We start from the raw sequence: 144,179 nt of genomic DNA on the forward strand, positions 1-144,179 counted from the left end.
CAAGACATTTCATGACAATGTATATTCCTAGGGGTCTGAAGACTTGTTGGTGTTTTAAAAGGATTAAAACCACTAAGAAACAAAATGCTTAATACCAAGATGATAATACTCACACAATCTAAAGGTTAGCCAATTCTTATTAATAATTGCATGTGTAAAACATTTGGACCCAACTTCAACAAAACCAAAGGTGGTTTTCTACTCTTTTGGCTTTGCAAAACTAGGGTGGGTATACACAGGGATGATTCACAACTAGGAATGACTATATGAGGATTATTTTAGGTTCATTCTGATTCTCATCTCTAATCCTCAAATACATACACAATTCATGACAATTTGCTAAATACATCCCATATAATAGATATGGCCAAAATTTCTTCTATAGATCTGCATATGTTCTCAAGAATAGTGGCTAACTGAAGCTAAAACATTCCATGCATACAAGTACTGGCCAGCCTTTGAAGATCTATACGAAATACAAGTAAAATTTGATTTGATGCTGTATTTTGATAACCATTTATGATATATTTCTCCTCCAGCTGAATCAATTTGATCAGTGCCTAATCCATTGGGGTTCAGAGTCTATAGAAAATTCTTAGATCTAATTTGTTTCCTTACAACAAATTCTATCAGCAATTCTTATCAGAATTCATCATTCAAAACCCTTTCCACTGCTAAAGAAACCTTATCACATTTACCAAAGCTTTTATTTAATCCATTGAATTAATAGCAGTGATGAATAGATATACAACCTAGCTAGATTGCATTCAATTGCACAAGCCTTTACTTCTACAATATCAAGATAACGAAGTAATAAAAAGGAGACAAGATTCAGAAAAGAATGATATGGGAACAGTTCACAATTTGTATTTATTTTCTTTGAAAATTGTATTCCATTTACAATAGACTCACAATGACCTTCAGAAAGAAAAATTGTTCATTCTATATTCGTGTATTCTCAGAGAATTGACAGAGAAAATACATCATTCTTTTTCTTTCAAAATTTGGACCAAAGACAGACTAAGCATATTACTTAGAAAAATAGAATTCAGACCATTCTTTAGCCTTGGAATCTCACTTAAATAATGTGAGATGCAACAAGCTTCAGGCTAAAAGAAAGTGACATGTGTATTCTAAAAGATATTGACATATATCTATCATAAAAGACAAAAGAAAATAACAGAAAGGCTATTACATTGAACATTCCTTGGTGGGTCCCTTTCTGTTATGCTTCTCAGTTGTTGAGATAAGAAAATATGATCTGATTCTTCAATTATTCTTCATCCTTAGAGTAAATAGCCATGAGGTTTGAAAGTGATGTATCATCCTCAGTTACCTGCAAACTTACTTTAACCTGGGGATTTTCCATGTCCTCATTACTAACTACAAGGGTAACTTTTACTTTTGCATCTTCCTCCTCCTCATCTTCTGACATTTGTTTTATAAACTGATTTTTCCATTTATTATAAGCAGCATCACTTGGCCAATCAAAATTTAGAGCCTCTCTTTGTATAACCACTAAAGAATTTGCAATTTCTTCTAAATCATCAAACTCTTTTCTTATTGCATTATAAAATAATTGTATCTTTACTAACTCTTCACTTGTCCTTGGCCAGAACCAATGACCAGTTTCACTCATGATGTTCTTGATCCTTTCATAAAATAACTCATCCAACTCCTTTTTCCACTTTTCCTTTTCCTTTATTGTATCAGCAGATTCTAATGCACAAGGAAATAAGGTGAATTTTTTAGCAATATACTAGGAAAAACAAAGTTTTAATCTTTTATGCAAACAATCCCTTTTATCATCAAAATCTTCTAGTTTATTTAAAAAATCAAAAATTTTCTCTACTTGATGATAAGGCATTTGGATGGTAGATATACATATAGTTTTGATATCATTATTCCTCTCCCTCCACTTCTATGCAAGGGGAGTCAATTTATCCCTATCTCTATTCAACTCATCAATGAGGGTTGCAATTCTTGTCAACTGATCAAAGAAGGTTGACCATTGTATTTTATCCCTTAAATACATCACATCCTACTTTAATTTTCCTTCATATTGATTTTTTAATTCTACCTGCAAGTCATGTAATTTGATTTTTTCTTCTTCAAAGTCCTCTACAGTATAGAATTGGGGCCTTTCAAGGGTGTCTGGTATTTCAATAATAGGGGTTGCTTCAACAAATGATTGTGAAGGGTATGCAATTATAGGTGCACTGGATTCTCCCACTTTTCTCTTCCCAATTATCTTCTCCATTTGAGACAATTTGTTTTCCAGTGACTGTATCTGTATACCCCTTTCCTCATATGCTTTTAAAACTTCTCCAAACCTAGCATTGAGTTGGGTAAACTTATCTTCTTCTTGGCCAGATACAACACCACCCAATTTTATCACTTTTGAGGCCATTCCCATTATTTTCTTACTACTTACTTCATCAGCCCTGTATACTGTCAATGTACTAGTATGCTCTGCAGTGGGAAACTCATGCATCCTAGTATTTTCCCTCCTTTCCATAGACCATATAACAAGGGCTTGGTGGTCATCACTAAATTTGATTCCTCTATGAGCCTGTAATATTTCTTCAGCAGTTGTTAGTTGAACATCTTTCTGCTTCCTTACTGAATAAAATATAATTGCATTTGCTATATCCCATTCTGGCAGAAGGAGGACTCCTGACTGTTTAACTATTTGCCTTCCAACTTCAAGAGTAAACTGGGCAAAATCATTCAAAATTTTTGACTTCACCTCTCCCTTAATAACTGAGTCAGGTTTATCTAGTTGCTCAGCTTTGATTTTCTCATAGGCTTTCTCAAAATTTTGCATATTTAATCTCCATAAAAATTGAGCAAAAGCCCTAGATCTTACAAAATTTTCATCACTAATAAATCTTTCAGAAGCCTATGCAATTATTGGGTCAATTTCCTTACCTTGGTAATCAGCAATGGTTAGGTCCAAGGAAGGTGTAGGAGGTTCTTATGGCTCTCCAATATCCAGGTCTATAGAAGTGACAATCACATCCCCTTCTCCACCCATTTGTCTAAGTTTTTCCCTTAGAGATGCCTCATCATCTATCTGGATTGGGGACTAGCTTGGGAGTATTGTTCCTTTTGAGAAGAAGAAGACCCCTGCTCTAATTTTTGTCTTTTTGGAGAGCTGGACGCAAATAGGCTTCTTGACCTTGGTTTCTTATGAGGGGGTGCGTGTTGTACATTTTGAATCATGACATAACCTGCCCTTTTCTACAATGTATATTGGCCAGGAGCTACCACATTTCTACTGCTTATTCTTCTTTGTACTTATGTTGCCTTGTCTGGATGTGCCTCAACATACATAACTTTCTTTTCATTCATGGTTTGAATTATTATGGCAAAATTATTCATTAATGCCTGTATTTTAGCTCCCCAGTATTTCTTGTCTTTTAGTGGGTCATACTGGGGGTCAAAAGCATTAATGAATTTCAAGGTTTTACTGAAAACTATCCATTTATCTTTCCTTAATTCTTGCTCCTGCAATGTGAAGATATTTCTGATTATATCTTGTGGATAGTAAACCTGATGTACCATATGGGAAGCTCTTACCCTTTGCTTTAAAAGGTCATAGAATCCTTCAGGGTCACTGAATCTGGTGTCAAAATCTGCCATGTTATATCTATCCAAAAACAAATTCAGGTGCTTCCACCCCTTTTTGACAAAGACAAAATCATGCACTACAGTAACAATTGGAAAGAAAGTTCCCTTCTTAATCAATTCTCTCTCATCTATAGTGCCTATCTGCCATAAGAGCTCAGCAATCCCAATCTTCAAAGGCACATGAAAAGGCAACACATGTGGCTTTCCCAAAAAACCATATACCCTTATCATAGTTGAAACATTATAAGGGATTATATCCCCCCAGTTATGACTAACAAGTAGCCCTTTAGCATGGTCCTTGGGTCTGACCAATTCTAACAATGCTTGTGGGATTCTGGGGCTATCTCCTCTTAAAATTAGTCTAAGCTTTGATGTAAAATACCTGTCAAATCTTACATAACTAGCATCTGTGGCTTTTGAAGTCATATCCACACACCACAACTGCACTAGATTCCTTTCTCCATCCTTGGTTGTTTCCAACTCCATACCCTTGGAGAAGAAAGTGTGTCCCTTGTATAAACATACATGCATCAGCAATGAATACCAACAGAATGGTTTGTTGACTTTTCCCCTTGCTATTCCAACCAAACCATTGTGAATCTCTTTTGATAAAAAGTGGCAAAATCCAGAATGGTAGTCATTCCAAATTGAAGGGTTTGAGCCATCATAGGTACAATAGAACCTAGAATTTGATCACCTTCATCTATCCCCAAAATCTTAGAAAGAGAAAAATATAGTGCTTGAGCTCTCAGGTCGAAATGACTTCTCAATAATGGCTCTAGGGTACTGGCTATAATCACATGCAAATTACTAACCTTGGTAGTGTACTCCTATAGTGGCCCTATTCTTAGATAATTTTTTTGTGCATCATATCTGGCTTGTAGATCATCCATATCAATGATTTCATGCACACCATGGTTAGGGTTAAGGTTGAAAGCTTCACTGAACATCTCAGGGAAAACCCTAAAAAGATTGATTCCAGAATCATTTTTTACCCATCTCGTAATAGAATCATATTTCTTTGCCAAGTCCATCAATAAATCACTATCAAAGAAAATAGTGGGGACTGTTAATTTACCAATACCAAACTCCCAAACATTGCTCATAGGAATGTCCAATTTTTTCTCTGAAAACCATTTCTTGAATAACTCTAGACCTCCCATGGAAACCTGGGCACCTCTTACCCAATTAGCTTTGTCGTAAAAACCCTCTGCTATGACTATTTTTGGATGTTTCAGGATGAGTTCCCTCCCATTAGTTATTTCATGCATTGATAAGGGGAACTGTTCAGGAAAATCATCATGCATAGAATGTTTCAAATAATCTGTTTGCCTAGTAAACTCTTTTCAGGGAGGCATTTTGAATGAACCCTAAAAAGTTCTACAACAACAGATACTTCAAATTTACTTAGAAAACCACAGAGTAATTACTTGCCAAAATTCACACTTCTGCACTATGAGAAAACTTTTGCAATTCTACTGGATTGTTAACCAAGAATTTTTGTGCCCTAGCTCTGGAAATTTTCTATGCCCTGATATTCTCTCTGTGCTTTAGTGGTTCATTAACGGTGAAATCGTGGGCTCTTATCATGCAATAAAATTGCATGTATAAGGTCTAGATCATATTTACTCTTAGTAACTATTACCCACAATTTGCATCCAAGTTTGAATCCCATCCATAGATTTTCACTAGATTGGGCAGTCCTGATTCAAAAAGTAACGAGCATTATGGGTTTTAAAACAATGCTACGTGTCACAATTTTTCTTGCCTGCATTATTTAAAATCCCTTCATCTTAGAATTGCAGGGAAGCACCATTTGTCGATCAAGACCAGATCGACGATCTGACTGATCCACTTTCTAATAAAAACCAATCAGTTGTACTGACCAATAAGAAATTGCTATATGAGCTCATGCTGTCTGACCACATTCCACACCAACAGATCCCACATCATCTTTTGGGTGAGCAAGTACTTGGTATCATTTAGTATACATGTCGTGCTGGCACATTCTTGCTTTCCTTATTTAATAAACATTTTCAAATTGCGGACCTACACCAGTCGTTGATCATTGAAAGATCAACGGTGATACTGATCTTACCCTACAGAGCATCTAAATATAATTTTTGATGTCACCACGAACACGTGTCTGCAGGGCACATTCCTACTTTGTTTAAACATTGCTCAAATTCAAAATGTGGGGAAGCACCTTTCGTTGATCATTATAAAGATCATCGATCAGAAACAACTCTTCAGTTTAGGCTCGCATTATCCACTTGGGCCAATGATATGACTACTTTAACCTACATGTTCTGACTATTGTGTTTATTTTTTGACACCCTTCTGGCTCAAGTCATAAATATCTCCAGCTAGGCACCTTTGGAAAAACCTATGGCGTGACTCTTGCATTCTTCATGGTTTGGTCCCACTATGACACGTGTCGCAAAGGTGCATTCTCACTTTTCTTATCTGACTTGCAATTTCATAATGTGGGATTGCACTTTTTGTAGATCTTCGAAAGATCTACGGTTGATAAGATTTAATTTTCATCCAGCAGTCAAAACTCCTCCATGTGGTAGATCTAGCAGTACATGTCATCAATTGTTTATAGTGTGGCATACTGCTTTTCAAATACCTGACCCACCTTGCCACATGTCAAAAATCCACTTGCCCACACTACTTATTTCCTGTGTAGTTTCAAATTGTGGGCATGCGCTAGCCTTTGATTCTTTGATAGATCAATGGTTACATAAACTTTACCATTTGAGTAGCATATTGGCTGATAGTGACGAATGATGTTCCTCCACCTATTCCAACTCATCTGACACACACCATGGAGGACATCTCACCATTATTCTTTTAACAATAGGCCCATCTTGTCAGACTGTGCCACTTGTCCAACTTTCTCTTCCCCGCATTATTTATCTGTCAAGCATATTCTTCCTGCGGGGAAGCGCTAGCCCTTGATTGAGATGAAATCAATGGCTGACGCTTCTTGGTGATAAACTACATATCTTTGCAAGCAAATCCACCAATGATATCGCGAGAAATCAGGACATGTGCAAAAGTACTGACAAACCTACAAAAATTCTTGACAATTTATGATTCACCGAAATTTAGGAATGCAAAGGCTACGTGTCACCAAGTTGCAAGCCTGCTTTACTTAAAGGCCTTGCATCTTGAAATTGCAGGTATGTGATACTTGTTGATCTGAACAAGATCAATGATCAAAAAGACTTTGTGTCATCAGAGGTAATGGCTAACATAATGATTAATCAATTTGTATGCTAAGCATAGTCACGTAAGATTAAAAAAAAATATAATGACCTCATGCTTATGCAAGCCCTCCCTTGGGGAAAATATCATTGAAAACATTTTTCTGAAAACAATTTTGAGAGTACTCTAAAGCTAAGGCAATTTGATGACTTTGAAAAGACACAAGGAATAAAACCCTAACTTTCAAAATTTCAATATTTAAATGATTTTTCACAAGATATTCCTTTAACCTCTGCATAGTGAAAAATCAAGCCAACAAGACCCATAAGGATGCATTTGGTTGCTTCTAATGCATCGAGAGAGGTCATAGGTTAATCTATGAACCCTCTTGATGCATTTCATGGCAACATATATCCCTAGCGAGCCTAGAACATGTAAGGATACCTTTGGTTGGTTCTAATGCATCTAGAGAGGAAATAAGTTAACCTATGACCACTATCAATTCATTTCATGACAATGTATGTCCCTAAGGGTCCTCGAACCCCTAGGGATTCATTTGGTGGGTTCTAATGCTTTGAGAGGTGTCATACGTTAACCTATGACCCCTCTCGATGAATTTCATGAAAACGTATGTCCATAAGGGCCCTTAAACCCCTAGTGACACATTTGGTTGGTTTTAATGCATTGATAGGTTAACCTATGACCCCTCTTGACTCATTTCATGATAATGTATGTACCTAGGGGCTCTAGGATAAATAGGGATACATTTTCTTGGTTGTGATGCGTTGAAAGGGGTCATAGGTTAACCTATGACCCCTATCAACATATTTTATGAAAATGTATGTTTCAAGGGGACCCTAGGGAAACATTTGGTTGGTTCTAATGCGTCGAGAGGGGTCATAGGTTAACCTATGACCCCTATCGATGCATTTCATGACAAAGTATGTCCCTAGGGGTCTTAGGGCTACTAGGGACACATTTGGTTCCAATGCATTGAGAGGGGTAATAGGTTAACCTATAACCCCTTTAGATGCATTTCATTACATCATATGTCCTTTAGAGCCCTATGACCCCTAGGGACCCATTTGGTTGGTTCCAATGCATCGAGAGGTGTCATAGGTTAACCTATGACCCCTATCAATGCATTTCATGAAAATGTATGTCCATAGGGACCATAGTACTTGTAGGGATGCATTTCATTGATTCTAATGCATTGAGAGGAGTCATAGGCTAACCTATCAACCTTTTTATGTATTTCATGACAACGTATGTTCCTATGGGCCTTAGGACCCCTAGGGATGCATTTAGTTGGTTCTAATGGGTCGAGAGGGGTCATAGGTTAACCTATGACCACTATTAATGCATTTCAATACAATGTATGTCCCTAGGGGCCCTAGGACACCTAAGGATGCATTTGGCTAGTTCTAATGTGTTGAGACGGGTCATTTGTTAAACTATGAACCCTCTCAATGCATTTCATGACAACATATGTCCCTAGGGGTCGTAAGACACCTAGGGATGCATTTGATTGGTTTAAACAAGTCAAGAGGGGTCATAGGTGTCCTAGGGATGCATTTGATTGGTTTAAACAAATCAAGAGGGGTCATAGGTTTACCTATGACCCCTCTCAATGCATTTCATGACAATGTATGTCCCTAAGGATCCTAGGCCCCCTAAGGAGTCTTTGGTTGGTTCCAATGTCTCGAGAGAAGTCATAGTTCAATCTATAACCCCTATCAATGCATTTCATGACAATGTATGTCCCTAGGGGCCTTAGGACCCCTAGGTATGTCTTTGTTTAGTTCTAATGCATAAGGAGGGTTCATAGGTCTCAATGCATTTCATGACAACATATGTACTTAGGGTCCCTAGGGCCCCTTGGGACAAATTTGGTTGGTTCTAATGCATCAAGATGGGTCATTGGTTAACCTATGACCCCTATAGACATATTTCATGATAACACATGTTCCTATGGGCCTTAGGACCCATAGCAACACATTTGATTGGTTCTAATGCATCGAGAGGGTTCATATGCATCAAGAGGGTTCATAGGTTAACCCATAACCCCTCTCCATGCATTTCATGATAGTGTATTTGACTAGTGGCACAAGGACTCCTAGACAAATATTTGGTTGGTTCTAATGCATCAAGAGGGGTCATCAATGCATTTCATGACAAAGTATGTCCCTAGGGGTGTTAGGACCCCTATGGACACATTTGATTGACTATAATGCATCAAGAGGGGTCATTGGTTAACCTATGACCCCCCTTGATGCATTGCATGAGAACATATGTCCCTAGGGGCCCTAGGACCCCTAGGGACACATTTGGTTGGTTTTAATGTGTCAAGACAGTGGTCATAGGTTCTCTTGACACATTGGAACCAACAAAATGCATCCCTATGGACCCTAGGACCCATGAGGACATACATTATCATGAAATATGTCGAGAGAAGTCATAGGTTAACCTATGACAACTCTCGACATATTTCATGATAACCTATGTCCCAAGGGGTCCTAGGGTCCCTAGGGATGCATTTTGTTGGTTCTAATGCATTGAGAGAATCTATGACCACTATCAATGCATTTCTTGACAACATATGTCCCTAGGGTTGATAGCACTCCTAGGGACATATTTGGTTGGTTCGAATGCACTGAGTGGAGTCATAAGATAAACTATGACCCCTCTCGATGTATTTCATTATAACGGAAGTCCCTAAGGATCCTAGGGCACCTGGTGAAATATTTGGTTGATTCTAATCCATCGAGAGGGGTCATAGGTCCCTATCAATGCATTTTATGACATCATATGTCCCTAGGGGCCCTAGGACCCCTAGGGATGAATTTGGTTGGTTCTAATGTATCAAGAGCATTAATATGTTAATGTATGACCACTCTCAATGCACTTCATGACAATGTATGTCCCTAGGGGCCCTGGACCCCTAGAGACACATTTGGTTGGTTTTAATGCTTTGAGAGTGGTCATAGGTTAACCTATGACCCCTCTCAACACATTTCATGACAACGTATGTTCCTATGGGCCCTAGGGCCCATAGGAATGCATGTTTTTTGTTCTAATGAATCGAATGGGGTCATAAGTTAACTTATGACCCCTCTTAATGCATTTCAATACAACATTTTTCTGTAGGGCCCTGGGACCCCTAGGGATGCATTTGGATGGTTCAAATACATTGATAGGGGTAATAGGTTTACCTATGACCCATCTCGATGCATTTCATGACAACGTATGTCCCTAAGGGTCCTAGGGCCCTTACGGAGATATTTTATTGGTTCTAATGCTTTGAGAGGGGTAATAGGTTAACCTATGACCGCTATCAATGCATTTCATGACAATGTATGTCCCTAGGGTCCCTAGAACCCCTATGAATGTATCTGGTTGTTTCTAATGCATTGAGAGAGGTCATAGGTTAACATATGACATATATCGATGCATTTCATGACAACATATGTTCCTAGGGGCCCTAGGGCCCTTAGGGATGCAATTGGTTTGTTCCAATGTGTCAAAAGGGGTCATAGGTTAACCTATGACCCCTCTCGAAGCGTTTCATGAATAGGTATGTCAATAAGGCCCATAAGACATCTAGGGATGTATTTGGTTGGTTTTGATGCATTTAGAGGGGTCATGGGTTAATCACTGACCCCTATCGATACATTTCATGACAACAAATGTCCCTAGGGGCCCTAGGACCCCTAGGGTGCATTCAATTGTTTTAAGTGCATCGAACACATTTCATGACAACATATGTCCCTAGGGGTCCTAGGGGCCCTAGGGACACATTTGATTGGTTCTAGTGCTTTGAGAGGGGTTAATATATGACCCCTATCAATGCATTTCATGACAACATATGTCCCTATAGTCCCTAGGACACCTAGGGACACATTTGGTTGTTTCTAATGTGTTGAGAGAGGTCATAGGTTGACATATGACCCCTATCGATGCATTTCATGAAAACATATGTTCTTAGTGGCCCTACAGCCCTTAGGGATGCATTTGGTTGGTTCCAATGTGTTGAGAGGGGTCATAGGTTAACCTATGACCCTTCTTCACATGTTTCATGGAAATATATGTCCTTAAGGTCCCTAGGACCCCTAAGGATTCATTTAGTTGGTTCTAATGCATTCAGAGGCATCATAGGTTAACCTATGACCCCCATCAATGCATTTCATGACAACATATGTCCCTAGTGTCCCTAAGACCCCTAAGGACATACGTTTTCATGAAATCTGTTGAGAGGGGTCATAGGTTAACTTATGACGTCTCTCAATGCATTAATACTAACCAAATGTGTCCCCAAGGGTCACAGGGCCCCTTGGGACATATGTTGTCATGAAATGCATTGAGAGGGGTCATAGATTAACCTATGACTCCTCATGAAATATGTTGATAGGGTCATAGGTTAACTTATGACTAGTCTCGACATATTAGAACCAACCAAATGCATCCCTAGGGGTCCTAGGACCCCTAGTGACATATTTTGTCATGAAATGCATCGATAGGTGTCATATGTTAACCTATCACCCCTCTTGATGCATTGGAACCAACCAAATGCATCCCTAGGGGCCTTAGGACTCCTAGGGACATATGTTGTCATGAAATAGATTTAGAGGGGTCATAGGTTAACTTGTGACCCCTCTCAGTACATTCAAAAATATCAAATGCATCCCTAGGGGTCCTAGGGCCCCTAGGGATATATGTTGTCATTAAATGATTCGTTAGGGATCATAAGTTAACCTATGATTCCTATCGATGCATTGGAACCAACCAAATGCATTGCTAGGGGTCCTAGGGGCCCTAGGGACATATATATTCAAGCAACACATCTAGAGGGGTCATAGGTTAACCTATGAGCCCCCTTGATGCATTTCATGAAAACATATGTCCTTAGGGGTCCTAGGGGCCCTACAAGCATACATTTTAGTGAAATGTGTCAAGAGGGGTCATAAGCTCTTGATGCATTTCATGACAACGTATGTCTTTAGGGTGCGTAGGACACCTAGTGACGCATTTGGTTAGTTCTAATGCATTAAGAGGGATCATAGTTTCACCTGTGACCCCTCTACATGCATTCAATGATAACATATGTCCCTAGGGGTCTTAGGGCCCCTAGCAATACATTTGGTTGTGTTGTTGTTTTAAAAAGTACGAAAACTACTAAGCGACAAAAAGCTTAATACCAGAATGACAATACATACACAATCTAAACACTAGCCTATTCTTATCACCAATTGCATATGTAAGGTATTTGGACCCAACTTCAACAAAACCACAAATGGTTTTCTACTCTTTTGGCTCTACAAAACCAAGGTGGGTATACCCAAGGATGGTTCAAATATGAAACGACTATATGAGGATTATTCTTAGTTTCATTCTGATTCTCATTTCAAAATCCTCAAATATATATAATTCTTACTAATCTTGCCAAACACATCCCATAAACAGATATGGCCAAGAAGTCTTCTATAGATCTGCAGATGTTTTCAACAACAATGGCTAACTGAAGCTAAAAAGATTTCATGCAGACAAGTGCTGGCCAACTTTGAAGATCTACAGGAAATAAAAGTAAAATTTGATTTGATGATGTATTTGAACAACCATTTGTAAGATACTTCTCTTTCAACTGAAATAACTTGATCAGTGCCTAATCCATTGGGGTTTCAGAGTCTATAGCAAAATTTAAGATCTAATTTGTTGCCTTACAACAAATTGTATCAGCAGTTCTTATCAGAATTTATCATTCAAAATCCTTTTCAATACTTAAGAAATCTTATCACATTCATCAAACCTTTTACTTAATCCATTGAATTAACAGCAACGACAGATGGATATACAACCTAACTAGATTGCCTTCAATTGCATAGGCTTTTACTCATACAACATCAAGATAGCTAAGTATTGAGCAGGAGACAAAATTCAAAAAGAATTAATATGGGGACAGTTCACAGTTTGTATTCATTTCTTTTGAAAATGGTACATCTTTTACAATAAATTCAGAATAGCCTTCAGAAATAAACACAGTTCATTCTGTCTTCATGTATTCTCAGAAAAAACTTGACAGAGAAACACATTACAAACTTGTCTTCAAAATTTGGACCAAAAAACTAGACTAAGCACAATACTTAGAAGAAAAGAATTCGGACCCTTCTTTAGCCTTGGGATCTCACTTAAATAGTGTGAGATGCAACAAGCTTCAGGCTAAACAAATGACATGTGTCCTTCTAAAGACAGGAAAAAAATAACAAAAAGGTTAATTACAACAAACAATTCTTGGTGGGTCCCTTTCTGTTATGCTTCTTATTTGTTGAGATAAAAATAAAAACAATCTGATCTTACAATCAATCTTCATCCTCGGAGTAAGTAGCCATAAGGTTTGAAAGTGATGTGTTGTCTTCATTTATCTGTAAATTTACTTCAGCCTGGGGAGTTTCTGTGTCCTCGGTATTAACTTTGGGGGTGATTGTTACTTTTTCACCTTCTTCCTCATCATCTTCTGAGATTTGTTTTAGAAACTAACTTTTCCATTTATTAAAAACATCATCCTCTGGCCAATCAAAACTTAGAGCTTCTCTTTGTATCTTTATTAAAGAATTTGCACTTTCTTCTAAATCATCAAATTATTTCTTCATAGCAGTATAAAACAACTATATTTTTACTAGCTCTTCACTTGTATTTGCCCAGAACCAGTGGCCAGCCTCACTCATAATTTTTATTATTCTTTCATTGGATAACTCATCTATCTCCCTGTTCCATTTTTCCTTTACCTTTAATGTATCAACAGATTCTAAAGCACAAGAAAATAGGGTGAATTTTTCAGCAATATATTTGGAAAAATAGTGTTAATCTTCTCTGTAAAGAATCTCTTTTATCACCAAAATTCTCTGGCTTATTTAACAAATCAAAAATCTTCTCAACTTGGTGATAAGGCATTTGGACTGCAGATATACATATGATTGTAATATCGTTATTTCTCTCCCTCCATTTATGCACCAGGGAAGTCAGTCTATCCTTTTCCTTATTCAACTCATCCAAAAAGGTTATAATTCTTGTCAATTGATCATAAAAAGTTGACCATTGTATTTTATCCCTCAAATATATTACACCCTGCTTTAACTTTTCTTCATATTGATTTCTCAATTCTATCTGCAACTCATGCAACTTTATTTTTTCTTCTTCAAATTCCTCTGCAGTATAGAATTGTGGCCTTTCAAGGGTGTCAGGTATTTCAATGATAGGGGTTGATCCAACAAATGATTGTGGAGGGTACATAATTCTAGGCACACTGGATTCTCCCACCTTTCTTTTCCCAAGTATCTTCTCCAGTTGAGATACCCTATTTTCCAACTCAATTGTCATTTTTACTTCTTGATTGTAGGCATGCACCACTATTTCATACTTATTCTGCAAATCAGTCATTTCCTTTTCTTCTCTCTCTGCAGTGGCCAAGGCAAATTTAGAATAGTCTACATTCATGTAGGCTGCCTGTACATTTGAAGTATCAATGACCCTCCTCACAATGATATTCCCTGTTAGTCCTGAATCATCAGGCTGTAATGGAGTAGTCCTGGGTCCTCTTCTTAATGACCACAAACAAGGGCAGCTTGATCATTACTGAATGCTGTCCCTAAGAATTCCTTTTTATTTGGATCCTATAAACCTAAATTATTTGATACAAAATTAAAAATTAATGCATCAGCAATATCCCAGTTGGGCAATAATAAAATATTTGCATTCTTCACCATTTGTCTAGCCTCATCAAGGGTTATATTTTGGAATTCCTATATCATCTGTTCTTTTATTTGATTCGTAATGGAGGCTTCATCCATTTCTGAATGTTCTTCTTTCATATCCCTACACCTTTGTTCAAAAATGTGCATGTTTGCCCTCCATGCAAACTGATGAAAAGCCCTAGATTTAACAAAACTGTTATCAGACAAAAATTGTTGATTGGCTTGCTCCAAAATAGGGTCTAATTCCCTTCTTCTAAAATCTACTACAGTCAATTCAAAACTTGGCACAAAAGGCTCCTGGGGGTTCCCTTCATCAATTTCTGCTTGAGTGACAAAAACTCCTCCTTGCGACCCCATTTGTTCGATTTTCTCATTGGTGAGCTGCTCTTCCTCAATTCTCATTGGAGTTTGGGAAGGTGAGTAACCTTCATCATGGGATTCTTCTTTCCTTATTATTTTTCTTCTTTTGGGAGAAAGTTCAGGGGGTCTTTCTTCAAGCATAGTACTAGTAGATTCAATTACCTATTTTTCTTTGTTTACCATGGGCATCTGCTCCCGAATAATAGTATATCTTGTCCTCTTTCGGACAACCAGTGGACCTACTCCTATGTTAGGTGTGAAACTCAATTTCCTCATAACTTCTCTGGCTTTATTTGGAAAAGAATCAATAAAATGTTGTTTCTTTTCATTCATTACCTCCATTATTTCTGAAAATGTACTCATGAGTTTATTTATCCTATCTGCATTATTTGCAGCATTATTAAGAGGACTGTAATCTTTGTCAAAACAATTAATGAATTCCAATTCTTTTGAATAGACTCTCCATTTTTCTTTCTTTGTTTCTTGTTCCTAGATAGAATATTCATTCTTTATTATATCTTCGGGGAAATAAAATTCATACTGACTTGGACGAAGCTTGATTCTATGTCTAAGAGCAGAATTAAAGAAGTCTTCTGTGTCACAAAAATGAGCATGAGATACTGCCATCTTATATTGTTCCAAAAATTTGTAGAGGAAGATCCACCCTTCTTTAGTGATTACAAACTGATGAGCTATAGTGCAAGTAGGAAAAATTGATCCCATTCCTCTTTTGTGCAAAAAGGTTTCCTCCACTCCTCCCAACTGCCATAAAAGTTTAGCTACCCCTATCTTTAAAGGTACCTGATAGGGTAGTACATGGGGTGTCCCTTTGAAACCATAGACCCTAATGATAGTTGAGACTGGATATGGGATGATATCTCCCCAACTATGTGACACTTTTAAACTATGGGGTCTGTCCATAGGCCTAACAAGATGCATTAGTGCTTTAGGAATTTTGGGATTATCTCTCAATATGAGGCATCTTAGTTTAGAAGAAAAATGCCTATCAAATCTGACAAAACTAGCATTTTCTGCCTCCCAAGTCATGTCTACACTCCACAATTGAATTGGTAGTGCCTCCCCCTCTTGTTCCCTATTTAAAACCATTTCTTTAGCAAAAAATGTAGCCCCCTTAAAAAGAAACATATGCATCAATAGGGAATACTGACCCCAGACCTTTTCCACCTTGCCCTTTGCAATCCCCACCAATCCATTGTGAATCTCATTAGCTAGGTAAGATGCAAAATCAAAAATTACTTCTACACCAAAAGAAGAGATTTGGGTGATCATATACATGAAGCTCACTAGAGTAAAATCTTCTTCACCCTCTTCGAAGACTCTGCACAAGGTCCTGTATATTTCTACTGCCCTAGCATTAAAGCATGATTTCTTGAAAGGTTCTTTAGAAGATGATGTTATTGCTGGTAGATTTCCAATCTTACCTATGTGGGCTTTCAATGCACCTTGTCTAACTATATCCCTTTTGGACATATATTCTTTTTCTAACTCTATCAAATTAATGGGCACATGATACATGGTGAGAGGTCCCAAACTAAAAACCTTCCTAATTTCTTCTGAACTAATGGTAATTAAAACCTCACCATCCATTCTTCTCACTACCTTAGTGGCTGGATCATAGCTTTTCACTACAGTTTCAAGCAGGTCATAATCCATAAACACACTGGGAACAACAAGCTTTCCAATGTCAAAATTCCATATATTGGCATGAGGGGCATATAATTTCCTCTCTGCAAACCATTTTTTGAATAGACTCAAACCAGTTGGAGAAGTCTGAGCATCCTGAACCCAATTACCCTTATCATAAGGTCCATTAGCTACCCTTAGCCTAGGGTTCTATGAGGTTAACCTCTTAACTTGTGATGTCTCTATAGTAGACTCAGGAAGCAACTTAAGCAAATCATCATGCACATTCCTATCCAAATAATTTACTGCACCTGAAAATCCCTTCTTTGGAGGAATCTTGGACTTATTTTTCAAAGAATTGGAAATCCTACGAGGATTATGGTAGTATTACTTACTTGAATTTTGTCTTTTTTTTCCTCTGTATTTCCGCAAACTTTTCGTGAATAGACAACTTCAGAATTTCTACCAGGCTTTGGAACACTTTCCTTCAATAATTGCTTCTGCACAAGGATGGCTTCAAATCTTTTCTCGTGTGAGATGAAACTGATGAAAACTCTCTGTATTATACTCAATATTTTCTCACGGATGATGCTTTCATGTCTAATTAATACAAGGAGTGGCACTACATTTTGTGTTTAAAACTGCGCCGTCGATCTTTAAGGATCCTACGATCATGTGATACGGAAAGAACAACTAGGAGTTGCATTTGATATGTCAGTCACTTTATCGAATGAGAACTTACCACGTATATCATTCTTTCCTTGATGGCGCTTGTATCTAGACCCATTGACATTTGAGGACATGTGTCAGCATGTCGCTACGTCGTTATGCATAAAAAACAAGCATCTTCCCATAGCGAAGCAGCAACAACCATCGATCTGATTCGAAATCAATCAAATGATATGCGACTAGGTTTGCTTGGAAAGAAGGCAGTGGGCCCTATTCACTATGTCACTATAATTATCTCCCTTGCAACTCTTCATAGTGAGAAAGCGATAGCCGTTGATCGCATACTCAATCAAGGATGAGGAAACTGCGCAGGGTCTTCTGATTCATACTCGCTATGTCGCATGGCTTAAAGAATATGCAATTTTGCATAGCGAGGTAGCAAGGACCATTGATTTTGTTCCAAGCTGACGTTCAAGATCTCTTTGCTTATTCTAAAAGAAAGGCATTAATGAAAACAAAGATCTCTGCATAGCTGGCGCCTGTCAAAAATTTATTGTAGTCCTAAGTATCATTCCACGTCACCAAAGGTCACCACCGATCTTTCTTTTTTACGGGGCCTCGCTACTTTGCTAATGGTGAAGTATCTAATTTTTCTGATAGCGAGGTAGCGAGCTCTGGCATTTTGAAGAATTTCATACCGAAAAATGTAAGGGGCAGAAGATAATAATTGTTGTTACTTAAACTGCTTCTGACAATGACATTTATGGCTTGTCACGCCACCTGGTGAAGTCGAGGGACCGAAAAAATGTAACATCACCACCCCTTCAGACTTTACGGGGCCTCACTACTTTTCTAATGATGAAGTGTCTAATTTTTTTGATAGCGAGGTGGCGAAGCATCAGAAAAATCATCATTCAGGCTCCATTTTCAGATATTTTACTGGGTCCCCTTTCTTGTTTGGATGGTAGTTGCAATGTGTACCTGCACAATAAATCATTCAGAAAACAAATGTTCGACCACCGTATCTTCACTTTGTGGTCCCGCCTTGTAAAAAACTCAGCACTCGCTACCTCGCATGGCTTAAAAAGCATGCAATTTTTCATAGCGAGGTAACGATAGCAGTAGATCTGCTTGGATCTGACGGTTAGAACGATTTAGAAAAAGCGAATCTTGGGGAAAAAAAAATTTTAGAATGGACAGAATATTCTTCTCATTTGAAAATTTAAAAGTTTCGCGCCCGAAAGTTAATGAACAAATAAAACGAAGGGTTTTCATGAGTTTTTTTCTTATGGATGGATTACCCAGAAAACCTATGTTTCAAAATAAATTTACTAACTTTTCTATAATTTAACAAAAACTTTTGTTGCACAAAAAGTTAGACCAACAGTGTCTCTGTCTGGGGATGATAGACTACCTAAGTCTATGCAAGAATTTCAGAATCTATGAGAGAGCAGACCACACATTTGGCAAGATGACAACTTCTTTAGAGAGCACAAAGCAACACACAAAAAACAAGGAACCAGACTGCACAAAGATACTTACAAGGATTTACAGAGAAAGCAAAATGACAAGAACCCTAAAACTACTGTTCATGGAAGAAAATAAGTATTTTTCAAGAAAAATACCTCTTCAAGAACTATCCATGAACTGGCAATTCAAGAATATTGTCAGATATATCTTTGATTATATAAGAATCTTCACCCTAAGTATTCTCAATGAGATATGGGCCTAACCAAATATGATCAAATTTTCCATGTTTTCCTTTATCTTCAACTCTGGCATTCCACATCAAGACTAGGTCTCCATTTTCAAATTTTCTGCTTACAGTTCTTTTGTCATAAAGTGTTTTGACTTGCAATTGCAACTTTTGGTTCCTCAAAGATGCTTCTCTTCTAGTTTCGGTCAATCCTACCAATTCATCCATTCTTTCTTGCATTTCATCTGTAGTATCTTTATCATATAATTGGATGTAATTGTATAGTCCCATCAAGTTGTTCTGAGGCATTCTGGCTTGAATTCCATACACTAAATCAAATGGAGCTACACCAATTGCTTTCTTTATAGTTACTCTGTTAGCCCATATTGCTAACTATAACTTAGAATCCCATGCCTTTTTATTATCATCCAAGGTTCTCTTAATGACCTTCAACAGGCTCTTATTTGTAGACTCAGCTTGTCCATTCCCTTGTGGATGATATGGAGTAGATGATGATCTTGTCATTCCATATTTTTCACAAAATTTGATGAACTCCTCAGATCTGAAACACATAGCATTATCTGTGACAATTCTTTGTGGACATCCAAACCTAGAAATAATATTATTCAACAAGAAATTATTTACCACTTTACTTGTCACATTTATTTTGGGGATAGCATCCACCCACTTTGTAAAGTAGTCAGTAGCAACCAGAATCCAAGAATAGCCAGTGCTAGACTTGGGGAAAATCTCTCCTATGAAGTCTAGACCCCATTGTTGAAAAGGTGCTTGAGTTTCAACTGGTCTCAATGGAGTATTTCTTGAGAATTTAAGCTTTCCAGCAAACCTCTGACAAGGATCACATTTTCTAACCATAACTTGAGCATCCTTGAATAGAGAAGGCCACCAGAATCCAGCCCTCATTATCTTATGTGCAGTAGTTTTGGGCATGTAGTGTCCTCCACATACTCCAGCATGCATTTCTTTCAAAACCTCTGTTGCCTTTTCTTTATCCACACATTTCAACAGGATTCCCTCAAAATTTCTCCACCATAAGTTATTTTGGACAATTATGTACCTGATGGCTTGCAATTTAGTATTCCTTTTTTCATTTTCAGGCAGATGAGGAGGAGCTTCCATATGTTGCAAATAATATATGACATTGGTGTACCAATCATAGTGGTCCATGTCGCATAAGTTAGTTATGAGATCATCATTTACCAGATTTATCTGATTTGCCTCTAGATTAGTTTGAGCCATGAGTTTGGCCAAACATTGACCTCTTACTAGTTTTGTTATTTGTATATCAATGTTAAATTCCTAGATTCTATTTATCCATCTACATCTCCTGCCTGACACTTCCTGCTGAGAGAATATATCCTTGATTGTAGTACTAGGTACAAAAGTGACAACAACAGCACCCACCAAATAACTTTTGAAAGCTTTTACAGCCTTTACCAAAGCATATGCTTGCTTTTCATTTATTTCATACTTCAGTTCAGCAGGCTGCAGGGACTTGCTAAAAAAGGCAATAGGCTGCTCATATCCTTCTTGATTTTTCTGTAATAAGACTGCAGCTACAATATGGAATGATGCAAAAGAGAAAATATGCATGGGCTTTGCATAATCTAGGATCCTCAATACTGGAGCATTCTTTATTGCAATTTTTATATCTTGGAATGCTTGTGAGGGTTCACCATTCCAATCTATAACAGCTCCTTTTTTTAGCATCTTTGAGATGGGTCTACTAATTTCAAAAAAATTTGTAATAAATCTCCTCAGAAAATTGACTTGGCCAAAAAGGGACTGAATTCCTTTCACATTTTTTTGTTTGGAAACTTTGTCAATAGCTACTACCCTCTCGGGATCTATTTTTACCCCATCCTTAGACACACTGTGTCCTAATAACTTTCCTTCTGTGACCCCGAATGTGCATTTCTTTAGGTTTAAAGATACCCCATATTCTAGGGCTTTTACAAAGATTTTTTCCAAGTGTTTGTAGTGATCTTTAGCCTTGTTAGAATACGCTGTAAGATCATCCTAGTACACAACCATAAATTTTTCAATATACTCATGAATTGCTACATCCATGGCTCTTTGGAAAGTACCTCCTGCATTAATCAAGCCAAAAGACATCCTCACATACACATATGTTCCCCAAGGGGTTGTGAAGGTTGTCTTGAACTGTTCACTTTCCTTTACTAGAACTTGATTATATCCAGAAAAACTGTCCATCATTGACATCAATTCAGAGCCAGTCACTTGTTGTAACATGGCTTCCATATTGGGTAAGCCATAATTGTCTTTCAGAGATGCAATGTTTAAATTTATAAAATCAACACAAAGCCTAATATCTCCATTCTTCTTCCTAACTGGAACCAGGTTTGAAACCTAGCTGGAATGCCTGATTGGTTTGATTATTCCACCATCTCTCAGTTTTGTCAGTTCCTCTTGCATTTTTGGGGCAAGGGTAAGATTGATTGGTCTCTGTTTTTGCCTAAATGGTTTTACATTTTCCTTCAATGGTATGACATGCTGGAAAAGATCCTCCCTGTAAGCCTTAAGGTCATCATATGACCAAGCAAAAACATGTCTGTATTTTCTAAGTAGGTCAATCAATGTTTTCCTGATTTCAACAGGCAAATGTTGACCAATATAAACCCTTTTAGGAACTTCATCAGTACCCAAGTTTATTTCTTCTAACTCCTAGGGTTTGGGGTCATTTACTCTGGATTTCACTCTATCTTGATTATCAAAAATATTTTCCAAGACTACTAACCCCTTTGGCATCTTATTTGTTTTTAATTGCTTTATTTCTTGACCAAAAATGGTTTCCTTCCCATTTATGGTTTCAATCATTCCACTACAATCCATCTCCTGATTGTGATACTTGTCTTCATTTAACAAAAAATTTGTAATATCCCTATCATCTTCAAAAACGTGCCAATTTTTCAATGTTGTCAGGTATGGAAGGCCTATTTTGCACCTCAATCTAGGAGATTCCTACAAATGATATTTCTTTTGTCTTGATGGCTACATTTGCCAACAGATCAGCCATCTTATTTTGTGTTCTATCTCTCCATGCGATCCCAAATGCATCAAAGAATTCTATCTGATCCCAGACTGCATTTCTATATTGTTTCAGTCTCCTATTTTTTGATGAATAGGTTCCTTTGATCTGAGAAATAATTAGTTCACAATCCCCTATGACATATAATTTCTTAATCTTATGATGTATAGAAACTTTGAGCCCTAGCAGCAATGCTTCATACTCTGCAATATTATTAGTGCAGGCAAATTTCAAGGTGAATGAATACCTAAAAGTATTATTTTCAGGGGACACAAAAACTACACCTACCCCTGCACCCTCTTTAGAACTAGCCCCATCAAAGAACATTGTCCATAATTTTGGTGAATTCATGCAACATTCAACCTCATTTTTTATGATAGCAGGTAAATTTTCAACTTCCTGAATAATTAATTCAGCCCTGAAAGCATTAATCCTAGTATCTAGGAAACAAGTGGTATCTTTGTCAATTTCTTCACCTAAGATGTGGTTAACCCTTGGTTCCCTGTTTACCCTGACACCTTTGTCCTCTATATGGAAAGTGGCATAAGTTAGATCACATTGTAGGCTTCCCCCCATGGCAGCACTCCATTTTCTAGAGAGTAACATTCCATAATGTGGAGGTATATCTACCACAAGGACAGACATGGTTAATTCTACTTTAGGATACACAACCAATCTGAATGGAAGGGCATTTATAGTACCTATGACTGGGACTTCTCTAGCATCCATCCCTCTACATCTGCCTTGCTTGGTATCTACCTTCAATCCTAAGGCTTCCATTACCTTGAAAGGCATTATAGTGTTGGAAGCTCCTGAGTCTATCATGCAATTTTTTAGGATTTTCCCTTTTATGATTAGACTGAGGAAAAAAGGATCAATATCTTCTATGAATGCCACTGAGGAATCATCTAGGAACATTTGAGGAATTTGGGATATGATACCACTGTCCTCTATTACTAATGGGGTCTGTTGGGGCATAGTTTGGTCAACAATAATATTATCTTTTTCTATTCCACCCAACCATGACAATGCCTTATTCTTATGTTCTTCAATTCTAAAAAGTTTAGATAGGGGCACTTTTATAGTAATTTGAGATAACTTGGATATCATATCAATAGGTTCAACCACAATAGGTTTTACAATAGTACCTGGAGTCGGAGTCTTTTGAGCAGTAGGCACCACATTTTTCTTTACAACATCTGGTTCTAATTTCTTCAGTTGCACAACTGGTTTTGTTGCTTCGTTTACCTAAAATTGAACCTTCTTCTTTGGTTCCCATTTCTTACCCTTGTTCTCCTTGATTTTAGGCACATCTACATGGAATTTTTCGTCTTGATCATTTATCTTATGAGTGATGTCCTTGATGGAGACACTAGATGGCTTTCTTGCATCATTTCTTATTGCTCTATTTCTCAAATTATAATTGCTATGAACTTGTGAAATCATTTCGGTTGTAATTCTATCAATTTCCTCCTTGGAGGGCATTCTTAGACTTGTGAGACCCACATTAGAAAATGTACTACATACCTTATCTGCATCATACCCTTCATCATCTGAGAGTACTTGCTGATGATGTAGCTAGTAAGCAATTCTTTGGCTGGTGACATCATTTTCAGGCTCTTCTGAATTAGAGTCTATCAAATCATCATACATGCTCACCATATTAAAGCTTATATCATCATGGCTCTTGTCTTTAGTTTCTTCTTCAGCTTGCACTTCTTGGGCTTGGGAAAATGACTGAGCAATAGCACAATAATTAGCAGAATGAGGTGATTGGCATATAATACACCATGGTACATCATCATTCATATTTACAATGTTCCTTTGCAGAGGGTCTGGAGTACCCTTGTCCTTCACATTTTGGGTCTGGTTAGGAACTAGTTTACCATCTTTCCACTGAGTGGTATAGGGGTAATTCTGCATCCTAGGATGTCTATTGAAGTTGTTGTTATTTACAGGGGGTCTTTCAGCAATATTTGGCTTATTGAAACTAGTGAGATTCATCTTCTTAAGCATTTCTAAAACCTGGCCTATAGTAGGTTCTTCGGGCTTTTTTCCTATAGGATTTTTGTCACCCTCCCTTTTATTATTGTTTCTAGCATTAAAAAGCTTAGGATCATCCCTTCTACCTAGTTTGCCAGATGCCTTTCTATTATTCTCTATATTTACAGCAACTCGATAGGCATCTCTCAAAGCCTTAGGATCTTTATCCATCAATTGATAAGCCATTTTGCTATCAAAAGCATTGAAATAAGTTGTAAGATAGACATCTTCATTTAACCTCATAAATTGAAAAAGTTTGTACATACCCTTTTGGAATCTCACATTGAAATCAAATGTGGACTCATTTAGATTCTTCTTGATATTATTGAATTTGTTCAACATGAATCCTGCATTGGTATTGTCTCCATATTGCTCTTTAAACAACTTTTCCATATCACTCCATGAGGTAATACTGTCATCAGACAACCTTTTGAACCAATCCCTTGCATCCTCTGTTAATGAATGCACAAACAATTTGATTACCATGTCTTCATGTTCAACTTCATAATCATTCAACATGTCAATGAAAATCCTCAAATGTTCTTCACCAGTAACAACATAATTCCTAGAAAACTTAACCACTTTATCCCTTAAATCAAAAGATATGGGATGGGGGGCACTAGGAATACCAGCAAATGATATATGTCTGTACTTTTCCATATATATAGGTTTCTTCTGGAAACTAGGAACATTTGAGGTGCTAGCTATATTAGCTTGACTCAAGGGAGTAGCTTGGGACTGTTGTGGTGGGACAAATGGGACTTGGGTGCTAACATTTGAGGATGGGGTAGGGGCAGATTGGGGCATTCCATGAGTTGAAATTGTGGGAGCACTAACTAGTATAGTATTTATAGGTGGGATAGACAGATTGGGCCATGAATCTAATGCAGAATTAGACTTTATGAATTGGATTTTCCTTCTAATTTTTGCAGCTTGACCTTCATTCCCGACCTTCTCAAGCTCTTTTGCAAGATCTTCCCTCTCTTTTTGAGCCTTCTCAAGATCTAGATCTACCTTCGTCATGGAGGGTTGTATAGGTTTGCTTTGTATAGCTTGAGGCTCGTTTATTTGGATTCCTATAGCCTTGCCTTTCCCTTTATCTGGAACTTTTGCAGTGGGCTCTATAGGATCAACTTGAACAAGTTTATAGGCTTGAACTTGAGCAATAACTAGTTCTTACCTTGGATTTAGGTGTTTCTCCTATTCTTGCACTTTAGCTCTTAGATTTTCAATATCTCCGAAAACATCCTTATGGAGAGTCATGGTATTCTCTTCTAATTTTTTATTTTGCTCTTTCAAAGCAGCCATCCTTCTCAACAAAGTATCTCTTTCTATTATGGCATCTAAGGTGGCCTGCTCCTTTTCCTTTTCAAGATGAATGCATTTAGCTTCTTCCTCAACAATCCATCTCTTCAAAAATTCTATCTCAGAGTGCACTTCTTTGGGATCTGCAGAAGTTGCCTCGGAATCAGCAGGGTCATCCATATCTATTAGGTTTGGTTCTATATATGGGGCTACTCTGGGATTAAAAGGATTATCAGATGAACTCTTAAATCCTAGCCTATAATTTACATCGGCTACCTGATCTGGTCTTAATGAAGCAATTCCCATAGTAGATACGTCTTTGTCTTGAAAAACTCTCTCATCTAGTATTGGGGTACTGAAAATGCCTCCTAAGAGTCTTGTAGTTTCGGATTCAGAGCTAAGTGAAGAAGACTCTCTTCCTATTACTGGTTGATAACGGGAATTGATGGATGCATTACCTCTGGATTTCCATGTGGGATTTGGATCTATCTTTTTCTTATTTTGGTTCTTTCTACCACCTTGGGGTAAATTAGTATACATTGATACATTTGGATTGGCTCTCATGTAAGCTCTTGTATTTTTTCTTTTTTCAGCCATATTTACCTTTTTATTTCAATAAGCACTAGCTTCAAAACCTTGACTGAGTTGCCACCCTATTTTGGGAAAAATATAATAAGACTTTTAGCTAATAAAGAGATACTGACACTCAAATAGGAAAAAAAATACGGCACAGATAGACCAATCACTGATGTCGTAAGACTGCAACTCTTGCTTGTTTAGATAAGACACTTGGATAAGCTGGATACGTCAGTGTGTAGCAATGGTACTTGGGCTCAATCTTCTTTAAATTCTCAAAGTTTGAAACTAAAAGATTCCCTTATAACCACGGGCTAGACATAGATCACATGACACACATGTACATAGCAGGACCAAAGAAACTGTAGTACTTTTCACAGAGGTGTTGGACATTCCCTAATGGAGTCACCATTTTGTTGGTGTTTGAAAAAGTACTAAAACTACTAAGAGACAAAAAGCTTAATACTAGAATGACAGTACATACACAATCTAAAGACTAGCCTATTCTTATCACCAATTGCATATGTAAGGTATTTGGACCCAACTTCAACAAAACTACAAATGGTTTTCTACTCTTTTGGCTCTGCAAAACCAGGGTGGGTATACCCAGGGATGGTTCAAATATGAAATGACTATATGAGGATTATTCTTGGTTTTATTCTGATTCTCATTTCAAAATCCTCAAATATATATAATTCTTACTAATCTTGCCAAACACATCCCATAAACAGATATGGCCAAGAAGTCTTCTATAGATCTGCAGATGTTTTCAACAACAATGGCTAACTGAAGCTAAAAAGATTTCATGCAGACAAGTGCTGGCCAACTTTGAAGATCTACAGGAAATAAAAGTAAAATTTGATTTGATGATGTATTTGAACAACCATTTGTAAGATACTTCTCTTTCAGATGAAATAACTTGATCAGTGCCTAATCCATTGGGGTTTCAGAGTCTATAGAAAAATTTAAGATCTAATTTGTTGCCTTACAACAAATTGTATCAGTAGTTCTTATCAAAATTTATCATTCAAAATCCTTTTCAATACTTAAGAAATCTTATCACATTCATCAAAGCTTTTACTTAATCCATTGAATTAACAGCAATGATAGATGGATATACAACCTAACTAGATTGCCTTCAATTGCATAGGCTTTTACTCATACAACATCAAGATAGCTAAGTATTGAGCAGGAGACAAAATTTAGAAAGAATTAATATGGGGATAGTTCATAGTTTGTATTCATTTCCTTTGAAAATGGTACATCTTTTACAATAAACTCATAATAGCCTTCAGAAATAAAGACAGTTCATTCTATCTTCATGTATTCTCAAAAAAAACTTGACACAAAAACACGTTACAAACTTGTCTTCAAAATTTGGACCAAAGAACTAGACTAAGCACAATACTTAGAAGAAAAGAATTCGGACCCTTCTTTAGCCTTGGGATCTCACTTAAATAGTGTGAGATGCAACAAGGTTCAGGCTAAACAAATGACAGGTGTCCTTCTAAAGACAGGAACAAAATAACAGAAAGGTTAATTACAACAAACAATTCTTGGTGGGTCCCTTTCTGTTATGCTTCTTATTTGTTGAGATACAAATAAAAACAATCTGATCTTACAATCAATCTTCATCTTCGGAGTAAGTAGCCATGAGTTTTGAAAGTGATGTGTTGTCTTCATTTATCTGTAAATTTACTTCAGCCTGGGGAGTTTCTGTGTCCTCAGTATTAACTTCGGGGGTGATTGTTACTTTTTCACCTTCTTCCTCATCATCTTCTGAGATTTGTTCTAGAAACTAACTTTTCCATTTATTAAAAACATCATCCTCTGGCCAATCAAAACTTAGAGCTTCTCTTTATATCTTTATTAAAGAATTTGCACTTTCTTCTAAATCATCAAATTCTTTCTTCATAGTAGTATAAAACAACTATATTTTTACTAGCTCTTCACTTGTATTTGCCCAGAACCAGTGGCTAGCCTCACTCATAATTTTTATTATTATTTCATTGAATAACTCATCTATCTCCCTGTTCCATTTTTCCTTTACCTTTAATGTATCAACAGATTCTAAAGCACAAGAAAATAGGGTGAATTTTTCAGCAATATATTTGGAAAAATAGAGTGTTAATCTTCTCTATAAAGAATCTCTTTTATCACCAAAATTCTCTAGCTTATTTAACAAATCAAAAATCTTCTCAACTTGGTGATAAGGCATTTGGACTGCAGATATACATATGAATGTAGTATCATTATTTCTCTCCCTCCATTTCTACACCAGGGAAGTTAGTCTATCCTTTTCTTTATTCAACTCATCCAAAAAGGTTATAATTCTTGTCAACTGATCATAAAAAGTTGACCATTGTATTTTATCCCTCAAATATATTACACCCTGCTTTAACTTTTCTTCATATTGATTTCTCAATTTTATCTGCAACTCATGCAACTTTATTTTTTCTTCTTCAAATTCCTCTGCAGTATAGAATTGTGGCCTTTCAGGGGTGTCAGGTATTTCAACGATAGGGGTTGATCCAACAAATGACTGTGGAGGGTACATAATTCTAGGCACACTGGATTCTCCCACCTTTCTTTTCCCAAGTATCTTCTCCAATTGAGATACCCTATTTTCTAGCTCAATTCTCTTTTTAACTTCTTGATTGTAGGCATCCACCACTATTTCATAATGATTCTGCAAATCAGTCATTTCCTTTTCTTCTCTCTCTACAGTGGCCAAGGAAAAATTTAGTATAGTCTACATTCATGTAGGCTGCCTGTACATTTGAAGTATTAGCGACCCTCCTCACAATGATATTCCCTGTTAGTCCTGAATCATCAGGCTGTAATGGAGTAGTCCTGGATCCTCTTCTTAATGACCACATAAAAAGGGCAGTTTGATCATTACTGAATGTTGTCCCTAAGAATTCCTTTTTATCTGGATCCTGTAATCCTAAATTATTTGATACAAAATTAAAAATTAATGCATCAGCAATATCCCAATTGGGCAATAATAAAATATTTGAATTCTTCACCATCTGTCTACCATCGTCAGGGGTTGTATTTTGGAATTCCTGTATCATCTGTTCTTTTATTTCATTCTGAATGGAGGCTTCATCCATTTCTGGATGTTCTGCTTACATATCCCTACAACTTTGTTCAAAATGTGCATGTTTTCCCTCCATGCAAACTGATGAAAATCCCTAGATTTAACAAAACTGTTATCAGACAAAAATTGTTGACTAGCTTGCTCCAAAATAGGGTCTAATTCCCTTCCTCTAAAATTTTCTACAGTCAATTCAAAACTTGGCCTAGGAGGCTCCTGGGGGTTCCCTTCATCAATTTCTGCTTGAGTGACAAAAACTCCTCCTTGCGATCCCATTTGTTCGATTTGCTCATTGGTGAGCTGCTCTTCCTCAATTCTCATTGGAGTTTGGGAAGGTGAGTAACCTTCATCATGGGATTCTTCTTCCCTTATTATTTTTCTTCTTTTGGGAGAAAGTTCAGGGGGTCTTTCTTCAAGGATAGTACTAGTAGATTCAATTACCTATTTTTCTTTGTTTACCATGGGCATCTGCTCCTGAATAACAGTATATCCTGTCCTCTTTCAGACAACCAGTGGACCTACTCCTATGTTAGGGGTGAAACCCAATTTCCTCATAACTTCTTTGGCTTTATCTAGAAAAGAATCAATAAAATGTTGTTTCTTTTCATTCATTACCTCCATTATTTCTGAAAAATGTACTCATGAGTTTATTTATCCAATCTGCATTATTTGCAGCATTATTAAGAGGACTGTAATCTTTGTCAAAACAATTAATGAATTACAAAACTTTTGAATAGACTCTCCATTTTTCTTTCTTTGTTTCTTGTTCTTGGATAGAATATTCATTCCTTATTATATCTTCAGAGAAATAAAATTCATGCTGACTTGGACGAAGCTTGATTCTATGTCTAAGAACAGAATTAAAGAAGTCTTATGTGTCACAAAAACGAGCATGAGATACTTCCATCTTATACCGATCCAAAAATTTGTAGAGGAAGATCCACCCTTCTTTAGTGATTACAAACTGATGAGCTATAGTGCAAGTAGGAAAAATTGATCCTATTCGTCTTTTGTGCAAAAAGGTTTCCTCCACTCCTCCCAACTTCCATAAAAATTCAGCTACCCCTACCTTTAAAGGTACCTGATAGGGTAGTACATCGGGTGTCCCTTTGAAACCATAGACCCCAATGCAAGTTGAGACTAGATATGGGATGATATCTCCCCAATTATGTGACACTTTTAAATTTTGGGGTCTATCCATAGGCCTAACAAGATGCATTAGTGCTTTAGGAATTCTGGGATTATCACTCAATATGAGGCATCTTAGTTTAGAAGCAAAATGCCTATCAAATCTGAGAAAACTAGCATTTTCTACCTCCCAAGTCATGTCTGCACTCCACAATTGAACTGGTAGTGCCTCCCCCTCTTGGTCCTTATTTAAAACCATTTCTTTAGCAAAAAATGTAGCCCCCTTAAAAAGAAACATATGCATCAATAGGGAATACTGACCCCAGACCTTTTCCACCCTGCCCTTTGCAATCCCCACCAATCCATTGTGAATCTCATTAGCCAGGTAAGATGCAAAATCAAAAATTATTTCTACACCGAAAGAAGAGATTTGGGTGATCATATACATGAAGCTCACTGGAATAAAATCTTCTTCACCCTCTCTGAAGACTCTGCACAGGGTCCTGTATATTTCTACCGGTGTGGCATTAAAGCATGATTTCTTGAAAGGTTCTTTAGAAGATGATGTTATTGCTGGTAGATTTCCAATCTTACCTATGTGAGCTTTCAATGCACCTTGTCTAACTATATCCCTTTTGGACATATATTCTTTTTCTAACTCTATCAAATTAATGGGCACATGATACATGGTGAGATGTCCTAGACTGAAAAACTGCCTAATTTCTTCTGGACTAATGGTAATTAAAACCTCACCATCCATTCTTCTCACTACCTTAGTGGTTGGATCATAGCTTTTCACTACAGTTTCAAGCAGGTCATAACCCATAAACACACTGGGAACAACAAGCTTTCCAAGGTCAAAATTCCATATATTGGCATGAGGGGCATATAATTTCCTCTCTGCAAACCATTTTTTGAATAGACTCAAACCAGTTGGAGAAGTCTGAGCATCCTGAACCCAATTACCCTTATCATAAAGTCCATCAGCTACCCTTAGCCTAGGGTTCAATGAGGTTAACCTCTTAACTTGTGATGTCTCTATAGTAGACTCAGGAAGCAACTCAAGCAAATCATCATGCACATTCCTATCCAAATAATTTACTGTACCTAAAAATCCCTTCTTTGGAGGCATCTTGGACTTATTTTTCACAGAACTGGAAATCCTACGAGGATTATGGTAGTATTACTTACTTGAATTTTGTCTTTGTTTTCCTCTGTATTTCCACAAACTTTCCGCGAATAGACAACTTTAGAATTTCTACTAGGCTTTGGCACACTTTCCTTCAGTAATTGCTTATGCACAAGGATGGCTTCAAATCTTTGCTCGAATGAGATGAAACTAATGAAAACTCTCTGTATTATACTCTATTTTTTCTCACGGAGGATGCTTTCATGTCTAATTTATACAAGGAGTGGCACTACATTTTGTGTTTAAAATTGCGCCGTCGATCTTTAAGGATCCTACGATCATGTGATACAAAAAGAACAACTAGGAGTTGCATTTGATATGTCAGTCACTTTACCCAATGAGAACTTACCACGTATATCATTCTTTCCTTGATGGCGCTTGTATCTAGACCCATTGACATTTGAGGACACGTGTCAGCATGTCGCTACTTCGTTATGCATAAAAAACAATCATCTTCCCATAGCGAAGCAGCGACAACCGTCGATCTGATTCAGAATCAATCAAATGATATGCCACTAGGTCTTCTCGAAAAGAAGGCGGTGGGCCCTATTCGCTATGTCACTATAATTATCTCCCTTGCAACTCTTCATAGCGAGAAAGCGATAGTTGTTGATCACATACTCAATCAAGGGTGAGGAAACTGCGCAGGGTCTTCTGATTCATACTCGCTATGTTGTATGGCTTAAAGAATATGCAATTTTGCATAGCAAGGTAGTGAGGACCGTTGATTCCATTCCAAGCTAACATTCAGGATGTCTTTGCTTATTTTGATAGAAAGGAATTAATGAAAACAAAGATCTCTGCATAGCTGGCACCTGTCAAAAATTTATTGTAGTCCTAAGTATCATTCCACGTCACCAAAGGTCACCGTCGATCTTACTTTTTTACGAGGCCTCGCTACTTCGCTAACGGTGAAGTATCTGATTTTTTTGATAGTGAGGTAGCGAGCTTCGGCATTTTGAAGAATTCCATATCGAAAAATGCAAGGGGTAGAAGATAATAATTGCTATTACTTAAACTGCTTCTGACAATGACATTTATGACTTGTCATGCCACCTAGTGAAATTGAGGCACCGGAAAAATGTAACGTCACCACCCCTTCAGACTTTACGGGGCCTTGCTACTTCGCTAATGGCGAAGTGTCTAATTTTTCTGATAGCGAGGTGGCAAAGCGTCAGAAAAATCATCATTCTGGCTCCATTTTCTGATATTTTATTGGGTCCCCTTTCTTGTTTGGATGGTAGTTGCAACGTGTACCTGCACAATAAATCATTCAGAAAACCAATGTTCGACCACTGTATCTTCACTTTGTGGTCCTGCCTTGTAAAAAAATCAGCAATTGCTACCTTGCATGGCTTAAAAAGCATGCAATTTTTCATAGCGAGGTAACGATAGCAGTAGATCAGCTTGGATCTGACGGTTAGAACGATTTAGAAAAGGGGAATCTCGGGGAAATAGAAAATTTAGAATGGACAAAATATTCTTCTCATTTGAAAATTTAAAAGTTTCACGCCCGACAGTTAATGAACAGATAGAACGAAGGGTTTTCATGAGTTTTTTCTTATGGATGGATTACCCAGAAAACCTATGTTTCAAAATAAATTTCATGACTTTTCTATAATTTAACAAAAACTTCTGTTGCACAAAAAGTTAGACCAACAGGTTGGTTATAATGCATTGATCGACATCATAAGTTAACCTAGGGATACAATTGTATGGTTGCAATGTTTCATGAAGGGTCATAGGTTAACCTATGACCCCTCTGAATGTATTCCATAAAAATGTATGTCCCTAGGGACCCAAGGACACCTAGGGACACATTTGGTTTGTTCTAATGTGTCGAGAGGAGTCATAGGTTAACCTATGACCCCAATCAACACATTTCATGACAACATATGTCCTTAGGTGCCCTAGGACCCTTAGGTACATATGTTGTCATTAAATACGTCGAGAGGGGTCATAGGTTAACTTATGACCTCTCTCAATGCATTAAAACAACCCAAATGTGTCCCCAAGGGTCCTAGGGTCCCTAGAGCTATATGTCATGAAATGCATTGAGAGGGATCATAGGTTAACCTATGACCCCTCTCAAAGTATTAGAACCAACCACATACATCCCTAGGGGTCCTAGGGACCCTATGCACATATGTTGTCATGAAATGAATTGAGAGGGGTCATATTTTATCTTATGCCACTTCTCGACATACTGGAACCAACCAAATGCATCTCTAGGGACCTTAAGACCTCTAGGGACATACATTGTCATGAAATGCATCAATAGGGGTCATAGGTTAACCAATGACCCCTCTTGACACATTAGAACCAAAAAAATTCATCTCTAAGGACCCTAGGTTCCCTAGGAACATATTTTGTCATGAAATGATTGATATGGGTGATAGGTTAATCTATGACACCTCTCGATGCAATGGAACCAACCAAATGTGTCCCTTAGAGCCCTATCACACCTAGGGACATGCTTTTTCATGAAATGCATCGAGATGCATTAGATCTAACCAAATGCATCCCTAAGTGTCCTAGGTCCTCTACAGACATATGTTGTCATCAAATGCATGGTTAACCTATGACCCCTCTTGATGCATTAAAACCAACCAAATGCATCCATACGGACCCTAAGGACATTCATTGTCATGAAATGCATCACTTATGACCCCTTTGCATTATAACTAAACAAATGCATCCCTAAGGGTCCTAGGGCCCCGAGGGACATTTATTGTCATGAAATACATCCATAGGGGTCATAGGTTAACCTATGACCCCTCTTGACACATTGGAACCAACCAAATGCTCCATAGGGGCCTTGGAACTGCTAGGGACATACGTTGTCATGAAACACATCAAGAGGGGTGATTGGTTAACTTGTGACCCCTCTCAATGCATTAGAAACAACTAAATGCATCCCTAGGGGTCCTAGGCCCCCTAGGGACATACATTGTCATCAAATGTGTGAAAAGCATTCATGGGTTAACCTATGACCCTTATCGACGCATTAGAAACAACCAAATGCATACCTAGGGGTCCTAGGGCCCCTAGGTACATATATTGTCATGAAATGCATCAATAGGGGTCATAGATTAACCTATTTCTCCTTTCAATGTATTAGAACTTATGACCCCTATCGACCCATTTGATGACATTGTATGTACCTAGTGGTCCTAGGGCCCCTAAGGAAGCATTGGGTTGGTTCCAATGTGTCATGAGGAGCCATAGGTTAACCTATGACCCCTATAGATGCATTTCATGGCAACATATGTCCCTATGTTCCCTAGGGCCCGTAGGGACACATTTGGTTGGTTCTAATGCATTGAGAGGGGCCATAGGTTAACCTAGGACCCCTATTGACACATTTCATGACAACATATGTTCCTATGGGCCCTAGGGCCCCTAGCGATGCATTTGGTAGGTTATAATGCATCAAGAGATTTCATAGGTTAGCCTATGACCCCTATCAACACATTTCATGACAAGCTATGTCCCTAGGGGTCCTCGCACCCCTAGGGATGCATTTGGTTGGTTCCAATGCATAGAGAGGGCTCATATGTCAACCTATGAGCCCTCTCAACACATTTCATGACAATGTATGTCCCTAGGGGCCCTAAGACCTCTAGGAATGATTTTTGCTAGTTCTAATGTGTCAAGAGGTGTCATAGGTTAACCTATGACCCCTCTTGATACATTTCACGACAACATATTTCCTTGGGGGCCCTAGAATCCCTAGGGATGACATTGGTTGATTATAATGTGTCTAGAGGGGTCATAGGTTAGCCTATGATCCTTATGGAGGCATTTCATGACAACGTATATCACTAGGGGTCTTAGGGCCCCTAAGGATGCATTCGGTTGGTTCCAATGCTTCATTAGGGGTCATAGGTTAACCTATGACCCCTATAGATGCAATTCATGATAATGTATGTCACTAGGGACCCTACGACCTCTAGGGTTGCATTTGGTTGGTTCTAATGCTTCAAGATTGGTCATAGGTCAACCAATGACCCCTATCAATGCATTTCATGACATCATATTCCCTTGGGGCCCTAGGACCCCTAGGTATGCATTTGGTTGGTTCTAATGTGTTAATAGTGTTAATAGGTTAATGTATGATGCCTATCAACTCATTTCGTAACAACTTATGTTACTAGGGGCCCTAAGACCCCTACGAACTCATTTGGTTGTTTCTAATGTATCAAAAAGGGACATAGGTTAACTTATGATCCCTTTCAATGCATTTCAATACAATGCATGTCCCTAGTGACCCTAGGACCCTTGGGGATGCATTTGGTTAGTTTTAATGTGCCGAGAGGGGTCATAGATTAACATATGACCCCTCTCGGCACATTTCATGGCAATGTATGACCCTAGGCATCCTAGGGTTCCTAGGTATGCATTTAGTTGGTTTCAATGCATCGAGAGGGGTCATAGGTTAACCTATGAACCCTATCGATGCATTTCAAGAAAACGTATGTCCCTAAGGGCCCTAGGAACTCTAGGGATGCATTTGGTTGGTTTTAGTTCTTCGAGAAGGGTCATAGGTTAAAATATAACCCTTCTCAAAGAATTTTATGATATTTGTGCCTAGGGGTCCTAGGGATTTTAGGGATGCATTTGGTTAGTTCCAATCCATCAAGCTATATTGAAAAATTTCATAACAACGTACATCCCTTCGGGCCCTAGGACCCCTAGGGATACATTTGGCTAGTTCTTATGTGTCAAGAGTGGTCATAGGTTAACTTATAACCCCTCTTGACACATTTCATGACATTGTATGTCCTTAGAGGTCCTACAGCCCCTACATATGCATTTGGTTGGTTCTAATGCATTGAGAGGGGTCATAGTTTAACCTATTACCCCTATCAATGCATCTCATGACAACGTATGTCCCTGTGGGCCCTAGGACTGCTAGGGATGCATTTGGTTGGTTATAATGTACCAAGAGGGATCATAGATTAACCTCTTACCACTCTCAATGCATTTCATGATAATGTATGTCCCAAGGGACCCTAGGACCCCTAGGGATGCCTTTGGTTGATTATAATGTGTCTACAGTGGTCATAGGTTAACCTATAACCCCTCTTGATGCATTCCATGATAATATATGTCCTTAGGGGTCCTATGGCCCTTAGGGACACATTAAGTTGGTTCCGATGCATTATTAGGGGTCATAGGTTAACTTATGATCGCTATCGATGTATTTCATGACAACATATGTCCCTAGGGGCCCTTGGACCCCTAAGAATGCATTTGGTTGGTTCTAATGCTTTGAGAATTTCATGAGAACATATGTCCCTATGTGCCCTAGGATCCTTAGGAATCATTTAGTTGGTTTTAATGCATTCAAAGTGGTCATAGGTTAAGCTATGAAACCTCTCGATGCATTTCATGACAACGTATGTCACTAGGAGCCCTAGGACCCATAGGGATGAATTTGGTTGGTTTTAATGTGTTGAGAGGGATCATAGGCTATCGATGCATTTCATGAAAACATATTTTCATAGGGGCCCTAGGGCCCCTAGGCATGCATTTGGTTGGTTCCAATGGGTTGAGAGGTGTAATAGGCTAACCTATGACTCCTATCCATGCATTTTATGACAACGTATGTCCCTAGGTGTCCTAGGGCTCCCAGCGACACATTTGATTTGTTCCAATATGTTGAGAGGGGTCATAGGTTAACCTATGACCCATATCAATGCATTGCATGGAAATATGTGTCCCTAGGGGCCCTAGGACACCTAGGGACACATTTGGTTGGATCCAATGTGTTGAGAGTTGTCATAGGTTAAAAGATGACCCCTATCGATCCATTTCATGACAACATATGTCCCTAGGGGCCCTAGGATGCCTAGGTATGCATTTTGTTGGTTCAAATGCATTAGGAGAGATCATAGGTTGGATCCAATGCATTTGGTTGATTCTAATGCATCGAAAGAGGTCATGGATTAACATATGACCCTTATTGACATCTTCCAGGACAACATATGTTCATAGCGGCACTAAGCACACATTTGGTTCATTCTAGTCGGTCAAGATGGGTCATAGGTTAGCTTATTTCATGACAACATATGTCCCTAGAGGCCCTAGGACACTTAGGGAAGCATTTGGTTGGTTCTAATACCTCAAGAGGGGTCATAGGTTAACATTGACCCCTCTTGATGCATTTCATGACAACATATGTCCCTAGTGTGCCTAGGACCCATATGGACTCATTTGGTTGGTTCCAATGCCCCCTATCAATGCATTTCATGACAATGTATGTCCCTAGGTGCCCTAGGTGCCCTAGGACCCCTAGGGATGCATTTTTCTGGTTTTATTACATTGAGAGGACTCATAGGTTAACCTATGACCCTATCAACATATTTCATGAGGCATCATAGGTTAACATATGACCCCTCTCAATGGATTTCATCACAATGTATGTCCCTAGGGGCCCTAGAACCCCTAGGGACACATTTGGTTGGTTCTTATTCATCAAGAGGGGTCATAGGTTAACCTATGACCCTTATTAATGCATTTCATGACAATGTATGTCCTTAGGGTCCCTATGGCCCATAGAGGTGCATTTGGTTGGTTCTAATGCATTAAGAGGGGTCATAAGTTAACCTATGAGCCCTATCGACTCATTTCATGACAATGTCTGTTCCTATGGGATCTAGGACCCCTAGGGACACATTTTGTTAGTACTAATGTCTTGAGAGGGGGTCATTGGTTAACATAAGAGCCCTATCAATGCATTTCATGACAACATATCTTCCTAGGGGTCATAGGGCCCCTAAGGATGCATTTGGTTGGTTCCAATACATTGAGAAGGGTTATAGGGTAACCTATAATCCTATCAATGCATTTCATGACAATGTATCCTCCTAGGGTCCCTAGGATCCCTAGGAACTCATTTAGTTGGTTCTAATGCATCGAGAGCGGTCATAGGTTAACCTATGACCCCTATCGATGCATTTCATGACAACATATGTCCCTAGGTGCACGAGGATGCCTCGGGTTGCATTTTTCTTATTTTAATGCATCAAGAGGGGTCATAGGTTAACCTATGGCCCCTCTTGATACATTTCATGACAACGTATGTCCCTACGGGTCTTAGGGCTCTTAGGGAGGAATTTGGTTGGTTTCAATGTGTCGAGAGAGGCCATATGTTTACCTACAAACCCTATCAAAGTATTTCATGACAACATATGTCCATAGGGTCCCTAGGGATGATAGGGATGCATTTGGGTGGTTTTAATATGTTGAGAGGGGTCATAGGATAACGTATGATCCGTATTGACACATTTCATGACAACATATGAACCTACGAGCCCTAGGACTGCTAGGGACATATTTAATTAGTTCTAATGCATCGAGAGGGATCAAAGGTTAACCTATGACCCCTCTCTATGATTTCATGACAATGTATGTCTCTAGTGGCCCTAAGACTACTAGGGACACCTTTGGTTGGTTATAATGTGTCTAGAGGGGTTGTAGGATAACCTATGACCCCTCTTGATGCATTTCATGAGAATATATGTCCCTAATGGTCCTAGGGCCCCTAGGGATGCATTAGGTTGGTTCCAATGCATCATGAGGTGTCATAGGTAAGTCTATGACCCCTCTTGATGCATTCAAACTGACCAAATATGTCCTTTGGGGTCATAGGAACCCTAGGGACATACATTTCCATAAAATGCATCGAGAGGGGTCATAGGTTAATCTATAACCCCTCTAGATGCATTAGATCTAATCAAATGCATCCCTATGGGTCCTAGGTCCCCCAAAAACATATGTTTTCATGGAATGTGCCAATAACCTATCACCCCTCTCAAAGCATTAGAGCCAATCAAATGCATCCTTACGGGCCCTAGGGACCATAATGACATACATTGTCATGAAATATTTCAAGAGGGGTCATAGGTTATCCTATGAACCCTCTTGCTACATTATAACCAAAAAAATGGATTGCTAGGGTTTGTATGGCCCTTAGGGACATACATTGTCATGAAATGTTTCCATAGGGGTCATAGGTTAAACTATGACCCCTCTAGAAATATTGAAACCAACCAAATGCTCTATAGGAACCTTAGGATGACTAGGGACATATGTTGTCATGAAATGCATTGAGAGGGGTCATATATTAACTTATGATCCATCTCCATGTATTAAAAACAACCAAATGTGTCCCTAGGGGTCCTAAGGCCCCATAGGGAATATGTTGTCATAAAATGCATCGATAGGGGTCATAGTTTAACTTATGACACCTCTCAACACATTGGAACCAACCAAATGGGTCCCTAGGGGTCCTAGGGCCCCTAAGGACATAGGTTTTCATGAAATGTGTTGAGAGGAGTCATAGGTTAACCTATGACCCCTCTCAATGCATTGGAGCCAACCAAATGCATAATTAGGTGACCTAGGAATCCTAGGGACAAGTGTATTCATTAAATACTTTGATAGGGGTCATAGGTTAACAAATGTGTTCCTAATGGCCGTAGGGGCCCTAAGAATATAAGTTGTCATGAAATGCATTGATAGGGTTCATAGGTTAATTTTGACCCCTCTCGATGCATTAGATCCAACCAAATGTGTCCCTAGTGGTCCTAGTGCCCCTAGGGACATACATTATAATAAAATGTGTCGATAGGGTTCATATGTTAACCTATGAGCCCTATCAATGCATTGGAACCAAAAAAATGCATCGCTAGAGGCCCTAGGACCCTTAGGGACATATGTTGTCATGACTCCTTTTGACACAGTAGAACTAACCAAATGCGTCCCTAGCGGTCCTAGGGCTCTTAGGCGCATACGTTGTCATGAAATGTGTCGATAAGGGTCATAGGTTAACCTATGACACCTCTTTATGCATAAATCAACCAAATGGGTTTTTAGGTGTCCTAGAGACCCTAGGAACATAAATTGTTGTGAAATGCATCGAGTGGGATCATAGGTTAACCTACGACCCTTTTCAATACATTAGAGCAAACCAAATGCGTCCCTAGGGGCCCTAGGACCCGTAGGGACATACATTGTCATAAAATGCATCAATAAGGGTCATAAGTTAATCAATGAACCCTCTTGATGCATTGGAATCAACCAAATGCATCCTTAGGGTGCCTAAGGCCCCTAGGAATGTACACTATCATGAAATGCATTGATAGGGGTCATAGTTTAACCTATGACCTCTCAAAATGCATTACAATAAACCAAATGCATCCCTAAATGTCCTAGGGCCCCTAGGTACATAATTTTTCATGAAATGCATCAATATGGGTCATAGGTTAACCTATGATAGCTCTCGATGCATTGGAACCAACCACGTGTGTCCCTAGTGGCCCTAGGACCCTTAGCGACATACGTTGTCACAAAATGCATTGAGAGGGGTCACAAGTAGACCTATGACCCCTCTCGATGCATTAAAACCAACCAAATGCATCCTTAGGGGTCATATTTTCCATAGGAACATGCATTTTCATGAAAGGCATGAAGAGGGGTCATAGGTTAACTTGTGACCCCTCTTGATGCATTAAAACTAACCAAATGCATCCCTAGGGGTTCTAAGTGCCTTAGGAACATACTTTGTCATGAAATACATCAATAGGGGTCATAGGTTCAACCTGTGACCACTCTCAACACATTAGAACCAACCAAATGCATTCCTATGGGCACTAGGGACCCTAAGGACATACATTGTCACGAAATGCATCAATAGGGGTCATAGGTTAACCTATGACACCTTTTGACCAATTAGAATGAACCAAATATGCCCCTAGGGGTCCTATGGCCCCTAGGGACATAATTTGTCATGAAATACATCAAGAGGGGTCATAGGTTAACCTAAAAACCCTCTCAATGCATTATAACCAACCAAATGCTCCTTAGGGGTCTTATGACCCCTATGGACATACGTTGTCATGAACTGCATTGAGTGGGGTCATAGGTTATTTTATGACCCCTCTTGATGCATTAGTACCAACTAAATGTGTCCCTAGTGGACCATTTCATCACAACTTATGTCCCTAGGGACCTTAGGACCCCTAGTGATGTAGTTGGTTGGTTCCAATGCATTAAAAGGCATCATAGGTTAACATGTGATCCCTATCGACGCATTTTATTACAATGTATGTCCCTAGGGTCACAAGGACCCCTAGGGACACATTTGGTTGGTTATAATGCTTTGAGAGGGTTGATAGGTTAACTCATGACACCTCTCGATGCATTTCATGACAATATATGTCCCTAGCGGCCCTAGGGTACCTAGGGATGCATTTAGGTCATTTTAATGCATTGAGAGGGATCATAGGTCAACCTATGATGCCTCTCAATGCATTTTATGACAACATATGTTGCTAGGGGCCCTAAGTCCCCTAGGGATGTATTTGTTCATTTCTAATGTTTCAACAGGGGTCATAGCTTAACCTATGATGCCTATTGATGCATTTCATGATAATTTATGTTCCTAAGAACGCATTTGGTTGGTTTGAATGTATCAAGAGATGAATTTCATAACAAAATATGTCTTTAAGGTCCCTAGGGCCCCTAGGGACACATTTAGATGGTTTTAATGAGTTGAGAGGGGTCATAGGATAACGTATGACCCCTATTGGCACATTTCATGACAACATATGTTCCTAGGCACCCTAGGACCACTAAGGACACATTTAGTTGGTTCTAATGCTTGGAGAGGGGTCATAGGTTAACCTATAACCCCTATCAATGTATTTCATGACAACATATGTCCCAAGGGGCCCTAGGACCCTTTTGGACACATTTGGTTTGTTCTAATGTATCGAGAGGGGTCATAGGTTAACTTATGACTTCTATTGATGCATTTAATGACAATGTATGCTCATAAGGGCCTTAGTGCCCCTAAGGACGCATTTGGTTGCTTTGAATGTATTGAGAGGGGTCATAGGTTAACCTATGACCCCTCTTGATGCCTTTCATTACAATGTATGTCACTAGGGGCCCTATGACCCCTAAGGATGCATTTGGTTGGTTTGAATACATTGAGAGGGGTCATAGGTTTACCTATGACCCCTCTCAATGAATTTCATGAAAACATATGTCCCTATGGGTCCTAGGGCCCATAGGGACACATTTGGTTGGTTACAATGTGTTGAGAGGCATCATAGGTTAAAATATAACTTATATTGAAGCATTTCATGACAACTTATGTCCCTACGAGACCTAGGACCCTTAGGGATGCATTTAGTTGGTTATAATGCATCAAAAGCTGTCATAGGTTAACCTTTGACCCCTATCGATGCTTTTCATTACAACATATGTTTTTAGGTGCCCTAAGACCCCTAGGGATGCATTTGGTTGGTTCCAATGTGTCGAGAGTGGTCATTGGTTAACCTATGACCCCTATTGAGGAATTTCATGACAACGTATGTCCCTAGGGTCCATAGGGCCTCTACGGATGCATTTGGTTGTTTCCAATGTGTCAAGAAGGGTCATAGGTTAACCTATGACACATCTCAATGCATTTCATGAAAATGTATGTCTGTAGGGACCCTAGGACCCTTATTTATGCATTTGATTGGTTCCAATGCATCGAAAAGTGTCATAGGTTAACCTATTACCCCTATTGACCCGTGTCATGACAACCTATGTACCTAAGGGCCCTAGGACTCCTAAGGGCACATTTGGTTGGTTCTAATGTCTCGAGATGAGTCAAAGGTTTACCTATAATCCTATTGATGCATTTCTTGACAACATATGTTACTAGGCTCCCTAGGACCCCTAGGGACTCATTTGGTTGGTTATAATGTGTTGAGAGGGTTCATAGGTTAACATATGACTCCTATCAATGCATTTAATAACAAAGTATGTCCCTAGGTGCCCCCAAACCCCTAGGGATACTTTTTTTTTTATTTTAATGCATCAAGAAGGGTCTTTTTTCTTCTTTTTTTAAATGACCCCTCTAGATGTATTTAATGACAAGGTATGTCCATAGGGGTCATAGGGCCACTACGGACTCATGTGGTTAGTTAAAATGAGTTGAGACATGTCATAGGTTAATCTATGACCCCTACCGATGCATTTCATGACAAGATTTGTCCTTAAAGGCCCTACAACCTCTAGGGATGTATTTAGTTTATTTTAATGCTTTGAGACAGGTCATAAGTTAGATGCATTTCATGACAATGTATGTCTCTAGGGGTCCTAAGACTCTTAGCGACACATTTGGTTGGTTCCAATGCATCAATAAGGGTCATACATTGACCTATAACCCCTATCAATGCATTTTATGACAACGTATGTCCATAGGATCCCCAGGGCCCCTAGGAACACATTTGGTTAGTTGTAATGTATTGAGAGGGGTCAGAGAATAATGTATGACCCCTATCGACACATTTCTTGACAATATATGTTCTTAGGGGCCATACAACCACTAGGGACACATTTGGTTGGTTCTCATGTGTCAAGAGGGGCCATAGGTTCACCTAAGACTCCTCTTGATGCATTTCATTAAAACATATTCCCCTAGGGGCCCTAAGACCCCTAGGGATGCCTTTGGTTGGTTATAATCTATCTAGAGGGGTCATAGGATAAAGTATGACCACTCTCAATTCATTTCATCATAATGTGTATCCCTAGGGGTCCTAAGACCCATAGGGATGCATTCGGTTGGTTCTAATGCGTCATGAGTGATTATAGGTTAACCTATGACCCCTATTGATGCACTTTATGAGAATGTATGTCCCGATGGGATGTAGGACCCCTAGGGGCACATTTGGTTGGTTCTAATATGTCAAGAGGGGTCATAGGTTAACCTATAACCCCTCTTGTTGGATTTCATGATAACTTATGTCGCTAGGGGTCCTAGGGCCCCTAGGGACACATTGGGTTTGTTTCAATACATCATGAGGGGTTATAGGATAACCTATGACCCCTCTCAATGCATTTCATGACAAAAAATTACCCCCAATGCCCTACGACTACTAGGGATGCATTTGGTTGGTTCTAATGCTTTTAGAGGGGTCATACATTAACCTGTGTCCCCTATTGATGTATTTCATGACAATGCATGTTCCTAGGGGTGTAAAGGCCCCTAAGGATGCATTTAGTTTGTTCTACTGCATCAGGAGGGGTCATTTGTTAATTTATGACCCCTATTGACACATTTCATGACAACATATGTTCCTAAGGGCCGTAGGACCATTAGGGACACATTTTGTTGGTTTTAATGCTTCGAGAGGGGTCATAGGTTAACCTATGACCACTCTCGATGAATTTCATGACAATTTATGTCCTGAGGGGCCTTAGGACACCTGAGGATGCATTTAGTTGATTTTAACGCATTGAGAGGGGTAATAGATTAACCTATGACCCGTCTCGATGCATTTCATGATAATGTATGAACCGAGGGGCACGAGGACTCTTGAGGATGCATTTTGTTTTTCCTAATTTTTCGAGAGGGGTCATAGGTTAACCTATGACCCCTATCAATGCATTTCATCATGACACATGTCCCTAGGGGCCCTAGGCCCCCTTGGGATGCATTTGATGTTACGATAAACCATAGACATAAATAAAAACTACATGCAAATATAACTAATAATAGAAAATAATAGATAACACAAAAATGAACACAAGGCACCAAGATTTAATGTGGTTCACCCAATCCCTAGGCTATGTACACCAAAATAGCAAGTCCGATCTTATTACAATCCAGTGATTACAACCTGATTACAATCCGTAATCCCTTACAGCTTAATACTGCCGCAAGAACCAATTTCACATCACAACATAATAAAAATACCCAACCCTAAACCCTTTTATACAAGTATCAAACTACTTTAGGGTTATAACATGTCGGCCATATGTCATCCATAATATGTCAACTACCATGTAGGCCACAGCCCAAACCCCACTATTTATGAAGTATGTACAATACTTTCCTGATTAGTCATGATAATCTGACATTTGATCGTTTCCAATCCATTGAGAGGTGTTGTAGATTAACCTATGACCCCTTTCAATGCATTTCATAACAGCATATGTCACTAGCGGCCCTAAGATCCTTAGGGACCCATTTGGTTGGTTACAATGCATCAAGATGTTTAATAATTAAACCTAACAACCCTATTGATGCATTTCATGAACAATGTATGTCCGTAGGTATCCTAGGACCCCTACAGATGCATTTGGTTGGTTTGAGTTCATTGATAGGGGTGTAACGTTAACCTATGAACCCTATCGATAGATTTAATGACAACATATTTCCTTACGGGCCCTAAGGCCCTTAGGTTTGCATTTGGTTGGTTCAAATGCATCTAGAGGGGTCATAGGTCAACCTATGACCCCTATCGACAATATATGTCCCTATGGGTCTTGGGGTCCCTAGCGACACATTTTTTTGGCTCAAATATGTCAAGAGCGATCATAGGATAACCTATGACTCCTATCAACACATTTCATGACATCTTGTGTTCCTAGGGGCACTAGGACCCCCAACGATGCATTTGATTGGTTCTAATGCATCGATAGGAGTCATAGATTAACCTATGACCCTATTGATGTATTTCATGAAAAATTATTTTCCTATGGGTCTTAGGTCCCTTAGGGACACATTTGGTTGGTTCTAATGTGTCGAGAGGGGTCATAGGTTCGACACATTTCATCAAAACGTATCTCCCTAGAGATCTATGGGCCCCTAGGGATAGATTTGGCTAGTTCCAATGTTTCGAGAGGGGTCATAGGTTAACCTATGACCTATATAGACATATTTCATGATAATATATGTCCCTAGGAGCCCTAGGACCCCTAGGGACACATTTTGTTGGTTCTAATGCATCGAGAAGAATCATAGGATAACCTTTGACCCCTCTCAATGCATTCCATGACAACGTATGTCCCTAAGGTCCCTAGGTCACCTAAGGATGCATTTAGTTGATTGTAATGCATCGAGAGGGGTCATAGGTTAATCTATGGCCCCTATCAATGCATTCCATTAGAACGTATGTCCCTAGGTTTCCTAGCGCCCCTAGAGATGCATTTGGTTGGTTGTAATGCATTGAGAGGGGTCATAGGCTATCGATGCATTTCATGACAACGTATGTTCCTAGGGGCCCTAGGAAAACTAGGGACACATATGGTTGGTTCTAATTCATCAAGAGGGTCCATAGGTTAACCTATGACCCCTATTGACACATTTCATAACAACATATGTTCCTAGGGGCCCTAGGACCACCAAGAAAGAATTTGGTTGGTTCTCATGTATCAATAGTGAACATAGGTTAACCTATGACCACTCTCAATGTATTTCATGTTAACATATGTCCCAAGGGGTCCTAGGAACCCTAGGGGTGCCTTTGGTTGGTTGTAATATGTCTAGAAGTGTCATAGGTTAAGCTATGACCCCTCTTGATCCATTTCATGTCAACCTATGTCCCAGGGGTCCTTGGGCCCTTAATGATGCATTGGGTTGGTTCCAATGATTAACGAGTGGTCATAGGTTAACCTATGAATGATATCGATGCATTTAATTACAATGTACATCCCTAGGCACCCTAGGACCCCTAGCAACTCCTTTGGTTGGTTATAATGAGTCTAGAGGAGTCATAGGTTAACTTATGACCCCTATTGACACATTTCATGACAATGTATGTTGGACACATTTAGTTGATTCTATTACATTGAAAGGCATCATAGGTTAGCCTATGAACCCTCTCGATGCATTTCATTACAACGTATGTCCCTAAGGGCCCTACGACCCCTAGGGACACCTTTGGTTGGTTCGAATATGTTTAGAGGGCTCATAGGTTAACTATTAACCCCTCTCAATATTTTTCATGACAACTTATGTTCCTAGGGTTCCTAGTTCCACTAGGGAAGCATTGGGTTGGTTATAATGTGTTGAGAGGGGTCATAGGTTAACCTATGACATCTATTGATTCATTTTATGACAACATATGTCTGTAGGGGCCTTATGACACTAAGGGATGCATTTGGTTTGTTCTAATTCTTCAAGAGGGGTCATAAGTTAACTTATGAACCCTCTTAACTCATTTCATGGAAATGTATTTCTATAGGGACCCTAAGACCCATAGGGATGCATTTGGTTGGTTTTAATACATTGAGAGGGGTCATAGGTTAACCTATGACCCCTCTCGACACATTTCATGACAACGTATGTCCCTAGGGGTCATCGAACCCCTAGGGACCCATTTGGTTAATTCCAAAGGCTTGAGAGGTGTCATAGGTTGACCTATGACCCCTATTGATGCATTTTATGAAAACGTATGTCCCTAAGGGCCCTAGACCCCTAGAGATCCATTTGGTTGGTTCTAATGTGTGGAGAGGAGTCATAGGTTAACCTATGACCCTATTGACATATTTCATAACAAAGAATGTTTACTAAGGGACTTGAGATGCCTAGGGACATATTTTGTTGGTTTTAATGTGTTTACAAGGGTCATACATTAACCTTTGACCCCTCTTGATGCATTTCATTATAAACGTATGTTACTACGGGGCCTAGGGCCCCTAGGGATACATTTGGTTGGTTCTAATGCATCAAAAGGCATCATAGGTTAACCTTTGATCCCTATCAATGTATTTCATGACAACGTATGTCCCTAGGGGTCCTAAGGCCCCTAGGGACACATTTGGTTGGTTTGAATGTGTTCAGAGGGGTCATAAGTTTACATATGAACCCTTTCAACACATTTCATAACAAAATATGTCCCTAGGGGAACTACGACCCATAGGGACCCATTTGGTTGTTTCCAATCTGTCAAGAGGTGTCATAGCTTAACCTATGACCCCTATTGACATATTTCATGACAACATATGTCCATAGGGGCCCTAGGACCCCGAGGGGTGCATTTAGTTGGCTTTAATGTGTCAAGAGGTGTCATAGGTTAATCAATGACCCATGTTGACATGTTTCATGACAATGTAAGTTCCTAGGGGCCCTAGGACCCCTAGGGACTTATTTGTTTGGTTCTAATGTGTCAAGATAGGTCATAGGTCTACCTATGACCACTATCGACACATTTTATTACAACGTATGTCCTTAAGTGCCCTAGGACCCCTACGGATGCATTTGGTTGGTTTTAATGCATCAAGAGGGGTCATAGGTTAACTTATGACCTCTCTTGACATATTTCATGATAATGTATGTTCCTAGGGGTCGTAGGACCCCTAAGGATGCATTTGGTTGTTTCTAATGTGTCGAAAGGGGTCATATGTATCGATAGATTTCATAACAACATATGTTCCTAGGCGCCCTAGGACCCCTAAGGACACATTTGGGTTGTTCTAATATGTCGAAAGTGATCATAGGTTAACCTATGACCCCAACTAATGAACTTGTTTTTTTCCAAAGCATCAAGAGGGGTCATAGCTCAACCTATGATCCCTATCAACAATGTATGTCCATAGGGGTGCTGGGGCCTCTAGGGACACATCTATTTATTTCCAATATGTTGAGATGGTTCATAGGTTAACCTATGACCCCTCTTGATGCATTTAATGAAAATATATGTCCCTAGGGCGCTTAGAACCCCTAGGGACACATTTGGTTGGTTGTAATTTATTGAGAGCTGACACAGCTAAAACTCTGACCCCTATCGATGTATTTCATGACAACGTATGTCCGTAGGCACCCTAACAACCCTATTAACACAATTGTTTGGTTTTAATGCGTCTAGAAGAGTCATAGGTTAACCTATGACCCTATCGACATATTTCATGACAACGTATGTTCCTAGGGGCCATATGACCCATAGGGATACATTTGGTTAGTTCTAATGTGTCGAGTGATGCATTTCAGATAATGTATGTCTATGGATGCCCTATGACCCCTAGGAACATATTTGGTTAGTTGTAATGCATTAAGAGGGGTCATAGGTTAACCTATTAACCCTCTTGATGGATTTCATGACAATGTATGTCCCTAGGTGCCCTAGGACCCCTAGGAATGCATTTAGTTAGTATTCATGACAACTTATGTCCCTAGCGGTCTTAGGGCCCCTAGGTAGAATTTAGTTGGTTCTAATGCATTGAGAGGGGTCATAGGTTAACCTAGGACCCCTCTCAATGCATTTCATGACAATTTATGTCCTTAGGGTCCCTAAGGCCCCTAGGGATGCATTTGGTTGGGCCTAATGCATAGAGAGGGGTCATAAGTTAACCTTTGATTCCCATCAACACATTTCATGACAACATATGTTCCTGAGGGTCTTAGGACACATAGGGATGCATTTGATTGGTACTAATGCATTAAGAGAGGTCATAGGTATGTCCTTAGGGGCCCTAGGACCCCTACAAACACATTTTTTTGGTTCAGATGCATCGAGAGGGTTCATAGGTTTATCTATTACTCCTTTTGATGTACTTAATGACATTTTATGTTCCAAGGGGCCCTAGGATTTCCAGGGACGTATTTGGTTGGTTCTAATGTGTCAAGAGGGGTCATAGGTTAAGCTATAACCTATCCCAATGCATTTCATGACAATGTATTTCCCTAGGGGCACTAGGACCCCTATGAACACATTTGGTTGGTTATAATGTGTCTACAGGGGTCAAAGCTTAACCTATGACCTTTTCCAAGGAATTTCGCAACAACATATTTTGCTAGGGGTCCTAGGGCCCCTAGGGATGCATTGAGTTTGTTCCTAGTGGCCCTAGGACCCCTAGGTATGCATTTGGTTGGTTTTAAGTTGTCAAGAGGGGACATAGGTTAATCTATGGCTCTTATTGATGCATTTTGTGACAACATATGTTCTCATGCATTTGGTTTTGATGCATTGAGAGGGGTCATAAGTTAATCTATAACCATTCTCAATGTATTTCATGACAATGGATGTCCCATTGGATCCTAGAACAGCTAGGGACACCTTTGGTTGGTTATAATGTGTCTAGAAGGGTCATAGGTTAACCTATGACCCCTCTCAATCCATTTCATGTCAATGTATGTCCAAGGGGTCCTAGGGCCCTTAGCGATGCATTGTGTTGGTTCCAATGTGTCATGAGCAGTGATAGGTTAACCTATGAACCCTATTGATGCATTTAATTACAACATATGTCCCTAGGGGCCCTAGGACGCCTAGGGATGCCTTTGGTTGGTTATAATTTGTCTATAGGAGACATAGGTTAACCTATGACCCCTATCAATGCATTTAATGACAACATATGTTCCTAGGGGCCCTAAGACCCCTAGGGACACATTTGGTTAATTCTAATGCATTGAGAGGCATCATAGGTTACAATATGACCCCTCTCGATGCATTTCATTATAATGTATTTTCCTAGGGACACCTTGGTTGGTTGGAATGTGTTTAGAGGGGTAATAGGTTAACCATTGACCCATCTCAACATTTTTCATGACAACGTGTATTCCTAGGGGTCCTAGTTCCACTAGGGATGCATTGCATTGGTTCCAATTCATCGAGAGGGATTATAGGTTAACCTATGACCTCTACTAATTCATTTCATGACAACATATGTCTGAAGGGGCCCTAGGAACCTTAGGGACCCATTTGGTTTGTTCTAATGCTTCAAGAGGGGTCATATGTTAACTTATGAACCGTCTTGACATATTTCATGACAATGTACTTTTTTTTGGTTTCAACGCATTGAGAGGGGTCATAGGTTAACATATGACTCCTCTGAATACATTTCATGACAACATATGTTGATAGGGGCCATACGACCCCTAGGGACCCATTTGGTTGATTCCAACCTGTTGAGAGGTGTCATAGGTTAACCTATGACCCCTATCAATTCATTTCATGATAATGTATCTCACTAGGGGCCCTAGACCCCTACGGATGCATTTGGTTGGTTCTAATGTGTAGAGAGGAGTCATAGGTTAACCTATGAACATATCGACTTATTTCATGACAAAGAATGTTTACTAAGGGTGATAGGACCGCTAAGGACATATTTTGTTGGTTTTAATGTGTTGATAGGGGTCACACATTAACCTATGACCCCTTTCAATGTATTTCATGACAATGTATGTCACTAGGAGTCCTAGGGCCCCTAGGGGCACATTTGGTTGGTTCTAATGCATTTAGAGGAGTCATAGGTTTACCTATGACCCCTCTCAACACATTTCATGACAAAATATGTCCCTAGGGGCTTTAGGACCTATAGGGACCCATTTGGTTGGTTCCAATGTGTCGAGAGGCATCATAGGTTAACCTATGACCCCTATCGACACATTTGATGACAACGTATGTTCATAGGGGCCCTAGGACCCTTTTGCACACATTTGGTTGGCTCTAATGTGTTGAGAGGCATCATAGGTTAATATATGACCCCTGTTGAAACATTTCATGACAACAAAAGTTCCTAGGGGCCCTAGGACCCCTAGGGACTCATTTGGTTGGTTCTAATGCGTCAAGAAGGGTCATAGGTCAACTAATGACCACTATTAATGCATTTCATGACAACATATGTCCCTAGTTTCCCTGAGACCCATAGAGACACATTTGGTTATATTTAATGCATCAAGAGGGGTCATAGGTTAACTTATGATCCCTCTCAACATATTTCATAACAACATATGTTCGTAGGGGTCCTAGGGCTTCTACGAACATATTTGGTTGGTTCCAATGAGTCAAGATGGGTCATAGGTTAACCTATGACCCCTATCATTGCATTTCATAACAACATATGTCACTAGGGGCCCTATGACCACTAGGGTTGCATTTGGTTAGTTTTAATGCTTTGAGAGGGGTCATAGGTTAACTTGTAACTCCTCTCAATTCATTTCATGACAAAAAATGTCCCTTAGGGTTCTTGTGTTCTTAGGAATGCATTTGGTTGGTTCCAATGCATTGAGAGGGGTCATACATTTAGCTATGAAACATATCGACGCATTTTATGAAAACTTATGATGCAATTGTTTGGTTCTAATGCATCAAGAGTGGTCATAGGTTAACCTATGAGCTATCTCGATGCATTTCATAACAACGTATGTCCCCAAAGGTCCTAGGGCCCCTAGGGATGCATTTTGTTGGTTCAAATGTGTCGAGTGGGGTCATAGGTTATTGACACATTTCATGACAATGTATGTCCCTAGGGGCAATAGGACCCCTATGGATGCATTTGGTTTTTTCTAATTCATCGAGAGGGGCCATATTTTAACCTATGACCCCTCTCGATGCATTTCATGAGAACGTATGTCCCTAGGGACTGTATAGTCCCTAGGGACACATTTGGTTGGTTTTAATACATTGAGAGGGGTCATAGGATAATGTATGACCCCTATAAACACATTTCATGACAACGTATGTTTCTAGGGGCTTAAGACCACTAGGGACACATTTGGTTGGTTCTAATGCATTGAGAGGGACCATAGTTTAACATATGACCCCTATCAATGGATTTCATGATAATGCATGCCACTAATGGCATTGAGAGGATTCATTGGTTAACCTATGACCCCTATCAACTTATTTCACAAAAACATATGTTCTTAGGGGCCCTAGGGCCTCTAGGGATGCATTTGGTTGGTTCCAATGTGTCAAGACTGGTCATAGGTCAACCTATGACTCCTATGGACAATGTATGTCCCTATATGTTCTAGGGCCCATAGGGACATATTTGGTTGTCTTCAATGTGTCAAGAGGGGCCATGGGTTAGCCTATGACCCCTCTCGATGCATTTAATGACAACATATGTCCCTAGGTGATCAAGGAACCCAAGGGACCCATTTAGCTAGTTCGAATGCATTGAGAGGAGTCATAGGTTAAACTATGATGCCTATCAATGCATTTCATAACAATGTATTTCTCTATATGCCCTAGAGCCCTTAGGGATGTATTTAGTTGGTTCTAATGTGTCAAGAGTTGTCATAGGTTAACCTATGACCCTATGGACACATTTTGTGACAACATATGTTTGTAAGGGACCTAAGACCCCTAGGGACACATTTGGTTGGTACTAATGCATTGAGACTGGTCATAGGTTAACCTATGACCCCTCTTGATACATTTCATTACATTGTATGTCCCTAGGGAACCTAGGACCCCTAGGGATGCATTTGGTTGGTTTGAATCCATCAAGAGGGTTCATAGGTTTACCTATGTCCCCTCTTAATGCATTTCATGAAAACATATGTCCCTAGGGGTCCTAGGGCTTATAGGGACACATTTGGTTGGTTCTAATGCATTGAGAGGTGTCATAGGTTAACCTATGACCTCTATCAATGCATTTCATGACAACTTATGTCCCTAGGGGCCCTACGACCCCTAGGGACACATTTGGTTGGTTCTAATGCATTGATAAGGGTTGTCGGTTAACTTATGACCCCTATCGATGCATTTCATGTCAACGTATGTTCCTAGTACCCCTGGTGATCTAATTAGGATCTAGGACTATTACAGAGGAATGCTAATTGATTACATAGAATTAATTTAAAACTTTTAACGAATCAAATTAACATAAATAAAATAAGAGAACAACAAGATTAAGCTGATAAAAGAGACAATGAGAGAAAGAAGACGCAAACAATTTGATCTTGGAGTTCATCCATACGGACTATGTCTCTGATTCCCACTCCAATAGAGGGACTGATCTAATTATCTCCAAAAATTAGGTACAAATGTTTACAAAGTCATTCCTTTGAAGTACAACATCATCACACTGTTTTAAAGTACAAGAATAAGCACTTCAAAAATCACCCTTACTCTCAACACTTGCACGTTCTCTCCTTTTTTTGAATGCCCCCAAGAATCTCCTAAACCCCCTTTTTATACACAAAATTAGCCAAAATAAGGCTATAAAATTTTTTACAAAAATAACCCTTTCAATTAATTCCTCTCTCGAAATAACTTGTTAGCCATTGTTAACAGATTTATCTCATGTCAACTTTGGGGTAAAAAAATAGATTGTTGGAGTTTTGGAGATACTTGAATTTTTGACAAAAATATCCCCTGGATCAAGCCTCTCCACTGAGAAGCTTTAGGACCGCTGAAAGTTTGGATTACTCAGAAAGAAGGTGAGGGTATAGTTCCCTCACTTTACCAATCTGCATCCATCTTGCCTTGCTTGGATGCATCCCCTTCAATCCCACTCAGAGGTATTCAGCTGGTCCTCTTCGTGAAGTTCTGACATTCCTATCTAGGATAACATCTTTTGGCAATTATGACATATACTCTAGTGAAAGATCATTAATTGATGGAACCTGAACATTGATGTCTTCATCCAAGCTCATTGGAGGTTCATATAGCTTCAGATTCTCAACATTGACAACTGAGTAAATTTGCATGTATGGAGGAAGATTAAGGTGGAAAGCATTGGTACCAATCTTCTCTAAGATTTCAAAAGGACCATACCTAATAAGCTTGAGCTTCCTTCCTTCACCTTGCATTCTTCCCTTGCTGATATGTAACCAAACTCTGTCACCAACTTGGAATTGGTGATCAATGCGATGTTTATCATGGCGAGCCTTGTATTTTTCATGGCTCTGCCCCAACTGTGCTTCTACTACCTGATGGATTGCTTGGACCTTCTGGATGAACTTTAAAGCCTTTTCTGCATCATTGCATCCATTTACAACATCGTCCTTCCCAAAAGAAAAATCCATTGGTGAATTAGGCAAGTAATCAAAGCAAGTCTCAAAAGGAGACGTCTTTGTAGAAGAGTGTGTCACATGGTTGTAAGCATGCTGTACATAGTGAATACTTTCATCCCACAACTTAGGATGCTTGTTGCAATAACCTCTAAGTAGATGCATGACTATCTTGTTCACTACCTTTGTCTATCCATCGGTCTGCGGATGGAAGGCTGCACTCTTCTTTAGCTTGGTTTCCACGAGTCCCCACAAAGATGACCCAAATTCCCCTAAGAATTGAGAATCTCAATCCGATACAATAGAAGTGGGTAACCCAAAATGAACCCATACATTTTGAAAGTACAAATGAGCAGTCAGTTCAGCAGTAACTTGTTTTTTATGAGGCATTAAAATACACATTTTGCTAAACCGATCAACTACTACATACAAATAATCATGACCCTTCCTAGACATAGGTAAACCTCCCACAAAGTCCATAGACACACTTTCCCATGGACGGGATGGCATAGGTAATGGTGTGTACAAACCCAATTTCATGTTACTTGGTTTGCTGGTTGCACACATTACACATCCTTTTATATACTTGGTGACAGTTTCCTACATACGAGGCCAGTAAAAATACTTTTGTAATTGAGCTAGTGTCTTACTTACCCCAAAATGTCCTTCAATCAAAGAGGTGTGTTCTTCACGGATTACATGTGCATGTTCATCTTTAGGAATGCATAGTTTTCCCAAGTGGTACAAAAAATTATCCGACACATAGTAATCTTTCTCTTCTACATGTTTACCCTGGATTAAAGCTGCATAGATATCCTTAAAGTTTGCATCATTAGCATATTGTTCCTAAAAACTTTCATGAGCCATAGAACTATTTTGAAGGATTATCAAAGCATTCTGAATAGGAGGTCTAGGCAGCATATCTACTACTTTTTTATGGGAACCCTTCTTATACTTAATTACCAAATGAAATTGGTGTAGAAAACCCATCCACATAAAGTGCCTACTTTGTTGCAACTTAGATTGTGAGTGCAAATATTGTAGTGGCTAGTGATCAGTGTGGATTATAGTTTCTTTTCCCATTAAGTAATGTTTCCATTTTTTAACACTATGAACTAAAGCATAAAGTTCTTTATCATATGTAGGATAGTTACTTACTGCTCCTAAAAAAGTTTTAGAGTGGTAGCAGACTGGTTTACCTCCTTGCATGAGTACAACTCCCATGGCAAACTCGCTCGCATCTGTCTCAATCTCAAATGGTTGATGTAAATTAGGTAGAGCTAACACTAGTGTAGTACTCAACTTTTCCTCCAAAGTATCAAAATCCTTTTGTTGCGGACCTCCCCATTGAAAATTTGCCTTGGTACTGGTTAATGCATGCAATGGTGATGCAATGAAAAAGAAGTTTTCAATGAAATTCCTCCAATACTGAACTGCACCTAAGAAACTCCTGACTTCCGTAACTATACTTGGCTTAGGCCATTTTACAATGCATTCGACCTTCGCAGGGTCTACTTTCAATTGACCATTCCCTACGACATAGCCTAAGTACACTAAGGATGTCTTTACAAATTTACATTTTGACATCTTTACATAGAGTTTTTCTTTTCTCAGTACATCAAGTACTTTCTTTACATGAATTACATGATCATCCCAAGACTTACTGAATACAAGAATATCATCTAAATAGACTATGAAAAAATCATCAATAAAGGGATGGAAGACATCATTCGCGACTCTCATAAATGTAGCTGGTGCATTACAAAGCCCAAATGGCATGACCAACCACTCAAAAAGTCCCTGTTTTGTCTTAAAAGTAGTTTTCCAAATATCACTTTCTGCAATTCTTATTTGATGATATCCACTATGTAAGTCTAGCTTAGTGAAATAAATTGCATGTTTCAATTGATCAAGTAAATCATCAATTCTAGGAAGAGGGTACCCATTCTTTACTATTATCTTGTTTAGAGCCCTGTAGTCAATACACATTCTCCAAGTCCCATCTTTCTTTGGAACCAACACAATAGGAGAACCACAAGGAGAAGTACTAGGATGGATAGCTCCTTTCTCAAAGAGCTCATGAACTTTCTTTTTGATTTCTTCATTCTACAAGACTGATAAATGGTACATGCTGATATTAGGAAGTGGTGCATCTTGCTGCAACTAAATCTCATGTTGTATCTCTCTCTTAGGAGGCAATCCTTTCGGTTCCTGAAACAAGTCATCGTAAGCGGAAACAACTTTGACCATTCCAGATTTATGTTTTGGATCACATCCCTTAAATGCCTTAGATGTTTCATCTTCTTTGGCTTTTACAATCATCAATACAAAATTCTTACTAGAGTTTACTAACCTTTTCATTTGACCAACATTGACTAATGCCAAATTAGTCTTAACCTTATGTGCCCATACAATGTATTCAATATTGTCTTTAAACAAATGATACTTATTTTCCCCCCTATAGAAGATAGTTTGTCAATCAGGAAAATAGGGACTCCCAAGTACAAGACCACAAATATCTAAAGGGACTACATTAGCTTCTACCTCATCCACAAATTTGTAGTGATAGCAAATCTTAACTTGCATTGTTTAGTTACTTGTAACTATGCATCATCACAAACCCATCCAAGAGGATATGGTTTTGGATGAGGTGTTGTAGTCAAGTTAAGCTTTTTAACAACTTCCTCAGATATCAAATTAACTTGAGAACCTATGTCAAATAGTGTATCAACCTTAGTATGCTTAATAACAACTTGGATGTGAAATAATTCATTCCTTAGCTTATCATCCTTAGGAGAAGATTCTTTACTTGTACTTGCACTTATGCTAGAAGAATTTATAGCTGATGAGAGAGATATACCTTTTCCTTTACCTTGGATCTCGGTAGCAACAATCTTTGTCTCATCTCCAGAGTCAGATCCAAGATCTTGTTGAGTTATAGCAGAAGTCTTTTGTTTTCCTTTGTTTCCACCAAATCGCTTTGGCCTCTTTTCAGGATGTAGCTTCCAACACTTAGAATCATCATGCCCTTCTTTCTTGCAATGTGAACATGTGGATTTCTCACCCTCTTTCTTTACTATTGCTATCTTTTTACCCTTTCCTTTTCCTTTGGAATTTTCCTTAGACTTACATGGCTTTTTATCAGACTTATCAATGAAAGTACCCGTACCCCTTAATTCTAAATGTGTTTCCTGGACACATACTTCATCCAAATTACAAGGATTCAGGACGAGAATAGAATACCTTAGGTAAGAATGAAGACCACCTATATACTTGAGTAAGGTGTCCTGGGTATACAATGGGACATTTAATGAAATAGCCTTTTTGCAAAATTTGTGGGTGTAATCCTAGACAGACTGACCTTTCCCTTGCCTAAAATGTTGTTAGTTCATCATTAACTGCTGCATATGGCCTAGGGGGTAGAATTTCTTTTTTAAAGCAGTAACAAATTCTAACCAAGACAAATTAAACTTACCATGTTGTGAAGTTTCATCCTGAGATCTACTCTCCCACCAAGTTAAGGCTACACCACCTAATCGAAGAGTGGCTAACTGAATTCTATCAACATCATCTACAAGGTTTTGAACTCTACAGTAGACTTCTACTTGCTAAATCCAGTCATCTAGTTTCTCGGCATTTAACTCCCCACAATATTTTGGCAAGTCAAGTTTTACATCCAACTTGATTCAAGGCTTATGTCCATCCTTAAAAATATTAGAAGACTTAGAATGGGTAGAAGAAGGAGAAGAGGGGGAAGAAGGAGAAGAGGGAGAAGAAGGAGAAGATGGAGGTGTCTTTGGCAGATCACGATCAGCACCTTTCTTTCTCCCTTTGTCCTTTCGAGCTGCACGTCTTTGCATCTTCTCTTCTCTTTCTTGTACCAAAACTTCTACCATTATCTGCAAACTCTAAAGAGTCTTCTAGATACTTTGATCTTCTAAACCTTTTCCTCCACCTTCATCTGCCATTTGTGATGATGGTTTAGTCCTTCGTTTTCCAATCTCAAGATTGTATTACTCGAGCTTTCCTTCGCCTTTCTCAATCCTAGATCTTGTTAGCATTCAAATCTGCAATACTAGTCCAACAAAATCTTTGATAAGAAATTTTATCTAATTAGGATCTAGGACTATTACAAAGGAATTCTAATTGATTACATAGAATTAATTTAAAACTTTTAAAGAATCAAATTAACATAAATGAAATAAGAGAACAACAAGATTAAGCTGATAAAAGAGACAATGAGAGAGAGAAGATGCAAACAGTTTGATCTCGGAGCTCATCCATATGGACTACGTCTTCGGATCCTACTCCAATAGGGGCACTAATCCAATTATCTCCAAAAATCAAGTACAAATGTTAACAAAGTCATTCCTTTGAAGTACAACAACATCATGCTATTTTAAAGTACAAGAGTAAGCACTTCAAAAATCTCCCTTACTCTTAGCACTTGCACGTTCTCTCCTTTTTTTGAATGCCCCCAAGAATCCCCTAAACCCCCTTTTTATACACAAAATTAGCCAAAATAAGGCTATTAAAAAATTTACAAAAATAACCCCTTCAATTAATTCCCCTATCGGAATAACCTGTTAGCCATTTTTAACAGATTCGGCTCATGTCAATTTTGGGGTAAAAAAATAGATTGTTGGAGTTTTGGAGATACTTGAATTTTTGACAAAAATATCGCCCAGATCACCTGGGGCCCCTAAAGATGAATTTGGTTAGTTCAAATATGTCAAGAGGGGTCATTGGTTAACTTATGACCCCTATCGATGTGTTTCATGACAATGTATGTCCCTAGGGGTCCTAGGGCCCGTAGGGATGTATTTGGTTGGTTCCAATGCATCCAGAGCCTATGACCCCTCTTGACATATTTCATGAAAATGTATGTCCCTAGGCATCCTATGGCTCCTAGGAACACATCTGGTTGGTTCCAATGCATCAAGAGGGTTCATAGGTTAACCTATGACCCCTATCGATGCATTTCATGACAACGTATGTTCCTAAGGGCCCTTAGGCTCATAGGAACACATTTGGTTAGTTCTAATGCATCAATAGGGTCCTAGGGTCCCTAAGGATGCATTTCATGACAACGTATGTCCCTAAGGGTCCTAGGGCCCCTAAGGACACATTTGGTTGGTTCTAATATGGCAGTAAGTGTCATAGGTTAACCTATGACCCCTCTTGACACATTTCATGACAACGTATGTCCCTAGTGGACCTAAGACCCTTCCAAAAATATTTTGGTTATTTTTAAAGCATTCAAAGGGTTTGTAGATTAACCTAAGACCCTTTTGGAGGCATTTCATTACAATGTATGTCCCTAGGGGCCCTAAGACCCCTAGGGATGCATTTGGTTGGTTGTAATGCATGGAGAGGGGTCATAGGTTAACATATGACCATAATTGATGCATTTCATTACAACGTATGTTCCTAAGGGCCCTAGGGTCCCTAGGGATGCATTTGGTTAGTTCCAATGCATCAAAAGGGGCAATAAGTTAACAGATGACCCCTATCGATGCATTTCATGGAAACTTATGTCCTTAGGGGTATTAGGGCCCTTAGGGACACATTTGGTTGGTTCTAATCCATTTAAGAGGGGTGATAGGTTAACCTCTGACTCCTATCAATGAATTTCATGATAAGATATGTCCCTAGGGGCCCTAGGAACCCGTACGACCCATTTGGTTGGTTCCAATGCATTGAGAGGTGTCATATGTTAGAAAATGAACCCTATCAATGCATTTCATGACAATATATATTCCTTGGGGCTGTAGGACCCCTAGGGATGAATTTGGTTGGTTCAAATGCATCGAGATGGGTCATAGGTTAACCTATGACCCCTCTCAATGTATTTCATGACAACTTATGTCCATAGGGGTAAAAGGGCCCCTAGGGATGCATTTGGTTGGTTCCAATCCATCTAGAGGTGTCATAGGTTAACCTATAACCCTATCAATCTATTTCGTGATAACATATGTTCCTAAGGGCCCTATGACCCCTAGGGACACATTGGGTTGGTTCTAATGTGCCGAGAGGGGTCATAGTTTAACTTATGAACTCTATCAATACATTTCATGACAATTTATGTCCTTAAGTGCCCTATAACCCCTAGGGATGCATTTGGTTGGTTCTAATGCATTGAGGCGATGCATTTCATAAAAATGTATGTCCATAAGGTCGCTCAAAACCCTAGGGATGCATTTTTTTGGTTTTAATGCATTAAGAGGGATCATAGGTTAACCAATGACACCTATCGCCGCATTTCATTTCAACTTATGTCCCTAAGGGCCCTAGGACCCCTAGGGATGCATTTGGTTTCTTTTAATGAATTGAAAGCGGTCATAGGATAACCTATGACCCCTATCAATGCATTTCATGATAACGTATGTTCCTAGGGGCCCTAGGGCCCCTAGGGATGCATTTGGTTGGTTCCAATGCATCGAGAGGGGTCACTATTTAATTTATGACCCTTATCAATGCATTTCATGACAATGTATATTGCTAGGGGTCTTAAGGCCCCTAGGGACACATTTGGTTGGTTCTAATGCATCGAGAGGGGTCATAGTTTAACGTATGACCGCTCTTGACATATTTCATGATAACATATATCCCTAGGAGCTCTAAGACCCCTACGGACCAATTTAGTTGGATCCAATACATCGAGGGGTGTTATAGGTTATCCTATGTCCCCTATTAACCCATTTCATGACAACATATGTCCCTAAGGGCCCTGGGACCCTAAGCGACATATTTAGTTTGTTCTAATGCATCAAGAGGAGTTATAGGTTAACCTACAATTCTATTGATGCATTTCATCATAGCATAGGTGCCTAGGGGCCCTACCACCCCTAGGGACTCATTTGGTTGGTTCTAATGCATTAAGAGGGCTCATAGGTAACCTGTGACCCCTATTGACACATTTCATGACAACGGATGTTCCTAGGGCCCTAGGACCCCTAGGGATGCATTTGGTTAGTTTTAATGCATTGAGAAGGGTCATAGGTTAACCTATGAACCCTGTCAATGCATTTCATGACAAGGTATGTTAGTAGGGGTCCTAGGTACCTTAAGGAGGCATTTGGTTGGTTCCATTGGGTTGAGAGGGGTCATAGGTTAACCTATGACCCCTATCAATGCATTTCATTACAATGTATATCCCTAGGGGCCTGAGGACCCCTTGGGATGTATTTGGTTGGTTTTAATGCATTGAGAGAGGTCATGGGTTAATCTATGTCCGCTCTTGATGCATTTTATCACAACTTATTTCCTTAGGGACCCTAAGACTCCAAGGGATGCATTTGGTCTATTCTAATGTGTCGAGAGTGGTCATAGGCTAATCTATGACCTCTATCGATGCATTTCATGACAATCTATGTTCATAGGGCCCTAGGGACCCTAGGGATGCATTTGGTTGGTTCTAATGCATTGAGAGGGGTCATAGGTTAATAACCTATGACCCCTTTCAATGCATTTCATGACAATGTATATCCCTAAGGGCCCTAGGACCCCTAAGGACACCTTTGGTTGGTTTGAATGTGTCTAGAGGGGTCATAGGTAAAACATTGATCACTCTCGATGCATTTCATGAAAATGTTTGTCCCTAGGGTTCCTAGTGCCCCATGAGAAGCATTGGGTTAGTTCCAATGCATCAAGAGGGTTCATAGGTTAAGTTATGACCCCTATCAATAGATTCATTACAACATATGTCCCTATGTTCACTAAGACCCCTAGGGATGCATTAGGTTGACTTTAATGCATCAAGAGGGATCACAGGTTAACCTATGACTCCTCTCGATGCATTTCATGACAATGTATGTCCCTAGGGGCCCTAGGAACCTTAGGGATGCATTTGGTTGGTTTTAATGCATTGAGAGGGGTCATAGGTTAACCTATGACCCCTCTAAGTGCATTTCATGACAACATATGTCCCTTGGGATCCTAGGGCCCCTAGAGACACATTTTGTTGGTTCCAATGCTTCAAGAGGGTTCATAGGTCAACCTATGACATCTATTGATGCATTTCATGACAACGTATGTTTGTAAGGGTCCTAGGATTCCTAGTGACACATTTGGTTACTTCTAATGCATAGGGGTCACTGAGCCCCTAGGGACATACATTTTTATTAAATACATCCAGAGGGGTCATAGGTTAACCTATGACCCCTCTCGATGTATTTAACCTATGACCCCACTCGATGTATTTAATAACAATGTATGTCCCTAGGGGCTCAATGACCCCTATGGATGCCTTTGGTTGGTTCGAATGTGTTTTGAGGGGTCATAAGTTAACCATTGACCCCTCTCGACAAATTTTATGACAACATATGTCCCTAGAGGTCCTAGTACCAATTTGTCAAGAGGGTTCATAGGTTAACCTATGACTAGTGTTGATAGATTTCATGACAACGTATATCGCGAGGTGCCCTAGAACACCTAGGGACACATTTGGGTTGACTTTAATGTATCTAGAGGGGTCATAGGTTAACCTATGAGATCTCTCAATGCATTTCAGGACAACGTATGTCCCTAGGGGTCATAGGTCCCTAGGGGTCATAGGTCCTCTAGGGACACCTTTTTTGGTTCTAATGCATTGAGAGGGGTCATGTCAATGAATATCATGACAAAAATCTAATGCATTTCATTGGTTTTAATGCATCAAGAATGGTCATAGGTTAACCTATGACTCCTCTTAATGAATTTCATGGAAACATATGTCCTTAGGGTTCTTAGGGCCCCTAGGGAGCATTTGGTTGGTTATAATGCATTGAGAGGGGTCATAGGATAACATATGAAACCTATGGACACATATCATGACAATGTATGTTCCTTGGGACCCTAGGACTGTTAGGGACACATTGGGTTTGTTCTAATGCATTGAGAGGGGTCATAGGTTAACCTATGACCCCTATCGATGCATTTCATGAAAACATATGTCCTTAGGGGTCCTAGGGCCGCTAGGGACACATTGGGTTGGTTTCAATGCATCATGAGAGGTCATAGGTTAACCTATTACCCCTATTGATGCATTTCATAACAACATATGTCCTTAGGGGCCCAAGGACACCTAGGACCCCAAGGGCCATAAGTTAACCTATGACCCGTAACGACATATTTCATGACAATGTATGTCCTTAGGGGTCCTAGGGCCCCTAGGGATGCATTTGATTGGTTCTAATCCTTTTAAGAGGTGTCATAGGTTAACCTATGACTCCTCTCGAAGCATTTCATGACAACATATGTCCCTAGGGTTCCTTGTACCCCTAGGGACCCATTTGGTTAGTTCCAATGCATCGAGACATCTCATAGGTTAACCTATGACCCCTATCGATGCATTTCATGATGATGTATGTCCGTAGTGGCCCTAAGACCCCTAGGGATGCATTTGGTTGGCTTGAGTGCATCAAGATGGGTTTTAGGTTTTGCTATGACTCATCTTAGGTTTTGCTATGGGTCTTAGGTTTTGCTATGTTGCCATGAAATAAATTGACTCATCTTGATGCACTCAAGCCAACCAAAACCTAAGACCCATCTTGATGCACTCAAGCCAACCAAATGCATCCCTAGGGGTCTTAGGGCCACTACAGACATACATCATCATGAAATTCATCGATAGGGGTCATAGGTTGTTAGTTCCAATGCATCGAGACATCTCATAGGTTAACCTATGACCCCTATCGATGCATTTCATGATGATGTATGTCTGTAGTGGCCCTAAGACCCCTAGGGATGCATTTGGTTGGCTTGAGTGCATCAAGATGGGTCTTAGGTTTTGGTTGGCTTGAGTGCATCAAGATGAGTCAATGTATTTCATGACAACATATGTCCGTAGAGATCCAAGGGACCCTAAGGAAAAAATTGGTTGGTTTCAATGCGTTGAGAGGTTTCATAGGTTAACTTATGACCCTATCAACATATTTCATGCAAATGTATGTTCTTAGGGGCCCTATGACTCCTAGGGACACATTTGGTTGTTTCTAATGTGTCGAGAGGGGTCATAAGTTAACCTATGACCTTTATCGATGCATTTTGTGATAATGTACATCCCTAAGTGCCCTATGACCCTTACAAACAAATTTGGTTGGTTCTAATTGATCCGGTGGAGAATTTTAGTGAAAATTGAAGTGTCTTCAAATCTCCAAATTTTTGCATCATCAAAAAGATCTTAGCGTCATGATTCCAACACAACTTAAACTTAGCAAAAAGGAGTCTGTTCATACAAGTTACACTCGGTCAAAGTTCTAGTCAACAGGTAGACCAAAGGGCTAGATAAGGGGCAAAATTAGACCATCTCAAAAGTGGTCAACAATGGATTTCAAAATGAAGATCTCATCACAAGCTTTCCAACGATGTTCATTTTGTGAAAATCAGACTTCATATGTGAAAGTTATGCTTGTTTAAAGTTGGAGGCAAAAGTTTAAAATGGTGACAACATCATGACATCATCATTTGACATGTGGCATTTACATGTCATCAGCAAGTGGATTGAAAACTTGGGCCTGTGGGGGTCGAACCCACTCCTTTACCACAATAAGGCATGGTCGTTGGGCCACACAGAGTATTCAAAATACATTTGTCAAATATTCTATTTAAAGTGTTCCAGCCACCAACTTTAGTTTAAAATGGCATGAGGATTTGAACCCTCTACCCCACGGTGGGTGTAAAATATGCATGGCCATTGCGCCACATATTGGGTTTTGTTATATATAGGGCATAATTGTTATTTGAGTGGGAACAAACAAACTGCCCACTTTTTAAATAGGATTTATTTGTTATTTTATTACTAGCTAAACCCCAAATATGAATGTAATGTCAAAATATAAAAATGGCAAAGGGGTTATTCGTAGGTGTCTTATGGTTAAAATGTCTAATTATGGATTAATTGGTTGTGAGCCAATTTAGGCAAATAAAAAGGGGGGTAGGATGTCATTTTGAAGGCTTAGGGAGATTTTTGGAGCCATTTTCATACTTTGGAGTATTGTTATGCTATCAAAGTGCTAAAAGAAATGGTCTTTTTGGTGCATAGTTGTAATTGATTTTTGGAGATTAATCGGATCGATCATACTTTATTGGAGCCAACTCAGAGACGTAGTCACGTTGTGATGAACTCCGAAATCAAACATTGTTTGCACTTTATATCTTCTTTTCTCTCTCAATTCTGTTTCTCACCTTAAGTTTTGATGTATAATTTCATTTAGTCTAGATCTGTCCATCAGATCACTAATGCATTAAGAGGGGTCATAGGTTAACCTCTGAACCCTCTCAACACATTTCATGAAAACATATATCCTTAGGGTCCCTAGGTTACCTACAGACACATTTGGTTGGTTCTAATGCATCGAGAGGGGTCCTAGGACCCACAGGGATGCATTGGGTTGGTTCTAATGTGTCGAGAGGTTTCATAGCTTAACCTATGACCCCTGTCGATGTATTTGATGACAATGTATGTCCCTAGGGGTCCTAGGGCCCCAAGGGACACATTTGGTTGGTTCCAATACATTGAGAGGTGTCATAGGTTAACCTCTGATCCCTATAGATGCATTTCATGACAACTTATATACTTGGGGGCTCTATGACCCCTAGAGATGCATTTGGTTGGTTTTAATGCATTGAGAGGGGTCATAGGTTAGGCTATTACCCCTGTCAATGTATTTCATGATAATGTATGTTCATATGGTCCTAGGGCCCCTAGGGACGCATTTTGTTGGTTCTAATGTGTCAAGAGGGGTCATTGTTTAATCTATGACCCCTATTGACACATTTCATGACAATGTATGTTGCTAGGGGTCCTAGGACCCCTTGCAACATGTTTGGTTGTTTCCAATGTGATGAGAGGGATCATAGGTTAACCTATGACCCATCTCGATGCATTTCACGATAACATATATCTGTAGGACCCCTAAGACCCCTACTAACAAATTTGGTTGGTTCAAATGTTCGTAAGGTCCCTATTAACACATATATATCCTATGACCCTTATCGACCTATTTCATGACAACGTATGTCCCTAAGGGCCCTACGACACTGAGGGACGCATTTGGTTTGTTCTAATGCATCGAGAAGAGTTATAGGTTAACCTATAATTCTATCTATGAATTTCATGACAACATAGGTTCCTAGGGGCCCTACCACCCCTAATGACTCATTTGGTTGGTTCTAATGCATCAAGAGGGGTCATAGGTTAACCGATGACCCCTATCAATGCAATTCATGAAAACATATATCCCTACGGCCCTAAGACCTTTAGGGATGCATTTGGTTCATTTTAATACATTGAGATGGGTCATAGGTTAATCTATGACCCCTCTTAATGCATTTCATGACAATGCATGTCTGTAGGGGTCCTCGAGTGCCTCAAGACGCATTTTGTTTGTTCCAATGTATCAAGAGGGGTTATAGGTTAACTTATGACCCCTATTGATGCATTTCATAAAAACATATATCCCTAGGCGCCCTAGGACCCCTTGGGATGCATTTAGTTTGTTTTAATGCATTGAGCATGGTCATAGGTTAAATTGTGACCACTCTCAGTGCATTTTAAGAAAACATAATTCCCTAGGGATCCTAGGGCCCCTTGGGACATATTTGATGACAACGTATGTACTTAGGGGCCCTCGGACCCCTAGGGACAACTTTGGTAGGTTTGAATGTATCTATACGGGTCATAGTTTAACCATTGACCCTTCTCGACGCATTTTATGAGAAAGTATGTCCCTAGGGACACATTAGATTAATTCTAATGTGTTGAGAGGGGCCATAGGTTAAGCTATGACCCCTATTGATAGATTTCATGGCAACGTATGTCCCCAGGTGCCCTAGCACCCTTAGGGATGTATTTGATTGACTATAATGCATCGAGAGGGGTCATAGGTTAACCTATGGCTCCTCTCGACATATTTCATGATAATGTATGTCCCTAGGGGTCATAGGACCCCTAGGGATGGATTTGTTTCATTATAATGTGTTTAGAGGGTTCATAGGTTAACCTATGAACCCTCTCAATGAATTTCATGACAATGTATGTCCCTAGGGGCCCTAATACCCCTAGGGACACATTTGGTTGGTTTTAATTATTTGAGAGGGGTCATAGGTTAACCTATGACCCCTAACAATAGAATTCATGACAACGTATGTCCCTAGGGGTGCTAGGGCCCCTAGGGATACATTTAGTTGGTTCTAATCCTTTGATAGGAGTAATAAGTTAACCTATAAGCCCTCTCAAAAATTTCATGACAACATATGTCCATAACAGCCTAGACCCCCTAGGGATCCATTTGGTTGGTTCGAATGTGTCATAGGTTAACCTATGACCCCTCTCAACGCATTTCATGACAAAGTATGTCCCGATGGGCCCTAAGACCTTTGCGCAAGCATTTGGTTAGTTTTAATTCATTGAGAGGGGTCATATATTAACCTATGACCCCTATTGATGCATTTCAAGACAACATATGTTCCTAGGGGCCCCAAAGTGCCTAGGGATGTATTTGGTTGGTTCTAATGTGTCAAGAGGGGTCATAGGTTAACCTATGACCCCTATTGATAGATTTCATGACAATGTATGTCCCTAGCTCCCTTGGATACCTAGGGATGCATTTGGTTGCTTCTAATGTGTTGAGAGAAGTCATAGGTTAACCTATGACCCCTATAAAAAATGTATATCCTGAGGGGTCTTGCGGCACCTAGGGACACATTTGTTTGGCTCCAATGTGTTGAGAGGGTTCATAGGTTAACGTATGACCCTTCTTGATGCATTTCATGACAATATATGTCCCTAGGGGCCTTAGGACCACTAGGGACCCATTTATTTGGTTCCAATGCATCGAGAGGTATCATGGGTTAAACTATGACCCCTATCAATGTATGTAATGACGACGTATGGCCCTAGGCACCCTAATACCCTAGGAACATATTTGGTTTGGTCTAATGCATCGAGAAGAGTCATAGGTTAACCTATGACCCTATCAACATATTTCATGGAAAAGTAGTTTCTTAGGGCCTCTATGATCCCTAGGGACACATTTGGTTGGTTCTAATGCATTGAAAGGGGTCATAGGTTAACCTATGACCCCTCTCGGTGCATTTCATGACAACGTATGTCATTAGGGCCCCTAGGGAGCATTTGTTTGGTTCTAATACATGGAGAGTGGTCATAGGTTAACCTGTGACCCCTCTTGATGCATTTTATGACAACGTATGTCCTTATGGTCCCTAGGGGCTCTAGGGATGCATTTGGTTTGTTCTAATGCATCGAACCTATGACCCCTCTCGATCCATTTCATTACAAAGTATGTCCCTAGGGGCCATAGGACCTTAGGGACACATTTGGTTGGTCTGAATGGATTGAGTGGGGTCATAGGTTTAACTATGACTCATCTTGACACATTTAATGATATCGTATGTCCCTAGGGTTTCTAGGCATTAAGAGGTGTCATGGGTTAACCTATGACCACTATTGATGCATTTCATGACAACTTATGTCCCTAGGGGCCCTAGGACCCCTAAGGACACATTTGGTTGGTTCTAATGCATTGAGAGGGATCATAGGTTAACCTATCACCCCTATGGATCCATTTCATGATAATGTATGTTGCTAGGCATCCTACGGCCCATAGGGATGTGTTTGGTTGGTTCCAATGCATCAAGAAGGGTCATAGGTTAAGTTATGACCCCTCTTGATGCATTTAATGTCAACATATATGCCTAAGAGCCCTTGGAACCCTATAGACACATTTGGTTGGTTCCAATGCATCAAGAGGTGTCATAGGTTATCTTATGACCCTTATCAACCCATTTCATGACAATGTATATCCCTTGGGGCCATAAGGCCTTAGAGACCCATTTGGTTGGTTCCAACACCTTGAGAGGTGTAAAATGATAACCTATGACCAATATTGACACAATTCATGATAGCATATGTCCCTAGGGGCCCTAGGATCCCTACAGAAAAATTTGGTTTGTTTTAATGCATCAAGAGGAGTCATAGTTTAACTTATGATGTTCCTAGGGCCCTAGGACCCCTATGGATGCATTTGGTTGGTGCTAATGTGTCTAACGTGGCCATTGGTTAACCTATGATCCCTATCAATGCATTTCATGACAACATATCTCCCTAGGGTCCTTAGGACCCTGAGAAAACCTATGGACGCCTTTGGTTGGTTCTAATCCATTGAAAGGGCTCATAGGTTAACCTATGACCCCTCTTGATGCATTTCATGATAAGGTATGTCCCTAAGTGCCCTAGGATCCCCAAGGATGCATTTGATTGGTTCTAATACAATTTCTTGACAACATATGTTCCTAGGAGCCCTAGGACCACTAGGGACACATTTGGTTAGATCTAATTCGTCGAGAGGGGTCAAACATTAGCCTATGACCCATATCAATGTATTTCATGACAATATATCTCCCTAGGTGCCCTAGGAACCGTAGGGACACCTTTGGTTAGTCATAATGTGTCTAGAGGAGTCATAGGTTAACTTACGACCCCTCTTGAGGGATTTCATGAGAACGTATGTCACGGGGGTCCTAGGGCCCCTAAGGACGCATTGGGTTGGTTAAAATGCATCATGAGGGGTCATAAGTTAACCTATGACCCCTATCGATGCATTTCATGACAAAATATGTCATTAGGGGCCCTGGGCCCCCTAAGGAGACATTTGGTTGGTTCTAATGCTTTGAGAGTTGTCATAGGTTAAATTATGACCCTCTCAATGCATTTCATGACAATGTATGTCCCTACAGGTCCTAGGGATCCTAGGGACACATTTGGTTGGTTTCAATGCATCGAGAGGGGTCATAGGTTAGCCTATGGCTGCTATCAATGAATTTCATGACAACGTATGCCCCTATAGGCCCTAGGACCCCTAGGGACACATTTGGTCATCTCTAATGCATCTAGAGGTGTCATAGGTGAACCTATGACAACTCTCAACACATTGTAGAATAATGTATGTCCCTAGTGTCCCTAGGGCCCCTAGGGATGCATTTGGTTGGTTGTAATGCATCAAGAGGGGTCACAAGTTAACCTCTAACCCTTATCGACACATTCCATGACAACATATGTTTGTAGGGGACCTAAGACTCCTAGGGATGCATTTGTTTGGTTCTAATGCATCAAGACGAGTCATAGGCTAACCTATGACACCTCTTAATACATTTTATGACAATGTATGTCCCTTAGGGGCCTAGGACCCCTAGGGATGCCTTTTTTTGGTTCAAATCTTTCTAGAGGGGCCATTGGTTAACCTATCAACCCTCTCAAGGGATTTCATGACAATGTATGTCACTAGGTGTCCTAGGGCTACTATGGATGCATTGGTTTGGTTCGACTATAGCATGAGGGGTCGTAGGTTAACCTATGACCTCTATCAACACATTTCATGACAATGTATGTTTGTAGGGGCCCTAGAACTCCTAGGGATGCATTTAGCTGGTTCTAATGCATCGAGACGTGTCATAGGTTAACCTATGACCCCTCTCAATGCATTTAATGACAATGTATGTCCCTTGGGGCCCTAGCACCCCTAGGGACACCTTTGATTGGTTCAAATATGTCTAGAGAGGTCATAGGTTTACCAGTGACCTCGCTTGATTCATTTCATGACAATGTATTTCCCTAGTGGTCCTAGTTCCCCTAGGGAAACATTGGGTTGGTTCCAATGTGTCGAGAGGGGTCATAGGTATCAATGCATTTCATGATAATGTATGCCCCTAGGGGTCCAAAGGCCTCTAAGTACACATTTGGTTGGTCTTAATGCATTGAGAGGGGTCATAGGTAAACCTATGACCCCTATCGATGCATTTCATGACAATGTATGTCCCGAGGGGCCCTATGACCCCTAAGGATGCATTTTGTTGGTTCTAATGGATCAAGAGGGGTCATAGCATAACCTATGACCTCTCTCGATGCATATCATGACAACTTATGTCCTGAGGGCCTCTAGGGATGCATTTGGTTGGTTGTAATGCATTGAGAGGGGTCATAGGTTAGCCTATGACCCTTATCAACACATTTCATGATAATTTATACTCCTAGGGGCCTATGACCCCTAGGGATGCATTTGGTTTGTTCTAATATGTCGAGAGGAGTCATAGGTTAACCTATTACCCCTCTCGATGGATTTCATGATAAAATATGTTTGTAGGACCCCTAGGACCCCTAGGGACACATTTGGTTGGTTTTAATTCATTGAGAGGGGTCATAGGTTAAGCTATGACCCCTCTTGTTACATTTCATGACAACATATGTCCTTAGGGGTCCTAGCACCCCAGGGATGCATTTCTTTGGATCTAATGCATTGATAAGGCGTATGACCCCTATTAATTCATTTCATGACAACGTATGTCCCTTGGAGCCCTAAAATCCCTAGGGATGCATTTCGTTGGTTGAAATTCATCAAGAGGGGTCATAGGTTAACCTATGTCCCCTCGTGATGTAATTCATGACAACGTATGGCCCTACAAGTCATAGGGTCCCTAAGGACACATTTGGTTGGTTCGAATGCATTGAGAGGGGTCATAGGTTAGCCTATGATCCCTATCGACGAATTTCTTGACAACATATGTCCCTAGGGGCTGTAGGACCCCTAGGGATGCATTTGGTTTGTTCTAATGCATCGAGATGGGTCATAGGTGAACCTATGACACATCTCAACATATTTCATAACAATGTATGTCCCTAGTGTCCATAGAGCTCCTAAGGATGCATTTGGTTGGTTTTAATGCATCAAGAGCGGTTACAGGTTAACCTATGACCCCTATCAATGCATTTCATGACAACGTATGTTCCTAAGGGCCTTAGAATTGCTTGAGATGCATTTGGTTGGTTCTAATGCATTGAGAGGAGTCGTAGATTAACCTATGATTGCTCACAATGCATTTCATGAAAAAGTATGTCCCTAGGGACCCTAGGACCCCTAGGGAGACATTTGGTTGGTTCTAATGCTTTGAGAGGGGTCATAGGTTAAATTATGACCCCTATAAAAGCTTTTAATGACAACGTATGTTCCTAGGGGCCCTAGGGACGCATTTGGTTGGTTCCAATGCATCGAAAGGGGTCATAGGTTAATGTATGCCCCCTATCAATAGATTTCATGACAACATATGTTCTTAGTGGCCCTAGGACCACCAAGGATGTATATATTAAGTTATTATCTCTCGAGAGGGGTCATAGGTTAACCTATGACCCCTCTCAATGCATTTCATGACCATGTATGTCCCTAGGGGCCCTAAGAATAGTAGGGAAACCTTTGGTTTATTATAATGTGTCTAGATGGGTCATAGGTTAATGTACCACCTCTCTTGATGCATTTCATGACAATTTATGTCTCTAGGGGTCCTATGATCCCTACTGATGCATTGGGTTGGTTCCAATGAGTCATGAAGGGTCATAGGTTAACCTATGACCCCTATCAATGCTTTGTATGACAAAGTATGTCCCTAGAGGCCCGAGGACCACTATGGACACATTTGGTTTGTTTTAATGCATCGAGAGGGGTCATAGCTTAACCTATGATGCCTATTGACACATTTTATGACAAGTTATGTTCCTAGAGGCCGTCAAGCCCCATTTGGTTGCTTCCAATTCATCAAAAGGGGTCATAGGTTAACCTAGGACCCCAATCAATGCATTTCATGATAGTTTATTCTACTAGGGGTCCTAGGGCTCCTAGGGATGCATTTGGTTGGTTCAAATCCCTTGAGATGGGTCATAGGTTAACCTATGATCCCTCTCGACGTATTTCATGCAAACATATGTTCCTAGGGTACCTAAGACCTCTAGGGATCCATTTGGTTGGTTCCAATGTGATGAATGATGTCATAGGTTAACCTAATATTCTTATCAATGCATTTCATGAAAATTTATGTCCTTAGGGGCCCTAAGACTTGTAGTGATGCATTTGGTTGGTTTGAATGCAAAGAAAGGCATCACAGGATAACCTATGACCCCTCTTGATGTATTTCATGACAACATATGTTCCTAGTGGTCCTAGGGCCCATTGGGACACATTTGATTGGTTCCAATGCATTGAGAAGGGTCATAGGTTAACCTATGACTCTTATCGACTAATGTTATGACAACATATGTCCCTAGGGGCCCTAGGACCCCTAGTGATGCATTTGGTTGGTTTTGATGTGTCAAGAGGGGTCTTAGGTTAACCGATGACCCCTATTGATGCATTTCATGACAACATATGTTCCGAGGGGCCCTAGGTTCCCTAGGGATGCATTTGGTTGGTTCTAATGTGTCAAGAAGTGTCATAGGTCAACCTATAACCCCTATTAACAATGTATGTCCCTAGGGGTCCTCGTCCCTGTAGGGACACATTTGGTGTGCTCCAATAGGTCGAGAGCAGTCATAGATTAACCTATGACCCCTCTCAATGGATTTCATGATAGTGAATGTCCTTAGGTTCCCTAGGGCCCCTAGGGATACATTTGGTTGGTTCTAATTTGTCAAGAGGAGTCATAGGTTAACAAAAGAACCCTCTCGATGCATTTCATGACAACATATCTCCCTAAGGGCCCTTGGGCTCCTAGAGACACATTTGGTTTGTTCCAATGCATCAAGAGGGGTCATAGGTTAACCTCTAACCCCTATCAATGCATTTCATGACAATGTATGTCCCAAGGGGACCTACAACCCTGAGGGACACATTTAGTTTTTTCTAATGCATTGAGAATGGGTCATAGGTTAACCTATGACCCCTCTCGATACATTTCATGACAACATATGTTCATAGGGGTGCTAAGGTGCATAGGGACACATTTGGTTTCTTCCAATGCGTTGAGAGGTATAATAGATTAACTAATGACCCTTGTTGATGCATTTCATGACAACTTATGTCCCTAGGGGGCCTAGGACCAGTAATGATGCATTTGATTGGTTCTAATGCATTAATAGGGGTCATAGGTTATTCTATGACCCCTATCGACACATTTCATGACAACATATGTTCGTGGAGGCCCTATGGCCTCTAGGGACACATTTGGTTGGTTCCAATGCATCAAGAAGGGTCATTTGTTAACCTATGATCCCTTTCGATGCATTTCATAACAACATATATCCTTAGGGGTCCTAGGACCCCTATGGACCCATTTGGTTATTTCCAATGCGTCAAGAAATAACATAGGTTATCCTATTATCCCTATCGACACATTTTATGACAATGTATGTCCCTAAGGGCACTAGGACCCCTAGGGACACATTTTTGTGGTTCTAATGCATCGAGAAGAGTCATATCTTTTTCTATAATCCTATTTACATATTTCATGATGAATTATTTTCCTAGGGGCCCTGACAACACTAGGGACTCATTTGGTTTGTTCCAATGCATTGAGAGTGGTCACAAGATAACCTATGACCCCTATCGATGCACTTCATGACAACATATGTCCCTAGGGGGCCTAGGATCCCTAGTGATGCATTTGGTTGGTTTTAATGCATCAAGAGGGGTCATAGGTTTAGTTATGACTCCTCTCGATGCATTTCATGACAATGTATGTCCCTAGAGGCCCTACACCCCATAGAGATGCCTTTGAGTTTTTCTAATGTGTCTATAAGGGTCATAGGTTAACCATTGACCCCTTTCGATGCATTTCATGACAACATATGTCCCTAGGGGTGCTAGTGCCCCTAGGGAAGCATTGGATTGGTTCCAATGCATCAAGAGGGGTCATAGAGTAACCTGTGACCTCTATAGATGCATTTCATGAAAACATATGTCCTTAGGGACCCTAGGACCCCAATGGATGCATTTGGTTAGTTTTAATGCTTTGAGAGGGGTCATAGGTTAACGTATGACCCCTCTCAATGCATTTCATGAAAACATATATCCCTAGGGGCCCTAGGACCCTAGGGACGCATTTAGTTAGCTTAAATGCATTGATAGGGGTCCTAGGTTAATCTATGACCCCTCTTCATGTATTTCATGACAACATATGCCCCTAGGGGCTATAGGACCCCTACAAACTCATTTGGTTGGTTCCAAAACCTTGAGAGGTGTCATAGATTAACTTATGACTCCTATAGATGCATTTCATGACATTGTATGTCCCTAGGGTTCCTAGGGCCCCTAGGGACACATTTTGTTGGTTCTAATACATTGAGAGGGGTTAGAGGTTAACCTATGACCCCTCTCAATGCATTTCTTAACAAAATATGTCTCTAGGGGCTCTAGGACACCTAGAGACTCATTTGGTTGGTTTCAATGCATTGAGAGTTGTCATCAGCTAACCTATGACCCCTATCAACACATTTCATGACAATGTATTTTCGTAGGGGCCCTAGGACCCAGAGGGATGCCTTTGGTTAGTTCTAATGCATTGAGGGGTGCCATAGGTTAACCTATCACACATATCGATAGATTTCATTGCAACATATGTCCCTAGTGGCCCTAGGAACCTTAGAGATGCATTTTGTTGGTTCTAATGGATCAAGAAGTTTCATAGGTTAACCTATGACCACTCTCGATGCATTTCATGACAATGTATGTCCCTAGGGGTGCTAGGGCCCTTAGGGACATACTTGGCTAGTTCCAATGCATTGAGAAGGTTCATAGGTTAACCTATGACCTATATCAATACATTTCATGACAATGTATGTCCCTAGGGGCCCTAGGACCCCTAGGAATGCATTTGGTTAGTTCTAATGCATCAAGATGGGTCAAAGGTTAAACTATGAGCTATATCAACATATTTCATGACAATGTATGTCCTTATAGGTCCTAGGGACCCTAGAAACATATTTGGTTGATTTCAATGTGTCCGTAGGGGCAATAGGTTAACCTATGGCCCCTATTGATGCATTTCATGACAATGTATGTTGCTAGGGGCCCTCAGACCCCTAGAGACACATTTTGTTTGTTCTAATGCATCAAGAGGTGTCGTAAGTTAACCTATGACCCCTCCTAAAGCATTTCATTATAATGTATGTCCCTAGGGTCCCTAGGGCATCTAGGGACTCATTTTTCTGGTTCTAATATGTTGAGAGTGGTCATAGTATAAGCGATGACCCCTATCAATGCATTTCATGACAACATATGTTCCTATGGGCCCTAAGACCCCAATGGACACATTTTGTTGGTTCTAATATTTTGAGAGGGTTCATAGATTAATCTATGAGCCCTCTCAATTCATTTCATTTTAACATATGTCCCTAGGGGTCCTAAAAATGCATTTGGTTGGCTCCAATGTGTTGAAAGGTGTCATAAGTTAACCTATGACCCCTATCAACACATTTCATGACGATGTATGTCCATAGGGTCCCTAGGACCCCTAGGGATGCATTTTTTTTGTTATAATGCATCAAGAGGGGTCATAGGTTAACCTATGACCCCTTTCAACACATTTCATGACAATGTATGTCCCTACTAGTCCTTGGGCTCATAGGGATGCATTTGGTTGGTTCCAATGCATCAAGAGGGTCATAGGTTAAATTATGACCCCTATCAGCACAATTTATGACAACGTATGTCCCTAGGGTCCCTAGGATCCCTAGGAATGGATTTGGTTTGTTCTAATAAATCGAGAGGGGTAATGCATTTGATGACAACTTATGTCCCTAGGGTCCCTAGGGCCCCTAGGTATGCATTTATTTGGTTTTAATGCACTGAGAGTAATCATAGGTTAACCTATGAGCCCTATTAATGCATTTCATGACAACATATGTTCCTAGGGGCCCTAGGAGTCGTAGGGATACATTTTGTTGGTTATAATGTGTTGAGAGGTTTCATAGGTTAATATATAACCCCTCTTGATGCATTTCATGACAATGTATGTCCCTAGGGGTCCTAGGTAGCATTTGGTTGGTTGCAATGCATCGCGAGGGGTCATAGGTTAACCTATGATCCATATTGACACATTTCATGAAGACGTATGTCCCTAAGGTCCCTAGGACCCCTAGGGATACATTTGGTTGGTTCTAATGTATTAAGAGGGTTCATAGGTTAACCAATGACCCCTATCGATGCATTTCATGACAACATATGTCCCTATAGGTCCTTAGACTCCTAGGGACACATTTTGTTGGTTCTAGTGCATAGGGAGGATTCATAGGTTAACCTGTGATCACTATCAACACATTTCATGACAACATATGTCTGTAGGCACCCTAGGACCCCTAAGGATGCATTTGGTCGATTCTAATACATCGAGAGGGTTCATAGGTTAACCTATTACCCCTCTTCATGTATTTCATGATAATACATGTCCCTAGGGTCCCTAGGGCCGCTAGGGACACATTGGGTTGGTTGTAATGCATCAAGAGTGGTCATGAAATGCATTGATATGGGTCACATGTTAACGTCTAACCCCTCTTGATGCATTAGAACCAACCAAATGCATCCTTTGGGGTGCTAGAACCTATAGAGACATATGTTGTAATGAAATGTTTTGATACAGGTCATAAGTGAACCTATGACCCCTCTAAAAACATTGGAACCAACTAGATGCATCCCTAGGGGCCCTAGGATGCATAGTGACATATGTTGTCATGAAATTCATCAAGAGGGGTCATAGGTTAAGCTATGACCCTTCTCAAAGAATTAGACCCAATCAAATGCATCCCTTGGGATCGTAGGACCCTAAGGACATACGTTGTCATGAAATGCATCGATAGGGATCATAGTTTAACCTATGACCCCTCCTTATGCATTGGAACCAACCCAAAGCATCCCTAGGGTTCCTAAGACCCCTTGGGACATATGTTGTCATGAAATACATTGAGAGGGCTCATAGGTTAACCTATGAACCCTTAAGATGCATTAGAACAAATCAAAGGCGTCCCTAGGTTTCTTAGGGCCCCTATAGACAAATATTGTACATTGTTATGAAATTCATTATGACCCCTCTTGACACATTAGAATCAACCAAGTGCATTCCTAGTTGTACTAGGGCCCCGAGGAACATATATTGTCATGAAATGCATTGATAAGGGTCATATGTTAACCTATAACCCATGTCGATGCATTACAAACAAAGAAATGCTTCCCTAGGGGTCTTAGGGACATACATTGTAATGAAATGCGTTGAGAGTGATGACAAGTTATCCTATGACCCCACTTAATGCTTTAGAACCAACCAATTGCATCCCTAGGTGTAGTATGGCCGGTAGGGACATACATTGTCATGAAATGCGATGACCTCTCTCAATGAATTAGAACCAACCAAATGCATTCCTAGGGGCCTTGGGACCCCTATAGACATATGTTGTCATGAAATGCATCGACAGGGGTCATATATTATTCTATGACACCTCTCAACATATTAGAACCAACCAAATCCATCCTTAGGGGTCCTAGGGCCCTTAAGAAAATGCTTTGCATGAAATACATCGATAGGGTCATAGGTTATCCTATGGCTCCTCTCAATCCATTAGAACCAACCAAATGCATCCCTAGGTTTTCTAGGGCCCCTAGGGACATACGTTGTCATGAAATGTGTTGATAGGGGTCATAGGTTAACCTATGACACCTCTCGATGCATTTGAACCAACCGAATGGGTCCCTAGGAGTCCTAGGGCCCCTAGGGACATATGTTTTCATGAAATGCATGGAGAATGGTCATAGGTTAAACTATGACCTCTCTCAATGCACACAAACCAACCAAATGTGTCCCTAGGGCCCCTAAGGACCCTAGGGACATAGATTGCCATGAAATGCACTAAGAGAGGTCATAGGTTAGTGTCGTGAGGGGTCATAGGTTAACATGTTAGTTTCATTTTCTTGGGAAGGAATTCTGAGGGTACACATGTCAATTGCATATTCAATTCAAGAATTGCTTCCTTCCTATATCTTTCTTCCTTCTTCTCTTTTGCAAGGGGGTTGGCATTTTTTCTTTGGGTAATACCAGTAGGGTTCCATTATTTTGGAGAAAATTGGCACACTACTGTGATACCATGGTTTTTCTTCTAGTCTTGATGCATTCCCAATGCTGAGACACCATATTCTTTAGCACTTGTTCTTTTATGAGCAGCATTTATGTTTTAGTGTAGATAGTTCAGATTTGTTAGGTTATTTTTGAGTTAGTTTTCTATACATCTTTCATGTATTTGGTTTCAAGGAAAACAAATAAAGAGCAGTAAATGGATTTAAATTCAGTTTGAATCATGTCTCCTATTTGTGGGTCTGTAATCTCTTCTAGTTTGTTAACAAAGAGCATAAACTAGGTTGAATTTTTTTTAGAAGTGTATGTGATTGAAGTGTCTTGCTGATGGAATAAATAACCATGTAATTGCTTGATGTTTATCATAGGGTTTATAGATTTCATGATAAAATAGTCTAAGTATGGGATTCATTTTGATGTAGATGTCTATTCACATGGTGAAAGATAGATTAGGGATCTTGATGTAGAAATATATCTGAGATTTCTAGAAGATGTATGGTTGTAATTAATTTAATTGCCTAATAGATAAGGCACTAATCAGAGATAGGATCATTATATTTTGTTGCTTATATTTGGGTCTTGCTGATATCAACATTATTAATCAAACACTTTTCCCCTTTCACGTTGAAGAGCTATAATAGAATTCCCTCACTCAGCTTATGAATGTCATACATTTGCATCTAGCTACTATAGATCTATGTCATTTCATGAGTAATTAGGAGAAATAAGGGCTTTTAACTACAATAAATAGATTTAGGGATATGTTTTGCACTGGTACGGTATCAATTGAATCTATAGGTCCACCCACCTAGGTCTTGCAGAGCTTGAAGTGAAGAAGGGTCAACCCTTATAGTTGGCCCAAGACTGTAGTCAGTTGTATCCATCATAGGAATTTTCTAGCCTTAGATGCATCTATCTGGTTTCTTGGTTGATTGTAAAACTGTTACATCAGGAGCCAACAAAATGGTGACTTTGCTAGGGAGATAATATGGTAATCCATTTTGTTAAAAGGACAAGAATCTCTGGTGTAAGTTGAATATTTTAGTCCTACTCTCAGTTGGGTTTTGCCCATCCTAGTCACCAACAAAATGGTGACTCTATTGGGGATAAGGTTGTAAATGCCTGAATTATGGAGTTGGTAACCTCTGATGTATTTTGCATATTTAGTTTTGTAAGCAAGGATTTGTGATCCCTAGTTAAGCTTTATTCATGGACAACAGTAGGTTGTAAAATTGGATGAAAATTGTGTGCTATGATTGTAATAGGTCTTTCTTTAATTAGTTTAGTCTTTTCAAGTGCTATTGAGAAAGTTTAGAGTTAGGAATCAATTTATAAAGTGTATTTTCTTTTCAAGGTGTTAATGATCTGCAAGTTTCTCCTACATTGAAGGTCTGACCTTTAGATTTGTCAAGTGACAAATTATTTTTTATTTCTCACAAAGTGTGAGTGGCGACTCTCAAATCTCTGTACCAGTTTGTTCCTATTTGATTTCATTGCAAAATTTTGAAGGAGTTTTAGTTGTATGGGCAGATCATAAGCTATTGATAGACTCTTGGAAAAGAATTTTAAATTCTTGATAAGGTTTTAAGTGTTGTGTGCATCTGTTGTTATAAGAAAGTGAAGTGTAACAGTGAACCACAGTAGTGATTATTTCATTCCTCTTGTAAAGAGGTGGTGGCTCTACAAATTTTTGACCAGTGGTGTGAAGGAATTTCAGTCTTGCACCTATGCCAAATCAACAGATCAAAGTTTAGCATTAGCACTTGAGGTATTTTTGTTTTCATGTTTTCTTTTCAAGGAAGTCAAACGTTAAAAAACATGGTTGCCTCTATTAAGTTATTTTTAGCACTAGAAAGTAGAGGTAGATGTTTTACTGTATGATGGATTCAGATCTTAGATCTAAGATTAGTTTGCCAAATTCTGAGAGTTTAGAAACTGTGAATAATAACATTGCTATGTTGAATACAATGGTCTACAAAAAGATTGTCAATCTTATAAGAATTGAGGTAGGAAATGCTCAAGGTTTAAATGCTGAATAATGTTATTTAAGGCTTAAATCAATAATCAGTAAGATGCCTTTTCATTGTAGACATGAGGAATCTTCCCTGCCTAGTGTTTTCATTGATGTTCTAGTACTCAATTTAGTCAATTGGCCAAAACCTATAAGATTACAAAGGTTTTTACAAATTGAAAGATTCATTAAGGAGATGGAAGATGATGATTATAGATTTCATGTTATGCCTTTTGATAATAATGAGTGTGCTGAAAGTTAGGGTAGTAATGAATACAATGAGTCCATAGAGAAAGATAATCTATCTTCTGAATGTGAAGAGGTGGATTCAAATGTTAATGAATTGGGTAATTGCAATCAACATATTGAAGATGGATATGAAAGTGAAAATAGATTTTGTTACAGTGAATATGAAGTTGAAGAAATTTGTAACAGAAGTAAGGGTAGTGATTTCCATGATAGGAATGATTGTTGTAATAATACTAATTTTCTAGATTGTTACACTAATGATTTTTCTGTTGTAAGTTCTTCATGTAATCTAGATAATAATCATAACCAAGAGAAGATTTGTGAGGTAGTCTTCTTGAGCTCTGATGAATTCTTTGTTTTGTTGGCTCATGATTTTGAAAAGAAAGTAAGTGTTTCTAAGGATCTTCATATTTTCTGTCATGATATTTCTTCATTTAGTCAAATCAATTCCCCAAAGTTTGATGTAGAAAGAGATGTAGAATCCAAACAATCCTTATCAGATTTTGGAGGTGTAGATGACAGTACCTCAAATGTGTTTGCACATGACGATTTGTTGGATATGGAGCATGTTAGTGAAGGGAAGTTTAATACTGTTTCAAATTCTTATCATGCTGACCTTGCAGAAATTTATTTTGATGTTTCATGTAATGAAAAGGAATACAGTGAATGTTGTCAATCCAAATATGGATTTTCTTTATATGCTAATAAGTCTTGTAAAGATAAGTTCCAGGTGTATTCTGACTTTCAATTAGATGAAGAAAATGATTGTGATTAGCATAATGTAGATCATCACTTTTAGAATGAGTTTTCATGCTTGGTAACTAATCAATTATTTGAAGAATGTGAAGAGGTTTCAGCGGAGAATAAATCTGATTTAGTGAATGACATGATTGTGAGTAGGCAACAATCAGATTTCACATACTCTTTGCAGGAAAAGACACAAGGTGAGTCATGAATTTTTGGTACATGCAACTCGTTGAATGAAGTTGAATATGAGGACTTTGTGTTTCCAGTTGAAAGAATCCATGATTTAGTCAGTAGTGATCGGTTTCAGTTTGATATCAATTTTTATGATCATGTTGATTCATTTTTTCATAGTGAGCAAGATGAAGAAAGTATGCCTGATTTTTATATGCACTATGAAGATGCTGATAGTTTTGTTTTGCCTAATGAGCTGACTGTGAATATTGATATGATTGGTGAAACAAAGGAGAATGAGAATCATAGTTTACCTCATGAAGATGTAAATGAAAATCAAGTATATGATAGAGGTAAAAGTTTTTTCTAAGTTTGGTGGCCCGAGGGCACCGTTTGTACATATTAGGTGTAGTAGTTTCCTATTTTCAATAAAGCTATTCGAGAGAGTTTTTGAAGTTTAGGTGTGTGGTCTACTTCTCCTAGAGATCTGAAATCTTTCCATGCCCACAAGGGACATGCATCCCTAGACAGAGCCACTGTTGGCACTCAAAATTATAGCCCAAATTTTAAGCATTGTTGAGAAAATTGAGCCCTATAAACACTTTTTAATGAGTTTGTACCTAGCTATACCTTTGATAAGAGGTGTTAAATGCTTCTAGCACCATCCATTCAGCTTGTCTAAGTGTTCCCTGAAGTTAAATTGACATTCTGAGTCATTTGGCGAAGTCCTATTTTGAGCTAGTGTCATTTCTACATTTTCACCTAAGTGTCAAACAACGACTGGAGGCTATGTTTGCAACTAAATATCTTGCACCCAAAAATGTTTTGTGATTCACTACTTTGGGAGTGTCTAGTGTCCATATCCAAGAACCTATGTTTCAGATTTTAAGTCATTTCGAGTATGTTTGACTAGGTTTCGAAGCCCTCAAAGTTGGTTAGTTACTATTTTCATGCTTTTGCAATTATTTTTAAATTCTTGAAGCCCTATTTGATGATTAATATTTTTGACCTAGTTGACCAAAATGTGAAAATTCATTTTGAGTTTCATTCTAGTGGTCAGAGGCTTGTTATGTTTCAATTTTCAGCTTGCGATGAATCCGTTTGATGAGTTTTCAAATGCAATTTCTAAAGTTTTACTGGTGTCAGCATTAGCAAATTTTTTAGGACCCCTATTCGAGACATTATAACTTGAGATCCATGATTGCCTAGATTAAATGGATTGTACCACTATTTTGTCCACTAAAAATACTCCAAGTGTGTCAGTTATTAAGTCTTGATGAATCCATTTGCACACTTTTCCAGGTCAATTCCATTTGCAAAAAACACTTTTTAGACATTGTTTCCAATAAGTAATTCTGAGTAGCCCACTTTGATTGATCACCATTTGCGTCTTGTGATTTTTCATGAGCCTAAATCATAGTTTAATAATGTCCTCATGATAGAGAACCAATGCCCCAGGTTTTGTCTTCCCAAGTGCCAGTTTACCTAGTTTTCAAAGCCAAATCCAAACATGTTTTATTATTTTCTAACATATTTTCTTGAAGGAAACTCTGAGAGGTCAATTTTGATAGAAAATATCTTTTGACCTCAAATTCATCATGAGACAAGATTTGACAGGGTGTCATTTTGCAAAACAGAGAATCGGTTTTTCAATTTCAGAGTATGATCAGATGTTTGGGTTAGTTTTTAAAGGCAGCCAACCGACCCTATTAGCTGAAAATCATAAGTTTGTAGATCAATGATAAAATGAGTTTCAATGGTAGAACATTGATCGAATTTGAATCCTATCAATTTCGAATGCTAAGTTAATCAATTTGATTTTTCAGTTGTTTGGAAATGAATTTTTTTTTAGCTGAACCCGCTTTGGGGCCCAGCTAATTGCATCAGACTGATACAAGATGAGAGATATCTATAGTGAAATTGATCAAGCATCCAAATTTAGTTTAACTGCATGAGGTCATTTCCAAAAAGAGAAATTTTTTACATTATTCTTGAGTTTGCACTGGGAAGTAGCACCATGTTCCCTAGCTCCTTCCACTCTGCCTATGACAAGACCTAGTAGAGACTGAGCTGGTTGACAAGTAAAGCTAAATATCTAATCACTCTGGTGTAACTTTTCAAGTCTTGAGGATGTAATATTTCACTATAATGTTACAATTATATCCAGCTTTGGGCCTGTTATTAAGAAGACTTTGTTGAAGGAAATAGTGTGTAAAATGAAGGAAGTTTTTGACTAGAGCAAGTTTGGTGGCAAAGATATATATATATTATGATGGAGATGAGAGCATGCTTACTATTGGAAATCTTCCTCAATGTAATACCAAGTGCACTGTGCTTCTTGAAGAGATAGCAAGAATGAGAGATCACCCATGCTTGAACAAAAAGGGGAGAGGCATTTAAAAATTGAATGCCGACACCATGAGAAGTTAGAGGGAAATCTGAGCAATAGGCAACAATTTAAACAAGGAATCCTATGGATGACATAGCTAAAGAAGAAAATCAACACCATTCAAAGTTGATGCAGGGGAGCCATGTGGAGTATGTTAAAAAGTTCAACCTTCTTATTGACCAGTTGGAAGGGCTGAGGAGAATCTAGATTAACAAATGCATAGAGATGTAGGGTACGATCTATTTGAAAGAATTAAAGGCATTGAAGACTATCTTCATCAAGAATTATCTAAAGCCACAGAATATACAAGGCATTAGATTTTTAATAAGATTCCTTGAGAGTGTTGTTAGTAATGCTTGCCCATAGAAAGTTAAGATTGAGCTTGTATATGAGCAATGTTAGTATGCTAATAGAAACCAAATTTAAATAAAGCTTCTACAAACTAAACAAAATTTATAAACTTCAAGATAGACTAAGATGAGCTCTCAATTGAGAATATGAGCCATTAATGGACTCTCTCAATAAGAAGCTCTCTTGTTGAGTGGCTTTATCTAAATGGATAGGATGTATGCTCAATATGCTTCCAAAGGCTTCAATGGATGATTGTGGACTTTTGGTGTGGATAGATGGCTTTAGTATGGATTTGGCTCTAAAAATAGCATTATAAATTTATTTCATGAATTTTGTTATTTTCAAAAGGGGAAGGATCCAATTTATAGGCAAGAGGCTTCAGGGATTGAGGGCTAAGATGCAAGGATGGGAAAAAGCTCATAGAGGGCTTAGATTGCATGAGAGGAGAGCACATGGATTGTGCTTCCTTACAACCAATCAGGGAGTGACACATGTCACATGGTGAAAGGATGGAGGAAAGGGGAAGGATGAGTCAACAAAGGAGGCTCAAGGGATAAAATCTTCATAAAGACCCTCATAATGACTTGTAAGAGCAATAAAAGGGCTTGTAAGAGTCATTTATGACCTAGTGGACTTCATAAAGTTTTATGGTTGAGATATTTTGAGGGTGATGAGAGCAATTTTGACTTGGACTTGATTACGAAGGTTTTAAGCTTGTTTAGGCTTGTGCAAATGATTAGAGGATGGATTAGGATGGTTTAGGATTAGCTTAGGGATAGGCAAGTGGATGGCATTTAATGAGGGTGGGTGAAGGAGGAGATATTTGTTAACTTTGGCTTGGGTTTGTAATTCTTAACCCATGTTTAGGGAATGTGACAAGGTTAGGAGGGGATTAGGATTAGGTTTAAAGACATCTTCTAGAAGAGTCTAGACTTTGGATGAGGATAAAGACTTTCTAGAATAGTTTAGAATTTCCTAGGATGAGGATGAAGACTTTCTAGAAGAGTCTAGAACTTCTTAGGATGAGGATAAATTAGATTTTTAGGAAATAAATAAAGTTTTATTTATTTGAAGGGTTTGGGTTGAGGAGATATTTATTAAAACTTTTTTAATAAACATGAGGATTAATATTTAATCTTAATTAAATATTTTGAGTTGGGATTAGGGGTAGGAAATGATGGGATTAGCCTTTAATTGAAATTAAAGAAGGATTAGAAGATTTTGGAAGAGGTTATTGGTCATAAGGAAATTGGCCAAGTTTTGGGCAAAAAATAAAATTTTTTATTTATTTTAGAATTTTTGATCAATTTATTAATTAAATAATTAATAAATAAGGAAATAATGTTTAAATAAGATTTAAACATTTTTGGGAGGGATTCCTTAATTAAATATTTTTAATTAAGATAAAGGGATTTAATGGCATAAAAATTAATTAAATAATTAATTAATAAATGATGATGTCATCAGGTCACCATTAGAAAATGGGAGGGTCTCATTGTTAGCGACATGGCGACCTCCTAGAAAATGGAGATTACAATAAGTGACCTATCAAAAAACCTAAGAATCCGATGATATGGAGGTGAGACCAGGCTGCAAATCTATCGATGAACCAGAAACTGCCAAGTGGCCTCATGTGGAAGAGCAGAGGTCATTTGGAAAGATAGCCACAATCTGGTGGTTGCCAAGTCACCACTAGAAAAGCTAAGAAATTTTGGCTAGCGACATGGTGACCTGTCAAAAAATTCAAGAATCTGACGAGGAGTTGAATGAAATGTGGGTCCTACCTGAATGTGTCAGCATGAACCAAAGAATGACAAGTGGCAATCAAAAGTGATGGGGTGAGAAAGTTTCAGTAATGTACTAGATCATGCCACATGGTAGATCTGATGGCAGTCGTTATGTCCCTAAGGCGAAGATGCTCAAACGTTAACATAGTGACATAGTGACCATGACATGGCATCATGAGTTGGCATGATGATGGGGCACAAGTTGTGTAGGAAATGACCCAATTAGAAGAGGACACGTAGTGAGGTGGGTCAACTTAGTTTGACCCAGATTGAGAAGGCAAGAAAATCCAAAGGTTTCAAATATAAAATTTATTTTTATATTCATGTTTCACATGCAGGCCAGATTTTTAAATAAAGTTTGAAATCTTAATATAGTTCAAACTTTGTAAAAGTTTAAATTTTTGCAAAATATGTGCAAAGCCATGAATAAAGACCTAAAACTTTAGAGGGCCATAACCTGGGCATTTTTTATCGAAAATGGTTGCTCTAATATACCACTGTAACTGGGAGAATTCCAGTTTTCTATTTTTGAAGTCAGTTTGTGCACATGTATTCATCGGTTTGTGCTATAGGCCAATTTTTGTTTCCTAGGGCATTGGCAACAGAACATGCAGATTTGATCATTAAGTATTAAAGGGTGGATTTGAAGACTTTTTGGAGCCTGAATGTGGTAAAAATAAGCTGGAAAAGATTATATTGCATTTTGAAGGCCATATTCAACTGATTTTTTACTTTTACCGTGGTTTCATTTTAACACCAAAATCAATTATGTTTGTTAGAGTAAATAATTAATTAATTGTTAATTATTTATTCTATTACTTAAGCTTACTTAGGTTAATGCATGTAGTTGAGGTTAGTTGTTGACAACATGGGAGTTTGTTCCCTTAACACACTTATATTTTCCACCTCTTGTAGATGTGTGCTTAGTTTTCAACCTTATCTCCTACCTCATTCCAACTTGTACTACAAGCTTCCATGAGGCCTTTATAAGCAGTCTCTCTCTCATTGTAAATGCATTCCATTCACATAGCAATTCTAATTTTCTATTGTGAAATATTATCTTGTACCGTATTTGCTTCAAGCTCTTTGCTCCCTAGGTTTCTCTTGAGCAAGCTATTTGCATTGCAGGTGATCTTGGTGCATTATCAGAGTTAGATTCTAAATTCCTACATGGTATCAGAGCCTCCCTGCTACTTCTTGTTCAAAAGATTTTTGAAGCCATAATTTGGAGTCACAAACCCTAGTTTGTTTGTGCAATTTTTCTTCAAATTGGGGGTAGAGCAATTTTTTGGAGCACTTTCAGCCTAAACAGACATTGCCATTGGATCCAAAATGCTATTTACAGGTAAGATTCATACAAACCTTTTCATTTTTGGCTTTAGGCATTTTTTTTGGAATTTTTTTTGGCCTCCCAAGTAGCCGTACAAAATTTTGGAGCAAAAAAAAATTTTAAAAAATATAAATTTTGGGCACCGCCACCACAGTGCCGACGCTCCATTATGCAGCCACCCACCGGCCACCCACTACCACCCGATCCCCACTTCACTAGTGGCACTCCACTGTAGCACATCCCAGGTGACCCACCGCTAGCGCCCAGCTAGCGTGCAACCACTGCTCCGCCAAGGGAAGCGGCGCCATTGGGTTTAACTCCCGAGTGCCATTGGCACCAGCAGTGCTCTTATTTCCACCCATTTGTGGCATCTATAGTGATTGATATCATTTCATGTCATTATGACATCATTTTTAGACACTTGACATCATTTCCCAGCACCGTACAGGTTGATTATGTCACTTTTTCAGCCACCTGCTGATGTCATTTCTCGGTGTGCTGACATCACCTTTCTATTTGCTAATGTCACCTATTTGGCTACTAACATCATCATTCTGGTGGCTGAAATCATTTTTTGGCAATGGTCCCATGATGGCCATATAGGCGTCAAATTTAAGCCAATGTCTACAATTTTCTAGCAAGGTACAATTTTGGAGCAATAGTTGGTTTTTTGGCTATAACTTGAACATGCGGAGGTCTTTTTCCAATTACAAAGAAGTGTCAGAAAGCTGACTTAGAGATGGAGACATTGGTGGTGGTTTCATAAGATTTTGAATTCGTTTGAGCTCTCATTTTTGGCATCAAATTAGAGGCTTGTGTTTCCTCCCATTCTGCATCAACAAATCCAGGTTCTTTTCTAGTTTTTTGCTTTCCATAGTTGTTTTTGTGGTATTTGGGAGATATTCTTGTTTGTTTTTTTTGGGGGGGGGGGGGTGTCTTTCTTTTTTATAATTTACTTCAGTTAAGACCCTTCTACTTCCATCTTATTCTTTCTCTCAATGACAGATCCATTTGTAACCCATCTCACACCACATAACTATCACACTTGGAAGACACAAATGACTAGGCTTCTCATGTCAAGAGGTCTATGGTCTTGTCTAGATGAGAATCAGCCTACTCTTATGCAACCTTTTGAGGTTCTACAACATAGGAACAAAATGGATGAGGCCATGGGATTGATTGCATTGAATATTTCAGACAATCTACTATTTCACTTGGATGGTTTGACCACTCCACGGGCTTATTGGCTCAAATTTTAGACTTTGTTTGGCATAATGAATGAGTTCTAAGTACTTCAAATAGATGCAGAGTTGACTTATTTGACAGCTGATAGCTTTCCCACCATTGAGGACTTCTTGATGAAGTTCAAATCTCTACACACACTTTTGCAGGGATGTGGAAAAACCAAGACAGATGATGAGTGTATCTTTTTTATACTCTCAAAGTTGAAGGGATAGTATCAGATTTTCTCTTCCACTTTCTACTCCACTATGTATGCCTTGGGTGATAGACATAGGATGCCTTCATTTGAGATATTTTGTGATCGGTTAACTCATGAACAGTCCAAGATTACTCAAATGGATTCACTTTCAAGTTCACAGTCATAGGCATTGCTTTCCAAGGATACATAGGAGCAGAAGTTGAAGTAGATATTAGATCCCTCTTCTACTAGTTCATCATCTTCTAAGAAGAAGGAGAAAAAGAAGACCGAGACTCCTACTTGTTCCTATTGTGGGAAACAATCTCATGATGAGACAAATTGTTTTTAGAAGAAATTTGATGGCTATGAGAAACAAATTGCATATTTGCAAGCTCTTCTTTAGAAGAACACCATTTCTTCTCTATCCTCTTCTACCTCATAGGGATCTGCCTTTTAGTCTTCTTCCACATGTTCGCCGTCTCTATCAAATCTTGGAAAGGGTCATGCATTACAGGCTACCATTACATCTCCTTCACAAGTTCCTTGGATACTAGATTCAGGTGCTTCTCACCATATGGCATCTTCTCAAGGTGTCTTCTCTACTCTTGAGGCTTCATCTATTCCTCATATTCTCATGGGGAATAACATTGCACTACTAGTCTATAGGAAAGGTTTAGTTCACATCCAGGATGGTATATTCAATGATGTATTGTATGTTCCATCTTTGTCTGCCAACCTTCTCTCAATTTCTTAGATTACACACAGTGGATCAGGGAAGACATTAAGTTCACTTCTGATTTAGTCTTCATTCGAGATTGTGTAATAGGAGGTCTTATTGCTATATGGGTGGTTGATCCTTCCACTCATCTCTACACCTTCTCACACTTTGGTCCACCATCTCCATTTTTGGAGCATGGCTCTTCTCTTTCATACAAGCATCATGTGGTGTAGTCTAGATACTTGAACCTTTGTATTGTTCCTGAGATCCCTATTTTGGCTACTACACCACATCCAGTTGAGGGCTTTTCTCGTCTACAAGATTCTTCTTCCACTCTACCTGATCCTCTAGCTTCATTCATTGAGACTCCAAGTACACTTGTTGTGGATACTATAGTGGACATTCATGACAGTGTCATCACACCTGCCTTGGGGATTCCCTTTTTGGTTCCTCATACATTCTCTTTTGGGCATCAACTAGGCTTTCTAGTTGCCCCTCTCATTCAAGGGTTTCCTTGTTATGTGCCTTTGTTCCTTCGACATTGGAGTTTCATTGGTTTGATCATTTCTACAGGAGCTCCATCACTATGGGGGAGATGGTTATACTTATGGTTTTGAGAGAGTCTCTTGAAACATTTTTTGTGGAAGTTGTCCTTGGGGGGTCTTTTTGAGGCCTTCCTTCCTTCCTTCACTTCATGTTTTTTTTCAGCATGTTGATTTTTACCTCTTTTTGGGGGAGATTTTTTCCCATGTGGCTTTCTCTTTTTCTCCATTTTTAGAGTTTGGATTTACTTGCATTGTACTTGGGTACTAAAAATGGCCTTGTTTCCGAGACCCATTTTGCATTTTTCCCTTTTTTTTGTGAGCTTAAGGCATTCCCCTAAGTTGCACTTAAGGGGGGGTGTTAGAGTAAATAATTAATTAATTGTTAATTATTTATTCTATTACTTAAGCTAAGGTTAATGCATGTAGTTGAGGTTAGTTGTTGACAACACGGGAGTTTTTTTTTCCCTTAACACACTTATCTTTTCCAACTCTTGTGGATGTGTGCTTAGTTGTTAACCTTGTCTCCTACCTCATTTCAACTTGTTCTACAAGCTTCTGTGAGGCCTTTATAAGTGGTCTCTCTCTCATTGTAAATGCATTCCATTCACATAGAAATTCTAATTTTATATTGTGAAATATTCTCTTGTGCCATATTTGCTTCAAGCTCTTTGCTCCCTAGGTTTCTCTTCAGCAAGCTATTTGCATTGCAAGTGATATTGGCGCATTATCAGAGTTGGATTCTCAACTCCTACAACGTTCTTTCATCATGAAATTTCTCAGATATTTCTATCTAGTAGAGACCAAATAAAGGGATTTGATTTTTAGTTACAGAGAGAAGGTAGAGAGAGGCTTTTCATTTTCTTGGGAAGGAATTCTGAGGGTACACATGTCAACTGTAGATTCAATTGAAGAATTGTTTCCTTCCTATATCTTTCTTCCTTCTTCTCTTTTGCAAGGGGGTTGGTCATTTTTCTCTGGGTAATACCAGCAGGGTTCCAATATTTTGGAGAAAATTGGCACACTACTGTGATACCATGGTTTTGGTTCTAGTCTTGATGCATTCCCAGTACTGAGACACCGTATTCTTCAACACTTCTTTTTGTATGAGAAACATTTATGTTTTAATTCAGATAGTTCAGATTTGTTAGGTGATTTGTGAGTTAGTTTTCTATACATCTTTCATGTATTTGGTTTCAAGGAAAATAAATAAAGAGTAGTAAAGGGATTTAAATTTAGTTTGAATCATGTCTCCTATTTGTGGGTCTGTAATCTCTTCTATTTTGTGAACAAAGAGCATAAACTAGGTTGCATTTTGTTTAGAAGTGTATGTGATTGAAGTGTCTTGCTGATGGAACAGAGGACCACATAATTGCTTGATGTTTATCACAGGGTTTACAGATTTCATGATAGGATAGTCTAAGTATGGGATTCATTTTGATGCAGATGTCTATTTGTTGGTAAACAAATTGTCCTTTTAAATAAATTCTCCAAATGCCCAATTCTGAAAGATCAATTAGATGCCAATAGTTGGATAATCTATCATGTGATTGATAGATTTCCTCTTAATTGGAAGGTATAGCTCCTTTCTGAAATGATATGCAATAAATTTGTTTTATCTCTAATTCCTACTGCGGGGTATGTTCTTAACTAGAGAACAGCAAAGGAAAACCAAGTTCCACTTAGGCAAGTGAAATCTCAGGTGGTATTTAGATGCAAAATGTTGTGTTGTGATCTTCACACTCTTATGAATTTCTCAACAAAGCAATCATGATAGATGCAAATATGAAATGCAATGCAAGCTTAACTATGTAGATGAAACAACTAACAGATACTTGTTGTGTTTGAACCCTCACAATCTTATGACTTTCGACACACAATAAAATATCAAAATGATAAGAAGAAACAGGATGGAATGCATACAAACGAAACACTTAAGGGAAATATTTCCAACAACTAGTTTCAACTCTCTGATTGATTTACCAGTTCCATTAAAATGAAATAACAAAATGAAACTCTGTTCACTTAATTACTTCAACTTAACCTTTGTGGAAATATAACATATAGAGGAAGAAAGTGGACAGTAAAGAAATGGCACAAAACTTAGTTGTCTCTGCAACAAGATTCACACAAAAAATTTGCTGACCCTTCATTAATCATTTAGCCCTATACATATAGAGATGAGAGATGAACTTTACAATAGGAATACCAATCGGTTCATCTCTTCAGAAGACAAATGACAAGAAGTTAATTTTTCATTTACGAAATCAAAAGAAAATGAAAAAGTGACATTATTTTGACCTCTTCCCCTTTTCCATTTTTGCTCTATATGCCCTGGCATCAATTATAATAGGAATTAGCTCATCATTGCTAGACACGTGTACATTGGTGAATCTTAAGAGCCATTTTGAATGCTCTCAAGCTAATTCTTTGACAGAATTCATTGGACTTTTTAATTCTTCAGCTGCCACATGTATGCATCCACTCAATGTCTTTTCTGATCACTTTTGCAATTTCTGAATGATTCCTGTGCTAGAATATGATGATAATCAATTGACTTGTCTATAACTTCACTCACCTTTCTATCTTGAAATCTGAAAATCGTATTTAAAACTCATTGCAGAATTTTACCTTCAAGGCGCAAAAGTCCACAAAAGGAGAAGGCAAAACTGAAATTTTTGCCCCGTCATCTTTCTTCATATTCAATTCGTATAATCTGCAAGTAAATTTGTCTGAAGTAGTATCCTTTGAGAATCTCCATCGAGTAAGGATCTAGACTACCCAAATGAACTATGACCATGAGGAAAACCCACTTGGCTATACAATGTGCGAGAAGGGGGAAAGATGGAAACCTGATGGAGACAATCATCACCTAAAGAGGAAAGACTTATTGACTTGACAAGACCAAATATGATGAAACATCTACTTTGCCAATGTATGACCTATGACAACGTATGTCCCTAGGGGCCCTAGAATCCCTACAGATGCATTTGGTTGGTTCTAATTTGTACAGGAGCACCCCATCAAAACTAAGTGGTCTTAAGGTCTTTTAGGTCTTCACACCATTTGATTCTAGTATATTTTCTAAATAGTCTCTTTCTTTGTATATTGACCCTATTTGTCTGAACCCTTGAACAACCTTTGGTGGTTGTATGAACTAGTTGTTTCATGAGGTCACAAGGATCTAGTAGTCTCCTAGGGTCATGTTAAAGGTCTTAGGAATTGTTAGCTTCTTTTTGAAGTCATGGTAGAATCATAAAATCAAAATAAATTGTATAAATAGGATAGTAATGCAACATTAACATTATATTAAAAAGCTTTGTTTGTAATAGATCCCTCCAATGGTCACAACCTTTTAATTTTAGTTGGATCAATTGGGAGTAGGTCTTCATAAGCCTTTATAGGTGGGTGGAAGACATATGATGTAATATTTTCTTTTGAACCAATAAAAACCTACTATTTTCCTGCAAAAAATTTATTTTTCTTCTTATTGTATGGATTGTATGGATACAAGTGACTAGAGGATTAGGTGTTATTAAATTTTGAAGAGTTAGCTTTCGAATGAGCCCAATCTGAGCCCTCGAAACACTAGGAGATTGGAGTTATAAGGTTTTTTGTAAAAACTAGTTACAAACCATAATATGCAAGTGCACTAAAAAATTCTATACATTTTAGGGCAGGAGTAGTTGGTGGCCGTACAGTACAAGCAAGATTGAGTTGGAATCTCTATGTGACAACTCTGCTACATACTATAATTTGCTAAAATGCATGCCTTGGGGGTTGAGCTAGGTCATGAAACTTTGGAATCCCTCTTTTCTTGTCTTAATATAACTATTCCACACATTGGTTTGGTCTCATTCCTTAAATGTTTGGCATTTCCTTTGTAAAATAGACCTAATTGAGCAATTAGGCCTGTTATGAATTGTTGTTTTAGAAGGTTGAAATATAGAACTATAACCTGCCTTCTTCAAAGTATTTCAAACTCAACAAAGGGTTCTAGGACCTATGATTTTTTCTTAGGGTCTTTTGGAAATTTTTGCGTTTAAGGCACAATTTGGTTTTAGGAGGGCAACTAGACCCTACTACATTATTAGGACAGAATAATGTAAGTTGGACTAAGCTTGTTGTTGGATAGTGATTCCTTGGTTTTTGTGCATGATTTTAACCCCTTAGCATGTTTATAAACTTCAAAATGTGTGGATACACTATTTGAGGGTGAAGAGTCAAGATTTTCCAAATTTGAGTTAGGTGGATTAGCAATAGTCCTTTAGTGACATTCTTATTCAAAGGTGCAGAAGTTTGGGTGTGTTACTAGTCAAGTTGGATTGGTGTGAGCATAACCTAGGTCTATTATTGTTATACCCTTACCTCTGCATCAAGTGGTATCAGAGCCTTAAGATCTCTAAGGCCTATAAATTTCCATCATGTTTGAGGAAGAAGGAGATGGATTGTCATCAAGGAAGAAAAATGCTAAGATTGTGAAGTTTTCAAGGGAGCAAAAACAAAAGGAAACTGAGAAGAGAAGCAGGGATGATCTAAGGAATACTGAGATAAGGCAGATGAGGGATTAGATAATTGGACTTAAAGTAGAGCTTGGGAAGAGCAATGGGAACTCTAGTGAATTTGAACAAGGGAGTGATGATGAATCCCTTTTGAAGGAAGAAGAAGATGAATGTCCTCTAGATCAAAGGCTACTTGTGAAGACTCTAAAGTTCATGGAAAGGAGATCCTTGGATGCTAAGTTTGATTTTCTCACTTATGATGGGAAGATGGATCTTGATTTTATCGTGGATTAGGTTAATGCCCTAGCTAGTTTCTTTGACTAAGAAATAATCCCTGAAAATCAAAAGGTTAAGATAGCCAAGTCAAGGCTAAGAGGATCTGCATTGGTATGGTGGAACTTTATCCAAGATGATAGGGTAAAGAAAGGAAAAAATTAAGTCTTCGCATGGAAGAAGATGGTGGCCTTTCTTTGAGAAGAATATGTACCTATAGATTATGAAGTACAACTCCATAAAAGGAGGATGGGATTGAGACAAAAGGACATGGATGTCTCAACATACACTAAAGAATTTCATAATCTTGTGATGAAGTTTGACATTGTAGAACCCAAGAACTTGAAACTTGCAAGGTACTTGCAAGGACTTAAATTGTCAATTCAAGATGAATTGAGCCTAGCCACCATAAATAATATCCAACAATGTTTCTTGTTGGCTTCTAAGGTAGAAGAGAAGTTAAAAAGGAGGAGTGAACTAGGTGGAAGAGGTAGGGTAAGGAATGATAGAGCAAGAACTAATTATTGGAACAAAGGGAACTCAGATAAATTAGACAAGTCCTTTGATCAAGAGACCAAAGAACAAAGAGAATCTAGTTCAAGGGGATATGAAAGAGGTAGAAAACCCTTTGGTAGGGGTAGAGGAAGATCAAATAGACCTCCAAAATGTAACAACTGCAACCAAATAGGAAATTACTCCAACAAATGCCCTGAGAAAGAAAAAAAAAAATGAAGGTGAATGGAGAGCACAACTTGTTCAGGAGGAAAGAGACCTTGAAGTAGAAGAAGGCATAGCATTGATGACAAGGCAAACATTTTTTCAAGTACCACATACTCAAGAACCTCCACAAAAGAGGAACTTGTTTAGAACAATGGTCAAATGCGAAGGGAAGGTATGTAACTTGTTAATAGATTCTAGTTTAATTGAAAATCTAGTTTCTAAGGAAATGGTGCAAAAGTTGAAATTAACCAAGACCCCCCATCCTTTCCCCTATCATGTCTCATGGCTTATTAAAGGCCAAAAAACTCTTGTGACTGAAAAGAAAAAAATGGTAGAACTCTCTTCGGGTGACTTCAAAGATATTTTTTTGTGTGATGTAGTGGAAATGGATGCCTATCATCTACTACTTGGTAGACCCTAGCAATATGACATGGATGCAACATATAGTTGCAAGAAGAACACTTACACCATAATTGGAGATGGTAAAACCTAGAACTTGAAGCCTTTTCCTAATCAAAAACAAGAAATGAAACCTTTGGTTGTTGTTGTAAATGAAAAGGAGATGTTTGAAGCAATAAGGAAATAAGATAAGGGGTATGTTCTGATACATAAGCCTAGAGAGGAAGTGAAGTTTGAAAAAGACAAGCCAATTTGCAAAGAGGTGTAGAAACTTCTTCAAGAGTATCATGGGATAGTAGAAAATAATTTTCCCTCTTCTTTGCCACCCATTAGAGATATAAGTCATCAAATAGAATTTATACCTGGTGCTTCTTTGCCCAGTAAAGCCCCATACAAAATGACACCTGCACAAAATGTTGAAATTGCTAAACAAGTTAGTGAATTGTTAGGAAAGGGTCTAATCCAAAAAATCCTTAGTCCTTGTGTAGTGCTTGTTGTTTTGGATCCAAAGAAAGATGGAAAATGGAGATTGTGTATTGACAATAGAGCAGTCAACAAAATAACCATTAAATATAGATTTCCAATTCCAAGAATAAAGGATTTTCTTGACCAATTAGGTGGTGCTTCATACTTCTCAAAAATTGATTTGAAATCAAGTTATCATCAGATAAGGATAAATCCAAGTGATGAATGGAAAACAAAATTTAAAACAATAGAGGGTTTGTATGAATGGCTTGTTATGCCATTTGGGTTAACTAATGCACCTTCAACCTTCATGAGGTTAATGAATGAGATCTTTCAAGACTATAATGGAAAGTTTTTGATTATCTATCTTGATGATATATTGATATTTAGTTACAATTTAGAAGAGCATCTCAAACACTTAAGCATGGTATTTAAAAGGTTGCAGGAACATAAGCTGATTATCAACCTTGAAAAGTGTACCTTCTTGTAGAAAGAACTCACATTCTTGGGATTTGTGACCTCTCAAAGCACTTTGAAAATGGATACTTCAAAAGTTGAGGCAATAGTCAACTAGCCTCGTCCTAAAACCCAAAGTGATGTAAAAAGATTCCATGGGTTAGCCACATTTTATAGGAAATTTGTGAAAAACTTTAGCCATATGTGTGCCCCAATACTAGATACTATTAAAGGTGGAAGGAAAGTTAAGTTTGTATGGAAAAAATAGGCCAATGGTGCCTTTTAATACGTTAAATCTACAATTTCACAATATCCTATACTAACCCTCCTTAATTTCAATAAATTTTTTACCTTTGGTTGATTCTAATTCTTTGAGAGGGGTCATTTTGCACCTAGGGATGCATTTGTTTGGTTCCAATGCATTGATAGGGGTCATACATTAACCTATGACCCCTCTTGACTCATTTCATGACAAAATATGTCCCTAGGGGCCCTAGGACCCCTATAGACCCATTTGGTTGGCTCCAAATCATCAAGAAATGTCAAAGGTTATCCTATGACCCCTATCAACCCATTTCATGACAACATATGTCTCTAAGGGCCCTAGAACCCCTAGGGACATATTTGGTTGGTTCTAATGTGTTGAGAGGAGTCATAGGTTATTCTATAATCCTATCGACACATTTCATGACAATGTATGTTCCTAGGGGCCCTAGCACAACTAGGGACTCATTTGGTTGGTTTCAATGCATCAAGAGTCTCATGAAAATGTATGTCACTAGGGGTCCTAGGATCCCAAGGGATGCATTTGGTTGGTTCTAATGCATAGAGAGGGGTCATAGGTTAACCTATGACCCCTCTAGATGCATTAGAACCAGCCAAAGGCATCCCTAGGTGGCCTAGGGATCGAAGGAACATACGTTCTCATGAAATGTGTTGATAGGGGCCATAGGTTAATGTTGACCCCTCTCAATTCATTACAACAAACCAAATGCATCCCTAGGGGTCCTAGGGCCCCAGGGACATACATTGTCATGAAATATGTCAATAGGGGTCATAAGTTAACCTATGACACCTCTCAATGCATTGGAACCAACCAAATGGGTCCGTAGGAGTCTTAGGGCCCCTAGGACATATGTTGTCATGAAATGTGTGGAGAGAGTTCATAGGTTAACCTATGACCCCTCTCAATGCATTAGAACAAAAAAAATGCATCCCTACAAGCCCTAGGGACAATAGGGACATGCATTTTAATGAAATGCCTCAAAACAAATCATTAGTTAACCTATGACCCCTCTTGATGCATTAGAAATAAAAAAATTGGTTATAATGCATTGAGAGTGGTGATAAGTTAACCCATGACCACTCTTAATTCATTAGAACCAATTGCATTAGAACTTATGACCCCTTTAGAAGAATTAGAGCATATGACCCCTCTCGATGCATTAGAACCAATTGTTCTAATGCATCAAGAGGGGTCATGGGTTGACCTATGACCCCTCTCAATGTATTTAATGATAGCATATGTCCATAGGGTCCCTATAGATTCATTTAGTTTCTTGTAATGCATTGAGAGGGGCCATAGGTTAACCTATGACCCCTATCAACACATTTCATGACAACGTATGTCCCTAGGGGCCCTAGGCCCCCTAGGGACACATTTAGTTGGTTCTAATGGGTTTAGAGGGGTCATAAGTTAACCTATGATGCCTCTTGACACATTTCATGACAACATATGTCCCTATGGGTCCTATGGTCCCTAGGGATGCATTTGGTTGATTCCAATGTGGTGAGAGGGGTTCTAGTTTAATCTATGATGTCTCTCAATGCATTTCATGACAAAATATCTTTCCAGGGGCTCTAGAACCCCTAGGGACCCATTTGGTTGGTTCCAATGCATTCAAAGGTGTCATAGGTTAACCTATGACCCTTATCAACACAGTTAATGTCAATGTATGTCCCTAGCAGACCTAGGACCCCTAGGGACACATTTGGTTGGTTCTAATGCATCGATAGGAGACATAGGTTAACCTATGACCCTATGGACATATTTTATGAAAAAGTATGTTCCTAGGGATGCATTTGGTTGGTTCTCATGTTTAAAGAGTGGTCATAGGTTAAGCTATGACCCCTCTCGATGCATTTCATGACAACGTATGTCCCTAGGGGTCCTATGTCACTGAGGGATGCATTTAGTTAGTTTCAATACATCGAGAGGTGTCATAGGTTCACCTGTAACCTATATCGACAAATTTTATGACAATGTATGTCCCTAGGGGCCCTAAGACACCTAGGGATGCATTTGGTTGGTTTGAGTGCATCGAGATGGGTCATAGGTTAACCTATGACCTGTATTGATGCATTTCATGATAATGTATGTCGCTATCGGTCCTACCACCCCTAGGAATGCATTTGATTGGTTTCAATGTGTCAAGAGGGGTCATAGGTTAACCTATGGCCCCTATCGATGCATTTCATGACAACGTATGTCTCTAGGGGCCCTAGGACCCATAGGGATGCATTTGGTTGGTTCTAATTCATGGGAGTTGTCATAGGTTAACCTATGACCCCTATCAATGCATTTAATGACAATGTATGTCCCTAGGGCCCCTAGGGAACCTAGGGATGCATTTGGTCTATTGTAATGCATCAAGAGTTGTCATAGGTTAACCTATGACCAATCTCAAAACATTTCATGAAAACATATGTTCCTAGGGGCCCTTGTAGCCCTAGGAACACATTTCGTTGGTTATAATGTGTCGAGAGGGGTCCTAGGTTAATCTATGATCCCTCTCGATGTATCTCATGACAACGTATGTCCTTGGGGTCCTAGGGATGTATTTGGCTAGTTCCAGTGCATCAAGAGTTGTCATAGGTTAACCTATGACCTGTATCAACAAATGTCATGACAACATATGTCCCTTGGGTCCCTAGGACCACTAGGTATGTGCTTGGTTTGTTCTAATGGGTCGACAGGGCTCATAGAAACATTTGATGACAACATATGTCCCTACCATTCCTACAGCCCCTAGGGATGCATTTGGTTTTTTGCAATGCATCAAGTGTGTTCATAGGTTAACCTATGACCCCTATCGATGTATTCATGACAACATATGTCCCTAGGGTCCCTTAGACCCCTAGGGATGAATTTGGTTAGTTCTAATACATTGAGACATGTCATAGGTTAACTTGTGACCCCTCTCAATGCATTTCATGACAATCTATGTCCCTAAGGTCCCTAGGGACCCTAGGGATGCATTTGGTTGGTTGAAATGTGTCAAGAGGGGCCATAAGTTAACCTATGACAACTATTAATGCATTTCATGGTAACATATGTTGCTAAGGGCCGTAAGACCCCTAGGGATGTATTTTTTTGATTCTAATGTGTCATGAGGGGTCATAGGTTAATCTATGACCCCTCTCAATATATATCATGACAACGTATGTCCCTGAGGATCCTAGGGATGCATTTTCTAGTTCTAATGCATTGAGAGGGGTCACATGCTAACTTATGACCCATATCGACACATTAAATGACAACGTATGTCCCCAAGTTCCCTAGGACCCCTATGAAGGTATTTGATTGCTTCTAATACATTGAGAGGGGTCATAGGTTAACGTATGACCCCTATCAATGCATTTCATGACAACGTATGTCCCTATGGGTCTTATGACCCCTAGGGACACATTTGGTTGGTTATAATGCACTAGGAGGGGTCATATCCTATGACTCCTATCGACGTATTTCATGACAACGTATGCCACTAGGGCCCCTAGGACCCTTAGGGATGCATTTGGTCATTTTTAATACATTGAGTGGGGTCATATGTTAACCTATGACCCCTCTCAACTCATTTCAAGACAATGTATTTCCCTAGAATCCCTAGGGCCCCTAGGGATGGATTTGTTGTGTTGTAATGTGTCATAAGTGGTCATAAAATGTATCGATATATCCAGCCAATAGAAATATACATTGTCATGAAATGTGTTGATATGGGTCATATGTTATCCTATGACCCCTCTCAATGAATTAGAACCAACCAAATGCATCCCTAGGGGCCTCAGGGCCCCTAGGGACATACATTGTCATGAAATGTGTCAAGAGGGGTCATAGGAAAACTTATAACCCCTCTCAAAGAAATATAACCAATAAAATGCATCCCTAGGGGTCTAGGCCACCTAGGGACATATGTTCTCATGAAATTCATCGGTAGGGTCATAGGTACCTATGGCTCCTCTTGACGCATTGGAACCAACCCTATGCATCCCAAGAGGGCCTCAGATCCCTTGAGATATATGTTGTCACGAAATACATCGAAAGGTGTCATAGGTTAACCTATGACCCCTTAAGATGCATTAGAATCAACTAAAGGCATCCTTAGGTTTCCTAGGGCCCCTAGAGACATATGTTGTACATTGTCATGAAATGCATCGAGAGAGGTCATAAGTTAACTTGTGACCCGTCTCAACACATTAGAACCAACCAAATGCATCCCTAGGGGTCCTAGGTTCCTGAGGAAAATATATTATCATGAAATGTGTCGATAGGTTGCATACATTAACTTATCACCCCTGTCGACTCATTACAACCAACCAAATGAGTCCCTATGGGCCCCAGGGACATATATTTTTAAGAAAGCATCAAGATGGGTCATAGGTATGTATTAGAACCAAAAAATTACATCCCTAGGGGTAGTATGGCCCCTAAGTACATACATTGTCATGAAATGTATCGATAGGGGTCATAAGTTAACTTATGACTCCTCTCGACACATTGGAACCAACCAAATATCTCCCTAGGGGCCTTAGGACCCCTAGAGACATACATTGTTATTAAATATGTCAAGATGGGTCATTTATTAACCTTTGACCCCTCTCGACACATTAAAACCAATCAAATCTATCCCTACGGATCCTAGGGCCCATAAGAACATATTTTGTGTTAAAATATATCTATAGGGTCATAGGTTATTCTATGACACCTCTCGATGAATTAGAAACAACCAAATGTGTCCCTAGGGTTTCTAGGGCCCACAGGGACATATGTTGTTATCAAATGTGTAGATAGGTGTCATAGGTTAACCTATGACACATCTCGGCACATTGGAACCATTTTCCTAGGGTCCCTAGGGACATATATTTTCATGAAATGCATCGAGAGTGGTTACAGGTTAACCTATGACCCCTCTCAACACATTGGAACCAACCAAGTGCATCTCTAGGGATCCTAGGGACATACATTGTCATGAAATGCACTAAGAGGAGTCATAAGTTAGTGTCGATAGGGGTCATTGGTTAACCTATGACCCCTCTCAATGTATTTCATGACAATGTATCTCCCTAGGGTCCCTAAGGTTGCATTTGGTTTGTTGTAATGTGTTGAAAAGGGTCATAGGTTAATCTATGAACACTATCGATGCATTTCATTACAATATATGTTCCTCAGGACCCATAAGGATGGATTTGGTTGGGGTCATAGGTAAACCTATGACCCCTCTCAATGCATTTCATTACAATGTATGTCCCTAGTGGTTCAAGGGCCCCAAGGGATGCATTTCGTTGGTTCTAATGCATTGAGAGGTGTCATAGGTTCACATATGATCCATATCAACCCATTTCATGACAATGTATGTCCCTAGGGGCACTACGACCCCCAAGAATGCATTTGGTTGGTTCTAATGCATTGAGAAGGGTCATAACTTGACCTATGATCCCTCTTGATGCATTTTATGACAATTTATGTCCCTAGGGGTGCTATAGCCCCTAGGGTCACATTTGGTTGGTTCTAATGTGTCGAGAGGTTTCATAGGTTAACCTAAGACCACTATCGAAATATTCAATGACAACTTATGTCACTAGGAGTACTAGGACCCCTAGTGATGCATTTTCTTGGTTTCAATGCATTGAGACAGGTCATTAGTTAACCTATGAGCTCTATTGACACATTTCATGACAATGTATGTCCCTAGGGGTCCTAGGGCCACTAAGCATGCATTTGGTTGGTTAGAAGGCATCAAGAGGGGTCACAGGTTAACCTATGAACGTTCTTGATGCAGTTCATGACAACATATGTCCCTAGGGGCCCTAGGACCCTGACAGACCTATTTGGTTTGTTCCAATGCCTCAAGAAATGTCATATTTTATCCTATGAACTCTATCGACCCATTTAGTAACAACGTATGCCCCTAAGGGGCCTAGGACCCCTAGGGAATCAGTTGGTTGGTTTTAATGCAGCAAGAGGAGTCATAGGTTATTCTATAATCCTATCAAAGAATTTCATGATAATGTATGTTCCTAGGGGCCCTAGTACCCATTTGGTTTGTTCCAATGCCTTGAGAGGTGTCATAGGTTAACCTATTACCACTATAGATGCATTTCATGATAACGTACATTTGTAGGCTCCCTAAGACTCCTAGGGATCCATTTTGTTGGTTCTAATGCATCAAGAGGGGTCATATGTTAATCTATGACTCCTCACGATGCATTTCATGATAGCATATATCCCTAGGGGCCTTAGGACCCCTAAGGAAACCTTTGGTTGGTTCTAATTTGTCTAGAGGGGTTATATGTTAACCATTGACCCCTCTTGATGCATTTCAAGACAATGTATGTACCTATGGGTCCTAGTGGCCCTAGGGATCCATTGAATTGGTTCCAATGTGTCAAGAAGGGTAATAGGTTATCCTATGACTCCTATCAATGCATTTCATGACAATTTATGTCCCTAGGGGCCCTCGGACCACAAGGGATAGATTTTTTTGGTTCTAATTCTTTGAGAGGGGTCATAGCTTAACCTATGACCCCTCTTGATGGATTTCATGACAATGTATGTTCCTAGGGGCCCTACAACCTCTAGGGTTGCATTTGGTTGGTTCTAATGCATCAAGTGGAGTGAGAGGTTATTCTATAATCCTATCAACCCATTTTATGAAAACATATGTTCCTAGGGGACCTAGCACCCATAGGGACTCAATTGTTTAGTTCCAATGCATCGAGAGGGGTCATAGGTTAACCTTTGACCCCTGTTGATGCATTTTATGATAGTGTATGTCTCTATGGGTCGTATGACCTCTAGGGATTTAGTTGGGTGGTTCTAATGCATTGGGAGGGGTCATAGGTTAACCTATAACCCCTATTGACACATTTAATGACAACTTATGTCCCTAGGGCCCCTAGGACCCATAGGGATGCATTTGGTCAATTCTAATATATCAAGTGGTGTCATAGGTTAACATATGACCCCTCTCATTGCATTTCATGACAATGTATGTCCTTAGGGTTGTTATGGGCCATAGGGATGGATTTGGTTTCTTGTAATATGTCGAGAGTGGTCATGAAATGCATCGATAGCGGTCATAGGTTAACATATTACCCCTTTAAACACATTAGAACCAACCAAATGCATCGCTAGGTGTCCTACAACCTCTATAGACATATGTTGTCATGAAATGTGTCGATATTGGTCATAGGTGAACCTATGACCCCTATCGATGCATTGGAACCAACCAAATGTGTCCATAGGGGCCCTTGGACCCCTAGCAACATATGTTGTCATGAAATACATCAAGAGGGGCCATAGGTTAACCTATGACCCCTCTCAAAGAATTAGAACCAACCAAATGTTTCCCTATGGGTCCTACTACCCCTAGGCACATATGTTATCATGAAATGCATCTATAGGAGTCATAAGTTAAACTATGACCCATCTTGATGCATTGGAACCAACCTAATGTATCCCTAGGTGCCCTAGGACTAGTTAGGACATACATTGTCATGAAATTCAACGAGAGGGGTCATAGTTTAACATATGAACCCTAAAGATGGATTACAACCAACCAAAGGTGTCCCTAAGTCTCCTATGGATCCTAGGTACATATGTTGTACATTGTCACAAAATGCATCAAGATGGGTCATAGGTTAACTTGTAACCCCTCTCAATAGATTAGAACCAACCAAATGCATCCCTAGGGGTCCTAGGGCCCTAAGGAATATATATTATCATGAAATGCATCGATAGGGGTCATAGGATAACCTATCATTCCTCTTGATGAATTACAACCAATAAAATACATCCGTCCTAGGGACATATGTTGTCATGAAGTGCATCGAGATGTTTCATAGGTTAACCTATGACCCCTCTCAATGCATTAGAACCAACCAAATGCATCCCTAGGGGTCCTAGGGCCCCTAGGAATATACATTGTCATGAAATTTGTCAATAGGGGTCATAGGTTAAGCTATGACCCCTCTTAGTGCATTGGAATCAACCACATGCATCCTTAGGGATGCTAGTGCCCCTAGGGAGATAACTCGTCATGAAATGCATTGTTAGGGGTCATAGGTTAACCTATGACATCTCTCAACAAATTAAAACAAACCAAATATACCTAGGGTCCCTAGGACCCCTAGGGACATATGTTGTCACGAAATATTTTGAGAGGGGTCATAGGATAACATATGACCACTCTCAATGCATTAGAACCAAGAAAATGTGTCCCTTGGGGTCCTAGGTCCCCTAGAGACATGCATTGTCATGAAATGCATTGATAGGGGTCATATGTTAACCTATCTCGATGTATTAGAACCAACCAAATGTGTCACTTGGGGTCCTAGGGCCCCTAGGGACATACATTGTCATGAAATACATTGATAGGGGTCATAGGTTAAACTATGACCCCTCTCAACACATTGGAGCCAAGCAAATGCGTCCTTAGGGGCCTTACGACCCCTAAGGACATACATTATCATTAAGTGCATTGAGAGGGGTCATATATTAACCTATGACGCCTCTTGACACATTAGAACCAACCAAATCCATTCTTAGGGGTCCTAGGGCCCTTAGAAACATACTTTGTCACAAAATACATTGATAGGTTGATAGGATAACCTATGACTCTTCTTGATGCATTAGAACCAACCAAATGTGTCTTCATGGGTCCTAGGCCTTCTAGGGACATATACTATCATGAAATGTGTCAATAGGGGTCATAGGTTAATCTTTGACACCTCTCAATTCATCAAAACTAACAAAATGGGTCCCTAGGGGTCCTAGGGCCCCTAGGGACATATGTTTTAATGAAACACATCGAGAGGGGTCATAGGTTAGAGTCGAGAGGTGTTGTACATTAACCTATGACCCCTATCAATGCATTTAATGACAACTTATGTCCCTAGGGTCCCTAGGGATGCATTTGGTTTGTTGTAATGCATTGAGAGGGGTCATAGGTTACCAATGCATTTAATAATAATGTATGTTCCTCGAGGCCCTAAGACCCCTTGGGATACATTTGGGTGGGGTCTTAGGTTAACCTATGATCCCTCTCAATGCATTTCATGACAAAATATGTCCCTAGGGGTCCTAGGGCCCCTAGGGATGTATTTGGTTGGTTCCAATGCATTGAGAGGTGTCATAGGTTAACCTATGACCCCTATCAATCCATTTCATGACACCATATGTCCCTAGGGGCACTAGGACCCCTAAGGACACATTTTGTTGATTATAATGCATTGAGAGGAGTCATAGGTTAACGTATGACCCCTATAAATGAATTTAATGACAACGTATGTTCCTAGAGGCCTAAGAACGCCTAGGGATGCATTTGGTTGGTTCTAATGCATAAAGAACAGTCATATGTTAATCTATGACTCCTCACGATGCATTTATTCACAACGTATGTCCCTATGTGCCCTAGTACCCCTAGGGACCCATTTGGTTGGTTGTAATGTGTCTAGAGGGGTCATAGGTTAACCATTGACCCCTCTCAACACATTTCATGACAACGTGTGTCCCTAGCAGTCCTTGTGCCCCTAGTGAAGCATGGAGTTGTTTCTAACACGTCGGGAGGGGTAATAGGTTAACATATATCCCCTATCAATTCATTTCATGACAATGTATGTTCCTAGGGGCCCTATGACCCCAAGGGAGGAATTTTTTTGGTTCTAATACACTAAGAGGAGTCATAGGTTAACCTATGATCTTATCAAATTATTTCATGACAAACTATGTTACTAGGGGCCCTTGGACCTGTAGGGATGCATTTGGCTAGTTCTAATGTGTTGAGAGGGATCATAGTTTAATCTATGACCACTCTCAATGCATTTCACCACTATACATGTCCCTATGAATCCCAAGGACCCTAGGGATGCATTTTGTTAGTTCCAATGAATTGAGAGGGGCCATAGGTTATCCAACATATTTCATGACAACATATTTCCCTAGGGAGCCATTTGGTTAGTTGTAATGCATTGAGAAGTGTCATAGGTTAACCTATCACCCCTATCTATGTATTTCATGACAACATATCTCCCCAAGGGCCATAGGACCCCAAGGGATGGATTTGGTTGGTTCTAATGCTTCGAGAAGGATTATAGGCTAACATGTGATGAATCTCGATGCATTTCATGACAATGTGTGTCTTTAGGGGCCCTAAGACCCCTAGGGATGCATATGGTTGGTTGTAATGCATTGAGAGGGGTCATGGGTTAACGAATGGTCCCTCTCAAACCATTTCATAACAACGTATCACCCTAGGGGCCCTCGGACCCCAAGGGACTCATTTGGTCAGTTCTAATGCTTCAAGAGTGGTCGTAGGTTAACCGATGACCCCTCTAGATGCATTTCATGAAAATGTATGTCCCTAGGGTCCCTAGGACCCCTAGGGACACATTTGGTTGGTTTCTTAATGCATTGAGAGTGGTCATAAGTTAACCTATGACCCATCCTAATGCATTTCATGATAATGCATGTCCCTAGGGCCCTAGGACCCCTAGGGACTCATTTGGTTGATTCCTACACGTCGAGAGGTGTAATAGTTTGACCTATGATCCATATTGATGCATTTCATGACAACGTATGTCCCTAGGGGCCCTAAGACCCCTAGGGACACATTTGGTTGGTTCTAATGCATCGATAGTAGTCATAGTTTAACATATGACCCTATAAAAGTATTACATGACAAAGAATGTTCCTAGGGGGTCTAGGACCCCTAAGGATGCATTTAGTTGGTTCTAATGTGTCCAGAGGGGTCATAGGTTAAACTATGAGTAGTCTTGATGAATTTCATGATAATGTATGTCCATAACGGTCCTAGGGTCCCTATGGATGCATTTGGTTGCTTCCAATGTGTCAAGAGGGTTCATTGGTTAACTTATGACCTGTGTCAACACATTTCATTACAACGTATGTCCTTAGGGGTCCTAGGACCCCTAGGGAGGCATTTTGTTTTTTCTTATGCAACGAGGGGGGTCAAAGGTTAACCTATGGCCCCTATCAATAGATTTCATGACAATGTATGTTCCTAGGGGCCCTCGGGCTCCTAGGGCCGCATTTGGTTGTTTTCAATGCATTGAGAGGGATGACAAGTGAACCTATGACCTCTATCAACACATTTAATGACAATATATGTCTCTAAGGGTCCTAGGGACCCTAGGGATTCATTTTTTTGGTTATAATGCATTAAGAGGGGTCATAGGTGTGACGTCTCTAGACACATTTCATGACAACATATGTTTCTAGGGGTCCTAGGACCCCTAGGGACACATTTGGTCAGTTCTAATGCATCTAGAGGGGTCAAAAATTAACCTATGGCCCCTCTCAAAGAATTTCATGATAATGTATGTCCCTATGGGCCCTAGGACCCCTAGGGACACCTTTGGTTGGTTATAATGCATCTACAGGGCTCATAGATTAACCTATGACCCCTCTCGATGCATTTAAAAATAACCTATGTCCCTATGTGTCCTAGTGCCACTAGGGATGATTTGGGTTGGCTCCAATGCATTGAGAATTTTCATAGGTTAACCTATTTCTCGTATTGATACATTTCATGACAATGTATGTCCCTAGGGTCTCTAGGACTCCAAGGGATGCATTTGGTTGGTTCTAATGCATCGAGAGAGGTCATAAGTTAACATATGACCTATCTTGACACATTTCATGCCAACGTATGTCCCTAGGGGCCCTAGGACCCCTTGGGATGCATTTGGTTGGTTTTAATGCATTTAGAAGGGTTAGAGGTTAACCTATTACCTGTCTCAGTGCATTTCAAGACAAAATATTTGCCAAGGGGCCCTAGGACTCCTAGGGACCCAATTGGTTGGTTCCAACATATTGAGAGGTGTCATAGGTTAACCTATTACCCCTATTGATGCATTTCATGACAACATATGTCTGTAGGGGCCCTACGAACCATAGGGACACATTTGGTTAGTTCTAATGCTTCGAGAGGACTTATAGGTTAATCTATGACACTATTGACATAATTCATGACAAAAAAGTATGTTCTTAGGGGCCCTAGGACACCTAGGGATGCATTTGGTTGGTTCTAATGAATTGAGAAATTTGATAGGTTAACCTATTTCCCCTATTGATGCATTACATGACAATGTATGACCCTAGGGTCCCTAGGGCCCCAAGGGATGCATTTGGTTGGTTGTAATGCATATAGAGGGGTCATAGGTTAACATATGACCTATCTCAACCCATTTAATGACAACATATGTCTCGAAGGGCCCTAGTACCCCTTACGACACATTTGTTTTGTTTTAATGCATTAAGAGATGCATTTCATGACAACATATATGCCAAGGGGTCCTAGGACCCCTAGGGACCCATTTGGTTTGTTTGAACTTGTCAAGAGGTGTCATAGGTTAACCTATGATCCCTCTCCATGCATTTCATGACAACATATGTCCTTAGGAGTCCTATGGACCCTAGGGACAAATTTGGTTGGTTCTAATGTGTCAAGAGTGTTCTTAGGTTAACTTATAACCCATATCGACACATTTCATGATAGTGTTTGGTTGATTCTAATGGTTTGAGAGGTGTCATAGGTTAACCTATGACCCCTCTGTATGTATTTCATGATGACATATGTCCCTAGGGGTCCTAGGGCCTCTAATGACATATTTGGTTGGTTCCAATGTGTTGAGAGGTTCCAATGACAATGTATATATGTAGGAGCCATAAAACCCCAAACAACACATTTGGTTGGTGCTAGTGCATCAAGAGTTTTCACAAGTTAACCTCTAATCCCTATCAACACATTTCAAGACAACATATGATTCCTATCGATGCATTTCATAACAACATATATCCCTAGGGGTCCTAGGTCTACTAGGGATGCATTTGGGTTGTTTCAATTTCATAACAATATATGTCCCTAAGGGCCCTAGAACCCCTAGGGACCCATTTGGTTGTTTCTAATGTGTCAACAGGTGTCATAGGTTAACCTATGACTCATATCAACCCATTTCATTATAATGTATGTTCTTAGGGGCCCTAGGACCCCTAGGGATGCATTTGGTTGGTTCCAATGCTTTAAGAGGTGTCATAAGCTAACCTATATCCCTATCAATGCATTTCATGACAAAATATGTTCTTAGGGGTTCTAGGACACCTAGGGATCAATTTGGTTGGTTCCAATGCATTGAGAGGTCTCATAGGTTAACCTATGACCCCTATTGACACATTTAATGTCAATATATATCCCTAGCAGACCTAGGACCCCTAGGGATGCATTTGGTTGGTTCTAATACATCGAGAGTACTCATAGGTTAACATATGACCCTATCAACATATTTCATGAAAAGTATGTTCCTAGGGGCCATAGGATCTTTAAGGATGCATTTGGTTGGTTCTAATGTTTTAAGAGTGGTCATAAGTTAACCTATGACCCCTCTTAATCCATTTCATGACAACTTATGTCCCTAGGGGTCATATGGACCTAAGGGATGTATTTCATTAGTTTGAATACATCGAGAGGTGTCAGAGATTCACCTGTAACTTGTATTGATACATTTTATGACAACGTATATCCCTAGTGGCCCTAAGACACCTAGGGATGCATTTGGTTGGTTTACATGCATTGAGATGGGTCATAGGTTAACCTATGACTCATATCAATGCATTTCATGATAACATATGTCCCTAAAGGTACTAGGGCCCCTAGGAATGCATTTGGTTGATTTTAATGTGTCAAGAGGGGTCATAGGTTAATCTGTGGCCCCTATTGATACATTTCATGACAACGTATGTCTCTAGGGGCCCTAGGACCTATAGGAATGCATTTAGTTGGTTCTAATGCATTGGGAGTAGTCATCGGTTAACCTATGACCCCTATCGATGCATTGCATGACAATGTATGTCCCTAGGGCCCTTAGGGAACCTAGGGATACATTTGGTTTGTTGTAATGCATCAAGAGTTGTCATAGGTTAACCTATGACCACCCTCAACACATTTCATGACAACATATGTTCCTAGGGGCCACAGTACCCCTAGGAACAAATTTCATTGGCTATAATGTGTCGAGAGGGGTCATAGGTTAATCTATGACCCCTGTCAATGTATCTCATGACAATGTATGTGCCTTGGGGTCCTAGAGATTGATTTGGCTAGTTCTAGTGCATCGAGAGTTGACATAGGTTAACCTATGACCTGTATCAACAAATCTCATGACAATGTATGTCCCTTGTGTCCATAGGACCACTAGGTACACAATTGGTTGGTTCTAATGGGTTGAGAGGGGTCATAGACACATTTCATGACAACATATGTCCCTACCAGTCCTATGGCCCCTAGGGATGCATTTGGTTCATTCCAATGCATCAGGAGTGGTCAGAGGTTAACCTATAACCCTTATCAAAGCATTCATGACAACATATGTCCTTAGGGTCCCTTTGACCCCTAGGGATGCATTTGGTCAGTTCTAATACATTGAGATGGGTCATAGGTTAACTTGTGACCCCTCTCAATGCATTTCTTGACAAGCTATGTCCCTAAGGTCCCTAGGGCCCCTAGCGATGCATTTGGTAGGTTGAAATGTGTTGAGAGGGGTCATAAGTTAACCTATGACAAGTATGAATGCATTTCATGATAACGTATGTTGCTAAGGGCTGTAAAACCACTAGGGATGCATTTTGTTGGTTCTAATATGTCGAGATGGGTCATAGGTTAATCTATGACCCCTCTCGATGCATTTCATGACAACATATGTTTCTAAGGAGCCTAGGGATGAATTTGGTTGGTTCTGATGCATTGATAGGGGTCACATGCTAACTTATGATCCATATCAACACATTTCATGACAACGTATGTCCCCAGGTTCCCTAGGACCCCTAGGGAGGAATTTGGTTGCTTCTAATACATTGAGAGGGGTCATAGGATAACCTATGACCCCTATCGATGAATTTCATGACAACGTATGTCCCTATGGGTCCTATGACCCCTAGGGAGACATTTGGTTGGTTCTAATGCACCAGCGGGGGTCATATCCTATGACTCCTATTGACATATTTCATGACAACATATGCCACTAGGGCCTCTAAGACCCTTAGGGATGAATTTTAACTCATTTAAAGATAATGTATGTCCCTAGAGTTCCTTGGCCCCTAGGGATGCATTTGGTTGGTTGTAATGCATCGAAAGTGGTCATGAAATACATCGATAGGGGTCATAGTTTAACATATGACCCCTCTTGATGCATTAGAACCAACCAAATGCATCCCTAGGGGTCTTACAACCCATAAAAATATACGTTGTCATGAAATGTGTTGATAGGAGTCATATGTTAACCTATGACCCCTCTCAATGCATTCAAACCAACCAAATGAATCCCGAGGGGCCCTACGACCCCTAGGGACATATGTTGTCATGAAATGTGTCAAGAGAGGTCATAGGTTAACCTATGACCCCTCTCAAAGAAATATAACCAATCAAATGCATCCCTAGGGGTCTAGGGCACTTAGGAACATATATTGTCATGAAATTCATCGATAGGGGTCATACAATTACCTATGGCCCCTCTTGATGCATTAGAACCAACCCTATGCATCCCTAGGGGCCCTTGGACCCCTTGGGACATATGTTGTCATGAAATACACTAAAAGGGGTTATAGGTTAACCTATGACCCCTTAGGATGCATTAGAAACAACCAAAGGCATCCCTAGGTGTCCTAGGGCCCCTAGAGACATATGTTGTACGTTGTCATGAAATGCATTGAGAGAGGTCATAAGTTAACTTGTGACCCCTCTTGACAGATTAGAACCAACCAAATACATCCCTAGGTGTCCTAGGGTGTTGAGGAACATATATTGTCATGAAATGTGTTGATAGGTTTCATACTATTGGCGCTCAGAACTGTAGCCCAGATTTTGAGCACCATTGAGAAATTTGAGGCCTATAAATGCTTTGTGAAGCCTATGTACCCAGCTATACCTTTGAACCCTATGAGGTGGTTTATGCTTCTAGCACCTTTCATTTAGTGCATCTAAGTGTTCCATGAAGTTAAAGCATCATTCTAAACCATTCTGCGAAGTCTTGCTTTGAGTGCATTTCAAATTTGCATTTTACCCCTAGTGTCAGACAACGACAGGAGGCTGTGTTTGCATCTGAATATCTTGCACCCAGAAATGTGTCATAACTTGACACTTGGGAGTATCTAGTGTCAATACCCAAAAATCTATGTTTCAAATTTCAAGTTTTTTTGAGTTAGTTTGATTAGGTTTTGAATCCCTCAAAGTTGGTCAGTTATTGTTTTCATGTTTTTGCAAAATATTCAAAATTTTGGGAAGCCCTGTTTGACGAGTAATAAGTTTTGACCAGTTGATCCAAATGTTGAAATTATTGCTACGTCATATTGTAAACATCATAGACTTACTATGTTTCAATTTTTAAGTCTTGATGAATCCATTTTATCAATTTTCAAACGCGATTCCAAACGCAATTTCTATCTTTTTACTGGTGTCAGTATTTGTAGATTGATTGGAACCCCTGTTCAAGATGTCATATCTTTGTACCTGTGATGGTGAGATAAAATGGATTGTACCCCTATATTTTACTCCAAAATTACTCCAAGTGTGTTAGTTTTTACGTCTTAATGATTCCGTCTGCACACTTTTCCAGGTCAATTCCATTTGCAAAAATCGTTATCTTGTCAATGTTTCCAATCAGCAATTCTGAGTAGCCAACTTTAGACCTTCGCCAATTGCATCCTATGATTATTCATGAGCCCAAATCATAGAAGTACACTCTCCTCATGATGAAGTATCAATGCTCCAGGTTTCTTTTTCGTATGTGCTCATTTGCCTAGTTTTCAAAGCCAAATTCGAACCCAGTTTTTTGTTTTCTAGCTTGTTTACTTGCAGGTAATTTTGAGAAGGCAACTTTAATGAAGAATATCTTTCAACTAGGAATTTTTCATGAGACGAGATCGGACAGGGTGAAATTATATGAAATAGAGAATCAATATCCCAAATTTCAAAGCCCAATTATCTGTTTGGATCAATTTTTAAAGGTAGTCAATATACCTCTTGGGATGAGATTCATAGTTGTCAGAGTGTGACAAATTGAGTTTTAACGATCAATCTATGATCAAAATTGTTTCCAATCAGTCTGAGAAGGTCAGTGGGTCAGTTTGAGGATTCAGTTGTCTGGGAACAAAATTTTTTTAGCCGAACCCACTTTGGGGCCCGGCTAACTTCATCAGTTGAAGGACATGACATTTTTTAAGACAATATGTTTTAAAGCTAGGTCAAATACCCATTGTTTAAGGAACTACTAAATCTCATGTCGAGTGATATTTGAAGGTTGTTTCTAAATGTGGAAATGAAGTATGTGCATGTCAAAGATCTGAGTTTTAAAAATGTGGCCTTTCTAAAAAAAACATACATCCACATGGAATAGGCAATCTCAGTGAAAAAGAAGAGGGCAGTCACACCAAAGAGCTGCATGGGATATAAAGTTTTTAATTGAAAAACATTCAAAGGCACAGTCCAAAATGGTAGCACTTCTATATTCAAGATTCCATATCCATCAAATGAGAGGTTCCCTCTAATCAATCTCTCTGACTTTCGAGCCCATTTCATCGGAGCTTTCTCTAAAAGGATTTTTTGTGATCTTGTCACTAATATAAATGCACTAAAGAAGCACTTTTGCAATTTGAAGAAGGCTAAAAGTCTCTACAGTAAGGGAATTTCTTTGGCAATTGATGTTACATTTAAGTATCGCCAAAGTAGCAGTCCAAGATGCCTTGTTCAAAGAAGAATCCATGTTAAATGTGGAGATATGCAAAGAGCGGCAAGTTAAAGTCAAAGAAGGCAGAGTCATAAGTTAAAAGACACTCCCAACACATATAAGGGAGCTTGTGAATGGCTTGAAATGGAGTTGAAGTTGCAAGTAGCTAAAGAAGGAGGTAGCCGACACATGAAAAGAGACCATGGCGACATGAATAGGGGAGAACTCACAATAGGAAGAGGAGTTTCAAAGCCATTAAAAGAAGACCACACCATGAGCATATGCAAAAGGCTACCCATCCAAATATAGAAGACCCACATTTTTAAAAAAAAAAGAGCCATTGCAAGCAACAAATAGGAAGCTGTTGGCATCAAACAAAGAAGTCCGCACTATGAGAAGTCAGTGACCAAGAAAAAACAAACTCATGCAGTAGAGGAAGACACCCAGGCTAGAGAGAGCCATGTTTTTGAAATGAGTGAGGCAATAGGCATTTTAATAATAACAAGCTGTAGTCCATACAATGAAGAAGCTGAACTTAAAAGATGCAGCCTGCACGTTGACCAGAGCTTCACATTAGAGGCAACACATAAAATAGAGGCACACAATAGGTGGAGGTAATAATCCCACATTGTGTGTGGGAGATGTTTTTACTAGTTTAAATTCTATTCTAAGCGTAATACAAGTGTCTCAAAAGACTTGCCTTTAAAAAGGCCATAGCCTAGTGTGTGGGGCTCGCAGGTCAGCGGTCATAGATATTTTGACCTGCAAAATACCAAGTTCATGCATATGAGTGTAAGGAAATTCTGAAGATTCTCTGGTGTTACATTCGTGTAAGAGCGAAAGGTAAAAATTATCTCATCCCGATGATACGAGGAAGCATGCTTCCCGTAGGGTGGGGAAACAATTTTTGAAGGTTTCCAAAGGCTCACAATGTCATGCATTCAGCGTAAAAGCATAAAAGGGTTCGTGCCCATATGGGCATAAATCAAATTTCAAAAGACTCCGGTCTTACATTTCAAAGGCAACGTAAAGGCAGGAATATAGATGAAAATGGGTTTCAAGCTTATGTTCAAGCCTGTAAGAACGTAAAGGCATATTAAGCCCATGTGCATGCAAATGGAAATGTGAAGAGCTTTTGAGGTTATGAGAAAGAGATGGAAATAATTAATTAATTATAAGGATTTCAAAAGGTCTCAGCCAGTCAGATTGTGCCATGTGGCATTCCTAGATTGGAGAGATAAGGAGGATAAAGTATAGATGAATTTGAAGTAAAAGTTGAGAGAAAATAAAAGCATAAACATAGAATAAAATATTTGAAGTATTTTCAAATTTTATATAGTTATCACTATGAAAAATTTTAAATTTTTCATTGTTAAATGCAAAGCCACAATCCAGGACCAGAATTTCAAACAAAAATTTCAAATGGTCATAACAGGGGTAATTTTTGTCCGAATCAGGAACTTCAATATACTGTTGGAACTGAAAGAATCCAAATTTTCTAGATATGGAACTAGATTATGCACAGGTATTCACTGGTTCATGCTCTAAGAAATTTTGTAATTCCCAGGGCCTTCTCAATGCAATGACCAGATTTCATCATGAAGCATCAAGATCAGTTACAAGGTTGTTTTGAAGACCTTTTGGAATCTAAATATGAAGAAAATCAAGATGAATCAATTTTCTTACCTTCTACAGGTCATTTTCAACTGATTTGTTACTTTTACTTTGCCTATTTACTTTAACATCCAAAATTAGTTTATTTCTCTCATCATGAAATATCTGATATTCTTTATGCATGCGAGAGCTAGAATGATGAGGATTTAATTTTCAGTTGAGGAGAGAGATTAGAGAGAGTCTTTTCATGGCAAAAAGAGGGAATTCTGAGTGGACACTTGTCAGTTACAGTGCAGATCCAAAAATTCCTTCTTCCTATATATTTCTCATTCTTTCTCATTACACAGGTTCCAATTTTTGGGAAGTTCTAGTTCTTTGGAGAAAATCTGCACATTACTATGATACCAAGGTCTTGGATCCAGTTCTGGTTGCATTCCCATGACTGTGACACCATTTTCCTTTAGCAATTTCATTTCATGTGAACAACAGTAGTGTAAAGTTAATACATATAGCTTTGATACATTAGGTTGTTTCATGTTTTAATTTCATGCATTTTGATTGTATTGTTTCAAGGAAATGAATACATATGAGAAAGCATTTCATTAGTTTCATTCTGGTTCTCGTTTCCTATCTTAGTAATCTATAGTCTTATGTGGTCCTAGAATGAAGAGCTAAGATCAATTTGCTTCCCCTTAAGGTTGTATGTCTGATATATTTTGCTGTTGGAACAAAGTGCCAAGTAAATGCTTAATGTGTTTGACAGGGTTACTAGTTATGTTGAGAAGGATATTTTGTGACAATGAGATCTGAGTGAACATTGATGTCTGAATCACAAGGTGATTAGATAGATTTGATGCCTGGGTATATAAAATATGTCCTGATGTCACAGATTTATGTTTTGGATTCATGAAATTTCCCAATGGATTAGGCACTGATCAATTACAGGATCATTAGGTTTTGCTGCATGCTTGAGGATTTGTTGAACATCAACATCAATAATCAACGCTTTTCCCTTTCATGTTGAAGAGCTATAATAGAATGCCCTCACTCAACTTCTGAGATTCTTAGATCTGCATTTAGCTACTGTAGATTGATGATATTTCATGAGTTATTAGGAGAAATAAGGGTTTTATCTACTTCATAATAGATTCAGTGTATGCTTTGACAACTGGTACCATATAAAGAATCTATAGGTCCACCCACCTAGGTTTTGCAGAGCCTAAAGAAGAAGAAGTGTCATGCCTTATAGTTGGCCTGGTGTCTGAATGGATGTGTCAATAATGGGAGTTAGCTGCCCCAAGATATGTTTTGTTCTCATCAGGGTAATTGGAAATGGGTAACATTTTCAAACACCAACAAAATGGCGACTCTGCTGGGGAGTTGCATATAGAAAGAACCAAAATCTCTGCCATGAAATAGATTGGATATAGCAAATCTAGAGCAAGATGTGTTCCTTTGCCTTGCTAAAGTTTCATGTTCCCCAGTTAAGCTTTATTCATTATCAGTAGTATGTTGTAAAATTGGATGAAAATTGTGTGTTATGACTGTCATAGGTTTATCTTCAATCAGTTCAGTTTGCAAGTGTTGTTGAGAAAGTCCAAAGTCAAGAATTCATTTATAAAGTATATTTTCTTTCCAAGATAATAATGATCTACAAGTTTTTTCTACATTGAAGGTTTGGTTCAGATTTGTCAAGTGACAAATTATGTTTTATTTCTCACCAAGAGTGAGTGGCGACTATCAAATCTCTATACCAGTTGTTCCTGATTGATTTCATTGCAAAATTTTGAAGGACTTTTAGTTGTATGGGCAGATCTGAGACTGTTGATAGATCTTGGAAAAGAAGTTTTAAATTCTTGATAAGTTTTTAAGTTCTGTTTGCAATCTGCTGTTATAAATAATTGAAATGTAAAGGTAGATCACAGTAGTGATTATTTAATTCTTCTTGCAAAGAGGTGGCGTCTCTACAAAGTTTGATCAGTGGTGTAAAGAATTTCAATCTTACACCTATGCTAAATCAGCAGATCGAAGTTCAACATCAGCACTTGAGGTATTGTGATTTTCATCTTCCTTTTCATGGAAATCAAATGTTTACAAAAGTTGCCTCCATTAAGTGATTTTCAGCACTACAAAGAACAGGTAAAAATATCGTTCTTTAATGGAGTCAGATCTCAGATCTGAGATTAGTTTGCCAAATTCTGAGGGTTTGGAAATTGTGAATAATAACATTGCTATGTTGAATAGACTAGTTTATCAAAGGATTGTCAATCTTTTAAGAATTGAGGTAGGAAGTATTCAAGGTTTAAGTACTAAAGAACTTTATTTAAGGCTTAAGTCAATAATTAGTAAGATGCCTTTTCATTGTAGACCTAAGGAATCTTCCCTGCCTAGTGTTTTCCTTGATGTTCTAGTACCCGATTCAGTCGATTGGCCACCACCTATAAGGTTACAAATAATTTTGCAAATTGAAAAATTCATTGAGGAGATGGAAAGTGGTGATTATAGATTTCATGATATATCTCCTAATGATGATAATGAGTGTTCTAAAAGTCAGGGTAGTAATGGATACAATGAATCCGTAGAGCAAGATAATGTGTCTTCCGAATGTGAAGAGTTGGATTCAAATGTTAATGAGTCAGATAACAGCAATCAACATGAAAAAGATGGATATAAAAGAGAAGATAAACTTTTTTACAGTACATATGAAGTTGAAGAAAATTATAACAATAGTAGATCTAGTGATTGCCATGATATGAAAGAATGTTGTAATAATTCTGATTTTCCAAATTGTTAAACTAATGATCTTCCTGTTGTAAGTTCTTCATGTTGTCTAGATGAAAATCACAGCCATGAGAAGATTTGTAAGGCACTCTTCTTGAGTTCTGATGAAATCTTTGTTTTACTAGCTCGTGAGTTTGAAAAGCACATAAGTATCTTTAAGGATCTTCATATATTCTCTCATAATACTTTCCCATTCAGTCAAATCAATTCCCCAAAGCTTGATGTGGAAAAAGTGGTAGAATCTGAACAATCTTTGTTAGACTTTGGAGGTGTATATAACAGAACCTCAAATGTTTTTGCACATGAAAATTTGCTGGATGTAGGGAATGTTAATGAAGGAAATTTTAATGATCTTTCAGATTCTTTTCATGTTGATCTTGTTGAACATTGTTTTAATGTTTCATATTGTGAAGTGGAAAATAGTGAGTGTTGTCAATCCGGTTATAGATTTTCTTCATGTGCTGATAAGTCTTGTAAAGATAAGTTCAAGGTGTATTTTGACTTTTAGTTTGATGAAGAAGATGATAGTGATCAACATAGTTTGGACCAGTACCTTCAGAATGAGTTTTCAATTTTGGTGACTAATCAGTTGTTTGAATGTGAAGAGGTTTCAGCAAAGGATAAATCTGATTCGATGAGTAACATGGTTGCAAGTAGGAAATGATCAAATTTCACATACTCTTCATTTACGGAGGCACAAGGTGAGTTACAATATGCTCCATGTAACTCATTGAATGAAGTTGAATATGAGAACTTTGTGTTCCCAGTTGAAAGAATCCATGACACAGTCAGTAGTGATCAGTTTCAGTTTGATATTAGTCACTATGGTCATGCTGATCCATATTTTCATAGTGGGCAAGATGAAGAAAGTATGTTTGATTTTTATACGCATTATGAAGATGATGATAGTTTTGTTTTGCCCATTGAGCTAATTGCAAATGTTGATACGTTGGGTGAAACAAATGCAAATGAGAATTATAGTTTAACTCATGAAGCCATGAATGAAAATCAAGTATATGATAGAGGTAAAAGTTTTTGCTAAGTTTGGGGGCATTGTTTGTACATAGTAGAGTAGTTTCCTATTTTCAATAAAGTTGTTCGAGAGAAGTTTTTGAAGTTCTAGTGTGTGGTCTGCTTCTCCCAGAGATTTGAAATCTTGCCATGCCCGCAAGGGGCATGCATCCCCAGACAGAGCCACTGTGGGCGTTCAAAATTGTGTTAGAATTCTTTAGAATAACTAAGAGGGGGGGTGAATCAGTTATTCAAGGTCCAAATGCCCTATTAATACCTTTTTACTACTTTTAATGAATCCATACTTAAATCAATCATATAAGCAAGTTACACTAAATCAACATACAAAAATAAAACACTCAAGATCAACACATGACACAATGATTTACATGGAAACCCAATTTGGGAAAAACCACCAGTAACATGCTAATTGATTCTCACTCTTCTAAAGTGATGCCCTATTAAAAGCCTACCCTATTAAAGGCTTACAACACACTGTTAAATGTGACCTTGTTAGAGGATTTCACCAAACTGTTAGGAATGGGCCTGGTTAAAGGTCTTCAGAACATTCACTTGGAATGTCACCCTGTTAAAGGATTTTTCTAATGGCTATTAAACCAACCTAAGTCCATAGGATTTAAACTTGCAGTTACAATTTCTAGAAAGTAAAAATAATGGTCTTTTGATCTGATATAACTTACAGCATACTTTGCAAGTTTCAGATCACACTTTCAGTTGAATCCTTATGCTTGGCTTTAATCTCTTTAGCTCTGACTGCTTGTCTTCCTCTCAACCTTCATCTCCTTGATTCTTCTCACTCATTCTGTCAATGCAATCATCTTTGTGGTCATCTATACAAATAGAATTTCTGTGCCATCTTCTCCTAGGCACATTCTTCAGCATTTTATGCTTTTATGCTTGACCACTGTCTCTTTTCCTTCTATCCCCTCTCACTCTCTCTTCCTTCTATTAACTTATGTCTTCTTATATAGAAGTCTAATTTTCCTTTACCCCTCAATTCTCCCTCTTCAATTTTAGGGTTTCAAAATTGATTAGGTAGGATACAATGTATCTACCCCATATCTTGTTTTCTTCTTGAAACTTCGCCAGTTGTATCAAAAAAATATTCTACATGGTGTTCTATGCCACCAACTCATCATTCTTATCTTCCTTTTAATTCATAGATTTCTAGATAACAACCTTGTTGGCTTAGATCTGGCGAATCTTTGATTTCCTAAATAATGCAGCAACTCGGCATTATTGAGTTACTTGTGCTTGGCACCTCTGTGTTACTTGGCACCTATACCAGCTCGGCACTTGAACTTGCTCGGCACTTAAACTTACTTGACACTTGATTCTACTTGGCACTTGAACTTACTCGGCACTTGATTCTACTCGGCACCACTCGACATCTGAAGTTTACTTGACATTAACTAGAACTTGCTCGGCTCTTACTAACTTGCCTGGCTCCTTCTCTCTAATGAACTTAGTTTGAGCTTTACAAAAGACTTAGTTAAAACCTTAAATCTTTGATATGTTTCAGTGTGCCCATTCTTTGTAGTATGTCATCAAATACATTCTTTCATCAATGGCTTAGCTGATCCTTGTACTTCATTCCAACATCATAACTTCAACCTTTCTCTAGGTATTTTAGTTACATCTTATTAATTGCCTCCACCTTGACAATCAACTAATTGATAGTATTTGGATCACTAAAGCAATTGTCATCCCTGCAAGTAGCAAGTTTGACATCAATAACAAAACAATGATTGAGGACATTCTTTACTAGTTCCATATTTTATTCCAGCAATCTCCCTCAACTTTTCTTATAATTATTTCAATCATTTCCAACAATCTCCCTCTTTGGCATTGATGGCAAACCAAACTGATCAAGTAATCAATTCAGTTACCACCAAGATTGTATACGTTATCTCGCTGTATTTCATTACTGATCTCATATATCTCCCTCTTTCATATATATATCTCCCTCTTTCTTTGTATTGATCAGTTTTCCTGCATATTTCTCCCTCTTTGACATAAATGCCAAAGATGTAGCATTTTTATCATGCAAAATATAAGCTTTGGCTTCTTGTTGTTTTTCTCCCTCTATCACCATGCTTGTGACTAATTTGGAGTTTCTGTACCTGCTGTCATCCTTTGCATCAACCTATTAATATTTCAATGATTTATTCCTGTTGATGCAAGGCAGCTTCCTTGTTGCCTTAAACTACTTGGGTTAGGGTTATGACCCCTAATTTGCCTCTAAGATATTCATAGGCATCCTTGGGCAATGGTTTGGTGAAGATATCTGCAATTTGTTCCTTTGTGTGAATGTATTCCAACTTCACTTGTTTGTCTTCTACCAATTCTTTGACATAATGATACTTGATTGCAATATGCTTGGTTTTTGCATGCATCACTGGATTTTTTGATATGTTTATAGCACTTGTATTGTCACAATACAATATCACTGGTTTTTTAACTTCTTTCATTCCATTCAATAGATGTGTGAGCCATACAATGTTTGTACAATTGACTGCAGTTGCCACATATTCTGATTCTGTAGTGGATTATGATATACATGTTTGTTTCTTACTAGTCCAGGTAACCAACCTTTTGCCTAGAAATAATGCACCTCCACTTGTGCTTTTTCTGTCATCAATGTTTCCTCCCTAGTCTGCATCTGTATATGCATTGAGTTTAAATTTTCCATTCTTTTTGTAGTATAGACCAAAATCATTAGTCCCTTTGAGATATCTCATTATTCTTTTCACTGCTATGAGATGATTTTCTTTAGGATTGGCAGAAAACCTAGCCACTATTCCAATTTCTAATGCTATGTTTGGTCTACTATGCACAACATATTGTAGTTTTCCAATCATGGATCTATACATTGTTTGATTGACTTCAGTTGACTCATCATTTTTGGACAGCTTATTTCCTGTGGCCATTGGTGTGCTTACTGGTTTGGATTGCTCCAATCTAGATGTTTTAAGAATTTCTTTGATGTACTTTGATTGTGTAATAAATATTTCATGTTTAAGTTGATGTACTTGCAATCCAACAAAAAAATTGATTTCTCCAAACATAGACATTTCAAAATTCATGTTTCATTCTGTCTGCAAAGCCTTTGCAAAGTACTTCCTTACCACCAAATACTATGTCATCCACAGAACTTTTAGATACAATAATGTCTTTACCTTCTTTAGCTTTGATGTACATGTTGCTGTTATCATCAGTTCTTTCAAATCCAATTTCCACTAGATACTTGTGAAGTCTCTCATACCATGCTCTAGGTGCTTGTTTCAAACCATAAAGTGCTTTATGTAGCTCACACACCATATCCCTATTGTTCTCATCAAGAAATCCTTCTGGTTGTTCAATGTAGACTTCTTCTTCTAGTATACCATTTAAGAAGGCAAATTTTACATCCATCTGATAGACTTTGAAATCTTTGTAGACAAAATATGCAAGTAAAGTTCTTACTCCTTCCATTCTAGCAGCAGGAGTGAATGTTTCTCCATAATCTATTCCTTCTTCTTGAGAATAACCCTTGCATAGTAATCTGGCTTTATTTCTGGTAATCTCACCATTCTCATCTAGTTTGTTTCTGAATACCCATTTGGTACCAATCAAATTTTTGTCAGTTGGTCTGGGAACCAAACTCTAGGTTTTGTTTCTCCTTATTTGATTAATTTCTTCTTCCATAGCTTTATACTAGTCATCATCCTATAATGCACCATATACTATCTTGGGTTTAGATTTGCTGATTAGACATGATTCATGTCTTAGTCTATTCCTTGTCATTGGTCTTGCATCTTTGTCACCAATTATCTATTCAGCAAGGTGATGTCTTTTTACATATTTGGATAATCTTGGCTCTATTCTTGTTTCCAAGTTTGATCTTTCAGATTCAGGATCACTATGTACTTCATTGTTAGGTTGTTCTTCATTATGTGTACTGTCTTCAAAATCAGATTGTGTATTTTCTTCATTTTGTAACTCAGCTTCTGAATGCAACTCGACATTCACTGGTTGTGAATCGGCTGAAACTGACACTTGTTATTGATTTTCAATTTGATTTTCATCATCCTCATCAACAGTCATTCCTTCATAAGTATATACAAAGGTTCTGTATTCTTCCATTTTCTTTGGTTCTTCAGCTTGGACTTCTGTGTGCTCATCAAAATTTACATTTGCACTTTCCACAATTTTGTTAGTGTTAACATTCAAACACTTATATGCCTTACTTCTAGTGGAGTAACCAAGAAATATACCTTCATCACTTTTTGCATCAAATTCTCCATTTCTAGTATCCTTCAGGATAAAAAATTTGCAACCAAACACTTTGAAATGTTTTACATTGGGTGAGTAACCATACCATAATTCAAAAGGTGTTGTATTTGTACCTTTCTTGACTTGTACTCGGTTCAGTGTATGAACAACTACACTTACAGCTTCTCTCTAGTATTTTAGAGCAACATTCTTTTCCATCATTAATGTTTTGGCACAGTCAATTATAGATCTATTTCTTCTCTCAGCAATTCCATTTTGTGGGGGAGTTCTAGGAGCTGACATTTGTCTTTTGATTCCATTGTCATTACAAAATATCTTGAATTCATTTGATGTAAATTCACCACCTCTATCTGATCTTAGGCATTTCAGGCTTTTTCCAGTTTCCTTTTCAACTCTGGCCACATACCATTTAAACATTTGAAAAGCATCAGATTTTTGTTTTAAAAACATGATAGTCATCATTCTGGAATAGTCATCAACAAATAGCATTATGTATTTATCTCCTCTATAGCTTTGTATTTCCATTGGGCCACATAAGTCAGTGTAAACTAACTCAAGTATCTCTTTGGATGTATAGTTCTTGCTTTTGAAACTTGATTTTGTCATCTTTCCTAGCTGACATTGTTTGCACATGATATTATTAGGCTTTTTCAGTTTTGGTAGACCTTTGACTTTCTACATTTTACTGATGTTGACTAGATTATCAAAATTGACATGACATAATCTTCTATTCCATAACCATTCATCATCAAATTTTGCAAATAGACGAGAAGCATCATCCATATCAAGATAAAACAAATTACTCTTTGTTTGATCTCCTTCTCCTATTAGTTTACCATCAATATCATAGATTTTTGTAGTTTTGTTTCCAAATTCCACTTTGCAACCTATATTGCCTAACTGTGAGACACTCAGTAAATTGTAGTTTAATCCTTCAACATAGTATGCATTATCACATGAAATCTGTTCTATGAGCTTAATGGAACCTTTTCCTTTGATTTGACATGGAGCATCATTTCCAAATCTAACACTATTTCCATCATACTGAGTAAAGTTGACAAGCTTACTTTTGTCTCCTGTCATGTGATGTTAGCATCCACTGTCTATGATCCATCTGTCATTCTTGTTTATACATGTCACTAGTACTGTGGCTTCTTCTTCATCAGATTGGTCCTTCATGGCTACATAAACAACTTCATCATCATTGTCATCAGAATTTTCTTCAACAATATAACACTTCTTACTTTTTTCTTTGTAATCTCTTTTGTCATCATCTCTTCTATTCTTGTATTTATTGCTTTCCTTGGAATCTTTTTTCTGTGGACATCTTGCAGCAATATGACCTACTTCATTGCAATTGAAATAGATGATAGGCATCTTACCTTTAAATTTTCCTTTGCTCCTGTAAAATCCTCTAGCGAGCAATGCTTCCAATTTTTCCACATCTTCCTCATCAGTGCTATTGTCACTAGATACATACTTCATTTTTCTTCCTTTCTTTGATTTTACCTGTTCGGCATCTTTCAATGATAACTTTGCCTTAAAAGCATATTCAACATTTTCAGGTTTGTAGTTGTCAAAGTTAGATAACTCAAATGCTGTGAGTCTACCTATTATACCTTCAAAGCTTAGATTATTTCCTGGTATACATCTTAGTTCTTGTATTGCTAATACTCTAATAGCATAGATAGGGAGCAGGGTTCTTAAGAACTTACTATTAACAATATCCTCATCCAGTTGACCATTCAAGCATCTTATTCCACTTACCACTTCCTTTATTCTTACACCATACTGAGCAACATTCTCATTTTCCTCCATTTTCATGTCATCAAACTTTCCTCTGAGACTTTCTCTTTTTTCTCTTTCTACATTCTGATCTCCTCCATAGATGTCTAATAGTGCTTTCCACATTTTGAATGTAGTGTCACATTCCTTGATATCATCAAATTCAACATAGCTGAGTGTAGATGCAATTTCTAGCATTGTCTGATTGTGTTCTTGTTTGTTTTTCATGTCTTCTGCAGTAGGAGCACCTGTTGGATCTACATGTTCAGTGACAATTGAATTTTGGGCATAATCTCCTATGGATCCAAGATGTAGCTTCATCAAACTTTGCCATGCAACAAAGTTGTCTTTGTTGAGCTTGGGAACTCTTTTTGGCATTTTGATCTTTTCTGCTAGTAGTCCCTTTAAACTGAATCAGTAGTCAGGCTTTGATACCAATTGTTAGAATTCTTTAGAATAACTGAGAGGGGGGGGGGGGTGAATCAGTTATTCAAGGTCCAAATGCCCTATTAATGCCTTTTTACTACTTTTAATGAATCCATACTTAAATCAATCATATAAGCAAGTTACAGTAAATCAGCATGCAAAGATAAAACACTCAAGATCAACACATGACACAATGATTTACGTGGAAACCCAATTTGGGAAAAACCACCAGTAACATGCTACTTGATTCTCACTCTTCTGAAGTGATGCCCTGTTAAAGGCTTACAACACACTATTAAATGTGACCTTGTTAGAGGATTTCACCAAACTGTTAGGAATGGGCCTGGTTAAAGGTCTTTAGAACATTCACTTGGAATGTCACCTTGTTAAAGGATTTTTCTAATGGATGTTAAACCAACCTAAGTCCATAGGATTTAGACTTGCAGTTATAATTGCTAGAAAGTAACAATAATGATCTTTTGATATGATATAACTTACAACATACTTTGCAGATTTCAGATCACACTTTCAGTTCAATCCTTATGCTTGGCTTTAATCTCTTTAGCTCTAACTGCTTGTTTTCCTCTCAAGCTTCATCTCCTTAAGTCTTCTCACTCATTCTACTAATGCAATCATCTTTGTGGTAATCTATACAAATAGAATTTCTATGCTATCTTCTCTTAGGCACATTCTTCAGCATTTCATGCTTTTATGCTTGACCACTGTCTCTTTTCCTTCTATCCCCTCTCACTCTCTCTTCCTTCTATTAACTTATGTCTTCTTATATAGAAGTCTGATTTTCCTTTACCGCTCAATTCTCCCTCTTCAATTTTAGGGTTTCAAAATTGATTAGGTAGGATACAATGTATCTACCCCATATCTTGTTTTCTTCTTGAAACTTTGCCAGTTGTATCAAAAAAATATTCTACATGGTTATCTGTGCCACCAACTCATCATTCTTATCTTCCTTTTAATTCATAGATTTCTAGATAACAACCTTGTCATCTTAGATCTAGCAAATCTTTGATTTCCTAAATAATGCAGCAACTTGACATTATTGAGTTACTGGTGCTTGGCACCTCTGTGTTACTCGGCACCTATACCAGCTCGGCACTTGAACTTGCTCGGCACTTAAACTTACTCGGCACTTGATTCTACTCGGTACTTGAACTTACTCGGCACTTGATTCTACTCGACACCACTCAACATCTGAAGTTTACTCGGCATTAACTAGAACTTGCTCGGCTCTTACTAACTTGCCCGACTCCTTCTCTCTAATTAACTTAGTTTGAGCTTTACAAAAGACTTAGTTAAAACCTTAAATCTTTGATATGTTTCAATGTGCCCATTCTTTGTAGTATTTCATCAAATACATTCTTTCATCAATGGCTTAGCTAATCCTTGTACTTCATTCCAACATCATAACTTCAACCTTTCTCTAGGTATTTTAGTTACATCTTATTAATTGCCTCCACCTTGACAATCAACTAATTGATAGTATTTGGATCACTAAAGCAATTGTCATCCCTGCAAGTAGCAAGTTTGACATCAATGACAAAACAATGATTGAGGACATTCTTTACTAGTTCCATATTTTATTCCAGCAATCTCCCTCAACTTTTCTTATAATTATTTCAATAATTTCCAACAAATTGTAGCCCACATTTTGAGCACCATTGAGAAATTTGAGGCCTATAAATGCTTTGTGAAGCCTATGTACCCAGCTGTACCTGTGAACCCTATGAGATGTTTTATGCTTCTAGCACCTTTCATTTAGTGCGTCTAAGTGTTCCATGAAGTTAAAGTGTCATTCTAAACCATTCTGCAAAGTCTTATTTTGAGTGCATTTCAAATCTACATTTTACCCCTAGTGTCAGACAGCGCTAGGAGGCTGTGTTTGCATCTGAATATCTCACACCCAGAAATGTGTCATAACTTATCACTTTGGGAGTATCTAATCTCCATATCCCAAAATCTATGTTTCAGATTTTGAGTTGTTTTGAGTTCGTTTGATTAGGTTTTTAATCCCTCAAAGTTGGTCGGTTAATATTTTCATGTTTTTGCAAAATATTCAAAATTTTGGGAAGCCCTATTTGACGAGTAATAACTTTTGACCAGTTGATCCAAATGTTGAAATTATTGTTGTGTCATATTTTAAACATCATATACTTGTTATGTTTCAATTTTTAAGTCTTGATGAATCTGTTTGATTAGTTTTCAAACGCGATTCCAAACGCAATTTCTATCTTTTTACTGATGTCAGTATTTGCAGATTGATTGGAACCCCTGTTCAAGGTGTCATATCTTTGTACTTGTGATTCATGAGATTGAATGGATTGTACCCTTGTATTTTCCTCCAAAAGTACTCCAAGTGTGTCAATTTTTACGTCTTAACGAATCCATCTGCAAACTTTTCTAGGTCAATTCCATTTGCAAAAATTTTTATCTTGTCAATGTTTCCAATCAACAATTCTGAGCAGCCAACTTTATACCTTCACCAATTGCGTCCTGTGATTTTTCATGAGCCCAAAACACAGAAGTACACTCTCCTCATGACGAAGAATCAATGCCCCAATTTTCTTTTTCCCATGTGCTCATTTGCCTAGTTTTCAAAGCCAAATTCGAACCCATTTTGTTGTTTTCTGACTTGTTTACTTGCAGGTAATTTTGAGAAGGCAACTTTAACGAAGAATATCTTTCAACTGGGAATTTTTCATGAGACGAGATCTGACAGGGTGAAAGTATATGAAATAGAGAATCAATATCCCAAATTTCAAAGCCTAGTTATCTATTTGGATCAATTTTTAAAGGCAGTCAATAGACCTCCTAGGATGAGATTCATAGTTGGTAGAGTGTGACAAATTGAGTTTTAACGATCAATCTATGATAAAAATTGTTTCCAATCAGTCTAAGAAGGTCAGTGGATCAGTTTGTGGATTCAGTTGTCTGGGAATGAAGTTTTTTTAGCCGGACCCACTTTGGGGTCTGACTAACTTCATCAGATGAAGGACAGGACATTTTTTAAGACAATATGTTCTAAAGCCAGGTCAAATACCTATTGTTTAGAATCTCATGTGGAGTGATATTTGAAGGTTGTTTCTAAATGTGGTAATGAAGTATGTGCATGTCAAAGATCCAAGTTTTAAAAATGTGGCCTTTCTTAAAAAAACATACATCAAGATGGATGTAATAACCCCAATAGGTTATAACTTCTTCAAACACCAAAAATCTTTATACTTCAGTTGTTTGACATTTCGTCAAACACTTTACAAGAAAGCTCTGATACCACTCTAATAACCCCAATAGGTTATAACTTCTTCAACACCAAAAATCTTTATACTTCAGTTGTTTGACATTTTGTCAAACACTTTGCAAGCAAGCTCTGATACCACTGTAATGACCCCAATAGGTTAAAATTGTTTCAAACAGCAAAAATCTTTATACTTTAGTTGTTTGACATTTTGTCAAACACTTTGCAAGCAAGCTCTGATACCACTGTAATAACCCCAATAGGTTATAACTTCTTCAAACACCAAAAATCTTTATACTTCAGTTGTTTGACATTTTGTCAAACACTTTGCAAGCAAGCTCTAATACCACTGTAATAACCCCAATAGGTTATAACTTCTTCAACACCAGAAATCTTTATACTTTAGTTGTTTGACATTTCGTCAAACACTTTGCAAGCAAGCTCTGATACCACTGTAATGACCCTCCTCAAATCTGCTCTCAAAAAATGCTAATGAAAGCTCAAGGAATTTCATCAAACAATTCACATGCAAGGGACATATGACTGAGATAGTTTTTCAGCTAGCTTTGAATGACTTTTTTCTTTATTTGCATCAATGAGATTCTTATGCTAGAAGACTCAAAATGGACTACACAATGGCCTAACATGAGTGTGCTGCTAATTTTGACAATATTCAGTGCATATATATGATCTAAGCATGAGAAATGAACACCTACAACCAACTGGCATTTTTACAAACAGTTGGTATGCAAACTAACTAGCTGATAAATAATGATATTAAATTGCTTAAATGACACCAGCAACTATTATCTTCTTAATTGCAATGAAAAATACAATGCTCATGAAATATGGCCAAGACTTTGGCATTTGCATGGATTACAAAATGATAATGCTGGTATAATGCACACTTACAGCTGAAAGCTTATAATACCCTAAAAAGAAATACTAACAAAAGAACTTGGTTGTAGATGGCTGTAATAATTTTCTTCAATGCTGCCCCTTCTGCTTTGCTTTTTTCAAACTACTTTTTCAGCCTGCTTTTTCGGTTCTTCTTTTTTGGACTGCTTTTTCGTACCCGCTTTTTCAGCCTATTTTTTTGGTTTTTCTTTTTCAGACTACTTTTTCGTATCTGCTTTTTTGGATTTCTACTATGTTGAATCTCAAGACCATATCTTTCAATGGCATCAAGATTTCTAGCTTGAAGGGATTTCATCCTTCAAACTATTGAGACATAATCTCCAGAAAATTTTCCAATTTCTTTTATATTTTCTAAGCATACTTAAAAGAAGCTCTTCTATTTCTTTTATAGTGTTCTCACAAGGGCTCCATCCTTCATTTTCTCAATGTGGGATAAAACATAATTCCTTTTATGTAACTTATGTCTCCAATGTGTTATAAAATAAAGGGGACTCTTTTAATTTAAATATTTCCCACAAACTATAGTCTATGCATTAATAAAGTTAAATATTTAAATTTAACTTTATAAAATAGCTTTATCAATGCATAACAAATCTTATCAATGATAAAAAAGTCTTCATGTCAATTTTAAACAATTACCATCGACATATCGTTGCCACTAGATGTCTGCGCATGCCCAAGATGACTTACTATAAATAGTAAGTATGCCCAAAGTTGCCTCAAAACCCCTCAGAAAAATTTGCAACTGAAACTATCTAGGCCAAATGGCCTCTAAGTCCCATTAATGTCTTGGTTAGTCTATAGGACCATGGGGAAATAGGCTAATGACAACATCATGCTATGAATGCTAAAAAGGGGACATTACAATGGAATAGACAATCTTAGTGAAAAAGAAGAGGACAGTCACACCAAAGAGCTGCATGGGATATAAAGTTTTTAATTGACAAACATTCAAAGGCACAGTCCAAAATGGTAGCACTTCTATATTTAGGATTCCATATTCATCAAATGAGAGGTTCCCTCTAATCAATCTCTCTGACTTTCGAGCCCATTTCATCGGAGCTTTCTCTAAAAGGTTTGTTTGTGATCTTGTCACTAATATAAATGCACTGAAGAAGCACTTGTGCAATTTGAAGAAGGCTAAAAGTCTCTACAATAAGGGACTTTCCTTGGCAATTGATGTTACATTTAAGTATCACCAAAGCAGTAGTCAGGGATGCCTTGTTCAAAGAAGAATCCACATTAAATGTGGAGATATGCAAAGAGCGGCAAGTTAAAGTTAAAGAGGGCAGAGTCGTAAGTTAAAAGACACTCCCAACACATACAAGGGAGCTTGTGAATGGCTTGAAATGGAGTTGAAGTCGCAAGTAGCTAGAGAAGGAGGTAGCTGACACATGAAAAGAGACCATGGCGACATGAATAGGGGAGAACTCATGATAGAAAGAGGAGTTTCAAAGCCATTAAAAGAAGACTGCACCATGAGCATATGCAAAAGGCTACCCATCCAAATATAGCAAACCCACATTTAAAAAAGAAAAAGAGCCATTGCAAGCAGCAAATAGGAAGCTTTTGGCATTAGACAAAGAAGTCCACACTCAGAGAAGTCAGTGACCAAGAAAAAATAAACTCATGCAACAGAGGAAGATGCCCAGGTTGGAGAGAGCCACATTTTTGAAATGAGTGAGACAGCGGGCATTTCAATAATAACAAGTTGTAGTCCATACAATGAAGAAGCCAGAATTAAAACATGCAGCCTACACGTTGAACGGAGCTTCACATTAGAGGCAAAACATAAAATAGAGGCACACAATAGGTGGAGGTAATAATCCCACATTGTGTGTGGGAGATGTTTTTACTAGTTTAAATGCTATTCTAAGCGTAATACAAGTGTCTCAAAAGACTCTCCTTTAAAAAGGCCATAGCCTAGTGTGTGGGGCTTGCGGGTCAGCGGTCATAGATATTTTGACCCGCGAAATACCAAGTTCATGCATATGAGTGTAAGGCAATTCTGAAGGCTCTCCGATGTTATGCTCGCGTAAGAGCGGAAGGTAAAAATTATCTCATCCTGGTGATACGAGGAAGCATGCTTCCCGTAGGGTCGGGAAACAATTTTTGAAGGTTTCGAAAGGCTCACGATGTTACGCATTGAGCGTAAAAGCATAAAAGGGTCCGTGCCCATATGGGCATAAATCAAATTTCAAAAGACTCCGCTCTTACATTTCAAACGCAATGTAAAGGCAAGAATAGAGATGAAAAGGGGTTTTGGGCTTACATTCAAGCCCGTAAGAATGTAAAGGCATATTAAGCTCGTGTGCACGTCAATGGAAATGTGAAGAGCTTTCGAGGTTACAAGAAAGAGATGGAAATAATTAATTAATTATAAGGATTTCAAAAGGTCTCAGCCAGTCAGATTGTGCCATATGGCATCCCCAGATTGGGGAGATAAGGACGATAAAGTAAAGATGAATTTGAAGTGAAAGTTGAGAGAAAATAAAAGCATAAGCATAGAATGAAATATTTGAAGTATTTTTGAATTTTATATATTTATCACTATGTAAAATTTTAAATTTTTCATTTTCAAATGCAAAGCCATAGTCCAAGACTAGAATTTCAAATGGTCATAACAGGGGCAACTTTTGTCCAAATTAGGCACTTCAATATACCGTTGGAACTGGGAGAATCCAAATTTTCCAAATATGGAGTTAGATTATGCACAGGTATTCACTGGTTTGTGCTATAAGCAATTTTGTAATTCCCAAGGCCTTCTCAGTGCAATGACCAGATTTCATCATGAAGCATCAAGATTAGTTATAGGGTTGTTTTGAAGACCTTTTGGAATCTAAATATGAAGAAAATAAAGCTAAATCAGTTTTCTTACATTCTACAGGTCATTTTCAACTAATTTGTTACTTTTACTTTGCCTATTTACTTTAACATCCAAAATTAGTTTCTTTCTCTCATCATGAAATATCTAATATTCTTTATGCATGACAGAGCCAGAATGATGAGGATTTGATTTTTAGTTGAGGAGAGAGATTAGAGAGAGTCTTTTCATGGAAAAAAGAGGGAATTATGAGTGTACACTTGTTAGTTACAATGCAGATCCAAAAATTCCTTCTTCCTATATATTTCTCATTCTTTCTCATTATATAGGTTCTAGTTTTTGGGAAGTTCTAGTTCTTTGGAGAAAATTTGCACATTACTGTGATACCAAGGTCTTGGATCCAATTCTGGTTGCATTCCCATGACTGTGACGCCATTTTCCTTCAGCAATTTCATCTCATGTGAAGAACAGTAGTGTAAAGTTAATACAAATAGTTTTGATACATGAGGTTGTTTCATGTTTTAATTTCATGCATTTTGATTATATTATTTCAGGGAAATGAATACATATGAGCAAGCATTTCATTAGTTTCATTTTGGTTCTCATCTCTTGTCTTAGTAATTTGTAGTCTTATGTGGTCCTAGAACAAAGAGCTGAGATCAATTTGCTTCCCCTTAAGGTTGTATGTCTGATATATTTTGCTGTTGGAATAAAGTGCCAAGTAAATGCTTAATGTGTTTGACAGGGTTACAGGTTATGTTGAGAAGGATATTTTGTGACAATGAGATCTGAGTGAACATTGATGTCTGAATCACAAGGTGATTAGATAGATTTGATGTTTGGGTATACAGAATATGTCCTGATGTCACAGATGTATGTTTTGGATTCATGAAATTGCCCAATGGATTAGGCACTGATCAATTATAGGATCATTAGGTTTTGCTGCATGCTTGAGGATTTGTTGAACATCAACATCAATAATCAACACTTTTCCCTTTCATTTTGGAGAGCTATAATAGAATTCCCTCACTCAGCTTCTGAGATTCCTAGATCTGCATTTAACTACTATAGATTGATGTTATTTCTTGAGTTATCAGGAGAAATAAGGGTTTTATCTGCTTCATAATAGATTCAATGTATGCTTTGACAACTGGTACCATATAAAGAATTTGTAGGTCCACCCACCTAGGTTTTGTAGAGCTTGAAGAAGAAGAAGGGTCATGCCTTATAGTTGGCCTGGTGCCTGAATGGATGTGTTGATAATGGGAGTTAGCTACCCCTAGATATGTTTTGTTCTCATCAAGGTAATTGGAAATGGGTAACGTTTTCAAACACCAACACATACATTAACCTATCACTACTCTCGATGCATTACAACCAAGCAAATGAGTCTGTATGGGCCCTAGGGGCCCTAGGGACATACATTTTCATGAAATGCATCGAGAGGGGTCATAAGAATGCATTATAACCAAAAAATTACATCCCTAGGGGTAGTATGGCCCCTAAGGACATACTTTGTCATGAAATGTATCGATAGGGGTCATAGATTAACCTATGACTTCTCTCAACACATTGGAACCAACCAAATGTCTCCCTACGAGCACTAGGATCCCTAAAGACATACATTGTCATTAAATGTGTCAAGAGAGGGTCATATATTAACCTTTGACCCCTCTTGATACATTAGAACCAACCAAATATATCCCTACGAGTCCTAGGGCCCATAGGAACATACTTTGTGTTAAAATATATCTATAGGGTCATAGGTTGTCCTAAGACTCCTCTCAATGAATTAGAACCAACCAAATGTGTCCCTAGGGGTTCTAAGGCCCCTGGGGACATATGTTGTGATGAAATGTGTAGATAGGGGTAATAGGTTAACCTATGACACCTCTCGACACATTGGAACCAACCAAATGGGTCCGTACGGGTCCTAGGGCCCCTAGGGACATATGTTTTCATGAAATTCATTGAGAGTGGTTGCAGGTTAGCCTATGACCCCTCTCAACACATTGTAACCAACCAAGTGCATCCCGAGGGACCCTAGGGACATACATTTTCATGAAATGCACTGAGAGGGGTCATAGGTTAGTGTTGATAGGCTTCATTGGTTAACATATGACCCATCTCGATGCATTTCATGACATCATATCTCCCTAGGGTCCCTAGGCTCCCTAGGGATGCATTCGGTTTGTTGTAATGTGTTGAGAAGGGTCATTGGTTAATCTATGACAACTATCAATGCATTTCATTAAAATGTATGTTCTTCAAGACCCTACGACTCGTAGGGATGGATTTGGTTGGGGTCATAGGTTAACCTATGACCCCTCTCGATGCATTTCATTACAACTTATGTCCCTAGCAGTCCAAGGACCCCAAGGGATGCATTTGGTTGGTTCTAATGCATTAAGAGGTGTCAAAGGTTCACATATGACCCATATTGATGCATTTCATGACAATGTATGTCCCTAGGGGAACTACAACCCCTAGGAATGCATTTGGTTGGTTCTAATGCATCAAGAAGGGTCATAACTTAACCTATGACCCCTCTCAATGCATTTTATGACAACATATGTCCCTAGGGGTGTTACGGCCCCTAGGGACACATTTGGTTGGTTCTAATGTGTCGAGAGGTTTCATAAGTTAACCTATGACCACTATCAACATATTTCATGACAACTTATGTCACAAGGAGCACTAGGACCCCTAGTGATGCATTTGCTTGGTTTCAATGCATCGATATGGGTCATTAGTTAAGTTATGACCCCTATCGAAGCATTTCATGACAATGTATGTCCCTAGGTGTCCTAGGGCTGGTAAGGACTCATTAGGTTGGTTGTAAGGTGTTGAGAGGGGTCATAGGTTAACCTATGACCCCTCTCAATGTATTTCATGACAACATATGTCCCTAGGGGCCCTAGGAGCCCTATAGACCTATTTGGTTTGTTCGAATGACTCAAGAAATTTCATAGGTTATCCTATGACCACTATCGACCCATTTAATGACAAAATATGTCTCTCAAGGCCCTAGGACCCTTAGGGACCCATTTTGTTGGTTCTAATGTATTGAGAGGAGTAGTAGGTTATTCTATAATCCTATCAAAGGATTTCATGATAATGTATGTTTCTAGGGGCCCTAGGAGGTTTGTTCCAATGCCTTGAGAGGGGTCATAGGTTAACCTATTACCCCTATCGATGCATTTCATGCCAATGTATGTTTGTAGGCTCCCTAGGACCCCTAGGGATGCATTTTGTTGGTTCCAATGCATCAAGAGGGGTCACATGTTAACCTATGACTCCTTGCGATGCATTTCATGATAACATAAATCCCTAGGGGCCCTAGGACTCCTAGGGAGGCATTTGGTCAGTTCTAATGCATTGAGAGGTATCATAGGTTAACCTATGACCATGATGTATGCATTTAATGTATCTCCTTGAGGGCCATATGACCCCAAGGGATGGATTTGGTTGATTCTAATGCATCAAGAGGGATTATAGGCTAACCTGTGATGACTCTCGATGCATTTCATGACAATGTATGTCCTTAGGGGCCCTAGGACCCCTAGGGACACATATGGTTGGTTGTAATGCATTAAGAGGGGTCATGAGTTAACGAATGACCCCTCTTGACCAATTTCATAACAACATATGTCCTTAGGGATCCTAGTTCCCCTAGGGAGACATTGGGTTGGTTTCAATTTGTTGAGAGGGGTAATACATTAACCTATGACCCCTATCTATGAATTTTATGATAATGTATGTCCTTAGGGGCCCTAGGACCCCAAGGGATGCATTTGGTCAATTCTAATACTTCAAGAGTGGTCATAAGTTAACCGATGACCCCTCTCGATGCATTTCATGATAATGTATGTCCCTAGGGTCCCTAGGACCCCTAGGGACAAATTTGGTTTGTCTTAATGCATTGAGAGTGGTCATAGGTTAACCTATGACCCCTCCTAATGCATTTCATGATGACACATGTCCCTAGGGCACTAGGACCCCTAGGGACCCATTAAATTGATTCCTATGTGTCGAAAGGTGTCATAGTTTGACCTATGATCCCTATCGATGTATTTCATGACAACATATGTCCCTAGGTGCCCTAAGACCCCTAGGGACACAGTTGGTTTGTTCTAATGCATCAAGAGGAGTCATAGTTTAAGTTATGACCTTGTCAAAGTATTTCATGACAAAGTATGTTCATAGGGGCCCTAGGACCCTTAAGGATGAATTTAGTTGGTTCCAATCTATCGAGAGGGGTCATAGGTTAAACTATGAGCCCTTTTGATGCATTTCATGACAATATATGTCCATAGGGGTCCTAGGGTCCCTATGGACGCATTTGGTTGGTTCAAATGTGTCGAGAGGGTTCATTGGTTAACTTATGACCTGTATCAAAAAATTTCATGACAACATATGTCCTTAGGGGTCCTAGGACCCCTAAGGATTCTTTTTTTTTTTTCTTATGCATCGAGAGGGGTGAAAAGTTAGCCTATGGCCGCTATCGATAGATTTCATGACAATGTATCTTCCTAGGGGCCCTTAGGTTCCTAGTGACACATTTGGTTGTTTTCAATATTTTGAGAGGGATCACAGGTGAACCTATGACCTCTATCAACACATTTCATGACAATGTATGTCCCTAAGGGTCCTAGGGAACCTAGCGATGCATTTGGTTGATTTCAATGCATTAAGAGGGGTAATAGGTGTGCCCTCTCTCGAGACATTTCATGAAAACATATGTTTCTAGGCACCCTAGGTCCCCTAGGGATGCATTTGGTAAGTTCTAGTGCATCTAGAGGGGTCATAAATCAACCTATGGCCCCTCTCAAATCATTTCATGACAATGTATGTCCCTATGGGCCCTAGGACCCATAGGGACACCTTTGGTTGGTTATAATGCATCTACAAGGCTCATAGGTTAACCTATGACCCCTTTCAATGCATTTCATAATAATGTATGTCCCTATGTGTCCTAGTGCCACTAGGGATACTTTGTGTTGGTTCCAATGTGTTGAGAATTATCATAGGTTAACCTATTTCCCCTATCGATATATTTCATGACAATGTATGTCCCTAGGGTTTCTAGGACCCCAAAGGATGCATTTGGTTAGTTCTAATGCATCGAGAGGGGTCATAGGTTAACATATGACCTATCTTGATGGATTTGATGACAATGTATGTCCCTAGGGGCCCTAGGACCCCTTGGGATGCAATTGGTTGGTGTTAATGCATTTAGAAGGGTCAGAGGTTAACCTATGACCTGTCTCAATGCATTTCAAGACAACATATGTGCCCAGGGGCCCTAGGACCCCTAGGGACCCATTTGGTTGGTTCCAACATATCAATAGGTGTCATAGGTTAACCTATCACACCTATTGATGCATTTCATGACAACATATGTCTGTAGGGGCCCTAGGACCCATAGAGACACATTTGGTTAGTTCTAATGCATTAGGAGGAGGTATAGATTAACCTATGACACTACTGAGATAATTTGTGACAAAAAAGTATGTTCTTAGGGGCCCTAGGACCCCTTGGGATACATTTGGTTTGGTTCTAATGCATTGAGAATTTTGATAGGTTAACCTATTTCCCCTATCGATGCATTTCATGACAATGTATGTCCTTAGGGTCCCTAAGACCCCAAGGGACACATTTGGTTGGTTCTAATGCATCGAGAGGGGTCATAGGTTAACATATGACCTGTCTTGACACATTTCATGACAATGTATGTCCCTAGGGGCCCTAGGACCCCTTAGGACACATTTTGTTGGTTTTAATGCATTGAGAGATGAATTTAATGACGACATATGTGTCAAGGGGTTCTAGGACCCCTAGGGACCCATTTGGTTGGTTCCAACTTGTCGAGAGTGGCATAGGTTAACCTATGATCCCTCTTGACACATTTCATGAAAACATATGTCCCTAGGGGTCCTATGGACCCTAGGGACACATTTGGTTGGTTCCAATGTGTTAAGAGTGTTTGTAGGTTAACTTGTAACCCTTATCAACACATTTCATGACAATGTTTCGGTGGTTGCAACATGTTGAGAGGTGTCATAGGTTAACCTATGACCCCTCTAGATGCATTTCATGATGACATATGTTCTTAGGGCTCCTAGGGCCAATAATGAAACATTTGGTTGGTTCCAATGTGTTTAGAGGTTCCAATGACAATGTATATACATAGGGGCCGTAGAACCCCAAGGGACACATTTGGTTGGTCCTAGTGCATGAAGAGGTATCACAAGTTAACCGCTTATCCCTGTTGACACATTTCAAGACAACATATGACTCATATCCATGCATTTTGTAACAATATATGTCCCTAGGTGTCCTAGGTCTGCTAGGGGTGCATTTGGTTGGTTTCATGCATGGACCTATGACCCCTCTCGATTCATTTCACAACAATATATGTCCCTAAGGGTGCTAGAACCCGTAGGGACCCATTTGGTTGTTTCTAATGTGTCGAGAGGTGTCATGGCTTAACTTATGACTCATATCAACCCATTTCATTATAACGTATGTCCTTAGGGGCCCTAGGACCCCTAGGGATGTATTTGGTTGGTTCCAATGCTTTGAGAGGTGTCATAAGCTGACCTATATCCCTATCGATGCATTTCATGACAAAGTATGTTCCTAGGTTCCTTAGGACCCCTAAGGATGTGTCTGGTTAGTTCTAATGTGTCAAGAGGGGTCACAGGTTATCCTATGCCCCTATCAATGCATTTCATATCAACGTATATTCCTAGGGGCCCTAGGACACTTAGGGATGTATTTGGTTGGTTCTAATGCATCTAGAGGGTTCATAAATTAACCTATGACCTCTCTTGAAGCATTTAATGACAAATTGTGTCCCTATGGGCCCTAGGAAATCTAGGGACAACTTTTTTTAGTTCTAATGCATCTAGAGGGGTCATAGGTTAACCTATGACCACTCTCAACACATTTCATAACAACGTATGTCCCTAGGTGTCCTAGTGCCCCTAGGGTTTTTTATGGGTTGGTTCCAATGTGTTGAAATTTGTCATAGGTTAACCTATTTCTTATATCAATGTGTTTCATGACATTTTATTTCCCTAGGGGCCCTAGGACCCCAAGGGACACATTTGGTTGGTTCTAATGCTTGAAGAGGGGTCATAGGTTAGCATATGACCCATCTTGATGTATTCCATTACAACGTATGTCACTAGGGGTACTATGATCCCTTCAAACACATTTGGTTGGTTTTAATGGGTTGAGAAGGGTCATGGGTTAACCTATGACCCCTCTCGATGCATTTCATGACAATATATGTCCTAAGGGGTCATGTCATCCCTAGGGACCCATTTGGTTGGTTCTAATTTGTTGAGAGGTGTCATAGGTTAACCTATGACCACTATCGACACATTTCATGACAACATGTGTCCATAGGGGACTTAGGTCCCCTAGGGACACATTTGGTTAGTTCTAATGTGTCAAGAGGAGTGATAGGTTAACCTATGGCCCTACCGACATATTTCATTGCAAATTATGTTCCTAGGGGCCCTAGGACCCCTTGGAATGCATTTTGTTGGTTTTAATATGTTGAGAGGGGCCATAGGTTGACCTATAACCCCTCTCGATGCATTTCATGACAACATATGTCCCTAGGGGTCCTATGGCCCCTATGGACACATTTGGTTGGTTTCAATGCATTGAAAGTGTTCATTAGCTAACCTTTAATCCGTATTGACACATTTCATCACAACATATGTCCCTAGGAGCCATAGGACCCCTAAAGATGCATTTGGTTGATTCTAATGCGTCGAGACAAGTCATAGGTTAACCTATTACTCTATTGACATATTTTGTGACAAAGTATGTTTCTAGGAGCCCTACGACCCCTACAAACACATTTGATTGGTTCTAATGTGTCAAGATGGGTCATAGTTTAATATATAACCACTCTCGATGCATTTCATTACAACATATGTCCCTAGGGGTTCATTGGCCCCTAGGGACACATTTGGTTGGTTGCAATACATTGAGAGGTGTCATAGTTTAACCTATGACCCATGTCGATGCATTTCATGACAACGTATGTCCCTAAGGGCCCTAGGACACCTAGGGACACCTTTGGCTGGTTTTAATGTGTCTAGAGGGGTCATAGGTTAAACTATGACACCTTTCGACATATTTCATGACAACGTATGTCCCTAGGGTTCCTAGGGTACTTAGGGACACATTTGATTGGTTCCAATTCATAGAGAGGGCTCATAGGTAAACTATAACCCCTATTAATGCATTTCATGACAACATACATCCATAGGGGCCCTAGGATCACTAGGGAGGCATTTGGTTGGCTATAATTGTTTGAGAGGGCTCACAAGTTAACCTATGACCCCTCTAGATGCATTTTATGGCAACGTATGTCCCTAGGGGTCCCTGGCCCCCTACAAATGCATTTGGTTGGTTCCAATGTGTTGAGAGGGGTCATCGGTTAACCTGTCACTTGTATCAACACATTTCATGACAATGTATGTCTGTAGGGGCCATAGAATTGCAAGGGACACATTTGGTTGGTTCTAATGCATCTAGAGGTGTCATAGGTTAACCTATGACCTCAGTTGACACATTTTATGACAACATATGACTACTATCGATGCATTTCATAACAACATTTGTCCCTAGGGGCCCTAGGTGCGCTAGGGATAGATTTGTTTGGTTTCAATGCATTTATAACCCCTCTCAAAGCATTTCATGACAACGTATGTTCTTAGGGGCCGTAGGATGCCTAAGGATGTATTTGGTTGGTTTGAATCCATTGAGAGGGGTAATAGGTTAATGTATGACCCCTCTCAACATATTTCATGATAATGGATTTCCCTAGGGGACCTAGGACCCCTAGGGATGCATTTGGTTAGTTCTAATGTGTCGAGAGGGAACATAGGTTAACCTTTGTCCCCTATCGATGCATTTCATGACAAC

The sequence above is a fragment of the Cupressus sempervirens genome, chromosome 1, assembly GCF_028749045.1.
Source record: "Cupressus sempervirens isolate cs-2001-9-10 chromosome 1, ASM2874904v1, whole genome shotgun sequence".
NCBI lineage: Eukaryota > Viridiplantae > Streptophyta > Pinopsida > Cupressales > Cupressaceae > Cupressus > Cupressus sempervirens.